The 144,179-nt window shown below is 44.9% G+C and overlaps 3 long non-coding RNA genes across 3 annotated transcripts; 2 read left to right on the forward strand and 1 right to left on the reverse strand.

Moving 5' to 3' along the window:
* Positions 1-26,136: 26,136 nt before the first annotated feature.
* LOC135057935 (uncharacterized) lies at positions 26,137-105,677 on the forward strand. The gene is made up of 3 exons (XR_010244473.1): positions 26,137-26,330; positions 38,629-38,743; positions 105,568-105,677. It is a non-coding gene; the product is annotated as an uncharacterized LOC135057935 (long non-coding RNA).
* Positions 58,106-58,731, reverse strand: LOC135057933 (uncharacterized). The gene is made up of 3 exons (XR_010244471.1): positions 58,702-58,731; positions 58,491-58,612; positions 58,106-58,321 (listed from the first exon to the last, which is right to left on the reverse strand). It is a non-coding gene; the product is annotated as an uncharacterized LOC135057933 (long non-coding RNA).
* LOC135057934 (uncharacterized) lies at positions 65,166-65,810 on the forward strand. The gene is made up of 3 exons (XR_010244472.1): positions 65,166-65,251; positions 65,341-65,462; positions 65,632-65,810. It is a non-coding gene; the product is annotated as an uncharacterized LOC135057934 (long non-coding RNA).
* Positions 105,678-144,179: the final 38,502 nt, after the last annotated feature.

The raw sequence follows: 144,179 nt of genomic DNA on the forward strand, positions 1-144,179 counted from the left end.
ACATATATATTTGATTAAGGTATATGAAGGGATGAGACAGTTCTGTATAATCACAGTGATGAGATGTGCTGTACACTGTTGTGGGGGTGTACATGTAGTTTGAAAGACAAGTAATGATTACTTGTGATGAAAGGGTTAATGAAAACCTTCCCCTTTCTTGTGAAACTGGAAAACTCCTTGAGGATTTGTCCATATATCAGTCTTTAGGGATGCTATGTAGATTTTGCTGGATAGCAGCGATGAAAGGGTTAATGAAGACCTTTTCCCTTGTAAATTGGAGTCTTTTTGGAGTCTTGCACCATTCTGTATACAGGTTGCCAGGATTACTATGAATCAAACAAAAATACATACAATGAATATCACAGATATTTATACAGTGATTTAACATAGCTTGCTATGCATTCTGTCCTATCTGCTGCATGTTATCAGGTACAGAATTTACAAATGTGTCTTTAAAGATTGAAGAACAAACAAACAAACAATTGTTTCTGGCCTGTGCCAATCTTTCCTGTCACATTGTGTGTCAATGACAGCACAATTGTCGCTGCAGATATGATGCTGGTTTAATTTGGAAACTGTGGCTGTTTGAACATCAAAGCAAACAATGGCTACATTGGATCTAACAAGTAAAGGAATGATACTACCGTATTCACTTGTGACCATACTCCCTTGTGATGCAGCCTGGTCCCAGACTGTCTCCAACCATAGCGTTTGCTGCTTGGCATGGCTTCTTGGTCTTGAAGCATCTTGTATTTCCTGAAAAATATTCTTGTGGGGAGAGAAACTTGTTAGACTTTGCCAAATATGTATTGCAGGTCCCAGGTCTTTCTGTCTTTCCACACCTGTAATAAAATGGTTATGGCACCAGGGCATAAAAACACTTTCATCCTGGTGATCCTTTTTGTCATTGTTAATTGGTGTGTGGTTTGCAGAATGACACTCTGCATGTGGTCTCTCTGAGAGCATGCAAACATTTGCACCATCACTAGATTTCTCTGAGTGTTGTGTGGGGGTTACAAAAGTTTGGGAACCTTGTTTGTAAACATGCATTCCTGAATTAATTTCATGGATTTTCCCTTTAAACATGTTTCCAGGTGAATACATTTCCAGGTTTGCAACTCTGGTTGCCATGGGAGTTTTCACCATGGGGAACTTCTTCACCCCTGTGTGCACTGTACTGCAGCTATCAGTGTTTAAATCTGCTGACAATTCACCTTTGCCTAAGGGCATAACAAATTCTTCATTTACATTGGGAACTCTGAGAGTGTATTCAGCAGAATACTCATAATCTGAGTTACAATGATCTTCCCCCTTACTAGAAACAGTATAGGGGACATCTCCTATTGCTGCTACCTCCTTTACATTAATGTGCTGTCTGATGATAGACACATCCGGCACATTGCTACTTTCTTCATTTACCAAAGAGGCTGTTCTGCTGGTGGTCTGTGTGACCATAGCAGACTCTGTGTGCTGCACATGGACAATGCTGTCCTGAGTCTCACCTACATCTACAATGTTCTCCCTTGTACTTTCTTTTATCTCCTCCTGAGAGGTCATGACAGTTTGCTTACAATCTGCCAGGCTTTTTGCTTCTGCCCCAAACTTTTTCTGTTTATTTTTCTGTTTAAGGGACTTAAATAATGAATGCATTTTTGCATTAATGGTCAGGCACGCCTTACGAAGACGTGAACCTGATCCTTCTTTACATTTCTGTTTGGCTTCTAAATCCGCAGTTCTGTGCATTTTTCCTAATGCTGCTGCAACTTTTTGCATATTTAACATTACAATGCTAAATTTATATATTCTTTGTTTTTAGTACTGAAGGTATCCTCTCCTTAAGATTGACCGGTGTCTTAAGGTTAAACTCTAATACCTGGTACATTTATACATTTATTTGGAAATACTAATTTCCACTGTGCACATTTTCTATTCTAGGCCTTTAAATTCTTTATTCTCATTTGTAACCTATTCCACTGTGATCTTGTACTTTGCCAGCAGGCTTATAGCCATTGGTGCTGCTTCCTAATAGATATTATGTTAGTTTAAAATAGATACCAAATTATTCCATGGTCCCATCTGGGGTGCCAATTATTGAAGTGTGGAATCTTATATAATATATATTTATTATATCATATATTGATTTATGCTTTATGTATCTTACATCTGCAAATATATTATAATAGGCTTACAAATTAGGTTGGCTCATAGCTAAAGGGGCAGAGATTAGCACTAGTCCAATCACACAGCAATGTACATTATATGAACATTCCTATACATATGCATGTGATTGGCTCATTTGGGTTTAGGAATTATATATCTACTTGTCCAAGAGATATGTCAAGGTAAAGTGTAATTATACTTTACAGAGATATATAATCCTGGCTCATTGACTATGTGGGTATGAATATAGCTACTGAAAACAATTACTGTCCAAGCAATACATCTGTGCACATGGTAAATATACTTTATGCAGGGATGTATCCTTCTGGCTCATTTGATATATCAATGCTCTATACCTTAGGGGTATAAATATATTGTCCAACTTTGCAGAGCCTTATATAATATATGCAGATTTGTATGATTTAGAGATTCCAAAAAATGAGTTTGAACCATGGAATAATAGCTCTATTTCAATAACACTTTATTCTAGGTATACAAAATACAAGATATGAAAAACACAATGATAATAAATCCTATAATTATTATTAACTGCAGTACATATTAAACAAACACAAACAATATTACAAACTTAAACAATTAACACACATACTGTACACTTGCAAGAATTATTGAGGGTTAAATGCATAGCTACCTTCTTCTGATGTCTTAGGATCCTTTCCTTGTCTCTTTCCCTCTGCACTAACTAAAGACTGCTCCAAACCCTGTCTTATATCCCAACTTTAACAATCCCAATTTACATATTCAAAGGTGTTGTAAAACATATCAGATAATTTGTTCAACAGTGACGAGCAGGGGGTGAATTCTGGAGTCATAGCGTCTGATATTTGTTTGTCTATCAAGGTTTTCCTTTGGTTATTTTGGAGTGTAAATACTGCTAGTGTTCATCAACATTTGAGACTTCGTTAATTCAATTGATCCTAGGAGTCATTGTCTCAAAGCAGAAGGCCGAATAACATACATTGCTCAGGATATGCAGATTCCTGATTGTAGTCTTAGGCACTTCCTTGCGCATGCCATTACCTGTGTGCCTTTGAAGTGACCTAAACCAAGTGGCTTGCTGATTTTATCTATCAGAATCAAATTATTCATTTGCTACAGACATATATCTGTATGCAGACATTGCATTACATTATTCCCTACTATGCCTATACACACAAAAGCATACACATATATACCATCTAACTAGATCGATACTTCCTATGCATGTTCACTATGGTTACATCGCCTATTTATAATGAATTATATTTTGATTCAGACAACATCCATTGCCCTAATATTATATTGAGTGCGGACAATTACCTATATGTCAACACTTACCCATGTGCAGTAGTGACCTGATCGCTACGAAAAATGGCAGCGTACGATCAGGACGGAATGACCCCCATAAGACGCTGCAGTAAAAGGATTTTTTCCCCCTATCTACAGGACAGAGACTTGCTGCAGATGCAGTAGCATACCCTCCAGCTGTACCTTTTTGGCAGGTACGGTGCCTTTTTTTATGGTCTGTACCGATTTTTGGCTCTCCAAACTTTCATGAAAGTATAGGGAAAGGGGCATGGCCACGCAATTTTACCCATGGCCACGCCCCCTTTTCGAGTTTGTATCGATTTTTATGTGTAGATTGTTGGAGGGTATGTTGTTGCAGATGCAGTGGGGCTATTTTGGGGAGTGGACCTGGAGCTGCAGCTCCATCAGCCCCATTGTTAATCCTGCTCTGGGAACACACAGCAGCCAAAAGGCAGAGCCTCCCATTGGATTTAACCAGTGTGGGAGGGCATTTATCGCCAAATCAGCTGTGGACTGGGTGTGATAGACCTGCTGCTAACCCAGTGAGAGCTCCTAGCCACGCCCAGCTTTATACACACAGGCACAGAGTCACAGATCTGGGCTATTATATAGGAGATGGATTAGAAAGTCTGTGTTAGGTAATATGGATTAGGAAGTCTCTGTTAGGTGATATGGATGTGAAAGCCTCTATTTGTTGGGTATTTGTTAGGTGATATGTATTAGGAAGTCGGTATTTGCTAGGTGATATGTATTAGGTAGTCTGTTAGGTGATATGTATTAGGTAGTCTGTTTGTTAGGTGATATGGATTAGGAAGGCTCTATTTGCTTGGTTATATGGATTAGGAGGCTTTATTTGTTAGGTGATATGGATTAGGAAGTCTCTGTTAGTTAGGTGATATCGATTAGGAAGCCTCTATTTGTAGGGTATTTGGTAGGTGATATGTATTAGGAAGTCGGTATTTGCTAGGTGATATGTATTAGGTAGTCTGTTTGTTAGGTGATATGGATTAGGAAGGCTCTATTTGTTTGGTTTTATGGATTAGGAGGCTCTATTTGTTAGGTGATATGGATTAGGAAGCCTCTATTTGTTGGGTATTTGTTAGGTGATATGTATTAGGAAGTCTCCATTTGCTAGGTGATAAGTATTATTATTAAGAAGTCTCTATTTGTTAGGTTACATGGGAGTGCAATATACCGGCTGCCTGGATCCCAGAGTTCAGGAGACCGACACCGGAATCCCAACAGCCAGCATTTTACCGACAGACAGAATCCTGACACCCGCACAGTATTCCCACTCGGTTGGTGGGTCCATGCCACCAACCGAGTGGGAATAGAACATGTGGCAAACAAAGCGAGCCAGTGTGCCAGATGCATGTTGAGCTCTGCGAGCCTGCGAGGGGATCCGCTGCCTCGCTGCTGGTATTCCAGAAGATGAGATGCTGCCGTCGGTATAGTGACAGTCGGTATCATGTATGCTGGGATATCGTATGTATCCTATGATATGGATTAGGAGGCTCTATTTGTTAGGTGATATGGATTAGGAAGTCTCTGTTAGTTAGGTGATATCGATTAGGTAGCCTCTATTTGTAGGGTATTTGTTAGGTGATATGTATTAGGAAGTCAGTATTTGCTAGGTGATATGTATTAGGAAGTCTGTATTTGTTAGGTGATATGTATTAGGTAGTCTGTTTGTTAGGTGATATGGATTATGAAGGCTCTATTTGCTTGGTTATATGGATTAGGAGGCTCTATTTGTTAGGTGATATGGATTAGGAAGTCTCTATTTGTAGGGAATTTGTTAGGTGATATGTATTAGGAAGTCTGTATTTGTTAGGTGATATGTATTAGGTAATCTGTTTGTTAGGTGATATGCATTAGGAAGTCTGTATTTTTTAGGTGATATGTATTAGGCAGTCTATTTGTTAGGTGATATGTATTAGGTAGTCTGTTTGTTAGGTGATATGGATTATGAAGGCTCTATTTGCTTGGTTATATGGATTAGGAGGCTCTATTTGTTAGGTGATATGGATTAGGAAGTCTCTGTTAGTTAGGTGAAATCAATTAGGAAGCCTCTATTTGTTGGGTATTCCTTAGGTGATATGTATTAGGTAGTCTGTTTGTTAGGTAATATGGATTAGGAAGGCTCTATTTGCTTGGTTATATGGATTAGGAGGCTCTATTTGTTAGGTGATATGGATTAGGTAGTCTGTTTGTTAGGTAATATGAATTAGGAAGGCTCTATTTGCTTGGTTATATGGATTAGGAGGCTCTATTTGTTAGGTGATATGGATTAGGAAGCCTCTTTTTGTAGGGTATTTGTTAGGTGATATGTATTAGGAAGTCTGTATTTGTTAGGTGATATGTATTAGGTAGTCTATTTGTTAGGTGATATGTATTAGGTAGTCTGTTTGTTAGGTGATATGGATTATGAAAGCTCTATTTGCTTGGTTATATGGATTAGGAGGCTCTATTTGTTAGCTGATATGGATTAGAAAGTCTCTGTTAGTTAGGTGAAATCACTTAGGAAGCCTCTATTTGTTGGGTATTTGTTAGGTGATATGTATTAGGAAGTCGGTATTTGCTAGGTGATATGTATTAGGTAGTCTGTTTGTTAGGTAATATGGATTAGGAAGGCTCTATTTGCTTGGTTATATGGATTAGGAGGCTCTATTTGTTAGGTGATATGGATTAGGAAGCCTCTATTTGTTGGGTATTTGTTAGGTGATATGTATTAGGAAGTCTCCATTTGCTAGGTGATAAGTATTACTATTAGGAAGTCTCTATTTGTTAGGTTACATGGGAATGCAATATACCGGCTGTCGGGATCCCAGAGTTCAGGAGCCCGACACCGGAATCCCAACAGCCGTCATTTTACCGACAGACAGAATCCTGACACCAGCACAGTATTCCCACTCGGTTGGTGGGTCCATGCCACCAACCGAGTGGGAATAGAACATGTGGCAAACAAAGCGAGCCAGTGTGCCCGATGCATGGTGAGCTCTGCGAGCCTGCGAGGGGACTCGCTGCCTCGCTGCTGGTATTCCAGAAGAAGAGATGCTGCCGTCGGTATAGTGACAGCCGGTATCACGTATGACGGGATATCGTTTGTATCCTATGATATAGATTAGGAGGCTCTATTTGTTAGGTGATATGGATTAGGAAGTCTCAGTTAGGTGATATCAATTAGGAAGCCTCTATTTGTAGGGTATTTGTTAGGTGATATGTATTAGGAAGTCGGTATTTGTTAGGTGATATGTATTAGGTAGTCTGTTTTTTAGCTGATATGGATTAGGAAGCCTCTATTTTTAGGGTATTTGTTAGGTGATATGTATTAGGAAGTCGGTATTTGCTAGGTGATATGTATTAAGAAGTCTATATTGGGGGCGTGGCCTGACTGGGAAAGGGAATAGCTGTGCTTCCAGTGAGCTCCTGAACAGCTACCCTCCTTATAGCCACTTTTCCCCTTTATTCCCCTCTGAAAGCTCCCTCTACCAGCCGTCCTCATCACCTGCTACCACCGTGAATCAGTGCGGGGCGAGCAGCGACGCCGGGAGACGCTATTAAGGATCTCTCCGGATTGCGGCCTTCCCCGCCGGAAAAGCCGGGGACTCAAGTACCCGCTCCGGCCCGCCGGCTGAGCTCCACGACGAGAATCGCGGGAGAACGGAGCCGCGGACGCCAGCTCCGATTAGACCTCCATTCATACTCTGCCTCCCCTCTCTCCAGGCCTGACGACCACCATAGCCAGCAGCTTTGCATCACCTAGCTGGCACAACACAGGAGGTGAGCAACAAAAACGAGCCCTGCTGCACTTAGGCTGAGCACAGCTGCGGCGGCCATTTTCTCCCCAGCACTTGGGAACATTTTTGCTGGACTGTTACATATATTTTATTATTTATTCCTGCTGGAGCCTCTCCCTAACCTCTTGTTTTGCTACCTACATTATTGGGACTTATTTCAACATATTGCTGGAGGTCATAAGTTATCCCTCAGTGTAATACCTGGGTGCACCCTTTGCTATTCCCTAACACTCCCGGTCTGCAGCCACATGTGAAGCTTGTCACCTTTCACATTAACCCCCCCTGGTTCCTGTGATTTGCATTACCATATTTTTTGCATTACCCGCACTTGGCCTCAGAAGCTTTCTGCTCTGGATGAAGACCTTAGCAGCGCTGCTGGTCAGGCTGTTACTGTGTCCTTTTGCATTGTTCATATACCTACATGTACTTCTGAAGGCCCTCTCACAGGAATATCTACTCAAGTACTCTGCAATGTGATTTTATCTACGCAATGAGCTGATAGCCTCTCTCACCGGCCTCATCTTACTAATTTCAGTAGAGACATTTCCATTTGTCACTGTTACTGCCTGTCGGGGTTTTATCTGAATATAATATTACCCTAGCTGCCGCTTATATGGAAAAATACCTTACGCCTCCTGCCTCAGCACAACCTCTTCAACCACGCCAGGAAAAGAGGAGGGCAGACCCCAACATGTCTTCAGATTCTGCTATTGCTGCCTTATCTCCTGCCGCAAAAAAATCGGTGGCCCCGCAGGACTCTTATGTTACATATAATGACGTGGTGGATGCTATTAAGGCGACCATGGGCCCACTACTCTCACAAGCAGTTTCGGATATAACTTCCCAACTCCAACACCTCACCCACCGGGTTGCTGAAACGGAACATAGGGTCGGTACCCTGTTTCAAGATGTCTCCCATCTCACGCAAGTGGTTCCCAAATTGGAAAAAGACACCTATTATCTTTGGAACAAGGTAGATGACCTTGAAAATCGGTCTAGGAGAAATAATATTCGACTAGTGGGGCTCCCGGAAACAGTCAAGGGCCCGGCTCTAGCTCATTTTGTTCGTAACACTCTCCCGACCCTTTTAGGAATCGAATCTGAATGTCGCGATCTCATCATTGAACTAGTTCACAGAGTGGGTCAACATTCTGCTGCTACGTCTACCCGTCCTCGAGTTGTCCTGTTTCGATGTCTTAATTACTTACATAAGCAGTTGATCTGGTCAGCATCCCGCAACAAGAAATTTATTCCATGGGAGTCGTCGAAGTTATACCTTTTTCAAGATTTCTCAGTGGAATTGTCTCGAGCCCGTAAGGCCTTTTCTCCAGTATGCTCCCGCTTAGTGGCAGACCAACGTAAATTTGCCCTGATCTACCCAGCCAAGCTCAGACTGTTTGATGGTTCTTCTTACAAAGACTTCAACACTCCCGCTGATGCTGAGGCTTTCTTGGCAGAAGAGAACCGTTCTGCACCTCAAGGCGATATTGCAGATGCCCCTCCGGTTACTCGCTGATCTACTCTCTGTTCGTATGGACTCTGTTATGTTCTATTACATTGTTTGTTCCATTGAAAAAAAATGCATCCCTTCGTTAAAAGGTCACTACGAATTGTTATGTTAGTATGCCTTAGTCTCTGGTATTACAAATATACTACTGATAACATATTTTCTGTCTGAGTTTGAGGCCTAGTTAATAATTTTTCACATTGATTCTGTTCTTAGAGGCTTATCTCGCCCATTGTGTTTTATTGTTAGACTCATCAAACGTTTGCCATGATTTCAATGGCACTGGTTTTGACGTTGCAGATTTCTATTTGTGCTCATTGCATGTTTTCCCATGTCTGTGTCTGTCTCTTCCCTTTTGTTTCCTCTCCCATCCCCTCTCCCATTTTTTGTTCATTTGACAGGTTCAACGGGGATGTTCGTAACCGGTTCCTGCATTACTCACCTATCACTTAAATGTCTGTACGCTTAGGCACATGGAATGTCGGGGGAATTAACTCCCCGGCTAAAAGACGCAAGATTCTTACCTACATTTCCAAACTGAAGGTAGATATCATATGTATCCAAGAAACACATTTGACTCACACTGAATCCCTGAAATTACAAACACTAGGTTGGAAATTGTTAGCTACTGCACCTTATAACTCTAAATCCCGAGGCATAGCTATTTTGGCCAAAAAATCCTTGTCCGTCTCTATTTCTAATTCAATTATCGATCCAGAAGGGCGATACCTGATAGCTGATATTGTAATTAACGATTCCCCATATACCCTCTGCACGATCTATGCCCCAAATGTTTATAAACGATCCTTTTTCAATACCTTACTGGCCAAATTATTACCACATAGTTCAAAATCTCTGATTCTATTGGGGGATTTTAATCTTATCTCCTCCCCGATTCTTGACAGATCTTCCACCTCAAAGACTCCCGTCTCGCTCCCTAAATTGGGTATACCAGCGCTTTCCAAGCAACTCAGTTTGATTGATGCTTGGCGTGCTATGAACCCAATAGAAAAAGAATTCACCTGCCTCTCTGCTGCTCACCAGACACTCTCCCGCATAGATTTTATTTTATTATCCTCCTCCTTATTCCCCAAAGTGCAGGACGTTGTCATTGAACCTATAGGGTTATCTGACCATGCGTTAGTATGGTTGTCACTTCAAACTACAGTGGATAAGGGCCCTTATAGATTATGGAGATTCCCTAACTATTTGTCCCAGTCCATTTCTTTTCGGCAAAAATTAGAGTCCGCTTGGATGGACTTTAAACATACTAATACTGATTGCGAAGCTTCAGACCCACTTTTGTTTTGGCAGACGGGCAAAGCGGTCCTCCGCGGTGTCATAATCTCCTACTTGGCGGCTGAGAATAAACGCTTATCCGCCATGTATCTTGATTTACAGTGTAAATTGACGGAATCCAACCAGTCCTTTAAGGAGGCCCCTACCCCTTCCAATAAGTCGGTGTACTACACTGCAAAAATTCATTTTGACGAATACTTTAAAATCAAAAGTGATCGCTCCCTTTTCTCCACTAATTATAAATTTCATAGATTTGGAAACAAGACAGGCCGTCTCCTTTCCAATCTCCTAAAAGGCTCACAACCACCTATGGTGGTCCACCCGTTACGTCGAGAAGACGGTTCTGTGGCAAGCTCGAGCGACCAGATCACTGATGCTATGAAAGATTTTTATGAATCCATATACTCTGATCCTCAAGATATTGATCCCCCTTCCACTAGCGAGGTTCCCCTCGCTTCTTGGAAGTTTCCACCCCTTCCCCAATTTCCGGAGGAATACTCTCATCTACTGGGAGCTCCGGTCACCATAGAGGAAGTCACTAAGGTCATTCAGCAATCAAAACCTTTGAAAGCCCCAGGCCCAGATGGTCTATCAGCGGAATTTTACAAAATCCTGTTGCCTAGATGTGGGGAAAGTTTGGTTGCCTTTTATAATGGTATCATTGCTTCCAAATCGGTTCCTCTCTACTTTAATTCAGCGATCATTAAGTTGCTTCCCAAGCAGGGCAAGGATTTATCTCTACCTGGTTCCTATAGACCTATTTCTTTATTAAACTTTGATTATAAGATATTTACAAAAATTCTGGCTGACAGATTGAAATTATATTTACCCCAAATTATTCACCCAGATCAGACTGGTTTCATTTTAGGTAGACATTCTGTAGTTAATGTTCGAAAAATTCTGGCAGCTATTCAACACGTTAACCCTTCCACCCTTCCTAGTCTGATAATTTCTTTTGACGCTGAAAAAGCGTTTGACTTAGTTAATTGGAAATACCTTTTCAATGCTTTACGCCGGTTTGGTTTCCCCTCAGCTTTTATTTCTATATTACAAACACTATACCATTCCTCCTCCTCACAAATTTCCTGTAACGGTTCCATATCGTCTGCTTTCGACATTTCACGTGGGACACGCCAAGGCTGCCCACTATCCCCCCTTCTTTTTGCCATTGCCATAGAACCCCTGGCGATAGCTATACGGCTTTCTGCTACAATCGAAGGTATTGCCAATCGTTCCAAATTACTCAAAGTTTCCCTATATGCTGACGATATGGTACTTTTTCTTTCCAACCCGGCATCCTCGCTTCCAGCTGTTCTAACCCTCATCTCCTCTTTTGGTGCGGTCTCTGGTTACAAAGTCAATTTGGACAAATCAGCGATCCTCCCCATTAGTGGCTCACCCCCGTATTTTCAATCTCTACCCGTTCTTCAAGCTTTCCACATTGCCCAGTTTTCTATTAAATACTTAGGTATCCATATATCGTCTTCATTATCGGACATTTATGCCCTTAACTTTACCCCCGTCATCGCCAGACTAAAATCATACCTAGACAATTGGCTATCCCTGCCTATTTCCCTCTTAGGCAGAATAGCAGCTATAAAGAGTATACTGTTCCCTAAAATCTTCTATGTAATGCAAATGCTCCCATTTAGGCTCCTCGCTAGGGATATCAAAAACCTGAATACCCTCTTTTCACGATTTCTATGGCAAGGGAAACGTCCAAGAATTGCGTTCGCTAATTAAGATTACCCCGTAAGGAGGGAGGTCTCGGCTTTCCTGATCTGGCCCTATATTCAGATGCAATATTTTTTCGATATATCAGTGACTGGTTGCTCGAGACTGACTCTTACACAGATAATCAATTAGACTCTGCTCTATTTGCCCCCTACTCCCCTAATGCACTGTTACATTCCAGATTAGCGGATATTCCTCCATTTATTAAAGACAATCCTTTATTCATAGATACTTATCGGACTTGGATTAATATAAATAGAAAATTTCATGGTAATTCCAGCTATTCCCCGTATGTGGCACTATGGGGAAATCCGGCTTTTCCCCCCTCACTATCTAATGTAGGTTTTCTTCAATGGAAAGATAAAGGTTTAGCCTCGATAGCGAAGGTATTTGACCCTGGTGGCCACCTATATTCATTTGCTGACCTCCAATCTCGATATTCCAATCCTGCACAACACTTCTATATGTTTCTTCAAACACGTCACTATATTCAATCCCTATCTGTCCCACCGTCTACTGACAATAGATCAAACACACTCCTTTCCTTGCTTTAGCTCATTGCCTCTGTGCCTTATAAAATCAGTCTACTATATACTTCACTGGCCTCCTTGTCAGCCTCGGCTCACTGGGAACCCACCCTGAAGAAATGGTCTCTAGATGTGCCCAATATCACACTTTTACCAGACCTGTTATCTTCATATGATAACACGCTTAGATTCCTACAATCTTCCTACCTGCAGGAAGTTCACATCAGAATAGTACACAGAGCATACATAGCTCCTGCACAGCGACGGTATATGACGCCCCTCGAATCTGGTGCATGCAATAAATGCAAAATATTACATGCAACATATATTCACTGTATTTGGGAATGTGGCAAAATTAAACGGTTTTGGAATAAAGTGATTCAGTTTATAAATGTTATGGTTTCTACTCATGTACGCCCTGACCCTTTGGCATGTCTCTGTGGGAACTTCAAAGCTTGGGACTTAGGTCCCGATAGGAAATTTAAACTCCAATTACTGTCTTTAATCACCACGATTGCCAAAAAGATTATTCTCATTCATTGGATTCATTCCTCCTCTCCCTCATTATCAGAGGTCAAACAAAAATTGTTGCAAATACTGTACTATGAGCGAAGGGCTACTATCCCTGACATTGATGTGGGCGTGGAGAAATTTTACCGTAAATGGGAATTTTTTATTAATACTTTGGAAATACAGACGCAAACTCAAATTATTCGAAGATACTACCTGGAACTTGCTCAGAAATCTCTCTGCCGATTCTTAATTGTGTCACAGCTATATAACTATTTTGTAATATTATATATGACTGGGTTATGAACCCCTGTTTGCCGATGATGTTTTTTTTTTTTTTTCACCCCCCCCCCCCCCCCTCCCCGGTCTGCTCCCTTCCCTTCCTCCCTTGATTGTTATTTGTAGTGTTCTGTGTTGTTTCGTCTGTCTTTCCCCCCTCTTATTTGGATTTTCTAGTCCTACTGTACCGTGACTTGGAGATTAGCGTAAAACACCCATATTAATCGATTCTATGTCTGCCAATAGGTCTCTGGAATTTATTGTCTACATGTCTCCCCCTAATCTCCCAGCTAATGTGGTATGATTGTTTTTGTTGAGAACTTCATTGTCTATGCAAACCACTGGCTTAATTGTACTTGTTTATTCCTTCTCGGTACTGTAAATGATTATTTCTATCTCCATTGGAAAACCAATAAAATATATTTACAAAAAAAAAATAAGAAGTCTATATTAAGAAGTCTATTTGTTAGGTGATATGGATTAGGAGGCTCTATTTGTTGGGTATTTGTTAGGTGATATGTATTAGGAAGTCTCCATTTGCTAGGTGATAAGTATTACTATTAGGAAGTCTCTATTTGTTAGGTTACATGGGAATGCAATATACCGAGTTCAGGAGACTGACACCGGAATCCCAACAGCCGGCATTTTACCGACAGACAGAATCCTGACACCCGCACGGTATTCCCACTCGGTTGGTGGGTCCATGCCACCATCCGAGTGGGAATAGAACATGTGGCAAACAAAGCAAGCCAGTGTGCCCGATGCATGGTGAGCTCTGCGAGCCTGTGAGGGGACTCGCTGCCTCACTGCTGGGTATCATGTATGCCGGGATATCATAGTGACAGCCGGTATCATGTATGCCGGGACATCATATGTATCCTATGATATGGATTAGGAAGGCTCTGTTAGTTAGGTGATATGTATTAGGAAGTCTTTATTTGTTAGGTGATATGGATTATGAAGTCCCTTCAGTCAGTTATCATAGAATTGTCATAGATGAATACAGTCCCATGGCTCGACAGGGTAGAGGTTGAACACACAAAGTTAAGAAGAGTATTTGTTGCAGGTAAGAGACTATTTTTTTGTTACTCGCCCTGCATGATTAATTAGTATTGATCCAAACAATCACATATTTGGATTCTGAATCCATAGCATGTAATATTCTATATGGTAATCCTCTTCTCTGTCCTCAAATTCAGTAGGGTAGTAACTGATTATAGTATACTTGTTAAAATGTATAACATTTATAAAATAGTGGACAAAAAGTTACTGGAAGGAAACATTATATTGCTAATGATGATGTTCCATTGTATTGGTCACATGGTAAAATTTGAACAACACAGGATTTATCAATGATACCACTGCCAAGCAATTTGACGCCCATGGTATTAATAGAGGAGAGGTTTCTAAGGTCAAAACTAGTTTCTGAGATTCTGGCTCGAGACATGTCTGATTGGCTTGTCTTCAAGTTATGAAGTGACTGGTTTTCTTTAAAGATATTAGCAGACCACTTTTTTTTTTTCTTAATCTAGTGGTAAGTGCATTATTGTTTTTCTAAAGAGAAGAATCATGTTTCTAAAGTCAAGACACTCCATTCATTAGTAGGTGGTCTTGTTTTGTTTCTTTGCTCTTCATATTTTTGTTATGATACCCCTTGCAAAGTGCATGTATTTTCTTTACATAAATACAATTAATGGTTAGTCGTAAAACTGGTAAAACCGTCATAGGAAATATTTTTGGTTCTGTAGAATACCCCCTCCACAGACTTGTAATATTTAGACATCAAAACAACTTACATATTTGTATAGAATAGGAACCTCTATTATTAGGGCTGGTTCAGAACTATGAAGATTGGAGTGGATTGCAGCCACAACTAAGGGAAACAATTTAGAAACTCCTAGAAAGTTGACCTGTCTGTCTGGCGTCTGCTCCCATGGCGGTCTGCAATTCTTCATGCCTGGTTTATCTACCTTTCTAAGAAAAGTCTTCTAATTTGAACATGGTTGACTATAAATTAAAATTATATCATTTTAAAACGTTTCACCTATATTTCTGTTAGTTTCCTCTTTCCTTTTAGGCCTGTCATAAACTTTGTGTCAGGAATCTGCATTTTCCATCACATCACTGCTGTGGAACTACAGGTTCCAGCAGTTCAGTTCTGTTCCAGTTCTGGTTTTCAGTCCTCTGCAGCCTGGAATGCTTCAGCCAACTCACAGCTGATCTGGACACCTAATCCAGCTAGTATCTCTGCCTGCAGTTTGTGTCCAATCACTGCTGGGCAGGAGGTATAACTTCCAGTTTGTGGCTCTCTCACATTGCCTTGGACAACACGTCACATCCCGTGAACAGGTGGCTCCTGTTTGCAATCCTCTGTCTTCAGAGCTTTCCTTGTGTATTAGACCTGTGGAACAACAGGTCCCAGCCGTTCCAGGTTCCAGCAGTTCCGGTGTTCCTGTGGAACTACAAGTTCCAGCAATCACTCCAGCTCTCCTGCTACATTCGGTGTGTCAAGCCTCCAGTGGTTCCCTGTGTTCCAGTCTCCAGATCCCCTGTGTTCCTGGATATTCTCCTGTACCTGTTACTTCCGTGGAACTACAAGTACCAGCACCAGCAATACCTTTCTGGCTTCACACCTTCTACATCTGCAGTGTGCTCCAGCCTACAGCAGTAGAGACTCCCTCTCCAGGTGCATTCCGTCATCTCACCTGTGATTCAGCCTGCATGCTGATTGTGCACTCCCAACAGCACAGTGAACATTACCATCCAGTCTCCTGCATTTCTACCAGGTTTGCTACCATCATTTCACCTCTGCTGGCTCCACGTTTTAATTACTCTGTTTCCATTTCTGCATTACAAACTCTGCCATAGACTTTCAGTTTCAAACCATACTATTCCATTGCCATTACCATTGCCGTTACCATTGTCATTTCCATTGCATTCGTTTGTTTACTTTCTGCTGCATTATTATCTGGACTTTTCTGTTATTAATAAATCTACATTGTGCACATGCGCAGAAACCCAGTACTGCCTCCTCACTTCATTCCACCTACCTCCACTGACCCACTAGCGCTCCCTCCGGGGACACAAACCAGACCGAACCTGACAGTTTGTCCAAGGCCCATGGACTCGGATGGTGGTCAGAATGTGGGGTCAGGGGCCTTACAAAATCTGGTCTCCCGTTTGGATGGTCAAGAGGCTGCGCAGCAGCAGATGTTCCAGTTCCTACAGGGAATGTCTATCCGTTTGGATACCTTGCAGCAATCCCTTCCAAGTTCTGTCGTTTCTCCAGTTCCTGTTCAAGTCACTCCTGCTCCAGTCATTTCAACTTTCCCTGCACAATCCGTTCCTGTGGATGGATCTTGCTCAAGTCAGTCCTATGGCAGTTCCTTCACAGCTAATTCTCCTGAGAGAGCGACTTCCTCCTTTGAAAGCTTCAAGACTCCTTTGTTGTCTGCTGTGAACTCTGAACCAATAAGCACTCTTTATCATCTATTGGAACAACTTCAAAGTCTCCTAACAAAAATCATTCCAATGATGCCAGAAATCCTGGGTGGTGCTTTAAACGCAGTGAAGAGTACTGCTCAAAGTATTGAGACTAGTGCGTCCTCCGTGTCAACTTTTTTTCAAACTAAAGTCTCTTCTCCTATGCAGAGAGAGGACAGATTCCAGAGCTACCCGCGCTCCAAACTCACGGAAGCTGAACGCCGGCATCGCAAGCAGCTTCATCTCTGCTTTTACTGTGGGAGTTCTAGTCATCTTATTAAGGACTGTTCCTTCCGCAACTCAAAAGTTGGTGACAGGTCTCAACATCACAGAGTTTTCACCTGCAAACCTTCCAACGTATCCTCTGCAGTTTCAAGTTCCTTTACCTCAGACAGGAGAGTCCAAAAAGTATACGATTGGGGTCCTGTGACAAATAGACCCAATCCCAAGTTCAGAAATCAACAGAGACTATCTATGTTACCCATAACTAAAGTAGTTTCTGTGCCTACAGCCCGAGAAGGGGCATCTGTGCCTACAGCCCGAGAAGGGGCATCTGTGCCTACAGCCCGAGAAGGGGCATCTGTGCCTACAGCCCGAGAAGGGGCGTCTGTGCCTACAGCCCGAGAAGGGGCGTCTGTGCCTACAGCCCGAGAAGGGGCGTCTGTGTCTACAGCCCGAGAAGGGGCGTCTGTGCCTACAGCCCGAGAAGGGGCGTCTGTGCCTACAGCCCGAGAAGGGGCGTCCGTGCCAACAGCCCGAGAAGGGGCGTCCGTGCCTACAGCCCGAGAAGGGGCGTCCGTGCCTACAGCCCGAGAAGGGGCATCCATGTCTACAGCCCGAGAAGGGGCATCCGTGTCTACAGCCCCAGGTGGGGCATCTGATGTTGTGACCCCAGTAGGGGTATCTGATGTTCAAGTTCCAGAAGTGGCATCCGGGCATGCAACTCAAAGAAGTGTGTCTGATCTATTAACCCCAGGAGGGGTCTTTAGAGTTTCAGCCTCAAGTGAGGAATCCAGGGCCAAGATCCCAGGAGGAATTCTTAAAGTCACAGATACAGACATGAACTTTTGTTTGCCAACTTCAGAGAGTGCTACCAGCTCAGTACCACTCCAAAAGGGATCATCAGAACATCCGGATTCTGTCTATACAGAGTCAAGTGTCAATGGACCTAGCTCGGTTCCAGCCGATTCCAGAATCCTCGGATCAAATCCGGTCCTATCCGTCAGTCCGAGGACTCCACCGGTTCCTGCCGATTCAAGCTATTCCGGACCCAATCCGGTCCCATCCGTCTGTCCGGATCAGCCTCCTCTGGTTCCAGCCAGCCCGAGTAGCTCTGTTTCCAATGCTGAGCTACCTCCTTCGGTTCCAGCCGATTCCAGAATCCTCGGATCAAATCCGGTCCTATCCGTCAGTCCGAGGACTCCACCGGTTCCTGTCGCTTCAAGCTCTTCCGGACCCAATCCGGTCCCATCCGTCTGTCCGGATCAGCCTCCTCTGGTTCCAGCCAGCCCGAGTAGCTCTGTTTCCAATGCTGAGCTACCTCCTTCGGTTCCAGCCGATTCCAGCATCCTCGGATCAAATCCGGTCCTATCCGTCACTCCGAGGACTCCTTCGGTTCCAGCCGATTCCAGTCTCTTCATATCAAATCCGGTTCCAGCCGGTTCAAGCTTATCTGGACCCAATCCGGTCCCATCCGTCTGTCCAGATCAGTCTCCACTGGTTCCAGCCAGCCTGAGTGGCTCCAATGATGGGCTACCTCCTTCGGTTCCAGCCGATTCCAGAATCCTCGGAGCAAATCCAGTCCTATCTGTCAGTCCGAGGACTCCACCGGTTCCTACCGCTTCAAGCTCTTCCGGACCCAATCCGGTCCCATCCGTCTGTCCGGATCAGCCTCCTCTGGTTCCAGCCAGCCCGAGTAGCTCTGTTTCCAATGCTGAGCTACCTCCTTCGGTTCCAGCCGATTCCAGCATCCTCGGATCAAATCCGGTCCTATCCGTCACTCCGAGGACTCCTCCGGTTCCAGCCGGTTCAAGCTTTTCTGGACCCAATCTGGTCCCATCCGTCTGTCCAGATCAGCCTCCTTCAGTTCAAGTCAAGTCAAGTAGTCCTGTACAAATCCCGGATCCATCCATTTGTCTAAAGATGCCATCGGTCCCTGCCGATTCCAGTTCCTCTGAACCCGGTGTGGTTCTCTCCGGTGTTTCAAGTAAACAACTCCTGTCGCTATGTCCAGAGTCTACAGTTCTTGCAGATATTGCAGTTGCCTCAATCCAGATGGAGGCTCTAAGCATCTCACCCCAAGATGAAGCTTCTAGCGTTCTGTCAACCTCAGCAGAGAATTCCCGTCGGTCAATCCAGGAGATGACGTCCTCTCTCCACCCTCGAGCATTTCAAGTTGATTCTACTCCTGCTTCTGAATGCTTATTCCAGTCTTCAACTCTCAAGTGTCCTACATTGCCTTCCGAGACTTCAACTGACATTCAGCCTTCCAAGTGTCCACTAGATACGAAAGCTCCAGTCTACTTTGATGGTGACTATGCTCAGTTTCGTGCAGTGGCAAGCCAATACCTCGCTTTTACTGAGTCTGAACCTTCAGTGACTATTTCTCCAGCCAATGCAATCAGATACTTCCTCCTGTTCTTCAAAGGTAGAGCACTGGACTGGGCGAATCCTCTCATTGAATCTAAAGATCCGCTACTGAGTGATCTTCCCGCTTTCTGCGAAGCCGTAAAACAGGAGTTTGCTCCAAAGTTTATGCATTCAGAGTCATCTGGGCATTCTGGCCAATTTGTCAACAGTTTGTCTACTGCTAAATCCTCTCCAACATCTCTGTCTGTGCAAGATCAGGATACATTAGACCAAGCTATTAAAGATTTCCAAGCTGTAAAGTCAAGACAAGGTTCTCAGACTTCAGATTTGAAAGTTGCATATACTCCCGTGTCTCCATCCTACAGCAACACTTCTGAAAGTATTGACTCCCCGGATTCAACATCTGATCAGTCTTCCAGTTCTCAGTTTTTCGACTCAACTCCTTCCAAACATGAACAGGTTCTGTTGCATCAATGTATCAGAGATTTCAAGAATTGGAGAGCTCAAAAACCAGCTCAAAGTCTACCATCTGTTGATGTAAGTGTTGGCTATGCTGCCGTTACCCCTAGTCCTGGTGTCTCATATAGCTTCAAATTCACTGGTCCACAGGTTGTCTCAGATAATGTTATTCCTAAACAAAAGGCTCCCATGACCACACTAGACCTGGACTTTGACTCTGAAAGTGAGTTTGTTGATAAAGACTCAAGTTACATTATGGGAGGTTCTATCCTTCCTAGCTATGCCTTTTCCCAGGAAGTAAATTCTGTCTCAAATGACCATGAATGGTCTACTTGTTCTGACGGGGAAAATCTGTCTTCTGAAGATGAAAGTTGGGAAGACTTTTGAGGACCTCTGCTTTTGTGTATTTCTAAGTTCTTTTTCAAGGTTCCTCCAAGTTCCAGCGTGGGTGTTCGGTGCCCACCCATAAAAGGGGGGGTACTGTCAGGAATCTGCATTTTCCATCACATCACTGCTGTGGAACTACAGGTTCCAGCAGTTCAGTTCTGTTCCAGTTCTGGTTTTCAGTCCTCTGCAGCCTGGAATGCTTCAGCCAACTCACAGCTGATCTGGACACCTAATCCAGCTAGTATCTCTGCCTGCAGTTTGTGTCCAATCACTGCTGGGCAGGAGGTATAACTTCCAGTTTGTGGCTCTCTCACATTGCCTTGGACAACACGTCACATCCCGTGAACAGGTGGCTCCTGTTTGCAATCCTCTGTCTTCAGAGCTTTCCTTGTGTATTAGACCTGTGGAACAACAGGTCCCAGCCGTTCCAGGTTCCAGCAGTTCCGGTGTTCCTGTGGAACTACAAGTTCCAGCAATCACTCCAGCTCTCCTGCTACATTCGGTGTGTCAAGCCTCCAGTGGTTCCCTGTGTTCCAGTCTCCAGATCCCCTGTGTTCCTGGATATTCTCCTGTACCTGTTACTTCCGTGGAACTACAAGTACCAGCACCAGCAATACCTTTCTGGCTTCACACCTTCTACATCTGCAGTGTGCTCCAGCCTACAGCAGTAGAGACTCCCTCTCCAGGTGCATTCCGTCATCTCACCTGTGATTCAGCCTGCATGCTGATTGTGCACTCCCAACAGCACAGTGAACATTACCATCCAGTCTCCTGCATTTCTACCAGGTTTGCTACCATCATTTCACCTCTGCTGGCTCCACGTTTTAATTACTCTGTTTCCATTTCTGCATTACAAACTCTGCCATAGACTTTCAGTTTCAAACCATACTATTCCATTGCCATTACCATTGCCGTTACCATTGTCATTTCCATTGCATTCGTTTGTTTACTTTCTGCTGCATTATTATCTGGACTTTTCTGTTATTAATAAATCTACATTGTGCACATGCGCAGAAACCCAGTACTGCCTCCTCACTTCATTCCACCTACCTCCACTGACCCACTAGCGCTCCCTCCGGGGACACAAACCAGACCGAACCTGACACTTTGTCTTTTACTATGAATATTGCTGCACCCAAGTTTGATTTTGCTGTTTTGCCTGGAGAAGCATTACAAATATTATACAATTTAGCCATGTACTGTACATTTATACAAGCTGGAATGGCTCAATCTCAAACCTATTTAAATTTACAAATTGTACTCATATTTTATCTAAAATTTGGAAATGTATTGCAATTTATTGAACTTCACAACCATATTGACTAATGGGTTTCGGAAACACTTTTAAATAATTTGAACCATTCTCTACAACTGGAGCAAGATACTGAACCATATTGGGCATGTTGTGATCTCTACTACTCACACTCATGCTGCTGTTTGTATGTAGGGTTTGTATGCTGTCATGTATCATCCATAAGTAGCAACAAACCTTACTGTATTTTTACGGTTTACATATAATTTCATTGAAATGAGAAGGAATAATAAGACATTGACATTATTATGAGCAACACAAGCTTTAGCTCATTACCAGGCCTATTCATCATCTGAAATGGGCCCATTACACATGCGGAAATGCTAGTTTCTTTATGTGTTATGTAACAGGACCACTCATTATTAGGGGTCCAATAGGGTCGCCGAATTTTCAGCAAACTTTCAGTCCATTGACAAATACTTGTTCTGTGTATCAACCTTATGCTTTTTTTCAACTTGTGTTTTTCTTTGAACATATCATTCAAGACTTGACTAGCTTTTTGGTATTTGGATTCTATAACCTATAGCCTTTGCTTTTATGGCAATAGCAAAGCATGATGGTCTTTACTGATTCTGAATCAAGCTTTCATTTTTTTCCTTTTGGTATATGGACATACTGTAGGCAATTCTTCAAAAAAATTGATATACTTTACACTGGCTTTCCTCTTTGACCATTCTTCAAAAATGGGCAACTGTAGGTGAATGGTTCTTGAGATAGACTGCTGTGGACATGGCTTCCACCTAAAGCTGCTTGTCTAGGTCTGCGTCTTTTAGCATACATATTGCTCTCTCTGCTAATGTATGGTTTCCATGTTCACTGACACAGTTTTGCTCAGGAGTATATGCAATGGTCAACTGCGGCTCTATTTTAGCTCTCCTTTGAGATATTCTCCACCATTATCAGATCTCAGAGTCTTGAGTCTGTAACCTGTTTGATTTTCTACAAGGCTCTTGTAATCTGCAAACTTTTTGATACTTAAAATTTCTCTCTAATGAAGTCCATGTGTCATCCTTGTTAAGTCATCTATGAACATCTTAAAATACCTGTATTCACTTACAGACTTTGCTTCCATTGGACCAAACACTTCTTAATGTACTATTTCAGGTGGTTTGTAGTTGTGTTTGTTGATTTTGGAAATGGCTGCTGACTTTGTTTCCCCACAATACAGGTCTCACATACTGGTTTCTCTGCATTAATAACTGATACCCCTTTTCCACTACAGTAGCACGGGTCACAGCCATGTCGCCTGACACGGCTGCGACCCGTGCTGCAGCCCCCTACAGACAGCGCTCACCAACCCGGCAATTGCCGGGTTGGTGACGCGGCTAGTGACGCAGCAGGGGCGGCGCTGGGAGATCACATGATCTCCCAGCGCCGCCCTCCCATACACAGTGAACGGGAGCTGTGTCGCCTCGACACGGCTCCCGTTCACACTAGACAGGTAGCCGGGTTGAACACGTGTTCGGGAATTTGCCAGGGGACCCTTTTCCACCAGGGAGAAACACAGGTAAATACGTGCCCCTGCGCATTTACCTGTGTTTTAAAAAGCTAGTGGAAAAGGGGTATGACATTCCTGTGACTATACCTTTCTGTATCTTTTGAATTCTATAGAATACAAGGTGGCCAAAACTTCTGTGCCACAGTTCCAATGACTGTTATTCAGTTGTCAACATTGCGTAATGGTGCTGTGTATCAAGGATTTTAGTAAGCAAAAATCAATTTTGGCACCCCTTGATGGGATACATTTTCTAAAGGTGTGCCACAAAAAGGGGTGTTGTCTTACAAGAAAGGGGTGTGGCTGCACAATTGTTCTCCCCATGGTACAGGGTGATAATGGGTGACAGGGAGATAGTAGGTAACTGGTGAGGCAGGTGTGACAGGGAAATAGTGGGCGACTGAGGCAGGGGTGACAGGGAAATAGTGGGCGACTGAGGCAGGGGTGACAGGGAGATAGTGGATGACTGAGGCAGGGGTTACAGAGAGATAGTGGGTGACTGAGGGAGCAGTGACAGGGAGAGAGTGGGTTACTGAGGCAGGAGTGACAGGGAGATAGTGGGTGACTGAGGCAGGGGTGACAGGGAGGTAGTTGGTGACTGAGACAGAGGTGACAGGGAGATAGTTGGTGATCGAGGCAGGAGTGACAGGGAGATAGTTGGTGACTGAGGCAGGGGTGACAAGGAGATAGTGGGTGACTGAGGCAGGGGTGACTGGGAGATAGTGGGTGACTGAGGCAGGGGTGACAGGGAGATAGTGGGTGACTGAGGCAGGGGTGACAGTGACATAGTGGATGACTGAGGCAGGGGTGACAGGGAGATAGTTGGTGACTGAGGCAGGAGTGACAGGGAGATAGTGGGTGACTGAGGCAGGAGTGACAGGGAGAAAGTGACTGAGGCAGGGGTGACAGGGAGATAGTGGGTGACTGAGGCAGGAGTGACAGGGAGATAGTTGGTGACTGAGGCAGGAGTGACAGGGAGATAGTGGGTGACTGAGGTAGGAGTGACAGGGAGATAGTGGGTGACTGAGTCAGGGGTGACAGGAAGATAGTGGGTGACTGAGGCAGGAGTGACAGGGAGATGTTATAGACTCAGTAAGGCTCATTTATAAACTACAAAGACTCCTGTACTTGAACAAATGCACCTGCTGTCTGTCCCTTGGATCTGTCCCTAAAAAATCAGTCTGTGCTTCGGTTTGTGTGAACCTGAAAATGTACATGTTGGAAAGAGTAAAACTTCAGACTTATTTCCACTTTAGAACCTGCCCCTTCAAATATACTGTATATAAATAAAACTTTTTGTTTTTTACATTTTACATAGCTCTGCAGTCTAGATATATATATATATTGTGATCATGGCAATGTGTCATGTAATGGGAGAAGAAAATCCCAATTATACCGGCGCAGAGGTGCAGGTGCACAGTGACAGTGCTGCCACTACTGAGGGTACAGCCTGAGACACGACCTCTACACCACATGTGTGGCTGCAGTGGGGATGGGAGCACCATTCTGACACAGCACCATGTGTTAGCGCAAGTTACTCCATCCCCTGACCAAGCACTGAGCAACACAGACACATCTTACCAGGTGCCGGAGGCGGCTGTTTATGGTCACACTCTCCCCAAGGATGGCATCCAGGCGGCGGAGCTGCAGCCAGGTAAGGACGCTGAAACGCGGTGAGGACAGGGGGGTGATAGCCAGTATCTGGGAGGCCATGTCAGGTGCTCGTGACAGCCGCATCTGCAATCAGGGCAGACGAGTGGGGTGGGTCACAGAGCGTCCTCACACTGCTAGGTACAGGCCAGTTACCTCCCCCCCAGTGAAGCAGAGAAGCAGTGTTCATGGCTGGTGCCACGGCGCAGTATAGAGAGAGAGTCAAGGTGACTTTATCTGCAGGAGCAGTTTCCAATCCCATTGATGGTGATAGGCTCACAGTTGGTTAATGAGTTGCAGTAGTATCAGTATTTGAATCACAGTGTACACATTCTTGGAATTGTAATAATTTCACTATGATTTTGTCTGTAATTAGCTTTGCTTCAAACACCACAAGTAAGAAATCAAATTCAGGCATTGAGTTTTATAACATTGCTGTAGCGATCTCTTCATCATCTATTCATTCAATTTTGTGTTATACAAGATGAGGTGTGGCTATTAAATAACAAGAGTATACTTGTAAAATATAAACCATACTGCATGAGGTAAAAGGGAGTGGGGGAACATCAACATAGAAACTGTTAGGCAAGTTTTGCATCACGATCTTAAGATGACAAAAGTGTGTGCTAAAATAGTTCCAAGGCTTCTCACTGCTGAGCAAAAAGAAATTCAAAAGCAAATTTATACAGACATTTTTGGAAAAATATTCAAGCTTATTCAGTTATTACTTGTGATTAAACATGGCTCTTCCAGTACGACCCTGAGACAAAATGCAAGTGTCATGCACTGGAAACCACCATCATCATCAAGAAGGAAGAAAGCACATCAAAGCAAATCCAAATTCAATGCCATGTTAATTGTTTTCTTTGATATCAAGGGTGTTTTTTTTGGCAGACTCTGGGTACCAGAAGGCCTACACAGCTCTCTCTGTGAATCAGTTTTTGGCCAAGAAACAGATTGCAGTGCTAGAACACCATCCATACTCACCAGACCTAGCACAATGTGACTTCTTTCTTTTCCCTAAAGTCAAATCTGTACTCAGGGGAACCTGTTTTGCAGTAGTTACTGAAGTAAAGAAGAAACTGATGGAGCTGTTGAGACAGATGACACATAATGAGCTACAGCATGGCTTTGTCGAATGGAAAAATAAGAATGCAACAGATGTGGATGCAGAAGGGGAGTATATAGAAGGGGAACTGAGTTAAAATGTACTTAATATGCATACATTATAGCATCAGTCTCATTTAATAGCTACACCCTCATACACATCTAAAATGTATTCTGTTCATGAGATCTTTATCTTAGTTCATTGTCTGTATAGCTGTCCACATGTCTTTTAGTTGAGGTCTTCCCATATACAGAGCCGGATTAAGGGGGGGGGCCCGGGGGATACGTACCCCGGGCCCCCCTTTCCAAAAGGGCCCCCTGCCACACCGCAGATCAGATCTCTCTTCCGATCCGATCTGCGGTGCTGTGCTCCCCGGCTCCCGTCCTCACTGCAGCAGCTGCGCACAGACAGGACAGCTGAGCTGAGCGACGGCTCAGCTCATACATGCACGCAGGGGGGGTTTCAGAGTACCTGGAAACCCCCCCAGCCCACCGATCTATCGCACAACTTACCGATACATTTAGTTTTTTTTTTATGGAGATGGAGGAGCTCCGCAGGGTGTGTGTAGAACGCGGCAGCTGTCTCCACATATTTTCTGAGCGCTGGAGGCTGCCTGAATGACCAGTAGAGGGAGCTCCTCTCAGGAAGTTCCCTTGGGGAGAGCTGGTTAGGCTGTACGGATGTGAGGCTCCACGGAGTGGCACGGACTGCAGAAGCCAAAAGGTTTGTGTCTCTTTCGGGGGAGCCAGGCTGGAAGAGTGATGTGTGGGTGACTTTGATGTTGGCTGGGTCAGTACTCCGTAATCCCATCTGCAGGAGTGTGTCTGACTGTGACTCGCATTCCTGGGTATATGGGGGGGGGGGGGGGGGGGCTTTTATAAATAATGGGTGCTTATTTACTATTTTCTTGCTTTACATGGCTGTTTTATTTTATTGTGAAAAAGGTGTGTGTGTGACAGTGTTAATGTGCTATATACTGTAACTGTGTGTGAGTGTGAGTGAGACATGCATGTGTGCTATATAGTGTGTGTGTGTGTGTGTGTGTGTGTGTGTGTGAGACATGCATGTGTGCTATATACTGTAACTGTGGTGTGTGTGTTTGACATACATGTGTGCTATATACTGTAACTGTGGTGTGTGTGTGTGTCATACATGTGTGCTATATACTGTAACTGCGTGGTGTGTGTGTGTCATACATGTGTGCTATATACTGTAACTGCGTTGTGTGTGTGTGTGTCATACATGTGTGCTATATACTGTAACTGCGTTGTGTGTGTGTGTGTGTGTGTGTGTGTGTGTATGTGTGTGTGTGTGTCATACATGTGTGCTATATACTGTAACTGTGGTGTGTGTGTGTGTGTGTGTGACATACATTTGTGCCATATATTGCTGTGTGTGTGTTTATAACATACATGTGTGCTAAATATACAGCTGTATGCGTGTGTCAGACATACATGTGTGCCATATCTATATAGCTGTATATATATATATATATATATATATATATATATATATATATATATATATATATACTGTATATAAAAAAATCAATGATGGCACTCCTCTGTCTGTGAATCATCCATCGATTAACACCCTTCTTCAGGGTACACACACACATATTATATATATATATATATATATATATATATAATTTTTTATTATTATTATTTTGGAAACCCCGCTGCAAAAATCCTGCGTTTGCCCCTGGCTCATCTATCCAATAATGTATCAATGAAACAGCCTGCGTGCCCAGCCAATGACTGAGCGGCAGGCTGCTTCATTCATACTTTATTGGACAGCTGAGCCGTCACTCAGCTCAGCTGTCCTGTCTGTGCGCCCGCTGCTGCAGAGGGGACAGGAGTGCAGGGCAGGAGGTCCGCCGTGTGCTGCTTGGGGAGGCAAATATATATATATATATATATTCTGCCTTCTCTATTAGGGGCCCCACTCTCTTAAGTGCCCCGGGCCCCCCATGGTCTTAATCCGGCTCTGCCCATATACAGTATAATACAGTGCACATGTTGCTCCACACTCAAGCCAATAGTGTCCATAGCCCTCTCTACACTCTATTGCCTTCACTCTGTGGCCCTCATTCCGAGTTGATCGCTCGCAAGGCGAATGTAGCAGAGTTACACACGCTAAGCCGCCGCCTACTGGGAGTGAATCTTAGCTTCTTAAATGTGCGACCGATGTATGCGCAATATTGCGATTACAAACGAGTTAGCAGTTTTTGAGTAGCTTCAGACTTACTCTGCCTGTGCGATCAGTTCAGTGCTTTTCGGTCCTGGCTGACGTCATAAACACACACAGCGTTCGCCCAGGCACTCCCACCGTTTCCCCGGCCACTCCTGCGTTTTCTCCGGAAACGGTAGCGTTTCCAGCCACACGCCCCTAAAACGCCGTGCATCCGCCCAGTAACACCCATTTCCTGTCAATCACAATGCGAACGTCGGAGCGATGAAAAAGCCGTGAGTAAACTTACTTTCTTCATAGTAAAGTTACTTGGCGCAGTCGCAGTGCGAACATTGCGCATGCGCACTAAGAGAATTCTCACTGCGATGCGATGAAAATCTCCGAGCGAACAACTCGGAATGAGGGCCTGTGTTCTGTGCAATTTCTGTGTACTGACTAGCTTCTGTGCTGACACACTGTGCTGTCTTCATTTTGTGTTCTATGCAGCTTCCTTGTACTGACTAGCTTCTGTGCTCTATGGCAGTCTGCACTATACATGTGCTTAAAGTGTCTGTATGCTGGTCTGGGCATTTGGGCTTGTGCACTTAAACTTTGTGTGCCTGGTCCCATAACCTGTTGAAAATGATCTGTGTGCAGGGGTTGATATTACGGGTGGTCTTCAGTTTGCCGGCTGTCGGGATCCCGGCACACAGTATATAACGGTAACGGAATCCCAACAGTTGGCATACCGACACCTTTTCTCCCTCTTGGGGGTCCACGACCCCCCTGGAGGGAGAATAGATAGCGTGGTGTGCACAGCCCACAAGGGGCTCATTTGCGCTCACCCACCTGTCGGGGTTCAGGAGGACAGTGCTCATGGTTCCAATGAGCAGTATTTATTAGGAAACCCCAAATAATTTGTGTTCATCTCGGATTGTTAGAGATCGATGCTTGAGCATGATCTGTACTGATCATGTGCTGGTCTCCTTTTTCTAGATCGCTCACAATCCCCCCTTAGTTGCAGCAGGTGTTTGTGGGGCAGCAACAGGAATCATTCTATAAAATGGGGGCATATTGCTTCATGTTTTGTAGGTGTGCCGAGCTTGTGGTCTGCACTTTTGGATGCAGACTTTCTGGCCCCGGCTGAGCTGAGGCTTACTGAGATGGCCAAATGGTGCAACCATCGTCTTTGATCTGCAATGTTGGTAGAAGGCATCTTTTATCTTTAGTTGTTTCCTGCAGCATTAAAATATTTTCTATTCTCTACTGCGTCCAAAGATAGCAAAAAGAATAGAGATCATCTCTGAATCAGGCCCTATCTGTCCTTAACATAGACACCTAGAATTTGACAGCAAATAAGAACCACTTGGCCAGTGGCGTCACAAGGGGGGTGCGGCCCGCACCTGGGTGTCATCCTTGGAGAAGGTGAAACCAAAATGTTGACTTCTCCACAGTGACAGAAGCTGGGTGCTGCAATGTGAAAGTCTCCTACAGCACCCGGCTCCTGTCAGAGAAAAGGAGCTGTCATTCCAGGAAGACTGTCTCCTGGGGCAGCCCAGTACAGCCCAGCATCTCTGGAGCTGCTGGGCATGCCCCCGGAGTGACGATCTCAGGATCCTCATTAGGCCACGCCTCTCTACATACACCCATGCCCCCTCTATACATGGCCACACCCCTTTTCACTGTGAGCCCGCCTCTGACGTGCGGGGAGATCATGATTGCACAGCGGTTGTCACTACACCCAGTGACACCTCTGCACTTGGTCCATCTAGTCTGCCCCTTTTTTAACCATATTGGTACCTTACACCCTATTTGACCTTTATTTCTTTGTAAGGATAATCTTATGTCTATCCCATGCATTTTTAAATTGCTCTTAGCCTCTACCACCTCTTCCCCTACCACCTCTGCTAGGAGGCTATTCCACTTGTCCACTACCATTTCAGTGAAATAATTTTGGTAAGATTGTGGTACATGCAAACAGTGGTATACCAGATAAGGAAGTCCAGATACATTTCTAAAGAAAGGAGATGAGGTCCGTAGTTTACAAACTTTAATCAAGAAATTTGATTGACTTTGAATTGGTTAGACCAGCTGTTGAGTAGGTTTTGGAAAGCTGCTTAGTTCTTTGTGTTTTGTGTGGAATGTTTCCTTCTACATGACCGCTCTCCTTGTTAATATAAGACTTTCATCTCACATTCCTGAAGTATGAGAGTAACGCCTGGCTATGACAATAAAGTTTTGCTCAACTTAAATCTACAGTTTAGGTTGATTTCTAGTGAAAGAAACATTTCCAACAAGTGATTAATTTCATGGCTCACAGCGTGGGTTATCAAACCCAATAAGCTCCTTATATAAAGCTATTGCAATAATTTCAAGAAATACATGCATATCTTTCATAGAGATGCAGGTTCAATCATCAATCAGACATTTGGGGGCTCATTCAGAGTTGTACGTTAAGCCATTTTAGGAATGCGAATGAACACTGAGTATACTGTATGCAGATTTGAATCATACGTATTTCAGCCGTGTCTCCAATTGTTTCTGAGTGGGTGTAAGTGGGTGTTTGCACTTAGACTAAGTGTGTTGTTGGAATATAGGGGGTAATTCTGAGTTGATCGCAGCAGCAAGATTGTTAGCAATTGGGCAAAACCATTTGCACTGCAGGGGAGGCAGATATAACGTGCAGAGAGAGATAGATTTGGGTGTGGTGAGTTCAATCTGCAATCTAAATTGCAGTGTAAAGATAAAGCAGTCAGTATTTACTCTGCACAGAAACAAAATAACCCACCCAAATCTAACTCTCTCTGCACATGTTATATCTGCACCCCCCCTGCAGTGCACATGGTTTTGCCCAACTGCTAAAAAAAATTCCTGCTGCGATCAACTTGGAATTACCCCCCTAGTCAGAAATGCAGACTATTCAGAGTTGATCATAGGTAGAGATCCGTGTTGTTGATGTGTAGGCAGAAATGCAAGCTATTCAGAGTTGACTGTAGGTAGAGAACCATGTGATCTCTTTCACCAACGATACGTACGTGCTGTAATGGTACTACAAGTGCCAGCTTGCACATGTGCTGCATTGCATTTTTGCATATGTGAGGCAGTAATCTACCGCTGCTAATTGAATTATGCCATATAAAATTTTACTATAGATTGGATTCGGAATACAAGTATATACAGTACATAGACTGGCACTACTACTTTTGGGCATTGTGTAGGGGGCACTACTACCATGGGCATGTGTAACTGGCACTATTACTATGGGCATGTGTAACTGTCACTACTACTATGGGCATTGTGTAACTGGCACTATTACTATTGGGCATTGTGTAACTGGCACTATTACTATTGGGCATTGTGTAACTGGCACTACTACTTTTGGGCATTGTGTAACTGGCACTATTACTATTGGGCATTGTGTAACTGGCACTACTACTTTTGGACATTGTGTAGGGGGCACTACTACTATGGGCATGTGTAACTGGCATTACAACTATGGGCATTGTGTAACTGGCATTACTACTATTGGGCATTGTGTAACTGGCACTACTACTATTGGGCATTGTGTAAGGGGCACGACTACCATGGCCATTGTGTAAGGGGCACGACTACTATGGGCATTGTGTAACTGGCATTACTACTATTGGGCATTGTGTAACTGGCACTACTACTATAGGCATTGTGTATGACACTACTTCTATGGGCATTGTGTAATGGGCAGAACTACAGGCATTGTGTAAGGGTCACTACTACTATGGGCATTGTGTAATGGGCACTACTACTATGGGCATTGTGTAATGGGCAGAACTATAGGCATTATTTAAGGGTCACTGCTACTATGGGCATTGTGTAACGGTCACTACTACTATGGGGGTCATTCCGACCCATTCACATGCAGCGGTTCTTCGCTGCGGTGCAAACGGGTCAGAAATCCGCATGCGCGGTCGACGCATTGCGCTGGAGCATCATTGCTGCGACCGGGCCGCAACACCGCCAGCGAGAAAATTGATCGCAGTGGCGATTGCAAGTAGACAGACAGGCGGGAGGCGTTCCAGGTACGGATTAGTGATGAGCACCGGAAATTTTTCGGGTTTTGTGTTTTGGTTTTGGGTTCGGTTCCGCGGCCGTGTTTTGGGTTCGAACGCGTTTTGGCAAAACCTCACCGAATTTTTTTTGTCGGATTCGGGTGTGTTTTGGATTCGGGTGTTTTTTTCAAAAAACCCTAAAAAATAGCTTAAATCATAGAATTTGGGGGTCATTTTGATCCCAAAGTATTATTAACCTCAATAACCATAATTTCCACTCATTTTCAGTCTATTCTGAACACCTCACACCTCACAATATTATTTTTAGTCCTAAAATTTGCACCGAGGTCGCTGGATGACTAAGCTCAGCGACCCAAGTGGCCGACACAAACACCTGGCCCATCTAGGAGTGGCACTGCAGTGTCACGCAGGATGGCCCTTCCAAAAAACACCCCCCAAACAGCACATGACGCAAAGAAGAAAAAAAAGAGGCGCAATGAGGTAGCTGTTGTGAGTAAGCTAAGCGACCCTAATGGCCGACACAAACACCTGGCCCATCTAGGAGTGGCACTGCAGTGTCACGCAGGATGGCCCTTCCAAAAAACACCCCCCAAACAGCACATGACGCAAAGAAAAAAAGAGGCGCAATGAGGTAGCTGTGTGACTAAGATAAGCGACCCAAGTGGCCGACACAAACACCTGGCCCATCTAGGAGTGGCACTGCAGTGTCACGCAGGATGGCCCTTCCAAAAACTACTCCCCAAACAGCACATGACGCAAAGAAAAATGAAAGAAAAAAGAGGTGCAAGATGGAATTGTCCTTGGGCCCTCCCACCCACCCTTATGTTGTATAAACAGGACATGCACACTTTAACCAACCCATCATTTCAGTGACAGGGTCTGCCACACGACTGTGACTGAAATGATGGGTTGGTTTGGACCCCCACCAAAAAAGAAGCAATTAATCTCTCCTTGCACAAACTGGCAAGATGTCCACCTCATCATCATCCTCCGATATATCACCGTGTACATCGGCATCCCCCTCCTCACAGATTATCAATTCTTCCCCACTGGAATCCACCATCTCAGCTCCCTGTGTACTTTGTAGAGGCAATTGCTGCTGGTGAATGTCTCCACGGAGGAATTGATTATAATTAATTTTAATGAACATCATCTTCTCCACATTTTCTGGATGTAACCTCGTACGCCGATTGCTGACAAGGTGAGCGGCGGCACTAAACACTCTTTCGGAGTACACACTTGTGGGAGGGCAACTTAGGTAGAATAAAGCCAGTTTGTGCAAGGGCCTCCAAATTGCCTCTTTTTCCTGCCAGTATAAGTACGGACTGTCTGACGTGCCTACTTGGATGCGGTCACTCATATAATCCTCCACCATTCTTTCAATGGGGAGAGAATCATATGCAGTGACAGTAGACGACATGTCCGTAATCGTTGTCAGGTCCTTCAGTCCGGACCAGATGTCAGCATCAGCAGTCGCTCCAGACTGCCCTGCATCACCGCCAGCGGGTGGGCTCGGAATTCTGAGCCTTTTCCTCGCACCCCCAGTTGCGGGAGAATGTGAAGGAGGAGATGTTGACAGGTCGCGTTCCGCTTGACTTGACAATTTTCTCACCAGCAGTTCTTTGAACCCCAGCAGACTTGTGTCTGCCGGAAAGAGAGATCCAAGGTAGGTTTTAAATCTAGGATCGAGCACGGTGGCCAAAATGTAGTGCTCTGATTTCAACAGATTGACCACCCGTGAATCCTTGTTAAGCGAATTAAGGGCTCCATCCACAAGTCCCACATGCCTAGCGGAATCGCTCTGTGTTAGCTCCTCCTTCAATGTCTCCAGCTTCTTCTGCAAAAGCCTGATGAGGGGAATGACCTGACTCAGGCTGGCAGTGTCTGAACTGACTTCACGTGTGGCAAGTTCAAAAGGTTGCAGAACCTTGCACAACGTTGAAATCATTCTCCACTGCGCTTGAGACAGGTGCATTCCACCTCCTATATCGTGCTCAGTTGTATAGGCTTGAATGGCCTTTTGCTTCTCCTCCAACCTCTGAAGCATATAGAGGGTTGAATTCCACCTCGTTACCACTTCTTGCTTCAGATGATCGCAGGGCAGGTTCAGGCATTTTTGGTGGTGCTCCAGTCTTCTGTACGTGGTGCCTGTACGCCGAAAGTGTGCCGCAATTCTTCTGGCCACCGACAGCATCTCTTGCACGCCCCTGTCTTTTTTTAAATAATTCTGCACCACCAAATTCAAGGTATGTGCAAAACATGGGACGTGCTGGAATTTGCCCAGATTTAATGCACACACAATATTGCTGGCGTTGTCCGATGCCACAAATCCACAGGAGAGTCCAATTGGGGTAAGCCATTCTGCGATGATCTTCCTCAGTTGCCGTAAGAGGTTTTCAGCTGTGTGCGTATTCTGGAAAGCGGTGATACAAAGCGTAGCCTGCCTAGGAAAGAGTTGGCGTTTGCGAGATGCTGCTACTGGTGCCGCCGCTGCTGTTCTTGCGGCGGGAGTCAATACATCTACCCAGTGGGCTGTCACAGTCATATAGTCCTGAGTCTGCCCTGCTCCACTTGTCCACATGTCCGTGGTTAAGTGGACATTGGGTACAACTGCATTTTTTAGGACACTGGTGAGTCTTTTTCTGAGGTCTGTGTACATTTTCGGTATCGCCTGCCTAGAGAAATGGAACCTAGATGGTATTTGGTACCGGGGACACAGTACCTCCAACAAGTCTCTAGTTGGCTCTGCAGTAATGATGGATACCGGAACCACGTTTCTCACCGCCCAGGATGCCAAGGCCTCAGTTATCCGCTTTGCAGCAGGATGACTGCTGTGATATTTCATCTTCCTCGCAAAGGACTGTTGGACAGTCAATTGCTTGGTGGAAGTAGTAAAAGTGGTCTTACGACTTCCCCTCTGGGATGACCATCGACTCCCAGCAGCAACAACAGCAGCGCCAGCAGCAGTAGGCGTTACACGCAAGGATGCATCGGAGGAATCCCAGGCAGGAGAGGACTCGTCAGAATTGCCAGTGACATGGCCTGCAGGACTATTGGCATTCCTGGGGAAGGAGGAAATTGACACTGAGGGAGTTGGTGGGGTGGTTTGCGTGAGCTTGGTTACAAGAGGAAGGGATTTACTGGTCAGTGGACTGCTTCCGCTGTTGCCCAAAGTTTTTGAACTTGTCACTGACTTATGATGAATGCGCTGCAGGTGACGTATAAGGGAGGATGTTCCGAGGTGGTTAACGTCCTTACCCCTACTTATTACAGCTTGACAAAGGCAACACACGGCTTGACAAATGTTGTCCGCATTTCTGTTGAAATACTTCCACACTGAAGAGCTGATTTTTTTGGTATTTTCACCAGGCATGTCAATGGCCATATTCCTCCCACGGACAACAGGTGTCTCCCCGGGTGCCTGACTTAAACAAACCACCTCACCATCAGAATCCTCCTTGTCAATTTCCTCCCCAGCGCCAGCAACACCCATATCCTCCTCATCCTGGTGTACTTCAACACTGACATCTTCAATCTGACTATCAGGAACTGGACTGCGGGGGCTCCTTCCAGCACTTGCAGGGGGCGTGCAAATGGTGGAAGGCGCATGCTCTTCACGGCCAGTGTTGGGAAGGTCAGGCATCGCAATCGACACAATTGGACTCTCCTTGTGGATTTGTGATTTCGAAGAATGCACAGTTCTTTGCTGTGCTTTTGCCAGCTTAAGTCTTTTCATTTTTCTAGCGAGAGGCTGAGTGCTTCCATCCTCATGTGAAGCTGAACCACTAGCCATGAACATAGGCCAGGGCCTCAGCCGTTCCTTGCCACTCCGTGTGGTAAATGGCATATTGGCAAGTTTACGCTTCTCCTCCGACGATTTTATTTTAGATTTTCGAGTCCTTTTTTTACTGATATTTGGTGTTTTGGATTTTACATGCTCTGTACTATGACATTGGGCATCGGCCTTGGCAGACGACGTTGATGGCATTTCATCGTCTCGGCCATGACTAATGGCAGCAGCTTCAGCACGAGGTGGAAGTGGATCTTGATCTTTCCCTATTTTTGGAACCTCAACATTTTTGTTCTCCATATTTTAATAGGCACAACTAAAAGGCACCTCAGGTAAACAATGGAGATGGATGGATACTAGTATACTTATGGATGACGAGCGACTGCCGACACAGAGGTAGCTACAGCCGTGGACTACCATACTGCGTCTGCTAGTATAGACTGGATGATAATGATATAAAAAATATATATATATCACTACTGCAGGACAGGTATATATTGTATAATGACGGACCTGCTGGACACTGTCAGCACTGCAGACTCCTAAACTACTAGTATGAAGAAGATAGAAAAAAAAAAAAAACACCACAGGTAGGTATACAATTATGGACGAGCGACTGCCGACACAGAGGTAGCTACAGCCGTGGACTACCGTACTGCGTCTGCTAGTATAGACTGGATGATAATGATATAAAAAATATATATATATCACTACTGCAGGACAGGTATATATTGTATAATGACGGACCTGCTGGACACTGTCAGCACTGCAGACTCCTAAACTACTAGTATGAAGAAGATAGAAAAAAAAAACCACCACAGGTAGGTATACAATTATGGACGAGCGACTGCCGACACAGAGGTAGCTACAGCCGTGGACTACCGTACTGCGTCTGCTAGTATAGACTGGATGATAATGATATAAAAATATATATATATATCACTACTGCAGGACAGGTATATATTGTATAATGATGGACCTGCTGGACACTGTCAGCACTGCAGACTCCTAAACTACTAGTATGAAGAAGATAGAAAAAAAAAAAACCACCACAGGTAGGTATACAATTATGGACGAGTGACTGCCGACACAGAGGTAGCTACTGCCGTGGACTACCGTACTGCGTCTGCTAGTATAGACTGGATGATAATGATATAAAAAATATATATATATCACTACTGCAGGACAGGTATATATTGTATAATGACGGACCTACTGGACACTGTCAGCACTGCAGACTCCTAAACTACTAGTATGAAGAAGATAGAAAAAAAAACAACCACCACAGGTAGGTATACAATTATGGACGAGCGACTGCCGACACAGAGGTAGCTACAGCCGTGGACTACCGTACTGCGTCTGCTAGTATAGACTGGATGATAATGATATAAAAAATATATATATATCACTACTGCAGGACAGGTATATATTGTATAATGACGGACCTGCTGGACACTGTCAGCACTGCAGACTCCTAAACTACTAGTATGAAGAAGATAGAAAAAAAAAACCCACCACAGGTAGGTATACAATTATGGACGAGCGACTGCCGACACAGAGGTAGCTACAGTATGAAGAAGATAGACATATAATGAATGACGGACCTGCTGGACACTGTCTTAAAAAAAAAAAACACCACACGAGTGTTTAACTTTTTCAGGCAGACAATATACTGGTGGTCACTGCTGGTCAGTCACACTGGCACTCTGGCAGCAAAAGTGTGCACTGTTAAATATGTACTCCTGCTATAACTGCTCCCCAGTCTCCCCCACAATTAAGCTGTGTGAGCAGTGAGCACTACTCAGCACAGTCAGATATACATAGATGATATTATCATGCAGCACACTGAGGCTGAGCACAGATATGGTATGTGACTGTGTATCGTTTTTTTTCAGGCAGAGAACGGATTATATTAAATAATAAATAAAACTGGTGGTCACTAGTATAACTATCAGCAAAACTCTGCACTCTCTGAGTACTCCTAATGCTCCAGTAAATCAAGTGTCTCACTCTCTATCTAAACGGAGAGGACGCCAGCCACGTCCTCTCGCTATCAATCTCAATGCACGTGTGAAAATGGCGGCGACGCGCAGCTCCTTATATAGAATCCGAGTCTCGCGATAGAATCCGAGCCTCGCGAGAATCCGACAGCGGGATGATGACGTTCGGGCGCGCTCGGGTTAACCGAGCAAGGCGGGAAGATCCGAGTCTGCCTCGGACCCGTGTAAAAAGCGTGAAGTTCGGGGGGGTTCGGTTTCCGAGAAACAGAACCCGCTCATCACTAGTACGGATACTCACCATTCTCTGGGAGTGGTGAATCCAATGCAGGCATGTCCAGGTGTTGGCAGGGCGTGTGTCTGACGTCAACTCAGTGACCAGTCATGCTGAAGACATCGCAGCCAGTGAGTATGTCAGGACCTACTTAGAAACTGCACAAACTCTTTTTGCAAGGGCACTACTACCATGGGCACTGTGTAAGGGGCACTACTACTGGGGGCATTGTGTAAGGGGCACTACCACTGGGAGCATTGTGTAAGGGGCACAACTACTGTGGGCACTGTCAGTAAGTGGCATTAGACACAGAATGAAGGGAGGTGGAGGCTGAAAAACAGAGTAAAGAGGGCAATCTGAGAGACAGTGAAGGGTGGGAGGCTGAGGGGAACACAGTGAAGGGGGCAGACTCAGAGACACAAAGTGAGGTGGATTGTGATAGATTTGTGGCAGGGAAACGCAGGCAGGAGATAAATGTGGATGAGAGATAACGCATGGAGGAGATGATGGTTGGGGTGAGAGACGATGCAGGGAAGGGAGGGGAGGAGATGGTGTGGCTGAGAGATGCAGGCGGGAGATAAGGGTCTGGCTGAGAGACACAGGGAGGAGATGATGGTGTGGCTGAGAGACACAGGGAGGAGATGATGGTGTAGCTGAGAGATGCAGAGGGCAGTAGGTGACACAAGTCTGGTTGAACCTCTGTGACATGATGATGATATTGGTTATATTCCTACACAAACAGGCCTCTTCCGGACCATGTGATATCCTACTTGAATAGTGATTACCGACTGAAGATGCTGTCTGCCCAGGCAGGACATTTCTTCAGAGGATCCCCATTCTGAGAAACCACCATATAGGTAAGGTGCATATATAATGGAAAGGAACGCTCCCAGAGTGATTAGAAACAGTTGGCGTGTCATGTTGACACGTCATGTTGACACATCCCTGTTTGCAGTGGCCACACCCCTTGTGGTATGTGATTTATATTACATTAAGTGCCAGTAGGTGGTGGTAGACACGCCCAATAGGTGGTGGTAGACACGCCCAATAGGTGGTGCTAGATACGCCCAATAGACGGTGCTAGACACTCCCACTAGGTGGCGCTAAACACCCCTCCAATGGTGCACCCCCTAATAAAATGTTCTGCGCACGCCTATGATTGACATCATTTTAGCCTCCTAATTCTGCACATCATTGGACTAGGCAATATTCTCCATGTACAAACAGGGGAAAACGGCTGAGCTGGATTTCAGAAATAAATGTGATATAATCAGTAGAGAGAGCCTACGTGTCAAATATAAAATCAACAAATTTATTAAAACATAATTAATATACTAAATGAAAAGCAATAAAGATAAATATTCCTCAGTCACTTTGTCTCAAGGTGTCAATCATTCAAGGGGTTATATGAAATTGCAGCTGTAACGTATGATGTTAAAGTCCGTGTGCCGTAGCTGAAAAGTGGTGCTGCTAATGGTGCACAGAAATGGCCGTTACATAGATGATCTGTTTTTCATCTTTGATGGTGATGTTTCCTTATCTTCTCACTTTATTGATTTACTGAATGATAATGAGTTTAATTTAGGATTCACAGGCACGGCGCACCAATCTTCTATCTCTTTTCTTGATATTTCTCTTAATATAGTTGATGGCAGAATTTCTACTAAAACGTTCCGTAAGGAAGTCGACACTCTTAACTTCATACATTACAATAGTGCACACTATAAACCATGGCTTAACAATATCCCATTTGGACAATTGAGACGTATTAAACGTAACTGTAGTGATGGAGTTGATTACCAATTACAAGCGGATGAACTCTCCTCCTGACTCCAGAACCGAGGTTATCCAGCGGGTATCATTAGAACTGCATGTGATAAGGTGGATGCTTTAGATAGAAGAGATATTTTGGTATCTAAACATCACCCTTTGAAGTTTCAATCAGATCAACCTCATTTTTTGTCACAATTCAATTGTTCCTCATCCAAGATTAGGAACATTATCCGCAATAATTATCCCATTCTCCTTACAGACCAGGTACTTAGAACTGAATTGAAAGATACCCCGTCAATTATATTTAAGAAATCCAATAATTTACAGCAACTTCTGGCCCCCAGTTTATTCATAGATAAAAGAGGTTCGGGGGACACCAGAACTCCTGCCAACATCACTCAATGGTTGCCTAAAGTAGTAGGATGTTTCAAATGTGGTGCGAGCCAATGCATCACCTGTTCTTACATCCAGAACAGCTCTAAGAGTTTTTCTTCTTCTGATTTGTCTCAATTTGAGATTCGTTCTCATATTAACTGTAATAATTCCTTTGTAATCTATATATTGATTTGCAAATGCAATCTAATATACGTTGGTAGGACAACACGCAAACTTAGGATCAGATTCCTAGAACATAGACGCAATATTCAGAAAGGTTTTGTATTTCATAGTGTCTCCAGACACTTTCTAAACAAGCATCAGAAAAACCCAGAAGGCATTCAACTTATAGGTATTGAACATATCAAACCCACAGTCAGGGGAGGAGACAGATACAGAAAACTTTGCCTTAGGGAGAACTACTGGATTCATAAATTAAGAACACTAACCCCAGAAGGACTCAATGAATGTATTGAATTTGATCTTCTTTAGTATAGATACAGTCATTGTCCTAATTCAATTTGTTTCTCTTCTTTCTGTCATTCACTGTCACGTCACTCCATAAAATTATAATTCTTCACATGTGTGCCTGTCCCTTATCAATTATGTCATAAAAAATCGACTAATATCTTTTTGTTATATACAATAGATAAGTGGATTCAATAGTATAATTACTAGGTACCAAAAGCTTGCTCCAGTCACAGCAGGATACGAGCTGAAGTACTATCTATATTGGAACCCCTTATAATATGATGCATCTTTGCATATACAGTATAAATATGAATGCTCTGTTCCTCATTATGGTATATTTCATGCGAATACCCTTATGGTGAGACAGTTCATATTATAGACTACATTCAATCTAGTCTCAGCTAGATGTTAGTATAACACTAGGAGTGGGTGGTTTGAAGGATACTCATTCATCCATCAGATCAGCCATCTACATTTATGACTGTGTAGATCACGGAATCACTTTCCTTCCTCATTTCAGTTCATGTGACAGATAGTGAGAATCTGATATCTAGTGGTATATTTTTGCTGCACACCATGGACACCCTGTCGTGTTCAGTGGTGTGCATGGCTAAATTCCGGAGCTCTGTAATCTGACAGATCCGGAGTTCGAATCCGCATGATGACGTCAAGTAGTCAGTAGCCATCGGTATGGAGATATTAATTTTTATTTTATTTTTTTGTTTTTCTTTTATGTTTTATATTATGCTGATTGTATATTGTACTCTTCGACTTTCTCGTAATATGGTTACATTAATTACCTGGGATCAACTAGTGATCATTAGGTAACGATCCTGTTGAAACATTCAGACAGTTCTCTACTGCTCTATCCCTTTATATTGTGCAGTTTAGTATAAGCAAGGATGTTAATGCTTCTATTTTCTTACATTATTCATTTTATTAGTTCCAATGGTATGATATATCATACCCCATTAGTTCTATGTATGTACAGGTGTAATATTTAGAATTTGCACTCATCTGTATTTGTATTGTACTAGGATTCTGTATCCATATGTGTATGCCTTTACTGATCATTCAGCTTCCCAAGTGTTCCATATGTTGATTTGATGCTTGCGATACTATTTAGATTTTAGTAACAGAGTAGTTATAATCTTTCCAATACACCATGGACTCCCTGCGTACTCAGTGGCGCGCGGGGCTGATTGACGGACACCCTCTGTCTTTATGATTGTGAGTTCGATCCCGGATACAGCCCGTCAGGCATTAGTGGTTACTTTGAGTATTGGGCTAGGACATTAATCTGTATATTTTCATCATATAGACATATGTTTTTTAATTTAATTCATCTGTCAGAGGATATCTGTAAATCTATAGTACAGGTCATAAGAATCTGCACACAGGTTCTTACTAATTTTAAGGTCTTGAATGTAAGTAAGAGTATGTCCTGTTAGGTATACCCTGTTGCTTTTTGTATAGGGTTAAAATCCTCTTTTTTATACCTGGGATATACAAGCGATTCATGTTTTCTTCATTTTTGCCTGAGGCCCGGTATCCGGGTTCCTCCTCTTATCAGAATTAGTTCTTACATATACATCTTGCTTTAATTATGTATGTTTATTGCTTTATGTATACCTTAATACAATGTACAGTTTTTCACCTTAGCAAGTTAAGTCTGCCTTTGATCAAATTTATAACTATTAAATTTTTATGAGAGAGCCACGTAGTTTTATTGGTTTATGTTTGTTTTATAATCTGAGTTCAAGTACAGACAGCTGTCGGTTCTGGAGATTCCACAGTTTAAATACTGGAGAACTTGGAGGCAGGAAATCACCTTTGAAAAAGTCACGTGGAGCGTGACAAAACGCATTAGGACCCGCCTCTACATACCTTGCTCAGGTGTCTCACACTCGGTGCAGAGCTCAGCATTCTCAGACGGCAATGCTCCTGCTTTATCTCTGCTCTTAGCAGCTGCTGTCATTCAAGCCGCATCAGCCAGCCGACTACATACGGCATTCTGTCTCCTCTCCGCTGCATAGTATCTGTGGGCAACGCAGGATACCAGACCGGGGACGCCCGGCAAACGGACCAGCCCACTGGAGAGGTAATAATTACTGAATGACCCACTGGCTATATACCCTCACTCCATCACAGGAGCTTCATAATTGCACTCTGTGCTCATTTCTGTGCACCATTAGCAGCACCACTTTTCAGCTACGGAACACGGACTTTAACATCATACGTTACAGCTGCAATTTCATATAACCCCTTGAATGATTGACACCTTGAGACAAAGTGACTGAGGAATATTTATCTTTATTGCTTTTCATTCAGTATATTAATTATGTTTTAATAAATTTGTTGATTTTATATTTGACACGTTGGCTTTCTCTACTGATTATATCACATTTATTTCTGAAATCCAGCGCAGCCGTTTTCCCCTGTTTGTTCATTCCTTGCCACACTATAACACATATAGTTTCTGGCTAGCGCAGGATTTCTGAAATAGGTTTTAGCAATAATTATTTCTCATTTTCATCCTCTGCTGAGGCGCTTTACAACAGTTAATATTCTAATGTTCTCCATGTACCTACTGTATTTTCACATTGAAAGAGCTCACCACTGGCGCCCCATTGATTTCTTCTTTTCATACTGCCTGCAGCTTGATTATAGTTGCACTATATTTTATACATTCTCTTCTCCTACAGTTTGTTGGAAACTAGGTTTCCACGATGGAGAAGCATATTAGCCCTAAAGTAAATTAGATCTTTAAAACTGCTTATTATACTGTTACCCAATTGCTCTTTTGTAGCAAACCCTAACCAGGGGCAGATTGGGAACTGAAAGTGGCCCAGGAATTTTTTTTTAGAAATGGCCTCACATGGGCAGTGTACCGTGTAACCATGGCGGCTACACCACCCCTCACATGTCACCAAATAAAACAGGCCCCACATGCACATTGGCCGACCAGGAAACTTTCCTGTGAGCCCTATGGCCAGTCCATCCCTGCCCCTAACTACCTATAGTAAGATCACTTTGTGTATAACTTTATATATTTATTTTTAAACTCTTTATTTAAAATAGGAGAAACAATCAAATGCGCGAAATACAATTAGGCATATAACAAAATACAAAAGGTTCTCCTAAAAAATTTTCAGGAATAAATTCAACACATAAGAAGGGGGGGTCCCACAAGGGGGGGGGGGGGGACGACGACAGACGAACAGGGAAGAAAAAAGTAGGGGAGCAGCAGAAGAGGGAGAGGAGGAAACGGGGAGGGGAGGAGAAGGAGGAAAAAGCAAATACAATCGGGCTAAACCAGGCCGATCTAAGCCATACTTAAAAAGGTATACCAAACATATCCATATGCAGTGTGTGAATATAACAGTATACAGGTGTACATATAAAAAAGTTACTTCCCGTCCACCGAGAGACTGCTAGGAATGGTAGGTAAGCATCCGGAGGGAGGAGCCAGGCGCAGCGCGGCAGACAGATCCAGAAGGTCCGATCAGGGGGGCCGTCAGAGTATCAAGTAGGGGGGGACATCTTAAGCAACCAAGGGCTCCACACTAGTTCAAATTTGTGTGGACAGTCATGCAGGTAGTAAGTGATCCTTTCCATGTTAGCCACAAACCAAATGTAATTATTTAGCGCAGAAACAGTGGGGGCATCGGGAGACTTCCAGTTCTTGGCTATCAAGGATTTAGCTGCCACCATTATATGGGAAAACAGCTTATTCAGGGGCGGGTCAAGATCCGGGTACGGCCGCGCCAACAAAAATACCCAAGGATCCAACCCGAGGGGAAGGCCAGAGAGGGACTTCAATAATTCAAGCACCGTATTCCAAAATTGAGCTATACGGGGGAAAGTCCACAAAATATGGAGGAGGGTTCCCCGATGCCCACATCCTCGCCAACAAACCGAGGTGGCAAAAGGGAACATCCTAGACAATTTATCCGGGGTATAATACCACCGGTAATACAATTTATAGGATGTTTCCTTAAGTCTAGTTGAGATAGAGCTTTTAGCAATGCCCTCTCGTACCTCCTCCCAATAGGCATCATCCGGTGGGGGGCCCAGGTCCCTCTCCCACTCCCGCTCATGGCGAGTCTGCGGGCCCGAGGAAGCCCCAACTAACATTAAGTATATTAGCGAAATTAGACCTCTACATATAGGTTTCGTGGTGCAGAGCGATTCAAAGGGGGTGAGATCCCGCTGGACTTCGGGTTGAGGTAGGGAGAGTAGGAAGTGTCGGATCTGGAAGTATTCAAAGAAGGGAGGGGAGAAAGTGGAAAACTTACATTTGATATCGGTTATCGTCATCCAGCTATCCCGGAGGCGGAGATCATGTACCACATGGACACCCGCCCTAAACCAAGGGGTGAAACGAAGGGTTGAAACCCTGGCTGGAAAAGCAGGATTATCCCATAGGGGGGTGAGAGGGGAGCAGGGGGAGGAGAATTTATATTTCGTGAGGGAGTTATGCCAGATAGATAGATGGAATTTGAGAGATGGAGAAGAGTCCGCCAGAGTGAGCTGGTACGGTTTGCCCAGGCCCCAAAGCGAAGCCAATGAACAGATCCCCAGGGAGAGAGCCGCCATGTCCACCCAGGCAATAGAGCCACGTGGCACAAAGGTAGCCACTATTTGGCTCAGGTGACTAGCCAGGTAATAAAACCTGACATCCGGGAATCCCCGGCCACCTGCGGAACGAGGGAGTCGGAGAACTGCAAAAGCTATTCTTGGAGGTTTATCGTTCCATACAAACTTCACAAATGAGGCCTGGGCATCCCTAAGAACCCTTTCCGGGACCTTGACAGGTAAAGTTTGAAAGAGGTAGAGAAGTTGCGGCATGACTGTCATTTTTAGGGCAACTATCCTACCCAGCTAGGATATGATATAGAACTTCCATCTCTACAGGTCACCTTTGATCTTAGCGAACATGCGTGGGAAGTTTTCAGAATATAGGGAGCTATAGTGAGATGTGATATAGACTCCTAAGTACTTGATCTTATTGATTTGCCAGCGAAGGTCATAGGAGGCCTGTATATCACGTTTAAGGTCTCCTGAAACATGTAATAACATGGCTTCAGATTTAACAAAATTAATTTTATATCCCGATAGGGAACCATACTCCTCTATAATCTGATATAAGGCGGGTAGCGAAGACCGTGGCTGAGTGAGGGACAGCAGTACATCGTCTGCAAAAAGTGAGATCTTAAACTCCTGAGAGCCCACCTTCACTCCCCGGATTCTACCAGAGTTCCTTATCACAGCAGCCAGGGGTTCTATGACCATAGCGAACACCAGGAGGGAGAGAGGGCAACCCTGCCTTGTACCGTTGGAAAGTAGGAAGGGAGCGGACAGCACTCTGTTGGTGAGGACCTTAGCTATAGGGGAGGAGTAGAGGGCAGAGACCCCCATCAAAAATTCAGCCGATATCCCAAACGCCTGCAGGGTCGGAAACAAGAAGGGCCACGATATGCGGTCAAACGCCTTCTCAGCGTCTAGTGAAAGGAAAATAGACGGGGTGTGTCTGCAGTTCAGTCGTTGTATTAGATCTATCGCTCTTCTAGTGTTATCCCTGGCCTGACGGCCAGGAATAAAACCAACCTGATCATAATGTATCAGGGCAGGGAGCACGCCATTGAGACGGGTAGCTAAAATTTTGGCATAGAGCTTAATGTCCAAATTCAAAAGGGATATCGGCCGATAGCTAGCGCAATCTCAAGGGTCTCTACCCTCTTTGTGGATAACTATTATTCTGGCTTCCAGCATAGTGCTCGGGAATGGGGTGCCATGCAGTACAGCATTGAACAATACTCTGAGACGTGGGATTAAGATGGGAGCAAATTTCTTATAATATGATGCCGAGAAGCCATCGGGCCCTGGAGCCTTGGAAGATTTAAAGGACTTCAGGACGGCAGCAATTTCCTCATCTGTTATATCACTATTCAATTCTGAAGAAGCATCGTCAGACAGTTTGGGGAGTTTAGCCTTACGCAAGAATTCCAAGATTAAGACATCTGGGGGGCCAGAACCTGGATTGACAGGATTTAAATTGTAGAGCTGAGCATAAAACTCCTGAAATGCTTTATTAATGGCATCCGGGGTATACGTGATCTCGCCTGACGTAGTATGCACCGCCAGGATATTATTCCGAGAGCGTTGTGCTCGTAGGCGGAATGCCAGCATCCTATCCGCTTTATCTCCCTTCTCATAGAAGGACTGGTTAAGCTTCTGGAGGGTCTTAGCCGTGCGCTCTGACAAGAAAAGAGACAACTCAGACCGCGCCCTCAGCAAAATCTCTAAATTGGCAAGGGTAGGGGAGAGCTTGTGTTGTCTTTCAAGCACCTGCAGTCTAGTGGATAAGGAGAGGAAATTCAATTCCTGTGACTTTTTATACCTAGCAGATTGACTTATCAAATGACCACGGAGAACAGCTTTATGCGCTTCCCATAATATGATATGTGAGGTCTCAGGGAGGTCGTTGAGTAAAAAATAATCAGTAATGTGACCTTTAATCAAATCATTAATTTCTGGGTTATGTAATAGGGAGTCATTCAACCGCCAAGAGGCGGGAGGGGGGCGGGGAGCAATAGAGTGGAGCTCAGCAGTGATTGGACAATGGTCCGACCATACCATAGGAAGTATACGGGTAGACTTCAGTTTAGCGGAAAGGTCCCGGCTGAGTAGGATCATATCGATCCTAGAGTAGGATTTATGTACAGGGGAGTAGAAAGTGTAATCTCTAGTAAGAGGGTCAGTGAGTCTAAAGGAATCAAATAGTAATTGAAGCTTCAAAAGATCTAACAGTGCGTGAGATCCCGGGGATGGGCGTTTGGGGGTGGAAGGAAGAGAGGAGAGAGGGGTGGATCTGTCTAACAAGGCATCCAGGACCTCATTAAAATCACCGGCCACTATGATCTCCCCTTGGCGGAGCCTAGTTATGCGTGAGTTCAAACCCCTAAAAAAGGCAGCCTGATTTTGGTTCGGAGCATAGACATTGACAAGGGTACACAGGGTATTGTTAAGCTTCCCAACAAGGATTAGCCATCTACCAGATTTATCTGCATGACTGTCCAACAACTCAAACGTAAGGTGAGAAGCGAGCAAAATGGAATCCCCCCTTTTTTTGTGTGTCGCATCACAAGCATGAAATGTATGTGGAAAGAGTTTAGATTTTAAATCAGGGTGGAGGGACTTTTTAAAGTGGGTTTCCTGCAGGAAAACCAAATCTCCTCTGGCCTGTTTAAGAGAAAGAAAGAGCTTGGTGCATTTGGTGGGGCTGCTCAAACCTTTAACGTTGTGGGAAAATATCCTAAGGGCCATGACAATCACCTCTCTGGAACGCCATGTCTCCCCCCTCCGGACACCGCACCACTGCAATAGACCAAACAGAAAACATCATAAACATTAGCAACAAACATGGCAATCGGCAGTCATCAGTGAACGGCTGAGTGAAAGAAAAGAGAAAAGAGAACAGGACAGAAAGAGTTCGGGGAAAGCAGGGAAGAGGGGAACGTTGGGGACCAGAAGAAACGACATCTGGTCTAACATGCCGGTCAGGAAATGACAGAGAAAAGTCACTAAGTGACAACAACCGGACTTGGGTATAAGACCCAGTAGGGGAGACGCAACCTAGCCAGGCCAGGCGCATTGGGTACAGCGGACACTCAAAATGTGTCCCGAGTCCAGGGACCAGTAGCAAAAGGGGAAAAGAACGGGACTTAGTGTCCTAGAACCTACTACCGATTAGGGCAACTAATAACGACGACGAGACTATCCAAGGCTTGAACGAGTCAAGTCTGGGGTAGGTAACAGCGCTAATCTACACCTAGGCAGAGGGCGTCAGGTCCCCCACAGGGGGGGTCCCACCCCCCATAAGGGGGGATGAGACATGATAGATACCTAAGGTGGTCTAATACAAGAAAAAGAGGGGCTTTTGCTCTTGTACGCACACAGAAGGCATGGAGCAGGACACATCCAAAAATCAAGGCTGGAAAAGAAAGAGACTAAAGAAAGAAGAGATTAGCCCTTCACAACATACACATAGACAAAAATACAAAACCACAGAATGAAATGGCATTGGGACATGTACAACATCAGGTGGCAGGGCCAGCGGAAGCAGATTTCCACGCAGAGGGCACTTTCGTCCAGTCCCGGTTCAAGGATCGTCGAGGGGTGGCAGTCGACTCCATGGGCGAGGCCACATGTGCCCGCTGCGGGGAGACAGATGAAGCCGGTGGGGGGGAGAGGCCCAAGGTGCGCAAAAGTCCTTGCGCTTCAGCCAGGTCCCTTGCCGAGTGGACACGGTTGTGATGCCACACCAAGATGCGAAAGGGGAAACCCCATCTGTAGTGAATGCCATTGTCCCGAAGCACCGAGGTGATAGGTTTGAAATCTTTTCTCTTGATCAGAGTAGCAGGAGCAATGTCTTGGAAAATTTGGAGCGAGTGGCCCAGGAATAGTAAGTTGGAAATCTTCCTAGCTTCTCTGAGGATGGCCTCCTTAGTTGTATAGTAGTGGCATCTCAGGATGACATCCCTAGGTAGAGCAGAGTCTTGTGATCGAGGCGTAGAGCCCTATGGGCCCTATCTAACAAGAGCTGGTCCTCTGGAGTCGATGGCGATAAATGGACAAACAGTTTTTTTAGGTAATCTTGCAGGGACGTCATATCGACGTCCTCGGGTACGCCTCTAATGCGCAGATTATTACATCGCGCCCTGTTGCCCTGGTCTTCTTGATGGTCCAGCATATGCTGGATCTCCTTCTTTAGACCATGAATGTCGTCGCTCATGCCCTGTTGGGTAGTGATCACTTCATCCACTCTAGTCTCCAGGTGGTCCGTTCTGTCTCCAAGTTCGACAACGTCTGTTTTAAGGGAGGCTATAGCCGTGTGCACCTCCGCCTGTAACGCTTGGATAGATTTCCTTGTCTCCCGTATCTCACGGAAGATCAGCTGTAGATCCTTCCGGGTCAGCAATAGTGGTCTGAATCCTCCGAGTCAGAGACATCAGGGTGCGAGGGGGTTGCTGGACCCGGAGAGGTAGCATGGGGATAGGCAAACTTTTTAATGCTTTGGGTCAGGTCCGCTCCACGTTGTTTTTTGCTATTTCTAGGCATGGTGAAACCCAGAGACCGAACACCTGAGAAAAGCCACCGCAACACGTAGCTAGGTAAATCTCGGTAGCAGGGAGACAGTCCCGTAGTTATTCAAACATAGATATCGGTAAAAGGAGGTCCCAAGACTCAGGGCACGTTCCAAAGGGTCACATGTTAAGGGAAGCAAGCTTCATCCAGGCAAAGCAATCCCAGTGAGAAAAGCTGCCAGCAGGTGGAGCTCCAGGGTCAGTTACCATAGACGGTGTGACACAGCCGTGGCTCAGAAGGCATATGATAGGAACAGAAATACTCCCAGCACATGGGGCACAGGGGGAGCCCCCTCTGAAATCCCACAGTGTGACGTAGCGCGTACAGGACCCCAACAGTGGGGAAGGGAGCCAGCTAGGTTAGGGATAGGGATATGTGCTATAAGGGGTGGGAATCCCTTTTTTACCCCCAAAGCACTATTTTTCCCCCAAATATCCCAGGTGACAAGGGGCAAAACCCAGCCCGAGGGGGGCCCCAGCCACGGACCAGCCAGTAGCCAGGGAACCCCCCAGTTACCCCCAGCTATCAGGGGAAGCAGGAGCTCCGGATGACCTTAATCAAGATGGCCACCGGCGTTAAGGGAGGGCAAAGAATCCTGGGCCCAGCACTTTTTGTATACCTTCAGGCCGGGCTCCCCGGGCGCCCGGCGCCAACAAGCACTCTGCAAGAAGGGGGGGCTCAGCCCGCTCCACCGCGGGGACCCCCGGTCCGGACCTCGGCCGCCTGGAGCGCGCAGCAGCCGCCGCCGTCCCCTCAGCTCCTGGTGCGGCAGGCGGAAGCAGGCCCCGAGGCGGACGACAGGCACGGAGCCTGCTCGGCCGCTCCACAAAGGACCGATGGGAGGCGGAAACGATCCTGCCCAGGGGTGAAGGGAGCCGCAGGCAACAGGAGTCCAGGCGCCGGGTAAGTCAGGCGCAGCTTCAGTGCTTTGTGGCGGGGATCGCCAGGTACGGGGCACAGCAGAAATCGAGCCCCCGGCTTCTGGAGGGTGCGCAGGCCCCAACCCGCAAGGAGGCAGGAGGCCTCCTCCGGCTCCGGGACTCTGCTCACCAGAATCAGGGGAGATAAGGGCAGGATACAGGGAACAGGGATAGGCTGGAACAGGGCCAAATGAGGTAGTTTTGGGGAGGATTATACAGGAGCTCTCCTCAGGAACGTCTGCCCTGCCTGCCTGCCAAGCCACGCCCCTGTATAACTTTATTTAGCTCTCAACACTGGGCGATCATGTGTTATTAGTGGATCAACCTCATGTTTCCAGATTTGACAAAAAAAAATAATATATTTTATACCTGGCAGCAATGGGCACAAAAGCATTCTACAACAATGGATCCATAATATCCCCTAGCCTTACAAATTGTGACTATTAGGCTCATTCTTTTAAATTGACTATTTGAAGGCTTCCTATGGCAAACTATCACCTATGTTATTTCAATGTTGGAGTAAGTTTAATCATACCGTCCCTCTAACTACCAAAACTGCACTAAAAATGCTTTGAGTACACATCCTGGTACACTGCTCAATTAATTGCATCGCGACCCCCAATATAAATGCATTAGAGGCACACCTCACTATACTCCTTGGTTATTTCACCCTTTTCACACATCCCCTTTGGTTTGATGGATTTCTTCATGGATCATTAATGTACTCTTCTCTTGTCTCGATATGCAGCAGTATCTGATTTTATTTGTTTACTTAGAGTTTATGATGAAATGTTAAAATAGCTTCACTATTGTTAGATAGAGTACCAACCTCTCTTGCGAGATCTGTAGACTGTAAGCTCCCACAAGCAGGGTCTATTTCCCTGTTGTGCTATTGGGTCGATCACTTACAGTATACCATCATCTCTCTGCCAACAACAGCACCAAACCTTTGGGTTTTGCCCTCCTGCTGCTGATTGGAGTCTTATGATTACTGGATGAGCAATGTTTATAAACCTCATCCTGCTATGTATTATACTGTAAGCCAGGTTTTATTCTTGATTGTGTTTGTTCATACTGGTGCTGTTTATGTATGTTGTAACTTAGGCACTTCAGAACTCATGTGGTGCGATCATTGGTGGAAGTAGAAAAAAAATCTTAGTGGTACTGTGTGCGCGCGCATAAGCCAATCAGGAGCCGCGGCTGCTATTCCGCGAGCTCTGATTGGCTAACGAACCGGCGCCTCATTTGAGATTCATGCCGCCGGAGACCGGACTTCACTAAGCATTGAGGGGCAGGAGAGGCACTGCAGCGGCTGCAAGCATGGCGGTCAGGCCACCAGTACTGCGTACCGGATGGCAATTTCCTACTGGTACGCAGTACCGCCCCGTACCGCCATACTTTTTCAATGTGTATTTTAAGCTTAAGATGTCTTTGTTCCCCTACAAGAAAAGTTTATAAAATAGTTGTCTTTCAATTAGCTGTCGCTATAAAGAGTAGCCAGGCATTATTAAACAATTAGTTAAAACTAATATACACCATAGGTTTAAATTTAATATACACAGTCATTACCTCAAACCATGACCCATTCCAGGAGGGACAACATGCTCTCTACCTGGACTTACTTCTTAATTTATGATTGCAATCACCTGTGTTGGTACACCTTTCTTATCAATGAAATAGATCAATACAGGTGACACCAATCATATATTAAGTGGAATGTCCAAGTAGACAGCATTTTGTCCCTCCTGGAATGGGACATATTGGGAGGTATGCACAATTTAATATACATCCCCCACCTTCCATTGGGGCCCCCCTGTCTTAAGTGCTTTGGGCACCCCCATGGCTTAATCCGGCCCTGGGACAGTATGTAATAGCTTGAGAGGTGCTGGTTATTCAGGAATTTCTGTGAGTCTGCCCGTATTTTAGAAGTGCCAATCATTTACAAGGCAAAACTAACCTGGTATTCCCTTCTAAATGATTGCAGCTTTAAAAAACCTAAAAGCAATTAGGCAACACCTTAAAAAAAGCAAGCGTTTATAAGTCAGCTAATTCATCAGTTCCAATGTAGGCCATTAATATTGACCACTAATTTGTACTTGGAGTTTTCAATGGATGCCCAAAAAAGGCTCTTTAAATGTATTGTTTATTTCATTACTGAGATTTAGACTAATATGCAACCCTTATGAAGGGTAACTTGCGGCCCTTGAAGTGCATCTAACAGAACGTTAAGCTATTTCCTGCCCAAAATGTATATAAATATGTCAAATTTCATTCTGTCGATGTGGCCGGGCATTTCACCTGACTACTGGGGATGTTGCACAGTAAGTGGGTGTCTGATGCACCTGCCACCCGTGCCTGATTTTTGAGGGTGAAAGAGAGTTGGGAGAGAACTCTTGAGAGACACTAAGCATAGCTCCTGGGGGTGGGGTCATGTAACCATCCTGACATGGCCACACCCCCACCCTGATCCCAAAAATTGGAATGTTGGTAGGTATGTGACTAGTGTTATAAAAAGAGAGAGCGCACCTGCCATTTTAGTGAGAGAGAACAGCATTCCTTTATCCATTTGAGAGGATGTTATATTATTAATCAAAAGCATTCTCAGTTTTGCCCTTTGAATGAGTGGTGAGCAATACGCAGAGTATTTTGTAAGAGCAGATTACAGAATTATATTATAAAGTTTTCAATTTTGCCCAAATGCTGACATTTTTCCAAGGTGTGGAAGCACCAGTAAAAGACACTTGCTTTCAGTTCAGACACCTTGTTGATATCCATTTAATTTTAACCATGTGGACCTCAGAAAATGGCAGTGACTGCGTCTGTTACAGGGCAACTATAACATCAACATTAAGTGTTGTGTCAAAATCTCCAGTTACACTCTTAAGGCCCACACACACAGTATGCTGACGATCCAACGCGTGTGTGTGTGCATGATATCATTAATTGTGCGCTGCCGTGGGGTTATCCGTCATTTCGCCTGAACTTTCTGCACTATGTGGGCGGGAAGGTGTTGCACCGAATCGCACCATGTGTGGGGACCACCCAATATGTCAGCTGTCGGAACATCGGTCGCATCATCGGTACACATTGTCCCTCATTCAGAGTTGTTTGCTCGCTAGCTGCTTTTAGCAGCCGTGCAAACGCTAAGCCGCCGCCCTCCGGGAGTGTATCTTAGCTTAGCAGAAGTGCGAACGAAAGGGTCGCAGCGTGGCTACAAAAAAAGATTGTGCAGTTTCAGAGCAGCTCGAGACTTACTCCTAGCTAGCGATCACTTCAGTCTGTTTAGTTCCTGTTTTGACATCACAAACACGCCCTGCGTTCGGCCAGCCACGCCCACGTTTCCCCAGGCACGCCTGCGTTTGTATCTGACACCCCTGCGTTTTTACACACACTCCCCGAAAACGGTCAGTTACCTCCCAGAAACACCCACTTCCTGTCAATCACTCTGCGGCTAGCAGGGTGACTGAAAAGCGTCGCTAGACCTTCTGTGAAACTGCATCGGCTTTTGTGAAAGTACGTCGCACGTGCGCATTGAGCCGCATACACATGCGCAGAAGTGACGATTTTTAGCCTGATCACTGCGCTGTGAACAACGGGAGCTAGCGATCAACTCGGAATGACCCCCATTGTACCGTGGGTGGGACCTTATCAGCACAAGATAGTTTTGAATTTATTCAAACACTCGTATCCATTTTCTACTGGTTTCCATAACAGAAAAGTGACATGGCTATAGCGTAGTCTCTTCAGCATAGGAATCAGCGTGAAGAATAGCAGGCATACAGTGTTTGATTGTACTTATAACTAGAGCACACAAACATATGTGCGATATTTACATTATTGTTTAGGCATGGCATTAGAGTGTCACCAGGCAACAGCAGAGTGGCTATTCCATCAGTTGCTTTGGAGTAGTTGCAGACAGCACGTGGCTGATTTAGAACACAGAGAAAGCTGCAGATTGTGTTGTGTCTGTATGAAGTAGGATCAGGGCTGTTAACATTCACTGAACTACTGTATATATTTGTGTAAACACAAACCACATGCGTAACACCCAGCCTGTTAATTCTGCAGTGTTAGTTATTTCTGAGGCAAAGCATAAGGATTAAACAAGGAGAGAAGGATAGATGGAATCAGACAGTTTTTCAAAGTGTGTTTTGGAAGAAAATCTTAAATCAAATGAAAAGATTTTTTTTATGTATATAACAGGATGTTAGTGCTTTGCAGGAACACAAGCTGGCATGCAATTGATTTATGTCTTCAATATTGTGTTTTTGTGTTACTCAGTAAATGTACTTACTTTTAAAACCTGCATACAGTAGTTCCTCCTGCTAATCTAAATACAAATATTATCCTGGATGAAGTATGTTGATTCACACAGTTGGCCACTACTTTTATAGGGTATTAGTGCTAAAATTAAGGGTGAGGGTATTTGTGTTAAGGTATTAGTGTTAGTGGTCAGGGTATTAGGGTGAGGGTTAGGGCATATGGACACTTACTCGTGGCCAGGCCAATATATTCTCAGTAGTTTAAAATTTAGCGAAGATACAGCTTGTGAAGTGTCTTCACCCAGTCATTTTATAGGCACTTTGCGGCCATGGTGCTGAATTGAATCTATTACCCATTGTACTGCTGCTGTGCAGAGCAGCGCTGAGACTCAGAGTGCTCCCCTAAACTTTCAACCCCCCCCCCACACACACACACACACACACACACACACACACACAAACACACACACACACAAACACTGTTCCATGGAGAGTGGACCAGTTGGGAGGTACAGTATGTCAAAATGCTTAAAATTAATTGCTCTCAGTCCAGGCTAGTACTATAACAAAGGTCAAAGCAAACAGACTGTGAAATGTTGAATGACATGCGTAGTATCTTACAAACACAGCATAAGTCAAAAGTCAATATGATCTATGACTAGTGGCATAAGTATAGTGAGTATAGGAGGTGCCATTGTGGCGGGCCCAGGCTTCCATTACTGGGTGGCAACTATTTGATCGCAGCAACTGCTTTTAGCAGAAAGTGCAATCCTTACTGAATAAGGTCTTCTGCCAGGTGTTATTCCCAATGTGACAGGTCTGCAGAAGACCTCACGCAGCACGCAAACCTTTTGTTATCAACACATATTGAAATATCTGTTACTGAACTACAAATTGTATTACTTTTATTTGTGTACTACAGTATTTGTGTAATTATTTTACACATTTTATGCATTACTCTGAATTTGGATCAGCTATCATCCAGTCAGTCTTGTCTGGTACACCAAAATTATTTATGGTGCAGGACATATCTCTCCTCTCCTTCTGGTCTGTACAGGCTCTGTTGCTGCAGTGAGAGCCTTTGGTGGGGTGCACACCCTACTCTCACTGTGCATGTGCTATGGGTCTTACACACTGACCGATTTGCCGCTGAGGTGCCCGATACGGCTGATGGACGAGTCGTATTGGGAGGGGGTGACTGGGGGAGTGCAGTTTCTTCACTCCCTGATGTCACCCGGCCCCGACTCATAGCCCTGCATGCTAATATGGATGATATTGTCCATATTGGCTTGAAGGTATAAATGAGCCGGCACCAACGATGAACGACCGCGGTGCCATGCATCGTTCATCGTTGGTGCATACACACTGAAATATATGAACAATTTCTCGTTCATTACTGAACGAGATTGTTCATATCGGCCGCACACATCAGCCAGTGTATAGGCTCCATTAGACGTGACATTTTGATATTGCAGTCGCTGTTCTCAAGTGTATTTATTACCAGATATATGCGCGGACCCTCATGTTTTGGCTTGGTTTTATCAAAACCACCCTCAACCAGTGGCGGACTTTCCACTAGCCACGTGGGGCTCGTGCCTGGGGGTGACACTTGCTGGCAGGGAAGGGGGGGGGGGGCACACACAGCATTGCAAGCCCTGCAATGGCGCTGGCCAAATGGGGCCATGTGATTCTTTTTGATGTTTTTGTCATTATGAATTAGTTTTTTATTTTGTCACTAGTGAGGGAGGATGGGGCAATGGTTAGTGAATTGTCATGGGGGGGGTTGGTGCTGATTTTGGCACTTGGGAGGCCCCAACATGAAGGGGACAGTGATGTGAAAGGGACAACCAATAATGTTATGCCTGTGGGCAGCCTGACCCCTAAATTTGCCTTGCCCTCAAATGTTTTGGTTCGGTTTTGGTTTTCTTTAACATTGATAAAAACAGCTATAACCATGTGTTGTAGTTCCTACAGTATTATTAACATCAATAACATTGACTTCCAGACATTTCCAGTGTGAATGTCACCTTAAATTATGAGGGAGGAATTTACATGCCATCAAAAACACGCAAGATTTGATTTTTAGATCCGAGATCCATCCCTGAGCTCGGGTGTGGTGGGTTTTCAACAAAACCGAACTGCTCATCTCTATTTATTACACATGTAGATGTCATCATTGTTCAGCTGTTGATAAAGATAGATAGAAAGAAAAGGTAGAAACAGTAGCGGATTTACTGCTAGGCAACACAGGCACGCGATTAGGGCCCCATCAGTCTCGCGGTCACCGGCAGTGATGCTGCAGCGCTGCAGATGACTTCATATTTTCAAAATAGCTCTGAGCCGGCCAGGCCCCAGCAGGCTGTCAGCACATATTCATTGGACAGCTGCTGCTGGGAGCCGGCACCAGCTCACGCCCACAGTCTGCTTTCTCTGTTGTAGTGCCCTCCTACTCTCCTGCACAGCGGCACACTTGACCTTCATGAAGAGTGGGAGGGCGGAGTAGTGGCAGTCAGTTCACCAGCTACTCGCCCGCCTCCGCTGGTGCTCCGATCTGGTTCCCACACTTTATCCCCCCCCCACCACCACCCCACACACACACACAGACAAAACTACAGCCAACGCTGATGTTTCTCCCCCACCTGTGGACAGTAGCAACCCCCCACTGAAACTTGGCACAGTTAAAGCCTTCAGTAGCGCTCGGCTCCCCCTGCGCCTCATTAAGATCGGCACCCCCTCCTCCACAGCTCCACATATAAGCCAAGACGGCTCAGCCTCAGCAAACGGCGGCTTGGCCGTGTGACTAATCCTTAGGCTGAGGTGTCAGTGACGGAGCTAGGGTACTGGCTGCAGCTGATGACGTTGTAGTGAGTTTTTCTGGCTGCTGCTGATCACTGATCCGGGTGCTTTTCCCTGCAGCCTGAGACAGGGCCTCTGTAACAGGTATCGTATGCAGGCACTTACAGAAGATTTTAGTAAATATATTTTCAGAAACTAGTTTCATATATTTGTTATTGTGATTATATATATATATATATATATATACCAAACAAATACTCTCCCTTTGCGCTAATTTGTAAAACCTGTCACCCTGAATAAATACGTACGTAAACTATTTGGTATAGGCAGCCTGATTCAACTAAGTCCCCTGTTAGAAGGGAGTGGAAATAAGGAATATACAACAATAGAAGAATTGGCGCCAGGGGGTTGCATCAACTCCCACTATTCCAACCCCTAATTGGTTAATACTTTTTTTAAAAATAATAACATGTTCCATCATAAAACATTTATTAAAAACATATTCAAATTAATACAGAGGAGATATATTATTCCACACTTTAAGATGTATGACTCTTAGCGCTGAATACAAATGTTGAAGGATCACAACAATCTCCTCCTTCTCCTTATAGTTGGTTCGGAGATAGCTTCACAACACAGACAACCCAACGCGTTTCGTCTTATACAAAAGACTTCATCAGGGGTATCTCTACAATTGTAAAAAATCTTATCAGAACTAAAAATAATTGTTCCTCAATAAAAATGCATAATACAGTCAATCAAAATATATGAGGAACATATCATTATAATAGAACAAGGATATATCAGAGCAGACAGAATGAAAAGGAAGACAATTACAATTGAATCTTGGGTCCTACCTCAAGCAGCTGAGAAGTACAGTAGTTTATACAAACAGTATAATGCGACAAAACTTGTTCATACATGCATGATGGAAACTTCAATATAACACCGAGGCTTTCTGATGAACAATCAGTGTGGCCTAATTGGAAAAATATTGACCTCCTCATATATACTGAGTGTTCATATTATATATGTAATAAAAATATATCATAATGTCCCCTCACATACCTTGTGGTGAGATAACTTGTACAAAAATTTGTAAACCAAGGTACTAAAGGGTCACTTAGAAAGGAAACCTAATAAATTCATATTTAGGGCAAATTAGTGAATGGTCATTATCAGATATTTAATTAGTCAATGATATCAGTTTTGACTTAGGATAATTGATGCATTTTATAATGAAACTGTATTTAAAGAACAACCTCCCTTTTTAGGTATAACATTTATTGGAGTTTTTTAAGACAAAAAACTCTATTGCTGATCACTACTACCATTCTGGCCCATAGCAATTAAATACTCTAATGAGTTCAGCTGTTTCATTGATTGACATCTTGAAAGTGCTGATCTTTAAACCCAGACTCTAAAAGTGCTGGAATGAATTATCAAAGAATAAACTTTTAATTACATACTGTCACAAAATCAAAAGAGATGTGAAAGTGAATATATCCAACCATTGAAAGCATTAAAGTGCAATATTGCAAATATAAATGAATAAAATATACATAGTGACATTTACATATTTAAACAGAGCTTTGTTCAGAATGATGCCATAGTCCCTCACCTTCTATATATCTGCAGTGGACGCTCAGTACCTGTGCAATGAAGCACCAGACTAAATGTTACCCCTTATAAAAGGGAAAGGTGATGATGTCATCACATATCCTATTTTGATTGGTGCACAAATAAAGGCTTATATTATAGCCTGATTATTAATGGTATAAACTAACCAACCTATGAATTTTATCCTCTTATCATTAGGATTGATTCACTATAATAATCCTCACCCTTATATCCACCCAATATAAGTAAAAGTTTAATTGTTATATGACCCACAATGCATTGCAGTGTGAGTCTCATTGAAAGCTGCTTTTGAATTACAGTATTAGTAGCCAATCACTGTGTAATAGGGGCGAGTACTTTAGCCTCTGAATTACAGTATTAGTAGCCAATCACTGTGTAATAGGGGCGGGTACTTTAGCCTCTGATATTAGAATATCTGTGTATATCTATAAATAAACATATTGTGAGCACTTAAGAGACACTGCTGTGGGGAAAGTGCTTCCCGTCAGCACCCTCCACCACCTCTGATCGTTAATACGAACGGTCCAGGATGCTGCACGCGTCCGCTATAGCGGGACGTTATGCATTCCAGCGCCATCTTTGTTTTGCGTTCCACCAGCCCTGTCCGGCGCTTCCCGTCATCTGACCTGATCACATGTTATAGGCTGCCAATAAGGAGACTCTCTACCGATTACAGAAGCTAGAATACCGAACGACCGTTCAATAGATAGCCACTTGTACATACTTTAACCCCCGCTTGAATCAATCATTAGTGTCTCATCTGACAATAAATTCCATACCTATGGGGCATATTTGTTTCTATTCCATACATTAGAGGAGAAATGAGAGGTCAGAACCCATCATATCCCATATAGTGTACCTATATGAACTATACAGATAGCCTCAGGCCCTATTTAAAAACAGGACTAGGACCCTCGTATAGTTCACAACTCCTATGAGCCCGTTTTGTGGGAAATGCATATCCCACATACGTTTCCCTTATAACGTAAAATTTCATTTGAATTGATTTATACTTCGACGGGACCACTAGTATACCCATCTTCTAAATAGTATTTGATTTAAATGGGTCGTGAATTCTTCCACTACCAGTGTAAAACCTTATAAACAGTCATGTTCAATATATTATTAAATTGTGCTACATATGATCAATTGATGCCCATACACATACTTATAAGTGAAATCTCGTAGCTACTACACTATCGTGATATCATCTTTACCTCATAAATTAGTGATATATTATTACAACCCACACCCTTTACAACGCTATATATGAATTGATACTTTACTGTATATGAATCATCTCGTAAAAACTAATGGTTGATTCAGATTAATTTAAAACTGTAAATATAGAACCTAAGGTTCTGTCATACTATACTATCACCTAATGTGCTATACATGTTACTTGAATCCATATTAACTCTATACTATCCTCCCTACAGCTTGAAGTGATGTACAGTATACTGACACCCCTATGAACAAAGCTCCATCTTTACAATAGTATAGTCATATAAACATAAATACACATACTGACAATTTATTAAATTACATCCTACTCTTATGGCCTAAAATACTTTCTTAGTTTGAACCGGAGGAAGGTATAAGCTAATAACTGAACCTGTCACTGAGCAAGCATAGTCAATACATCAAAGGAGGGTTTGTCTCCCTTAAAGGAAGACTGCCATGTCTATGCTCTCGTTCAATCCATTCGGAATGAGGGTATTGAGGGTATAGATCCAGAAAGATTCCTTCTTAGTTAACTGTTTATCTCTATCACCTCCTCTCTTATCTTCCTGTATATGTTCAATCACTGTAAATGTCAAGCCCTGAACATCTGAATCATGTTTTTCCTGAAAGTGGCGGGGGAGGCTATGATTCTGAACTTTATTTCTAATATTCCGCAGGTGTTCCTGTATCCTTATTTTAAGGCTTCTCTTGGTTTTGCCTATATATGATAACTTGCAACTACATTCGATCTTGTATACCACATAGTTAGTATTGCAGGTAACCACTGACTTTAAGCTGTGTGTTTTATTACCCTCATCCTTCCAATGGAAGCCCTTCTTATCTACAAAACGGCAGCAGTTACATTTATTGTCCGTTGGTATTCTCTACATTTTGTTGGATGGTTTGAAGTTGACTGGGCGCCAATAAGTTCTTAAGATTTTTGGATTTTCTAAAGACGATGTTTGGTCTGTTGGGTAGATGTGGTCCCAATACCGGGTCCTTAAGGAGAAGGTGCCAATGTCGGTACATAATGTGCTTGATCTTAACATTTTCTTGATTGTATTGCGTGATGAAGGGTCTCTCCGACTGACGTTTACTATTTGTGCGACCTTGACTATTCAAAAGACTTTTTCTATCGGTCTTTGAAGCTCGGACCTGATCTTTACGTAGTTCTACCTCTTTGTATCCCCTTTCGATAAATTGTTCCACTAGAATGGATGATTGTTCCCAATAACTGTCCATGTTGTTACAGTTTTTCCTCATACGCACAAACTGTGAATACGGAACAGTTGTCTTCCATCTGGTCAGATGACAGCTATCAGATGGTATGAAGCTGTTGGCGTCAGTTTCTTTAAAAAAAAGTTTTTGTGTTGAGAGTGCCCCCATCATCAATGCTTAAAAGGATGTCAAGATAGTCCATAGTCAATGGATCTTGTTTGTGTGTAAATTTGAGATTAAAAGAGTTATCTTGGAGCCCGGAAATGAATCTCTCAAGGGAGTCAATCTCACCTTCCCAAAAAAAGATCAGGTGATCTATATATCTCTTGTAGAATTTGATATTGGGACAACTAAATTCACCATCCAAGTATATAACGTCATTCTCCCAGTTATCCATATAAATGTTGGCGTACAATGGGGCAAATTTTGTCCCCATCGCGGTGCCCATTTTTTTGTCTGTAAAACTTTCCTTCAAACTCGAAAAAATTATGATTTAAGATAAACAAAATACCTTCCAACAGAAAATCTCTCTCTTCTTTACCAACCAAGCTATCCTTAGTTAGGATCTTATTAACTGCCTCACTCCCTTTCTCATGGGGAATGGAAGTATACAATGCTTGTACATCGACCGTCACCCACCTGTAGGTGGGCTGCCATTGGAATTCCTCAAGAAGTTTCAACAGGTCCGTCGAATCTTTTAAGTATGACAACTGTCTCTTGATGTATGGTTGGAGTTTAATGTCGAGAAAGTGTGACAGATTAGACGTCAACGAGTCCACACCTGCCACTATGGGTCTTCCGTGGGGTGGAATCACCCCCTTGTGCAACTTCGGTAGATGATAAAACACCGGCGTCCTCGGGGTCTTATTATACATGTAGTTGAACTCCTCCTTACAAATGATTCCTTTACTCTTAGCCCCCCACAATACATCATGTAACTCCTTACAGAACATCGGAGTAGGATCCCCTAATAGTTATTCATACGTTGATGTATCTTCGATTTGATGAAGTGCCTCTTTAACATACGATGTTCTGTCTTGAATAACGACAGCTCCTCCCTTGTCTGCCGATTTGATCACTATTTTATCATCGTTTTTTAGTTGTTTAATTGCTGATACAGGAACACCTGCGGAATATTAGAAATACATTTCTGAATCATAGCCTCCCCCGCCACTTTCAGGAAAAACATGATTCAGATGTTCAGGGCTTGACATTTACAGTGATTGAACATATACAGGAAGATATATAGAAGGTGATAGAGATAAATAGTTAACTAAGAAGGAATCTTTCTGGATCTATACCCTCAATACCCTCATTCCGAATGGATTGAACAAGAGCATAGACATGGCAGTCTTCCTTTAAGGGAGACAAACCCTCCTTTGATGTATTGACTATGCTTGCTCAGTGACAGGTTCAGTTATTAGCTTATACCTTCCTCCGGTTCAAACTAAGAAGGTATTTTAGGCCATAAGAGTAGGATGTAATTTAATGAATTGTCAGTATGTGTATTTATGTTTATATGACTATACTATTGTAAAGATGGAGCTTTGTTCATAGGGGTGTCAGTATACTGTACATCACTTCAAGCTGTAGGGAGGATAGTATAGAGTTAATATGGATTCAAGTAACACGTATAGCACATTAGGTGATAGTATAGTATAACAGAACCTTAGGTTCTATATTTAAAGTTTTAAATTTATCTGAATCAACAATTAGTTTTTACGAGCTGATTCATATACAGTAAAGTATCAATTCATATATAGCGTTGTAAAGGGTGTGGGTTGTAATAATATATCACTAATTTATGAGGTATAGATGATATCACGATAGTGTAGTAGCTACGAGATTTCACTTATAAGTATGTGTATGGGCATCAATTGATCATATGTAGCACAATTTAATAATATATTGAACATGACTGTTTATAAGGTTTTACACTGGTAGTGGAAGAATTCACGACCCATTTAAATCAAATACTATTTAGAAGATGGGTATACTAGTGGTCCCGTCGAAGTATAAATCAATTCAAATGAAATTTTACGTTATACGGGAAACGTATGTGGGATATGCATTTCCCACAAAACAGGCTCAGAGGAGTTGTGAACTATACGAGGGTCCTAGTCCTGTTTTTAAATAGGGCCTGAGGCTATCTGTATAGTTCATATAGGTACACTATATGGGATATGATGGGTTCTGACCTCTCATTTCTCCTCTAATGTATGGAATAGAAATAAATATGCCCCATAGGTATGGAATTTATTGTCAGATGAGACACTAATGATTGATTCAAGCGGGGGTTAAAGTATGTACAAGTGGCTATCTATTGAACGGTCGTTCGGTATTCTAGCTTCTGTAATCGGTAGAGAGTCTCCTTATTGGCTGCCTATAACATGTGATCAGGTCAGATGACGGGAAGCGCCGGATGGGGCTGGTGGAACGCAAAACAAAGATGGCGCTGGAACGCATAACGTCCCGCTATAGCGGACACGTGCAGCGTCCTGGACCGTTCGTATTAACGATCAGAGGTGGTGGAGGGTGCTGACGGGAAGCACTTTCTCCACAGCAGTGTCTCTTAAGTGCTCACAATATGTTTATTTATAGATATACACAGATATTCTAATATCAGAGGCTAAAGTACCCGCCCCTATTACACAGTGATTGGCTACTAATACTGTAATTCATTCACAAAAGCAGCTTTCAATGAGACTCACACTGCAATGCATTGTGGGTCATATAACAATTAAACTTTTACTTATATTGGGTGGATATAAGGGTGAGGATTATTATAGTGAATCAATCCTAATGATAAGAGGATAAAATTCATAGGTTGGTTAGTTTATACCATTAATAATCAGGCTATAATTAGCCTTTATTTGTGCACCAATCAAAATAGGATATGTGATTTTCCCTTTTATAAGGGGTATCATTTAGTCTGGTGCTTCATTGCACAGGTACTGAGCGTCCACTGCAGATATATAGAAGGTGAGGGAATATGGCATCATTCTGAACAAAGCTCTGTTTAAATATGTAAATGTCACTATGTATATTTTATTCATGTATATTTGCAATATTGCACTTTAATGCTTTCAATGGTTGGATATATTCACTTTCACATCTCTTTTGATTTTGTGACAGTATGTAATTAAAAGTTTATTCTTTGATAATTCATTCCAGCACTTTTAGAGTCTGGGTTTAAAGATCAGCACTTTCATTATGTCAATCAATGAAACAGCTGGACTCATTAGAGTATTTAATTGCTATGGGCCAGAATGGTAGTAGTGATCAGCAATAGAGTTTTTTGTCTTAAAAAACTCCAATAAATGTTATACCTAAAAAGGGAGGTTGTTCTTTAAATACAGTTTCATTATAAAATGCATCAATTATCCTAAGTCAAAACTGATATCATTGACTAATTAAATATCTGATAATGACCATTCACTAATTTGCCCTAAATATGAATTTATTAGGTTTCCTTTCTAAGTGACCCTTCAGTACCTTGGTTTACGAATTTTTGTACAAGTTATCTCACCACAAGGTATGTGAGGGGACATTATGATATATTTTTATTACATATATAATATGAACACTCAGTATATATGAGGAGGTCAATATTTTTCCAATTAGGCCACACTGATTGTTCATCAGAAAGCCTCGGTGTTATATTGAAGTTTCCATCATGCATGTATGAACAAGTTTTGTCGCATTATACTGTTTGTATAAACTACTGTACTTCTCAGCTGCTTGAGGTAGGACCCAAGATTCAATTGTAATTGTCTTCCTTTTCATTCTGTCTGCTCTGATATATCCTTGTTCTATTATAATGATATGTTCCTCATATATTTTGATTGACTGTATTATGCATTTTTATTAAGGAACAATTATTTTTAGTTCTGATAAGATTTTTTACAATTGTAGAGATACCCCTGATGAAGTCTTTTGTATAAGACGAAACGCGTTGGGTTGTCTGTGTTGTGAAGCTATCTCCGAACCAACTATAAGGAGAAGTAGGAGATTGTTGTGATCCTTCAACATTTGTATTCAGCACTAAGAGTCATACATCTTAAAGTGTGGAATAATATATCTCCTCTGTATTAATTTGAATATGTTTTTAATAAATGTTTTATGATGGAACATGTTATTATTTTAAAAAAAAGTATTAACCAATTAGGGGTTGGAATAGTGGGAGTTTATGCGACCCCATGGCGCCAATTCTTCTATTGTTGTATATATATATATATATATATATATACTTATATATGTTTTTATATAAATATATGTATAGTGTGTTTGTGTGTATGTGTATATATATATATATATGTGTGTATATATATATATATATATATATATATATATATATATATACAGTTGTTCTCATAAGTTTACATACCCTAGCAGAATTTGTGATTTTTCTGGCCATTTGTCAGAGAATATGAATGATAACTCACAAACTTTTCTTTCACTCATGGTTAGTGATTGGGTAAAGCCATTTATTGTCAAACAACTGTGTTTACTCTTTTTAAATCATAATGACAACAGAAACTACCCAAATGACCCTGATCAAAAGTTTACATACCCCAGTTCTTAATACCGTGTATTGCCCCCTTTAACATCAATGACAGCTTGAAGTCTTTTGTGGTAGTTGTGGATGAGGCTCTTTATTTCCTGAGATGGTAAAGCTGCCTATTCTTCTTGGCAAAAAGCCTCCAGTTCTTGTAAATTCTTTGGCTGTCTTGCATGAACTGCACTATTGAGATCTCCCCAGAGTGACTCAATGATATTGAGGTCAGGAGACTGAGATGGCCACTCCAGAACTTTCACTTTATTCTGCTGTAGCCAATGACAGATCGACTTGGCCTTGTGTTTTGGATCATTGTCATGTTGGAATGTCCAAGTACGTCCCATGCGCAGCTTCCGGGCTGATGAGTGCAAATTTTTCTCCAGTATTTTCTGATAACATGCTGCATTCATCTTGCCATCAATTTTGACCAAGTTTCCAGTGCCTTTGTAGCTCACACATCCTCAAAACATCAGCGATCCACCTCCGTGTTTCACAGTAGGAATGGTGTACCTTTCATCATAGGCCTTGTTGACTCCTCTCCAAATGTAATGTTTATGGTTGTGGTCAAAAAGTTCAATTTTGGTCTCATCACTCCAAATGACTTTGTTCCAGAAGTTTTGAGGCTTGTCTCTGTGCTGTTTGGAGTATTGTAAGCAGGATACTTTGTGGCATTTGCGTAGTAATGGCTTTCTTCTGGCGACTCGACCATGCAGCCCATTTTTCTTCAAATGCCTCCTTATTGTGCATCTTGAAACAACCACACCACTTTTTTTCAGAGAGTCCTGTATTTCAGCTGAAGTTATTTGTGGATTTTTCTTTGCATCCCGAACAATTTTCCTGGCAGTTGTGGCTGAAATTTTTGTTGGTCTACCTAACCGTGATTTGGTTTCCACAGAATCCCTCATTTTCCACTTCTTAATAAGAGTTTGAACACTGCTGATTGGCATTCTCAATTGCTTGGATATCTTTTTATATCCCTTTCCTGTTTTATATAGTTCAATTACCTTTTCCTACAGATCCTTTGACAATTCTTTTGCTTTCCCCATAACTCAGAATCCAGACACGTCAGTGCTGCACTGGATGAAAGATGCAAGGGTCTTTCAGGAGTCCAGAAACTCACTGACCTTTTATACACACACACACACACACTGATTACAAGCAAACAGATCACAGGTGAGGATGGTTACCTTTAGTAGCCATTCAAACCCGTTTGTGTCAACTTGTGTGCATGTTATCAGGCCAAAATCTCCAGGGCATGTAAACTTTTGATCAGGGTCATTTGGGTAGTTTCTGTTGTCATTATGATTTAAAAAGAGTAAACACAGTTGTTTGACAATAAATGGCTTCACGAAACCACTAACCATGAGTGAAAGTAAAGTTTGTGAGTTATCATTCATATTCTCTGACAAATGGCCAGAAAATCACAAATTCTGCTAGGGTATGTAAACTTATGAGCACAACTGTATATATATATATCTGCTTATGGCCGACACTCTGACTTTAGAGTCCACAATATGCCCAGGTGCCTCTGGAGATGATAGATTAAAACTAGAGATGACCGGGTTCGGTTCTCAGAGAACCGAACCCTACCGAACGTTGCCTTCCGAACGCAGCAAAATGTCATCATCCCGCTGTCGGGGGGCATTTTCACTCCAGTCTCAGAGAGTGTAGTGAGAGGACATGTCTTCGTCCTCCAGTGTCTGTGTGGGGGGCGGGAATGTGGGGTGGCAAGTCTTGTGCTGTGTTGTGCTGCTCAGTCCAGTCCAGTGTAGTCAGTGTATTGTGCTGCATCAGTCCAGCCAGTCACAGTGTTGGTATTCTCTGCTGCCATATATCCAGTGTAGCTGTATAAAGTGTTGTTGTGTTGTGCTGCATCAGACCAGAGGTAGTATCCTGTCTCATCAGTCATTCCAGTGACGATATATGCTGCTGCTATATGTCCACTGCTGCCGTATAATAATAATAACAACAAACACAAGTCCCTTACAGTGTTGCTGTGTTGTGCTGCATCAGACCAGTGGTAGTGTCCTGTCTCATCAGTCATTCCAGTGACGAGGCAGTCACAGTGGTATACGCTGCTGCTATATGTCCACTGCTGCCGTATAATAATAATAATAAGAAGAAGAAGAAGAAGAACAACAACAACCACAAGTCCCTTACAGTGTTGTTGTGTTGTGCTCCATCAGACCAGTGGTTGGTCCTGTCCCATCAGTCATTCCAGTCATTCCTGTGCCGCACATTGGGCCTAATTCCGAGTTGATCGCAGCAGCAAATTTGTTAGCAATTGGACACAACTATGTGCACTGCAGGGGGGACAGATATAACATGTGCAGAGAGAGTTAGATTTGGGTGGGGTGTGTTCAAACTGAAATCTAAATTGCAGTGTAAAAATAAAGCAGCCAGTATTTACCCTGCACAGAAACGAAATAACCCACCCAAATCTAACTCTCTCTGCAAATGTTATATCTGCCCCCCTGCAGTGCACATGGTTTTGCCCAATTGCTAACAAACTTGCTGCTGCGATCAACTCAGAATTACCTCCATTGTCTCATATAACGCCCAAAAAATAATTGAGAACAAACATTTTGAGGATAAAATAGGGAAAGATCAAGAAGAACCACTTCCTCCTAGTGCTGAAGCTGCTGCCACTAGCCATGACATAGACGATGAAATGCCATCAACGTCGTCTGCCAAGGCCGATGCCCAATGTTATAGTAGAGGGCATGTAAAATCCAAAAAGCCAAAGTTCAGTAAAAAGACCCAAAAAAAGAAATGTAAATCTTCTGAGGAGAAACGTAAACTTGCCAATATGCCATTTATGACACGGAGTGGCAAGTAACGGCTGAGGCCCTTGCCTATGTTCATGGCTAGTGGTTTAGCTTCACATGACGATGGAAGCCCTCATAACTGAGGCCTTGACACTTATGTTGGTGGTAGACGTGCGCCCGGTATCAGAGCCGGCCTTAGGCATAGGCAAACTAGCAAATGTCTAGGGCATTTGGTATGCTTTGGAGCACCAGCAGCTTCTGCTGATTAAAATTATATGTGGCATGCCTATATTCTGTGTGTGACTGCGGCTGTATCTGCATACTAAATGCTACGTTTCAGTGTATTCCTGGAAATCACTGTAATGTAGCATTTCATATGCAAATACAGCCGCAGTCGCACACAGTATATAGGTATGCTGCATATCATTTTAATCAGCAGAAGCTGATTGTGCATCTTAGCCACATAGTAATGCAAATAAAATGCATTTTCATAAACAAAAGGCGCTTGACGTTAGCAGAGCTGCCAGCTGACTCATGCCAGGCATCTCCTGCAGAACTACCGGCGGTGCTAGGGGGCACCAGCCAAAATCTTGCCTAGGGCGTCATATTGGTTAGGGCCGGCTCTGCCCGGTATCCGCCATTAGTGCAGAGGTATTTAGACAATTGATAGAGGTCTTGTGTCCCCGGTACCAAATCCCATCTAGATTCCACTTCACTAGGCAGGCGATAGCGAGATTTTGCCATTTAATTCCAGTGATTTGGACATATAATTACAGTGATTTTGCCAATTAATGTCAGTGATTTACAATTATTAATTACAGTGATCTTGCCAATTAATTCCAGTGATTTGGACGTATAATTCCAGTTGGAATTGTTTGTGTCGCTTGGCTTAGTCATACAGCTACCTCATTGCACCTCTTCTACATCCTTGCATGAGGTGCTGTTTGGGGCCTAGTTTTTGAAAAGTGCCATCCTGTGTGACACTGCCGTATGAGTCATGGGGTACTGCTGTATTAGTCCTGGGGTACTGCCGTATAAGTCCACCAATTGCAGATTTTTTGAAAAGTGACTGGAGCGTGCTGGAGATGCTGTCAGTGGACCGAACAATTGCATCTCACTCTCGACATTCAGCCACTGCGTGACACTACTAGATGGGCCAGGTGGTTTTGTTGCTTAGCTTAGTCATACAGCAACCTCGGTGCACCTTTCTTTCTTCTTTGCATCATGTGCTGTTTAGAGATGAGCGGGTTCGGTTTCTCTGAATCCGAACCCGCCAGAACTTCATGGTTTTTTTCACGGGTCCGAGCAGACTCGGATCTTCCCGCCTTGCTCGGTTAACCCGAGCGCGCCCGAACGTCATCATGACGCTGTCGGATTCTCGCGAGGCTCGGATTCTATCGCGAGACTCGGATTCTATATAAGGAGCCGCGCGTCGCCGCCATTTTCACACGTGCATTGAGATTGATAGGGAGAGGACATGGCTGGCGTCCTCTCCATTTAGATTATAAGAGACTGAGAGAGATTTACTGGAGCTGACTAGGAGGAGTACTGTTACTGTAGAAGTGTAGAGACTGAGTGGAGAGAGTTTACTAGTGAGGACAGTGCAGTTTACTTTATAATCCGTTCTCTGCCTGAAAAAAGCGATACACAGCACACAGTGACTCAGTCACATACCATATCTGTGTGCACTGCTCAGGCTCAGGCCAGTGTGCTGCATCATCTATTATCTATATATAATATTATATATATCTGTCTGACTGCTCAGCTCACACAGCTTATAATTGTGGGGGAGACTGGGGAGCACTACTGCAGTGCCAGTTATAGGTTATAGCAGGAGCCAGGAGTACATAATATATTATATAGTGAGTGACCACCAGACACACAGTGCAGTTTATTTAATATATCCGTTCTCTGCCTGAAAAAAGCGATACACACAGTGACTCAGTCAGTCACATACCATATCTGTGTGCACTGCTCAGGCTCAGGCCAGTGTGCTGCATCATCTATTATCTATATATAATATTATATATATCTGTCTGACTGCTCAGCTCACACAGCTTATAATTGTGGGGGAGACTGGGGAGCACTACTGCAGTGCCAGTTATAGGTTATAGCAGGAGCCAGGAGTACATAATATATTATATAGTGAGTGACCACCAGACACACAGTGCAGTTTATTTAATATATCCGTTCTCTGCCTGAAAAAAGCGATACACACAGTGACTCAGTCAGTCACATACCATATCTGTGTGCACTGCTCAGGCTCAGGCCAGTGTGCTGCATCATCTATATATATTATATATCTGTCTGACTGCTCAGCTCACACAGCTTATAATTGTGGGGGAGACTGGGGAGCACTACTGCAGTGCCAGTTATAGGTTATAGCATGAGCAAGGAGTACATATTATATTAAAATTAAACAGTGCACACTTTTGCTGCAGGAGTGCCACTGCCAGTGTGACTGACCAGTGACCTGACCACACTGACCACCAGTATAGTTAGTAGTATACTTATATTGTGATTGCCTGAAAAAGTTAAACACTCGTCGTGTGACTTCACTTGTGTGTTTTTTTTTTTTTTATTCTATAAAAATAAAACTCATTCTGCTGACAGACAGTGTCCAGCAGGTCCGTCATTATATAATATATACCTGTCCGGCTGCAGTAGTGATATATATATATTTTTTATATCATTTATCATCCAGTCGCAGCAGACACAGTACGGTAGTTCACGGCTGTGGCTACCTCTGTGTCTCTGCACTCGGCAGGCAGTCCGTCCATAATTGTAATACCACCTAACCGTGGATTTTTTTCATTCTTCTTTATACATACATAGTTACATAGACATCTTCTCTTTATCAACCAGTCTATATTAGCTGCAGACACAGTACAGTACGGTAGTTCACGGCTGTGGCTACCTCTGTGTCTGCACTCGGCAGGCAGTCCGTCCATAATTGTATACCACCTAACCGTGGTTTTTTTTCATTCTTCTTTATACATACATAGTTACATAGACATCTTCTCTTTATCAACCAGTCTATATTAGCTGCAGACACAGTACAGTACGGTAGTTCACGGCTGTGGCTACCTCTGTGTCTGCACTCGGCAGGCAGTCCGTCCATAATTGTATACCACCTAACCGTGGATTTTTTTCAGTCTTCTTTATACATACATAGTTACATAGACATCTTCTCTTTATCAACCAGTCTATATTAGCTGCAGACACAGTACAGTACGGTAGTTCACGGCTGTGGCTACCTCTGTGTCTGCAGTCGGCAGGCAGTCCATAATTGTATACTAGTATCCATCTCCATTGTTTACCAAAGGTGCCTTTTAGTTGTGCCTATTAAAATATGGAGAACAAAAATGTTGAGGTTCCAAAATTAGGGAAAGATCAAGATCCACTTCCACCTCGTGCTGAAGCTGCTGCCACTAGTCATGGCCGAGACGATGAAATGCCAGCAACGTCGTCTGCCAAGGCCGATGCCCAATGTCATAGTACAGAGCATGTCAAATCCAAAACACCAAATATCAGAAAAAAAAGGACTCCAAAACCTAAAATAAAATTGTCGGAGGAGAAGCGTAAACTTGCCAATATGCCATTTACCACACGGAGTGGCAAGGAACGGCTGAGGCCCTGGCCTATGTTCATGGCTAGTGGTTCAGCTTCACATGAGGATGGAAGCACTCAGCCTCTCGCTAGAAAAATGAAAAGACTCAAGCTGGCAAAAGCAGCACAGCAAAGAACTGTGCATTCTTCGAAATCCCAAATCCACAAGGAGAGTCCAATTGTGTCGGTTGCGATGCCTGACCTTCCCAACACTGGACGTGAAGAGCATGCGCCTTCCACCATTTGCACGCCCCCTGCAAGTGCTGGAAGGAGCACCCGCAGTCCAGTTCCTGATAGTCAGATTGAAGATGTCAGTGTTGAAGTACACCAGGATGAGGAGGATATGGGTGTTGCTGGCGCTGGGGAGGAAATTGACCAGGAGGATTCTGATGGTGAGGTGGTTTGTTTAAGTCAGGCACCCGGGGAGACACCTGTTGTCCGTGGGAGGAATATGGCCGTTGACATGCCAGGTGAAAATACCAAAAAAATCAGCTCTTCGGTGTGGAGGTATTTCACCAGAAATGCGGACAACAGGTGTCAAGCCGTGTGTTCCCTTTGTCAAGCTGTAATAAGTAGGGGTAAGGACGTTAACCACCTCGGAACATCCTCCCTTATACGTCACCTGCAGCGCATTCATAATAAGTCAGTGACAAGTTCAAAAACTTTGGGTGACAGCGGAAGCAGTCCACTGACCAGTAAATCCCTTCCTCTTGTAACCAAGCTCACGCAAACCACCCCACCAACTCCCTCAGTGTCAATTTCCTCCTTCCCCAGGAATGCCAATAGTCCTGCAGGCCATGTCACTGGCAATTCTGACGAGTCCTCTCCTGCCTGGGATTCCTCCGATGCATCCTTGCGTGTAACGCCTACTGCTGCTGGCGCTGCTGTTGTTGCCGCTGGGAGTCGATGGTCATCCCAGAGGGGAAGTCGTAAGCCCACTTGTACTACTTCCAGTAAGCAATTGACTGTTCAACAGTCCTTTGCGAGGAAGATGAAATATCACAGCAGTCATCCTACTGCAAAGCGGATAACTGAGGCCTTAACAACTATGTTGGTGTTAGACGTGCGTCCGGTATCCGCCGATAGTTCACAGGGAACTAGACAATTTATTGAGGCAGTGTGCCCCCGTTACCAAATACCATCTAGGTTCCACTTCTCTAGGCAGGCGATACCGAGAATGTACACGGACGTCAGAAAAAGACTCACCAGTGTCCTAAAAAATGCAGTTGTACCCAATGTCCACTTAACCACGGACATGTGGACAAGTGGAGCAGGGCAGGGTCAGGACTATATGACTGTGACAGCCCACTGGGTAGATGTATGGACTCCCGCCGCAAGAACAGCAGCGGCGGCACCAGTAGCAGCATCTCGCAAACGCCAACTCTTTCCTAGGCAGGCTACGCTTTGTATCACCGCTTTCCAGAATACGCACACAGCTGAAAACCTCTTACGGCAACTGAGGAAGATCATCGCGGAATGGCTTACCCCAATTGGACTCTCCTGTGGATTTGTGGCATCGGACAACGCCAGCAATATTGTGTGTGCATTAAATATGGGCAAATTCCAGCACGTCCCATGTTTTGCACATACCTTGAATTTGGTGGTGCAGAATTTTTTAAAAAACGACAGGGGCGTGCAAGAGATGCTGTCGGTGGCCAGAAGAATTGCGGGACACTTTCGGCGTACAGGCACCACGTACAGAAGACTGGAGCACCACCAAAAACTACTGAACCTGCCCTGCCATCATCTGAAGCAAGAAGTGGTAACGAGGTGGAATTCAACCCTCTATATGCTTCAGAGGTTGGAGGAGCAGCAAAAGGCCATTCAAGCCTATACAATTGAGCACGATATAGTAGGTGGAATGCACCTGTCTCAAGCGCAGTGGAGAATGATTTCAACGTTGTGCAAGGTTCTGATGCCCTTTGAACTTGCCACACGTGAAGTCAGTTCAGACACTGCCAGCCTGAGTCAGGTCATTCCCCTCATCAGGCTTTTGCAGAAGAAGCTGGAGACATTGAAGGAGGAGCTAACACGGAGCGATTCCGCTAGGCATGTGGGACTTGTGGATGGAGCCCTTAATTCGCTTAACAAGGATTCACGGGTGGTCAATCTGTTGAAATCAGAGCACTACATTTTGGCCACCGTGCTCGATCCTAGATTTAAAGCCTACCTTGGATCTCTCTTTCCGGCAGACACAAGTCTGCTGGGGTTGAAAGAGCTGCTGGTGACAAAATTGTCAAGTCAAGCGGAACGCGACCTGTCAACATCTCCTCCTTCACATTCTCCCGCAACTGGGGGTGCGAGGAAAAGGCTCAGAATTCCGAGCCCACCCGCTGGCGGTGATGCAGGGCAGTCTGGAGCGACTGCTGATGCTGACATCTGGTCCGGACTGAAGGACCTGACAACGATTACGGACATGTCGTCTACTGTCACTGCATATGATTCTCTCAACATTGATAGAATGGTGGAGGATTATATGAGTGACCGCATCCAAGTAGGCACGTCACACAGTCCGTACTTATACTGGCAGGAAAAAGAGGCAATTTGGAGGCCCTTGCACAAACTGGCTTTATTCTACCTAAGTTGCCCTCCCACAAGTGTGTACTCCGAAAGAGTGTTTAGTGCCGCCGCTCACCTTGTCAGCAATCGGCGTACGAGGTTACATCCAGAAAATGTGGAGAAGATGATGTTCATTAAAATGAATTATAATCAATTCCTCCGCGGAGACATTGACCAGCAGCAATTGCCTCCACAAAGTACACAGGGAGCTGAGATGGTGGATTCCAGTGGGGACGAATTGATAATCTGTGAGGAGGGGGATGTACACGGTGATATATCGGAGGGTGAAGATGAGGTGGACATCTTGCCTCTGTAGAGCCAGTTTGTGCAAGGAGAGATTAATTGCTTCTTTTTTGGGGGGGGTCCAAACCAACCCGTCATATCGGTCACAGTCGTGTGGCAGACCCCGTCACTGAAATGATGGGTTGGTTAAAGTGTGCATGTCCTGTTTTGTTTATACAACATAAGGGTGGGTGGGAGGGCCCAAGGACAATTCCATCTTGCACCTCTTTTTTCTTTTCTTTTTCTTTGCATCATGTGCTGATTGGGGAGGGTTTTTTGGAAGGGACATCCTGCGTGACACTGCAGTGCCACTCCTAGATGGGCCCGGTGTTTGTGTCGGCCACTAGGGTCGCTAATCTTACTCACACAGTCAGCTACCTCATTGCGCCTCTTTTTTTCTTTGCGTCATGTGCTGTTTGGGGAGGGTTTTTTGGAAGGGACATCCTGCGTGACACTGCAGTGCCACTCCTAGATGGGCCCGGTGTTTGTGTCGGCCACTAGGGTCGCTAATCTTACTCACACAGCTACCTCATTGCGCCTCTTTTTTTCTTTGCGTCATGTGCTGTTTGGGGAGGGTTTTTTGGAAGGGACATCCTGCGTGACACTGCAGTGCCACTCCTAGATGGGCCCGGTGTTTGTGTCGGCCACTAGGGTCGCTAATCTTACTCACACAGCTACCTCATTGCGCCTCTTTTTTTCTTTGCGTCATGTGCTGTTTGGGGAGAGTTTTTTGGAAGGGCCATCCTGCGTGACACTGCAGTGCCACTCCTAGATGGGCCCGGTGTTTGTGTCGGCCACTAGGGTCGCTAATCTTACTCACACAGCTACCTCATTGCGCCTCTTTTTTTCTTTGCGTCATGTGCTGTTTGGGGAGGGTTTTTTGGAAGGGACATCCTGCGTGACACTGCAGTGCCACTCCTAGATGGGCCCGGTGTTTGTGTCGGCCACTAGGGTCGCTTATCTTACTCACACAGCGACCTCGGTGCAAATTTTAGGACTAAAAATAATATTGTGAGGTGTGAGGTATTCAGAATAGACTGAAAATGAGTGTAAATTATGGTTTTTGAGGTTAATAATACTTTGGGATCAAAATGACCCCCAAATTCTATGATTTAAGCTGTTTTTTAGTGTTTTTTGAAAAAAACACCCGAATCCAAAACACACCCGAATCCGACAAAAAAAATTCGGTGAGGTTTTGCCAAAACGCGTTCGAACCCAAAACACGGCCGCGGAACCGAACCCAAAACCAAAACACAAAACCCGAAAAATTTCAGGCGCTCATCTCTAGTGCTGTTAGGGTCCCTTTTTTGATATCTGCCCTCCTGTCTGCCACTGCAGTGCCACGCCTAGATGGGCCAATTGTGTGAGTCGCTTGACTTAGTTATACAACTACCTCATTGCAAATCTTTTCTTCTTTGCATGATGTGCTGTTTGGGGCATTTTTTTTAAATATCTGCCCTCTTGTCTGCCACTTCAGTGCCACGCCTAGATGGGTCAGTTGTTTGTGTCGCTTGGCTTAGTCATTCAGCTACCTCATTGTACCTCTTCTACATCTTTGCATGAGGTGCTGTTTGGGGCCTAGTTTTTGAAAAGTGCCATCCTGTCTGACACTGCAGTGCCACTCCTAGATGGGCCAGGTGTTTGTGCCGCACACTTGTGTCACTTAGCTTAGTCATCCAGCAACCTCGGTGCAACCTTTTGGCCTAAAAACAATATTGTGAGGTGTCCAGAATAGACTGGAAATGAGTGGAAATGATTGTTATTGAGGTTAATAATACCGTAGGAGCAAAATTACCCCCAAATTCTGTGATTTTAGCTTTTTTTGTTTTTTTTAATCCAATAATCATCCAGATCCAAAACCAAAACCAAAACCCGAAAGGGTGGTTTTGGCAAAACCTAGCCAAAACCAAAACACGAAAGTGGAATTCGAACCAAAACCAAAACACAAAAAGTGCCCACCGCACATCTCTAATTGGTGGACAGTGTGATTACATTGGTGGACAGTGTGATATACATTGGTGGACAGTGATTGGTGGTCAGTGTGGAAATACATACTTGGGGCAATGTGAAATCCAATCAAATCGGATATATCTGATGAGTTCTCCTCCTGCTGCGTCACTGCTTCTGATGCTGCTGCTTCTGCTGATGGGAGTGTCCTGGGAATGCCAGTCAAACTTCCTACGATATATTGCATGCAATATATCGCAGGCACAAAAACACACCTTTTTCCATACGATTCCATGCGATTACGATATATCATGAGTGCAGCACTTGCGACCCAGGCGTCTCCCCGCATGTCTGAGTAACTGATAGTAGCCGTGCAAAATTTTGATCAGGTCTGAATTAGACCCATTGTGAGGAAGAGAAAACTAATTATCTAACTTTTCTGTTAACTAGCACCTTTTACAGAAACAAGATAACGCTGTAACGAGAATATTTTTATACAGTTATTCCTTTAATATAAAGAACCAAGGTGGTCATTCCGAGTTGTTCGCTCGTTGCCGATTTTCGCTATGCTGCGATTTGTTGCAAAATGCGCATGCGCAAGGCACGCAGGGCGCATGTGCTTAGTTATTTAACTAAAAACTTAGTAGATTTGCTGTGGATTCTGCAGCGCTTTTCAGTCGCACTGCTGATCAGTGAATGATTGACAGGAAAGGGGCGTTTCTGGGTGGTAACTGAGCGTTTTCCGGGAGTGTGCTAAAAAACGCAGGCATGTCAGGGAAAAACGCGGGAGTGTCTGGAGAAACGGGGGAGTGACTGGCCGAACGCAGGGCGTGATTGTGACGTCAAACCAGGAACTAAACGGACTGAGCTGATCGCAATCTGTGAGTAGGTCTGGAGCTACTCAGAAACTGCAAATAATTATTTAGTAGCAGTTCTGCTAATCTTTCGTTCTCTATTCTGCTAAGATAAGATACACTCCCAGAGGGCGGCGGCCTAGCGTGTGCAATGCTGCTAAAAGCAGCTAGCGAGCGAACAACTTGGAATGAGGGCCCAAATAAGGGTAGTATCTAATTAGCCGCATTAATTTACTGTAGCTAATGGATTCGCCGGAGCTATTCAATTAGCCCCAATAGCCGGCACTTATCGGTGATTATGAAACATAGGACCTGATTCAGAGATGGACACACACCGCTGCATTATGCAATTTTTTTATCTGAGCGTGTGACGTCATGCATCCTCCCCGAAAATGGTCACAGCACACCCCTGTGTGGCCAGCCCTGCCCCCCAATGCCACTTTGCCTCCCCAAAAATGTCCGCCGCTGTTACACTGTGATGTGTAAGGTCACACAAACGTGCTGCAGCCTGGATGGACGCGGCCGCTGTGTCCATCTCCTAATCAGCCCCATAATTCCAGATAACCAGCCCACAGAGCCGCGATAACACATGGGTCTGTGAACTTATCCCAGATCTCATGTGTAATCGGGCAAAAATAAGAATTTTTTTCTTGTTAAAATAATGGATAGCCTTTTTTTCCACAAGAAAAATTATCATGGCTAATAGGATATCCCCCTAATATGATAAAAAAGTTGGGATTAGTCCCTTTAACCAAGTACTACTGTGCATTAGAACACAGGGGGTTATTCAGAGTCCATGGCAGTTTTTGCTTAAACTGCTGCAAATAAAATCACATGCTCGGGGCCACCCAGCACAAGGCAAGGCAAGGCTGGCCAGCGTGTGTAGCACCGCCCAGAGATGGGATCGCAATAGCGAATACATTGCAGAAACCTCGAAACAGAGGTAGGTACTTGTATACGCAGCTAGGCTGTGTATGCAGGCATACCACCGTGTTTGCAGGCTGTGTATGCAGGCATATTTCCACTACCGCCATATTTCCTATCGCAGGAAACACAGGTGACGTCATACGGCCGCCCCGATAACAGATATGACATGCCTGCGTTTCCTGCACCACTCCCCCCCAACGCCGCTCCGACTGCCTGCCGTCGGTCAATCACTATGTAATAACATCCTTCTGGAATGCGATCACATAGTGAAAGTTTTTGCATGCACTATGCGAGTGATACGCGTGCGCAGACGGCCAAAACACGGCCTTTGGCGATTTTGCAAAAACAGCGTCCACCTCGGAATACTCCTCTTAGTGTAGTGGGGAAGTGTAATAGAAATAAAGTTGGGAGTTTGTAGGACTGGTAGTCAAAACATGTCAGGCTGACTTCCAGAGAGGTGTCAGCATCAATTTCACATCAACTCTGACAGAGGTGGATTTCATATAAAATATTTATACACCAGATTTTGATGATGATAACATTAAAGGTACAAAATTAAAGATCTGAAAGGCAAACTCTAAGCACAGAGGTATGGCATCAGCCAAAGCATTTGATCACCATGACTAATGTTGATTTTGTTATTTTTATAAGCATGGAAACTGAATAATTTTATGCTACAGAGAACAGAAACCTATATGAGCTGTGGACCAAAATGAGATAGACCTTTACAAATTAATTAAAAATTATATGGCACGAAGATAGACAGGTACGAAGGTGATGTTGTAGTCATTTTTAACAGGATTGATTAAATCAGTTTCCCAAACTTCTCCATTACAGTCAAGGTTTAAAGGATATCCATGCTTGAGACCAGATGGTTAAATCAAATAGTTTAGGAAACTCTAGATTAAATGATTGCTACAACCAGCAATGAAAATGCAATTTGGATGGAATCCAATAAGACATAAATAATGCAAAATAATACTTACAGTACCTATGCCTCCCAATCTCTCAGATTCTACAGTATTTGATATTTACCATTGCTCCTTTCCAGGGCTGGTTCTAGACTTTACGGAATTCAGGGAGAAAGTTTTCTTTGGCACTCTCCCCCCAAGGTAGCGGTGGGGTGGAAGGTAGGTGGCGGGCAATCAGTGCCTAATTCTTACCTTGTGAAGGCGGACTGGTCCCTTCTCCTTGCTGCTGCTTGTTCTGACCAGAGTGTATGAGGGTCAGGAACTGTCACAGGGTCTTCTCCTCAGGCAGGCAGCGCATGGGTGTGAGCGGAGATATGCTGCTGCTTCTCCTAGTCCATCCTCTCTGTCACCGTGGCTTCTTCCAGAATGCCATGCATGACCTGGCACCAGCATTCTGGGAGACTGGGAGCATCATCAGCAGGCACAGTTTGTAAATATAGCGGTGGCAGTGGGCGAGAGTGAATGGGTGCTGGTGGGGTGACTGCGGCCGTGCCCTCTGGCAGCAGTGCCCCGGGCAATAACCATTCTTTCCTGTCCCTAGGACCGCCACTGCTCCTTCCAGAAAGCAATAGTTAATGCACGTATTATATTATTCATATTCTTTATTAACATAGTGCCCACAATTTACAGAGGTTTTTACAAATAATCTTTAATCACTCATATGAGTGCCTCCATCATTTCTGTGCTACCTCACCTCCATGTCCCACAGTGTGGCAGTGGTTTTGCCATTGGAGCTAGATTACAAGGGTGACACCCATGACTGGATTGATAGTGTGTGATCAGTGTATATAAAGTGCTCTCTCTGATGTCAGTATGAGGCTTTAGATGGCAAAGATAAGATCTAATGAGTCTGAGTTATCTCACCTTGACCCCAAGGGGAATCCATTTGAGTATGTCTAGAGTCCAGGTGGATTTTAGATCAAGCTCTTTGATATATAGTAGTATTGACCATGCCTTGAGAAACCTAATCCAAGTACTGACAGTGGGGACAGTGGAAAAATTACTGTAAATAAACACACTAGTAGATTTCTGGATAGGAAACTAAAATGTACCATGCAGAGCTACAGAGACTTTAAGTACATTGTGGTGTAAACGTTGATTTACATACAGGACTAAAAGCAACACTTTAAAAAAGACATTCAATACACTTTAAATGGAGCCGCTGCGGCCGCTGTAATCAATCCTTAGCCTATGTACTTTTTACACCATTAGCCCTGTAGCGCGTACGTACTTTGCGTACAAACGCCGCGCTGGCCGTACAAAGTACACGCAGTGCGTACACACCCAAAGATACTCTGTGAGCACTTAGCAGCTACACGTGTGACTGAAATACACTTATAACCTTAGCAAAGAAAGGAGACACGACACCAGATTGTATTTAAAATGCCGGATTCCGACACACCAACATATAATTACTGAATAGTAAAATGGCTACAGTCAATGGTACAAACATTTTTGGTTTCGCTGCGCTTCCCGGCCGGTCCTCAGTCATCAAGGGAGATGACCTTCAGAGTCTGTGATAGTGACCTGGCTGCAGCTGGCTTTTTATACAGTAGATCAAAACATAATACAATAGACACTGTGTGCTCTTCTTCCATTGGTTCGGGGGTGGGACATATCCTGTGCACCGGGGATCATTGGTCAGCTCAAGAGGTGGGCGATGGCTAAGACTTGAGATGTGATTTCTGTTGTTTGCATCTGAGTTTCTGCCCCATGACCAGTTAAACCCATCACATTAATAATACATAAATCTGGTATTATTAATAACTTAAAGTTGCAATATATGATAATATTCTTATACCCACCAGATTAATGTTTACATGACTCTGAACAATATGATCCCACACATGATATGATTATCTATTTCCTTCCTCAAGATATCCATATATCCATATATATCTATATACACACACACACACACACACACACACACACACACACACACACACACACACACACATATATATATATATATATATATATACACACACACACACACACATATACACACACTCCTGATATTACAATTTGTTAGGACATTTATATCTTCAAGAGTTTAGACTATGAATGTTATTACCTCAGATTTCTAAATGTCTGGTTTGTAATTTGTTAGCTATTGCTAATTGAGTTTCTCTTCAGTCAACCTAGGTTCCTGGATGTTGTCTTTCTTGTTTGTCCTGTCTTCAGATAAGACAATGACAATCCATTATTTATTGTCTTCGACAGATACTGGACTACTCTAGAACAATAGGGGTAACCAAAGGTATTTCCTTTCTTCATAGGATTTCAAAGCTTTGTGTAAATAAGGCCATCTGGTACATTGTATTTGAGTCTCTGGGAGGATAATTTATGTGCGACCCATCTTAATGCTATTAGAAGAGTGAGCAGACAGTGGGTGATTTATGCAATATATGGATTAAATATATGACATGTCTTTGTGGCTTTTCCATGCAAGTACAAATGCCTCCATAATTACTCATACCATGCATTAATATGCAGGACCGCGGGAGCAACCATACTCTAATTGTGAATATGTGCACGCACGGCCGAATAAGTACACGCATGGAGGCATCTATGTGGTGTTTGTACGTGATCGGTGTACTGTAATATTTTACGACTTTGACAGTGGGCATGCTGGGACCAAAGTGTCAACACAGCTGACCTAGGGGGAGATGTATCAAACCTTGGAGAGAGAGAAAGTAGAGAGAAATAAATCACAACCCAATCAGCTCCGAACAGTAGTTTTTCAAGCAAAGTCTGCAAAATACCTGTCAGAAGCTAACTGACTGGTCCTTTATCGCCATGGCTGTAACTAGGGGTTGGCCAGGATAGCAACGACCAGGAGCGCTGGTTGAGGAGGAGGGCACCATCTGGCTCAGCCTTCCTGATGACCCTTTATAAACATTATTTTTCATTACATTGACCTTCATTTGCTCTGTTCAGCAATGTCTGTACTCGTGTTTAGTGCCAGGCTTCAGCTTCTGTATCTTAGCTGGCAAGTCCAGCAGCTTTACTCAGACAGCACATCATAGGGGGGTCGAGATCTGTCAATGATGAAGGAAGTGCCATTGGCACACAGGATTTAAATGTGAGGAGTATGCAGCTAGCTATCTGGGACTTGTAACTGCTAGAACAGGACAGTATACACCAGGATCTGCACCCTGTCCCCACAGTGGGGATGTGATTCCTTACTGAGCTTTTTGCACTGGTATTCTTAGCATAGAGAATTCTCTTAAGATTCTGTCTCAGTACATCATTCAGGGGCATATAAAATTGCATATCATCAGTTCTCCTAGGTGGAGCTGGCATGACCAGGTCATGGAGTGATATGACTACTGTTGTAGAAGATTAATTCCTTCTTTGCCTTTCCCTTTCCTTCCTTCCCTTCCTTCCTCCCCTCCTTCCTTCCTTCCTTTCTCACCTTCCTTCCTTTCTCACCTTCGTTCCTTCCTTCCTTTCTCACCTTCGTTCCTTCCTTTCTCACCTTCCTTACTTCCTCTCACCTTCCTTTCTCACCTTCCTTCCTTCCTTTCTCACATTCCTTCCTTCCTTTCTCACATTCCTTCCTTCCATTCTCACCTTCCTTTCTCTCCTTCCTTTCACTCCTTCCTTCCTTTCTCACCTTCCTTTCTCTCCTTCCTTCCTTTCTCACCTTCCTGACTCACCTTCCTTACTTCCTCTCTCACTTTCCTTTCTCACCTTCCTTCCTTCCTTCCTTCCTTCCTTCCTTCCTTCCTTCCTTCCTTCCTTCCTTCCTTCCTTCCTTCCTTCCTTCCTTCCTTCCTTCCTTCCTTCCTTCCTCTCTTACCTTCCTTTCTCACCTTCCTTTCTCTCCTTCCTTTTATTCCTTCCTTTCTTTCCTTCCTTTCTCACTTTCATTCCTTTCTCACCTTCCTTTCTCTCCTTGCTTCCTTTCTCACCTTCCTTTCTTTCTCTCCTTCCTTCCTTCCTTCCTTCCTTCCTTCCTTCCTTCCTTCCTTCCTTCCTTCCTTCCTTCCTTTCTCACCTTCCTTCCTTTCTCATCTTCCTGTCTCACCTTCCTTTCTCTCCTTGCTTACTTTCTCACCTTCCTTTCACTCCTTCCTTTCTTTCCTTCCTTCCTTTCTCACTTTCATTCCTTTCTCACCTTCCTTTCTCTTCTTGCTTCCTTTCTCACCTTCCTTTCTTTCTCACCTTCCTTCCTTCCTTCCTTCCTTCCTTCCTTCCTTCCTTCCTTCCTTCCTTCCTTCCTTCCTTCCTTCCTTCCTTCCTTCTTTCCTTCCTTCCTTTCTCACCTTCCTTCCTTTCTCATCTTCCTGTCTCACCTTCCTTTCTCTCCTTGCTTACTTTCTCACCTTCCTTTCACTCCTTCCTTTCTTTCCTTCCTTCCTTTCTCACTTTCATTCCTTTCTCACCTTCCTTTCTCTCCTTGCTTCCTTTATCACCTTCCTTTCTTTCTCACCTTCCTTCCTTTCTCATCTTCCTGTGTTACCTTCCTTCCTTTCTCACCTTCCTTTCTCTCCTTGCTTCCTTTCTCACCTTCCTTTCTTTCTCACCTTCCTTCTTTCCTTTCTCACCTTCCTTCCTGTCTCACCTTCCTTCCTTCCTTCCTTCCTTCCTTCCTTCCTTCCTTCCTTCCTTCCTTCCTTCCTTCCTTCCTTCCTTCCTTCCTTCCTTCCTTCCTTCCTCCCTTCCTTCCTCCCTTCCTTCCTTTCTCACCTTCCCTTAATAGTAGTATACTTTATGGGGAGTTATTGATGAAGACAGTGTAGATATCATGATTTAGTGTATTTCCTCAATACAAAGGATATGTGCACTTCAGGACTTCAACAAAGGAGAAAACTGTATTGAGAGATATCCAGTCACTATTTATTACAACAACCTTAAAGTGAACCTGTGTCACTAACAACTAATTTGCATTTGTAAGGGCCCCTTTAACCCACAGAGCCCAGGGATACAAATGAGTGTGGAGAAGCCCTAAACAAGAGATACAGTAGTCTGGGACGGATTTAGGGGTGAGTGCCCCCACCCCTTGACTAATTTTATTATTTTCATTGTTTGATTGGTTATAAGCCTTCATTGGTGATAGCAAATTTAACAGAATAATTAAAAGAAACACTAACTATGCCTTTAAAAAAAAAATTATGCATACATATTTACTAGGTAGGACAGCTTATGGGGGCAGTATGTGCATGTTCTACCCATTTACACTTTATTCAACATGGTATATGGTACAGTACAGTGGAAATATTTAGCAGTACATTTCGGGCTGAAAGGACTGACATCAGCATCCAAGTGCCACCCCTAGGCACATGACTCATGTCTCTAATGGGAATTTCACAGACAGCACACTAAATGGTGGGAGAGAGATTTTAAAGAAAATGTGAAAAGCTTATATTAATGAGGGAGTGAGCTGTGATATGAATTATTATTTTCGTTTGTGCACCATATTTTTCCAAAGAGTAACAATTATGTAACAATTAGGAACATTTAAAAAGTGTAGATGGACAATTAAATCGCTCTGGTCTAAAGCTTAATGTATGATTTGCGCAGAAGGTGGTATAATGAGAGCACACAAAATACACATAGAAGTGGTACACATTTGTCTTCAAGTTCACCGCTGAATTCCTGTAAGAAACATTGGCAGTTCATTAGCTAAGTGATGACTGGGGCTGATTAATTATCCTACAAGTTATAAATGAAAGAAGAAAATGTCACAGAGGATTAGGAAGTGAGTATATATGTTATTTCAATGTGCAGTTAGGTTAATGTGATAAGCAATGGAAAAAGACTTGTGTGTCCTATCTTTAGATACTACAGCACTGTTCTCTCGCAAGTCATTCACAGTTCTAAAAATATCGTTTATATCATGGAATTCCTGGAATTCTCCTGCTTCTTCTTACATCCTGATTTAAGTGGCATTAGAACAAGCCTGATTGAGCTGTGAAGTTCAAGGCTATACAGCGCATGGTTCATTGGAGATTAAGTGTCAGCTGGCTCCAGAATGATGTTTATAATACAACATGGGTTTATAGAAGAGATAGGCAACCTGTGGTACTCCAGCTGTGGTGGGACTACAAGCCTCAGAGTGCCTTCTAGCCTCATGCTAAAATATTTCTGTGAGATAAAAAACATATGTGCCTAATCCAAACACTGAACTTGTGCATCCATTTTAAGCATTTAACCTGCCTTCTTAAAGAATATGAAAACCTGATTGCATAAAATGTAATGTACACAATGTAACATGTGGTGGCTTCACTTGTCGGCCTAATTCAGAGATGTACACAAATCTGATGGTTTTTGTACATCTCCACTGTAAGACAATTTGCATATATGCAGCATGTGTACAATGCATGTGCAGATCTGGGTCTGTGAATACGGTCGCAGTGCCCTCTAAGTCGCAATATGGTGATGACCAGAGTTTCAGAAAATGGCGTGTGTTGGTCTGTTGTTTTGGTGTGCTGCTGCATCCTTGGATGCAGCTTTACTGGCCCGGGCAGCCAGGGTTGGACTGGCCCACAGGGGTACAGGGTAAACCCCCCTGTCTAGGGCCCCCACCTCCTCCCCTAGTGATCAAGTTCCAAACTGTGCTCTTGAATGATACATTATAGGGGTTCACTATGATATGCCGGCGGTCGGGCTCCCGGCGGCCAGCATACTGGCGCCGGGAGCCCGACCGCCGGCTTACCGACAGTGTGGCGATCGCAAATGAGCCCCTTGCGGGCTCGCTGTGCTCGCCACGCTACGGGCACAGTGGCGCGCTACGCGTGCCACACTATTTTATTCTCCCTCCAGGGGGGTCGTGGACCCCCACGAGGGAGAATAAGTGTCGGTATGCCGGCTGTCTGGCTCCCGGTGCCGGTATGCTGGTCGCCGGGAGTCCGACCGCCGGCATACTGAAGACCACCCCATTATAGATATGTTACCTTATACTGCACAGGATTATGGTTCATTTTGATGCATGTACTAGCAGTATTTACTATATATAGTTATCAAGGGGCCCAGCCCATGCCCTCTCTAATGGTTAGCCAAGCCTCTGTTGCAGCTGGCAACACCCTCATTGGAGGCTGGCAAAACTCTTGAACATGGGCCCCTACAATTGTGTTTTCCCCAGTGGGCCCTTCATGCCCTAGTCTGACACTGCAGACAGCGTGAAAACACCAGCCATCCTGAGTAACCTGAGAATTAGTCATATGGTCGATCACGCAGATGATCCAATGCAGGAGATCAGAGAAGCTGGCAGGAGGCACCTATTTAGACAACTCCACCTGTGACATTGGCATATAAGTAAACAGCCGCTGCAAACAAAGTTGCAGAAGCTGTGCAATAACATCCATATCTGTATAAGGTCCTGTGTCAGTTACAAAATTGATTGCAGCATTAATAAGTTTTATCACTCAGTAAAATATAATGGAGTTCTGTGGGAGTGCTAATAGGGCTATTTTAGAAATGGTTGTAAATTTGTTTTTAGGCATTTCCATACTGTGCATGCATGCGAAAAATGGATTAGTATTTACTATTAACAATGTAAAGCCATTCTGTGCTATATCTATTGAAAAACCATCTAACTAAAAGGTGTATTCAGACTTCAAACAGGGACAAAGACCAAAACCATATGTCATCTACTTTGATGTAAAATTTATGTTTCTAAAATAGCTAGAAATCTTAGAATATAAATAAAGTCTGTTTGTAGGTTGGGTGTGATTTAAGAGTACTTAAAACACATGATTTGGGAGAAATTAGATATCTAACCAATCACATATCACAGTGCAGTCATGTTTACACTCATATTATGGCTTATGTCAGAGATTAGTATGAACATACCACCAATGGTGCTTATAAAATGTTGAGTGGAGCACACAGGCTCCTGGCACAGGAGGCCCCACACTGTACACCCTGCACCCATTTTTTTTATATTTACAGTACCTCACCGGAGTCCCATGTTAGCAGCAGCAGCGCATCACCAGGAAAATGGTGCAGTGGCCATTTTCCCAGCATTTTGCATCTGCACAGTAGGAAAATCACTGGGAAAATAGCCACTGTGCCATTCTCCTGGAGACCTGCATGTGCAAAGTAGAGTCTGGCACAAAGACAGAGTCTATTATTGCTCACTTTTGCACTGCCAGCTAGAGAGGAGGGGAGTCTGCACAAAGATTGCAAGTAGGCACTCTCCTCTCTTAATATGCCCATGCATACCATATTTCATGTAGCTATTACACAGGGAAGATCATGTACAGTTATTTGTACTTAGGCCAAAAGTTATTTAGGCAGTCGTTTTAGGGATCCTGAGTTAATTAAAAAGCCAGTCATCAGAGACTTGGTCATGACATCATCTATGGGGTGGGGAAATAGGTGATAAAAAGAATGGGAACCTCTTGTGCTGGGTCAGACTTGTGGGATAAATTATAGATGCCTGGACCTGCATTTTCCTGCCATGTGCCCCAGCATCTGAATAAGCCATGTAATTCTGAGTAAGTTTCTCCCTTCATGTTGCAATACATGTTTGTCTATGTAATCTGTAATCCTTTTTATTTATGCCATTTCTGTAACTAAGTAGTGTACTTTTTTTGAAAATAAAGTGCTCCTTTATTAGTCTATTTTTTCATATATGCTCCAGAACCCAAAATTATTAGAATGCTATGGTTACAGTATGACCAGTGGCAGCTCCAGGGGTGGTGCTGTAGTGCAGTCCAAAATTCAAATAGGGGAGCCACACCAACTGCCAAATATCAACAGCTGGGATTTACTGCCAGTTGGTGTGGCTCCCCTATTTGAATTTTGGACTGCACTAATGACCCTACTCTGGAGACACCACTGGCTATAAACATTATTTACTGCTAGTCTGAACAATTGTGATAGAGTGTTATGGGACCTATGGTACCTTTATGTATTTACCATGGGTGGTGGCAGAAAACAGGTGTATGGTATAAAGGGCAGGTGATAGAATATTCATTGTGAGTATTATAGTCAGCTCTGCCCTCACTGTATCAGGACTTGGGGATCTGCACTATCACAGTCCTGATGCAAATAAGTAACCAGTCAAAGTGAATCAATTACTGGCTCTGACCATAGAGTACAAACTCAGGGATACCTACTGGGGTCTCCGTCATGACCCATATGAATTAGAATGTGGCCTATAAATCCCTAGAAGACAGTGATACTGTATGACTCTCGACTTGATAACATTTCTTGTTTATTGTCAATATCATCCTGTTAATGCCGACATAATCCTGTTTCTAACACATTTGTACAAGCAGAATAATATACACCAAATAGATTTGCATCTGCTGATCAAAACAGAAAAAAAAGAAAAGTGAAATAAAAAGAAATGTATCCATCTGGTATGTGTTATATATAATTTGAACAATGGTTGCGCTGGTTAGGAGACCTGCTTTCTATGTAATAGATCATACAACAGCTTTTGATACAAATTCAGGATTTATTGGCAGCTTTGTAGGGTTGCCAGTGTGGATAAGAAAAATAAAGAACACAGCGTCCTTTAGGGGTTTTAGTAGAAAACATTAAACACTCAAATATCTTAAACTTTCTAATGAAATTCTGAGGAGCCAGAGACACAGAGGGGACCTGGAATAAACAGTTATTGGTTAAAGTCCACGAATGAATAACAATTACTTACAAACTACTAGAGATGTGTGCCGACCCCCTTGTTTAGGTTTCAATTGTATTAACTTCGTGGTTTTGGTTTTTGTCATAACCACCTCACAGGTTTTGGATTTGGATTTTGTTCCTACAGCATTATTAACCTGAATGACATTAATTTCCAGTCATTTTCACTCAATTTTGTACAACTCACAGCTCACAATACTGTTTTCATTTTAGGCCAAAAGGTTGCACTGAGCTAGCTGCCTGACTAAGCTAATCGATAGCAGTGGGTTGCACAAATACGTTGCAGTGCTACTTCAAACATGGCACATATAGGAAACAGAGTGGCACTGCAGTGGCAGACAGGATTCCAGTTTAATAAACTGTACTACCCCATAGAAAGTAACCAAGAATGTTTTAATTAATTAACAATTAGATCAGAAGGAAGGAAGGATTGAGTTGTAGGTTAATTTAATTTAATTCGGTAATCAAGGAAGACATTGGGAAATGTAATGATCAAACATTCTTCATTCAGGAATTTGATGGCAGATAAGAAACACTCGGCCCATCTAATGCACAAAATTCTCGATTCCATTTAACCAGAAAATAAATTTCTTGCCTGTACCTGGGCATTAAAAAAACTCCTAATTCTTGGCCAGGGGCGTATCTAGCTATTGGCTAGGATGGTACTTGCCAGGGGCGCCGGCCAAGTGGGGGTGCCGCCTGGCGGTGCCACTCGTGGCCAGGGACGGATTAATGCTCAGCACTGCTCACCATCCACCACCCGCATTGCCCGCCTATGTATGCGTCATCGCAGCATTGCCCACTGTAAGGTACAAATGTAGCGCTGTGCCTGGCTCCTTCTCTGCCGGACACACACTAACATACTTTGATTACAATGGGCATCGCTGCAGCTGTCACTCCTCTGTATGCTCCGCCCCCCTCTCCGTCTCCTGCCGTGTCTTCAGGGACTTCCGCCATGCGCAGGAGGGACTTCCCATAGGAGCACAGGAGCCGTTTGCAGCTAAGATCAGAGTCTCCATTTGAGCCACGGAGAATGTGACTGGGTCCCCTTTCTCTCTCGGGACTCTGCAGTCCAGACCAGTTTTACTTTCTCCTCTTTCTCCCTGTCACCCACCTGATCTCTTCCTCTGTTCTTCCAATGGTCAGATAATTTAGAAAGTAATAGAGGCAATAAGAAGTTCTCCATTTGTGCCACTTTCTCTCTCCACATCTGTATCTCTTCTACACACCATTATCTGTTCTCTTGCCCCCTTCCATTATCAGTGCATCTTCCCCTACTTCTTTATCTGTGCCTCGTCCACCTCCACCCCTCCATTATTTATACTTGTTCCCAGGCCCAGCGGTAGCCACTCAGCAAAGGGATGCAGTGCAGGTAGGCGCCAGGTGGGAGAGGCGCTCTTCCTGCTCTGTGCTGAGCTGCTGCTGATGTCCCTGCTACTGCTGCTGGCTGCTGCTGTCACACTCTATGACATGCAGTGGTGCCGGCAGAACACAGAAGCCACCTCCTCTCCCCCTTGGCGCTGGCAGCACAAGAAGCCTCCTCTCCCCCTCCCCTACCCTGTGTGATAATGCAGTGGCCGAACGGGGTCCAAAGGGGGTGGAGCTAGATGAGACTAAGGAGTGTAGCTAGACGGGACCAGGCTGCAGCAGGAGGATGAGTGGCTACAGCTCCGGCCAGCCAGCTGCCAGCCTTCCTTAGGTAAGTGTCTGGAAAGAGAGTGAGTGTGTATGTGTATACACAGGGCCGGCCCAAGCTTATTTTTTTTAGTAAGCAAAAATCTATTTTGGCGCCCCTTGATGGGATAAAAGGGGTGTGGTCTTACGAGAAAGGGGTGTGGCTACACAATTGTACTCCCTGTGGTACATGGTGATAGTGGGTGACAGGGAGATAATAGGTTACTGGTGAGGCAGGGGTGACAGGGAGATAATGGGTGACTGAGGCAGGGTGACATTGAGATAGTGGATGACTGCATGTCCTCGTGTCTTATTGCTTCTCTTCATATGGAGAATGTTTCCCTCCTGGACTTTGTTAAAACCCTTGATATATTTGAAAGTTTCTATCATGTCCCCCATTTCCCTTCTCTGCTCCAAAGTATACATATTGAGATTTTGTAGTCTTTCTGGGTATGTTTTGTGATGTAGGCCATGCACCATTTTAGTTGTCCTTTTTTGTACAGTCTCTAATGTATTAATATCCTTTTGAAGATATGGCCTCCAGAATTGAACACAGTATTCTAGATGACCTATACAGTGGCATTATTACTTCTTTCTGCTGTTGATTACTCTCCAATGCAGCCAAGTATCTGACTAGCCTTCCTCATTGCTTTGTTACATTGCTTACCTGTCTTTAAGTCACCTGAAATTGGGACTCCTAGATCCCTTTCCTCCTCAGTAGTTTCCAGTATAAGGCCATTAATACTATATTTAGCCTTTGGATTATTGAGACCCAAGTGCATGATTTTGCATTTTTGTGCATTACACTGTAATTACCACATTCTTGACCATTCCTCTAGTCTACCTAGATCCACAGTCATTTGTTTTACACCACCTGGTGTGTCTACCCTGTTGCATACCTCTGTGTCATCGGCAAAAAGGCATACTTTCCCTTTAATGCCATTTGCAATGCCATTTGCAAAGTGCAAAGGTCTGTTGCCTTTAATATTGCATTTTTTAATGTTTCCCACCTCTCCTGCACTGCTTCCAAGTTCCTCCACTCTTACACATTTTTCCATCCCAACAAAATCAGCCTTCCTAAAATCCAATACCTTTGTTTTTGTATAGGATTAGTCAGTCTCTATCTTTATGCTGAACCATACTGCTTGATGATCACTGGATCCCAGGTTTTCACCCACTTTTACGTCCAATATTCTGTCTCCATTTGTAAGTATTAAGTCTAATATTGCGTCTTTCCGAGTGGGCTCCCCCACCAATTGGTGGAGGGATGCTTCCTGAAGGGAATTTAAAATGTCTATACTTTTGGTGGAACTAGCAACAGACACCTTCCAGTTCACATCAGGAAGATTAAAGTCTCCCATGATTATTACCTCTCCTTTTAATGCCATTTTAGTTATGTCCTGCAATAGATTCTTGTCCAGTTCTTCTTCCTGGTGGCCTGTATATCACGCCAATATGAATAATCGACTTCTCCCCTGTTTCTATGGTCACCCAAAGGGCCTTAGTTTTTCTTCAATACTTTGTATTAAGGTAGTATTTATGCTTTTTTTTACATACATTGCTACCCCTCCTCCAATTTTTCCCATTCTCTCCTTCCTAAGTAAAGTATAGCCCGGTATAGCTATGTCCTAGTCATGATTTTCATTGCACCATCACTCTGTGATTGCCACAATATCTATATCATCCCTTATCATTATTACAGTTAGTTCTGGGATTTTATTTCCTAAGCTCCTAGCATTTGCACACATAGCTTTTAGAGTTTTGTTTTTGCTTTTCCTTCCTAGCTATGTTCTTCTCTCTACTTATGTTTATTTAGTTTTGATCCAAATTATCTTCTGTTGCTGTGGATATGCTTCCTATTCCCTTTGCCTGCATAAACAATACCTCTGTGTTGGGGGAGCAGATTGCTTTATTCCTAGTTGGTTCAATGCCTCCCTCTGTTAGTTTAAATAGTTCTTGATGAAACATCCAAACTGTTCAGTTAGTATTCTTGTTCCCCTTGAAGATGGGTGCAAGCCGTCACTTTTGTATAAGCTCCTATCTTGCCAGATGGTGTGACTATGGCCTGTAAATCCAAATATCTCCTCATTGCACCATGTCTTTAGCCAAACATTGAAGTTTCTGATGCAATGAGTTCTGTCTTCCCCTCTGTGTACTGGCAATACATCTGAAAAAGTTACAGTGGTTGCCACCTGCATCACAGCAGTCCCTAACTTCCTAAATTCATCTTTTATGTCCATGAGTTCAGCATTTACAAGGTCATTTGTCCCTAGGTGGACAATGACAATGACATCCACTTCCCCATCTTTTCTTCACAATTCAAGGCATGCGCTCTTTATCCCTTGGAGCTGTGGCTCCAGGTAAGCACCTTTCTTGTTTCTCTACTTCATTTGCATTTCCCAGATGTATTCCACTAATAATGGAATCTCCCAAGAGAAGTGCAGTCCTTTTTGGCTGTTCCTTCTCCTGTTCCTACAGTTAGTAGATGTCCCCATATCTTCCTGTTCTGTAGTGCCTCTATTAGTTGTATCTTCCAGCCCTGCAAGAGTAGCATATGAGTTTTGCAGTGTCACAGCTTGCGGGAGGTGTCTGTGTCCCTCTGGAAATCTCTGCCCTTGGGAGCCCACAGTAGTCCAGGCAGAATGTCTTCTGGTGGCTCTCTGAGGCAGTGGAGGCCTCAAAGACACAGACATCCTACAAATCTCAGCATGCAGTTTAGCTATCTCATCCTTCAGCAGAGAAAATTGCTTACAGATTGGACAGCAGCTGAGTCTCCACAATTCCTCTTTCAAAACAAATGCATTACTGTACATCCATTGCACTGCACTAGCCCAAACACTTCTGTTTTTTTAAAGTATTTCTTCCTCACGTGCCTAAAACTTTTGCACAGTACGGTGTAAGTGTGTAAAAATATGCAGATATATATATGTTTTCTCTATCGTCCTAAGTGGATGCTGGGGTTCCTGAAAGGACCATGGGGAATAGCGGCTCCGCAGGAGACAGGGCACAAAAAAGTAAAGCTTTACTAGGTCAGGTGGTGTGCACTGGCTCCTCCCCCTATGACCCTCCTCCAGACTCCAGTTAGATTTTGTGCCCGAACGAGAAGGGTGCAATCTAGGTGGCTCTCCTAAAGAGCTGCTTAGAGAAAGTTTAGTTTAGGTTTTTTTCTTTACAGTGAGTCCTGCTGGCAACAGGATCACTGCAACGTGGGACTTAGGGGGAAAGTAGTAAACTCACCTGCATGCAGAGTGGATTTGCTGCTTGGCTACTGGACACCATTAGCTCCAGAGGGATCGAACACAGGCCCAGCCGTGGAGTCCGGTCCCGGAGCCGCGCCGCCGACCCCCTTGCAGATGCTGAAGCGTGAAGAGGTCCGGAAACCGGCGGCTGAAGACTCCTCAGTCTTCATAAGGTAGCGCACAGCACTGCAGCTGTGCGCCATTTTCCTCTCAGCACACTTCACTGGGCAGTCACTGAGGGTGCAGAGCGCTGGGGGGGGGCGCTCTGAGAGGCAAATATAAACCTTATACAAGGCTAAAAATACCTCACATATAGCCCATAGGGGCTATATGGAGATATTTAACCCCTGCCTGACTGGAAAAATAGCGGGAGAAGAACCCGCCGAAAAAGGGGCGGGGCCTATCTCCTCAGCACACGGCGCCATTTTCTGTCACAGCTCCGCTGGTCAGAACGGCTCCCAGGTCTCTCCCCTGCACTGCACTACAGAAACAGGGTAAAACAGAGAGGGGGGGCACATTAATGGCTATATATATATATATATATTAAAGCAGCTATAAGGGAGCACTTAATATAAGGATATCCCTTGTATATATAGCGCTTTGTGGTGTGTGCTGGCAGACTCTCCCTCTGTCTCCCCAAAAGGGCTAGTGGGTCCTGTCTTCATTAGAGCATTCCCTGTGAGTTTGCGGTGTGTGTCGGTACGTGGTGTCGACATGTATGAGGACGATATTGGTGTGGAGGCGGAGCAATTGCCAAATATGCAGATGTCACCCCCCAGGGGGTCGACACCAGAATGGATGCCTTTATTTGTGGAATTACGTGATGGTTTATCTTCCCTTAAACAGTCAGTTGAGGACATGAGGCGGCCGGACAATCAATTAATGCCTGTCCAGGCGCCTCAAACACCGTCAGGGGCTGTAAAACGCCCTTTGCCTCAGTCGGTCGACACAGACCCAGACACGGGCACTGATTCCAGTGACGACGGTAGAAATTCAAACGTATTTTCCAGTAGGGCCACACGTTATATGATTTTGGCAATGAAGGAGACGTTACATTTAGCTGATACTACAGATACCGTAAAACAGGGTATTATGTATGGTGTGAAAAAACTACAAACAGTTTTTCCTGAATCAGAAGAATTAAATGACGTGTGTGATGAAGCGTGGGTTGCTCCTGATAAAAAGTTGATAATTTCAAAAAAGTTATTGGCATTATACCCTTTCCCGCCAGAGGTTAGGGCGCGCTGGGAAACACCCCCTAAGGTGGACAAGGCGCTCACACGCTTATCCAAACAAGTGGCGTTACCCTCTCCTGAGACGGCCGCACTTAAGGATCCATCAGATAGAAAGATGGAAGTTATTCAAAAGAATATATACACACATGCAGGTGTTATACTACGACCAGCTATAGCAACTGCCTGGATGTGCAGTGCTGGAGTAGTTTGGTCAGAATCCCTGATTGAAAATATTGATACCCTAGATAGGGACAATGTTTTACTGTCGTTAGAACAAATAAAGGATGCATTTATCTATATGCGTGATGCACAGAGGGATATTTGCACACTGGCATCTCGGGTGAGTGCTATGTCCATTTCAGCCAGAAGAGCCTTATGGACACGACAGTGGACAGGCGATGCGGATTCAAAACGTCACATGGAGGTTTTGCCGTATAAAGGGGAGGAGTTATTTGGAGTTGGTCTATCAGACTTGGTGGCCACGGCTACTGCCGGGAAATCCACTTTTTTACCTCAAGTCACTCCCCAACAGAGAAAGGCACCGACCTTTCAACCGCAGCCTTTTCGCTCCTACAAAAATAAGAGAGCAAAGGGCTTGTCGTACCTGCCACGAGGCAGAGGAAGAGGGAAGAGACACCAACAGGCAGCTCCTTCCCAGGAACAGAAGCCCTCCCCGGCTCCTGCAAAAACCTCAGCATGACGCTGGGGCCTCTCAAGCGGACTCGGGGACAGTGGGGGGCCGTCTCAAAAATTACAGCGCGCAGTGGGCTCACTCGCAGGTAGACCCCTGGATCCTGCAGATAATATCTCAGGGGTACAGGTTGGAATTAGAGACGGATCCTCCTCATCGTTTCCTGAAGTCTGCCTTACCAACCGTCTCTTCCGAAAGGGAGAGGGTGTTGGAAGCCATTCACAAGCTGTACGCTCAGCAGGTGATAGTCAAAGTACCCCTATTACAACAAGGAAAGGGGTATTATTCCACTCTATTTGTGGTACCGAAGCCGGATGGCTCGGTAAGGCCTATTCTAAATCTGAAGTCCTTGAACCTCTACATAAAAAAGTTCAAGTTCAAGATGGAGTCACTCAGAGCAGTGATAGCGAACCTGGAAGAAGGGGACTTTATGGTATCCTTGGACATCAAGGATGCGTATCTACACGTTCCGATTTACCCCGCACACCAGGGGTACCTCAGGTTCATTGTTCAAAACTGTCACTATCAGTTTCAGACGCTGCCGTTCGGATTGTCCACGGCGCCTCGGGTCTTTACCAAGGTAATGGCCGAGATGATGATTCTTCTTCGAAGAAAAGGCGTATTAGTTATCCCATACTTGGACGATCTCCTAATAAGGGCAAGGTCCAGAGAACAGCTGGAGACAGCTTTAGCACTATCTCAAGAGGTGCTAAGACAACACGGGTGGATTCTGAATATTCCAAAATCCCATTTAATCCCGACAACTCGTCTGCTGTTCCTAGGAATGATTCTGGACACGGTTCAGAAAAAGGTTTTCCTTCCAGAGGAAAAAGCCAAGGAGTTATCCGATCTGGTCAGGAACCTCCTAAAACCAGGAAAAGTGTCAGTACATCAATGCACAAGAGTCCTGGGAAAAATGGTGGCTTCTTACGAAGCAATTCCATTCGGCAGATTCCATGCAAGAATATTCCAAAGGGATCTGTTGGACAAATGGTCAGGGTCGCATCTGCAGATGCACCTGCGAATAACCCTGTCACCAAAGACAAGGGTGTCACTTCTGTGGTGGTTGCAGAAGGCTCACCTATTAGAAGGCCGCAGATTCGGCATTCAGGATTGGATCCTGGTGACCACGGACGCCAGCCTGAGAGGCTGGGGAGCAGTCACACAAGGAAGAAACTTCCAGGGAGTATGGACGAGTCTGGAAAAGTCTCTTCACATAAACATTCTGGAACTAAGAGCAATCTACAATGCTCTAAGCCAGGCGGAACTTCTCCTGCAAGGAAAGCCGGTGTTGATTCAGTCGGACAACATCACGGCGGTCGCCCATGTAAACAGGAAGGGCGGCACAAGAAGCAGGAGTGCAATGGCAGAAGCTGCCAAGATTCTTCGCTGGGCGGAGAATCACGTGATAGCACTGTCAGCAGTGTTCATCCCGGGCGTGGACAACTGGGAAGCAGACTTCCTCAGCAGACACGATCTTCATCCGGGAGAGTGGGGTCTACATCCAGAAGTCTTCAACATGTTAATAGACCGTTGGGAAAGACCAATTGTAGACATGAGGGCGTCTCGCCTCAACAAGAAACTGGACAAATATTGCGCCAGGTCAAGAGATCCACAGGCAATAGCTGTGGACGCACTGGTAACTCCTTGGGTGTACCAGTCAGTGTATGTGTTTCCTCCTCTGCCGCTCATACCAAAGGTATTGAAGATCATACGGCAAAGAAGAGTAAGAACAATACTAGTGGTTCCGGATTGGCCGAGAAGGACTTGGTATCCGGAACTTCAAGAGATGCTCACGGACGAACCGTGGCCTCTACCTCTGAGAAGGGACCTGCTACAGCAGGGTCCCTGTCTTTTTCAAGACTTACCGCGGCTGCGTTTGACGGCATGGCGGTTGAACGCCAGATCCTAAAAGGGAAAGGCATTCCAGAAGAAGTCATTCCTACCTTGATTAAGGCACGGAAGGAAGTCACCGTGAAACATTATCACCGCATTTGGCGAAAATATGTAGCGTGGTGCGAGGATCGGAGGGTTCCGACGGAGGAATTCCAACTGGGTCGTTTCCTACATTTCCTGCAATCAGGATTATCTATGGGTCTCAAATTGGGATCCATTAAGGTTCAAATTTCGGCCCTGTCAATATTCTTCCAAAAAGAATTGGCCTCTGTCCCTGAGGTCCAGACTTTTGTCAAGGGAGTACTGCATATACAGCCTCCTGTGGTGCCTCCGGTGGCACCGTGGGATCTAAATGTAGTTTTAGATTTCCTCAAATCCCATTGGTTTGAACCATTGAAAAAGGTGGATTTGAAATATCTCACATTGAAAGTGACTATGTTACTAGCCCTGGCCTCTGCCAGGAGAGTATCTGAATTGGCGGCTTTATCTTATAAAAGTCCTTATCTAATCTTCCATTCGGATAGGGCAGAACTGCGGACTCGTCCGCATTTTCTCCCTAAAGTGGTATCAGCATTTCATCTGAACCAACCTATTGTGGTGCCTGCGGCCACTAGCGACTTGGAGGACTCCAAGTTGTTGGACGTTGTCAGAGCCTTAAAAATATACATTGCAAGGACGGCTGGAGTCAGAAAATCTGACTCGCTGTTTATATTGTATGCACCCAACAAGTTGGGCGCACCTGCTTCTAAGCAGTCGATTGCTCGTTGGATTTGTAACACAATTCAACTTGCACATTCTGTGGCAGGCCTGCCACAGCCTAAAACTGTAAAAGCCCACTCCACAAGGAAGGTGGGCTCATCTTGGGCGGCTGCCCGAGGGGTCTCGGCATTACAACTCTGCCGAGCAGCTACGTGGTCGGGGGAGAACACGTTTGTAAAATTTTACAAATTTGATACCCTGGCAAAGGAGGACCTGGAGTTCTCTCATTCGGTGCTGCAGAGTCATCCGCACTCTCCCGCCCGTTTGGGAGCTTTGGTATAATCCCCATGGTCCTTTCAGGAACCCCAGCATCCACTTAGGACGATAGAGAAAATAAGAATTTACTTACCGATAATTCTATTTCTCGGAGTCCGTAGTGGATGCTGGGCGCCCATCCCAAGTGCGGATTATCTGCAATACTTGTACATAGTTATTGTTAACTAATTCGGGTTATTGTTAAGGAGCCATCTTTAAGAGGCCCTTTCTGTTGTCATACTGTTAACTGGGTTTAGATCACAAGTTGTACGGTGTGATTGGTGTGGCTGGTATGAGTCTTACCCGGGATTCAAAATGCCTCCCTTATTGTGTATGCTCGTCCGGGCACAGTACCTAACTGGAGTCTGGAGGAGGGTCATAGGGGGAGGAGCCAGTGCACACCACCTGACCTAGTAAAGCTTTACTTTTTTGTGCCCTGTCTCCTGCGGAGCCGCTATTCCCCATGGTCCTTTCAGGAACCCCAGCATCCACTACGGACTCCGAGAAATAGAATTATCGGTAAGTAAATTCTTATTATCTATAGTATAGTTTATTTACATATAAACATTGTACAATTCATTTATTTGTACTTAAGAGTCCTCTCATAAAAAGGGGGAAGCCTGCTTGTAATTAGGTAGAGGACTTAGGGGCCCATTTATTAACAAGTGATAAAACTAATTGTGAAAGATAAAACTCAGGGCCTGATTCAGACCTGGTCGCACGCAGGCTATTTTTTGCACTGCTGCAACCAGGTAATCGCCGCCTACAGGGGAGGGGGTTAGGGTTTTGCAGGGCTGCGTTCGGCTGTGCAGTGAGCTGCACATACAAAAGTTTGTGCAGTCTCTGCACAGCCCAGGACTTACTCAGCTGCTGCGATGATCCTTGAAGAAGCTGATGTCAGGAACCCTCCCCGGAAACAGCCGGAAACAGCCGGACACGCCTGCGTTTCTTCCGACACTCCCAGAAAATGGTGAGTTGCCGCCCAGGAACGCCTTCTGCCTGTCAATCTTCTTGCGATCGCCCCCTGCGATTGCTTCTGTTGTAGTAGCTGTCACTCTCCGGCATCCCCCGTCGCCAGACAGGGACGCGCATTGCAGGTCACACGCATGCGCGGTACAGACCCGATCGCATGGCTGCGAAAAAATGCAGCGTGCGATTGGGTCTGAATGAGGCCCTCATTGCGTATGTTAAATGGCGCTTCAGCAAATCAGCTCCCAATTGTCATTTTTCAATCACATGAAAGGAGCTGAACACATGACAGTTAGGAGCTAATTGGCTGGAACACCATTTATCATACTCAAATTTTATGATTCACAAGTTTTACCACTTATTGATAAATGAACCCCATAGCCTGATGCACTATGAACATGTCTGTGTGTGTGTCTATCTATCTATCTATCTATCTATCTATCTATCTATCTATCTATGTATGTATTAAACCTATGTTGATATAGTGGGGGTTCATTTGAATGGGTATGTGTGTCACCCCAACAGGAATACATTCCACCATAACGTAGTTATCTGTACCTGCCACAAGTCCATAGTACAAAGGCTCCGATACAGGATTGTGGGCTTGTGGTATGGACTCTCCTATCTCTGATAGAACAGGGGGAGTTCTGTCTGCACTGTGGGGGTCATTCCGGGTTGTTCGCTAGCTGTTTTCGTTCGCAGCGATTAGGTAAAAAAGCGGCACTTCTGCGTATGCGGCGCAATGCGCACGAGCGACATACTTTCACAACAGCCGAAGTAGTTTCACACAAGGTCTAGCGATGCTTTTCAGTCGCACTGCTGGCCGCAGAGTGATTGACAGGAAGTGGGTGTTTCTGGGAGGTAACTGACCGTTTTCAGGGAGTGTGCTGAAAAACGCAGGCGTGTCAGATACAAATGCAGGCGTGCCAGGGAAAATGCAGGCGTGGCTGGCCGAACGCAGGGCGTGTTTGTGACGTTAAAACAGGAACTAAATAGTCTGAAGTGATAGCAAGCTAGGAGTAGATCTGCAGCTACTCAGAAACAGCTCAAAAATATTTTGGTGCTGCTGTGCGATTCTTTCGTTTGCACTTCTGTTAAGCTAAGATACATTCCCAGAGGGCGGCGGCTTAGCGTTTGCACGGCTGCTAAAAGCAGATAGCGAGCGAACAACTCGGAATGAGTGCCTGTGTGCGGATTGGGGCAGCTGACAGTTACAGCAGTGCAAGTGGTTGGCAGGAAACTGAAGGTCATGTGACTGCCGTGTATAAATAAATAGGAGCCCCATGCTGACCGTTGGGAGATTCCTGAGGAAACTGTCTGAGAGGGCAGAGCTGCACTAGTGGTGACTTAATTAGGGTACACACTAGCCAGATGGATCGGCTGTCTGGCCAGTCCACCAACCTGCATACACACTTACCAATCATCGGCCCGATGTGTTGCGCCTGACATTAAAACTGGGTGAATATATACAGGTACACGCCAAGTTGTGCTGTCAGTCACCATCGGCCCTATGCAGGAAGTGTACAGTCAGTCTGAAAACCGCACATCCACACAGCACGATGCATCAATATATCTGCAGATGTATCATCCATCGGCTGTGCTGCAGGGCCATGGTGAGATGTCTGTGATTGACATAGTTTATAGACATATTGGGGGTACACATATGCCAATGTGCCCATGATATACAGTATATCGGCTGTTCAATTGAATGCAATGAAGCCATCATCCTGCTGCAGGAGACTGACTTCCATTACTGTGCCTGCAAGATAGCTCTGGAGTCCGCCCCTGAAGTTGCTCCTTTCCTGAAGAGTGACAGCTGAGGAGTGTACTGAGTGTGCACTGTGTTAAATTCTGGTGGTGCTGGCCACAGAGTTCAGCTGATGAGGAACAGGTCTGTCAGTATACAGTTTATAGCAGCACACCATTCAGCTATTTTCTCAGGCACATGCTGTAGAAGCCAAGAAGTAACTGGTTTACCACTCCTCTCTGGGGGAGAGCTGTAACACACTGATAATTATACTAAAGTATAACCTAACAAGGATTATACCGCTTTCACATCTCAAAACCGGGTTACACCCGAGACTTGTACACAGGTCCATCCCGGGTGTGACCCGGCTGAGACCCCTTTCAGACTGGCGGCACCAACCCGGCAAATTGCCAGGTTGGTGACGTCAGCTGTGACATGTGACATATAAGATCATCTCCAAGCGCTGCTTGTCCCTATACTGCGAACGGGTCCCAGGTCACACCGACCCAGCAACCCGTTCATACTGCACCTGACCTGGTACTAACCCGGGAATAACCATCATTTATTCCTGGGTTGAAATACCGGGTCAGGTGACCCGGGAATTCAGGATTTATCCCTTTCACACCACACATTGACCTGCATTGACCCAACAATATACCGGGTTATTTTTGCGGTGTGAAAGGGTATTAGTTTAAGAATGCTGACAATATTTATATTATATACAGCTCCCTTGTGAGATATAGTGACTTTTTTGACTCACAGCTAAATGTTCCCTGAGGTAATTGAACTGCCAAACTGTTAAAACACATCAATGAAGTGCTCAGTCATCGTTTTAACCGAAAAGCACTAAGCATATGTAAATTGTCAGGAGCAATAGCTAGTCAGTGCATGGAGCATTAACTATCCTGAGCTATAGTTCTGTATTTCTGTTTCAGCTGCATTAGAGGAGAGACTAACTTTATGTAGTAATATGACTTAAAAGTGGAAGTACTGTATCTCTCATATGTTGTTTAACCCACTGGGATATTGAAGTTGTTATTAGTTCTAGAGTTTAGCTAAACATATATATAGACTGAGATTCTGCGTGCAGTGACTGCCTTCACATGGAATTAGGAAAGGATTCAGTGATCACCATCTCTGTCTACATAAACATCACAAAAATATTTTGCTATCAGGACTAGGCTTGCACCATTCAAGTGTCTATTACAGCAAGGCATTAAGCTGTAGGATCCTTACGTTATAACTGTCTTTTTCCCTTATATATACACCAGAGAAGCATAAACTTGAGATATGTGCACCAATGTAAGGTTACCTAGACAAAGAATGTACACTCTCCTAAAAAGGGGACTTTAGTGATGTACTTACATTTCAAAACAAGGATTGTTAGGATAATGTAATAAAAGGTAATAGAATATAAGGTAATAGGAATATTGAAGACTGATAAATGCTCCAGAAAGAGTTACTTTGTTGATGTTGTGGCATCTTGAATAAGTGTATAATTTAGTTACAGCATATTGTTGCAAATGTAAAGTTCAGATGAATGTACAGTATAATCTATTGAAAGTGAAATGTAACCCTGAATGACTAAATGTTTGTATTACCATAAACTGTGAATATTAACACAAATTGCTTTTGCAGGTCCAGTTCCAGAATTCCTTCTAAATAAATATATCTGTTGTACATTGTGTAATATATGTTATTGTGAGAGTTTATTTCTAAGACATTTGTAATGTGAGAAGTAATTTAGAAGTATCTAATGATTCTGTTCATTTGAGAGATAATCCTGTTTTGAAAAGAAACTTTATTTAAGACAAAACGTTCAATTTCACATAGAAGTTATAATCCACATTACCTCTCCGGTTTAACCAAAACCAAAATCCTACCTTAGGGGATATCCAGGATCGGTTCTAGACCATGTGACGGCCAGGGCAAAAGTTTCCTTTGGTGGACCCCTTCCCCCCAGCCAAAACAGGGTTAATGCGCACCGAAAAATAGGGGAGTGGCTTCATGGGGAATGGGCGTAGCCACAGAATAGTACTAATTCACATTACATTGCACAGCAATGTCCGTCAGTCACATTACACCACACAGTAGTACCCATTATACACATTACACCAGGTAGATCCCCTTATAGAACACAGAAAAAATAAAAACACAGGGAAAAAAATGATTTATGCCCTACACATTATTTGTCATTTTTCCTCCTTATGGTAATGCCCTTTACTTATTATGCCACACACCGTAATGCCCAGTACACATTATTCCACACACCGTAATGCCCATTATGCATTATATCACACACCATAATGTTCCTTACACATTATGCCACACACCGTAATGCCATTACGCATTACGCCACACACTGCAATGCCCCTTACACATTATGCCACACACCGTTATGCTTCTTACACATTATGCCACACACTGTAATGCTCATTACACATTATGCCACACATCGTAACCCCCTTACACATTATGCCACACACCATAACGCCCCTTACACATTATGCCACACACCGTAATGCCCATTACACGTTATGCCACACACCATAATGCCCATTACACATTATGCCAGACACTGTAATGCCCATTGCAACTTATGCCACACACAGTAATGCACATGATATATTACATCACACACTGTAATACCCATTACACTTTCTGCCACACACCATAATGCTCATTACATGTTATGCCACACACCGTAATGCCCATTTTATATTATACCACACACTGTAATGCCTATTAAATTACCTGCTCATTGCCAGGGGTCTAATGCTTGTTGCCAGGGGTCTCATGCTCATTGCCAAAGGTTTCCTGCTCTCGGTACCATGCTCATTGCCAGGGGTTTGCTGCTCATTGCTAGGGGTTCCATGCTCATTGCCATGGGGTTCATGCTCATTGCCATGGGGTTCATGCTCATTGCCACAGGGTTTGCATGGGAAAAGATGCATTCTGCATCTTCTCCTGCCACCAGCTGCACACCGCCTGCACCCCGGCTGCAGCAGGTGCCATGAGCTGCATGGGCGCCCGCTGCCACCGACACCATTAAGGGAGACAGTCAGGCACTAGAGTTCCCACTTGACCTCTAGCGTCTACTTGCCCGCACCTAAAACTGCTCCTGGGGATATCACACCTACATATTTGCAAAAAGATGTTTTGGGCTGTTAATATAGTTCCCTGAGCAGGAGTTTTAGTGCCAATTTGCTGAGTTTTATTATTGCATTCATAACATGAACATGTTGGTTCGTTTTCTCTTTTTCTGTTCAAATAATAGCCAACTTTTTCTTTTTGTATTTTTACAGATACATTATTTGATATCACAGTAATTTGCCTTATGGATTTCTACACCTAGATCGATGATGCTGAGTACTGCTGTGGTCAGTGCACTGTAGTGGAAGTGTAAAATATATAAGAAAATAAAGGGAAAAATAAAGCAATGCTGCAATACTGATTAAACAGCTAATTAGCAACTAATGTGCTCACAGAGGTGTACAGTATGCTGTGCTTCTAATAGTCACAGTCACAGAGATCCAGGGCCAGATAAATAAAGGGGTAGATAGAACTACAGCACCAGGCCTTCACATAAAAATAAGCCCATAATCATGACACCCAGCCACCCAGATGGCCACATGGTTGACCATAATTCATGGGAATTAAAAAGTCCATGAAAATGACATAGGGTTCTCCCATATTTTTAGAACCAGCACCACGCTCTACTAGCAGAGATGTAATTCCACAGCCAGGGAACACACTTGACAGTGTTCCGTGGCTGAACCCCCCCTAACTATTCAGCCCAGGCCAGGCATTCCTGGGGAAGTAGGGACCCCCCAAATAAAGAGCCCCCCCCCCCTTTGGGCAACCCAAGGCTTGGGCTGAATTCCAGGGCTAGCCCCGGCACCCCAAGCCCCTCCATGCCGGTACTTGTAGAACCACAGGTACTTGCCGGTGCCTATAGTCCCCTGTAAAAGAAATATTAAAATAAGGACAGGACACGCACACCGTGATAATAACTTTAATACACAAACTCACACATAATCACCATGTCCCTAGAGCCTAATTCAGATTTGATCGCAGCAGATTTGTTAGCTAATGGGTCAAACCATGTGCCCTGTAGGCGGCAACTACCTGATCGCAGCAGTGCAAAAAACACCTGCTTGCAACCAGGTCTGAATTAGGCACCATGTGCACTGCAGGGGGGTGCAGATATAACATGTGCAGAGAGAGTTAGATTTGGGTGGGTTATATTGTTTCTGTTCAGGGTAAATACTGGCTGCTTTATTTTTACACTGCAATTTAGATTTCAGTTTGAGCACACCCCACCCAAATCTAACTCTTTCTGTACATGTTATATCTGCAACCCCTGCAGTGCACATGGGGCCTAATTCAGACCTGGTCGCAAGCAGGCGTTTTTTGCACTGCTGCAATCAGGTAGTCGCCGCCTACAGGGGGAGGGGGTAATCGCTGTGCAGGGGTGCAAATGCATGTGCAAAGAGCTGCACAAACTTTTCTCTTCACAGCTCAGGACTAACTCAGCCGCTGCGATGAACCAGCCTGGAGCTGACGTCAGGAACCCTCCCTTCAAATGGCTGGACACGCCTGCGTTTCTTCGGGCCCTCGCTGGAAACAGTCAGTTGACACCCACAAACGGCCTCTTCCTGTCAATCTTCTTGCGATCGCCGGTGCGATCGCTTTCTTTGGTAAGTCTGTTGCTCTCCGGCGTTCCCCATCGCTGGGGGGGACCTCGCGCATGCGCAGTTCAGACCCCCATGGTTTTGTCCATTAGCGATCAGATCTGAATTAGGCCCCTTGTGCTGATGCGTGCACTTTGCCAGTAATTCCTGATCGCTGTAATAAAAAAGTCCATAGTTACCTACTCCTTGTGTCATGTCCTCTTCGGTCCCTGTAGAATCACCCATTCCATGCCAGACTAGAGGAGATCTAACTGTTTACACATAGAGCTCCTTTATGCGAATGCCGAGATACATGCGACTGCTATCATTAGGAGAGCTGCCAGACAAAAAGAGGCGAATTCCACAGTGACAGCTCGCTAATTGGATCTGAGCGCCTAGACTATCAATTAACGCTTCCCCTATAAACTTCAATGGTGGAAACTGCTAGGTTATTAAGGAGGACATGTACTAAACAGTGATAAATGTGGAGAAGTGAACCAGTGGAGAAGCTGCCCATGGCAACCAATCAGCTGCTCTGTATACATTTATGGTATGCAAATTATAAATGTTACATCAATGCTGATTGGTTGCCATGGGCAACTTCTCCACTTGCTCACTTCTCCACTTTTATCACTGCTTAGTACATGTCCCCCTAACTGTCATCCTAGCAGTTCCCACTATTATGTGTGTATTAACTAGAGATGAGCGGGTTCGGTTTCCTCAGAATCCGAACCTCCCCGAACTTCACCCATTTTACACGGGTCCGAGGCAGACTCGAATCCTCACCGCCTTGCTCGGTTAACCCGAGCGCGCCCGAACGTCATCACCCCGCTGTCGGATTCTCGCGAGATTCGTATTCTATATAAGGAGTCGCGCGTCGTCGCCATTTTCACTCGTGCATTGGAGATGATAGGGAGAGGACGTGTGCAGCGTTCTCTCAGTTGTGTTCAGAGTGCAGCAAATATCTGTGCTCAGTGTGCTGCAAATATCTGTGCTCAGTGTGCTTGCAAATATCTGTGCTCAGTGTGCTGAAAATATCTACGTTATCTGCCTGAAAAACGCTCCATATCTGTGCTCAGTGTGCTGCAAATATCTGTGCTCAGTGTGCTTTATTGTGGGGACTGGGGACCACCAGTATTATATAGTAGGAGGACAGTGCAGAGTTTTGCTGACCAGTGACCACCAGTATTATACGTTCTCTGCCTGAAAAACGCTCCATATCTGTGCTGCATTGCAGTATATAGTAGGAGGACAGTGCAGAATTTTGCTGACCAGTGACCACCAGTATTATAGCAGTACGATACAGTAGTCCACTGCTCCACCTACCTCTGTGTCATCAAGTATACTATCCATCCATACCTGTGGTGCATTTTAGTTGCTGTGCGCAGTAGTAGGAGGACAGTGCATAATTTTGCTGACCACCAGTATATAATATATAGCAGTACGGTACAGTAGTCCACTGCTCTACCTATCTGTGTCGTCAAGTATACTATCCATCCATACCTGTGGTGCATTTTAGTTGTTGTGCGCAGTAGTAGGAGGACAGTGCATAATTTTGCTGACCACGAGTATATAATATATAGCAGTACGGTACAGTAGTTCACTGCTCTACCTACCTCTGTGTCGTCAAGTATACTATCCATCCATACCTGTGGTGCATTTTAGTTGTTGTGCGCAGTAGTAGGAGGACAGTGCATAATTTTGCTGACCACCAGTATATAATATATAGCAGTACGGTACAGTAGTCCACTGCTCTACCTACCTCTGTGTCGTCAAGTATACTATCCATCCATACCTGTGGTGCATTTTAGATGTTGTGCGCAGTAGTAGGAGGACAGTGCATAATTTTGCTGACCACCAGTATATAATATATAGCAGTACGGTACAGTAGTCCACTGCTCTACCTACCTCTGTGTCGTCAAGTACACTATCCATCCATACCTGTGGTGCATTTTAGTTGTTGTGCGCAGTAGTAGGAGGACAGTGCATAATTTTGCTGACCACCAGTATATAATATATAGCAGTCCGGTACAGTAATCCACTGCTCTACCTACCTCTGTGTCGTCAAGTATACTATCCATCCATACCTGTGGTGCATTTTAGTTGTGCGCAGTAGTAGGAGGACAGTGTATAATTTTGCTGATCACCAGTATATAATATATAGCAGTACGGTACAGTAGTCCACTGCTCTACCTACCTCTGTGTCGTCAAGTATACTATCCATCCATACCTGTGGTGCATTTTAGTTGTTGTGCGCAGTAGTAGGAGGCCAGTGCATAATTTTGCTGACCACCAGTATATAATATATAGCAGTACGGTACAGTAGGCCATTGCTTTTGATATATTACTGGCATATAATTCCACACATTAAAAAATGGAGAACAAAAATGTGGAGGGTAAAATAGGGAAAGATCAAGATCCACTTCCACCTCGTGCTGAAGCTGCTGCCACTAGTCATGGCCGAGAAGATGAAATGCCATCAACGTCGTCTGCCAAGGCCGATGCCCAATGTCATAGCAGAGAGCATGTAAAATCCAAAAAACAAAAGTTCAGTAAAATGACCCAAAAATCTAAATTAAAAGCGTCTGAGGAGAAGCGTAAACTTGCCAATATGCCATTTACGACATGGAGTGGCAAGGAACGGCTGAGGCCCTCTCCTATGTTCCTCATGACTAGTGGGTCAGCTTCACATGAGGATGGAAGCACTCATCCTCCTACTAGAAAAATTAAAAGACTTAAGCTGGCAAAAGCACAGCAAAGAACTGTGCGTTCTTCTAAATCACAAATCCCCAAGGAGAGTCCAATTGTGTCGGTTGAGATGCCTGACCTTCCCAACACTGGACGGGAAGAGGTGGCGCCTTCCACCATTTGCACGCCTCCTGCAAGTGCTGGAAGGAGCACCCGCAGTCCAGTTCCTGATAGTCAAATTGAAGATGTCACTGTTGAAGTACAACAGGATGAGGTTATGGGTGTTGCTAGCGCTGAGGAGGAAATTGACAAGGAGGATTCTGATGGTGAGGTGGTTTGTTTGTCAGGCACCCGGGGAGACACCTGTTGTCCGTGGGACGACTATGGCCATTGACATGCCTGGTCAAATTACAAAAAAAATCACCTCGTCGGTGTGGAATTATTTTAACAGAAATGCGGACAACATTTGTCAAGCCGTGTGTTGACTTTGACCAGCTGTAATAAGTAGGGGTAAGGACGTTAACCACCTAGGAACATCCTCCCTTATCCGTCACCTGGAGCGCATTTATCAGAAGTCATTGACAAGTTCAAAAACTTTGGGCGACAGCGGAAGCAGTCCACTGACCACTAAATCCCTTCCTCTTGTAACCAAGCTTCTGCAAACCACACCACCAACTCCCTCAGTGTCAATTTCCTCCTTAGACAGGAACGCCAATAGTCCTGTAGGCCATGTCACTGTCAAGTCTGATGAGTCCTTTCATGCCTGGGATTCCTCCGATGCATCCTTGAGTGTAACGCCTACTGCTGCTGGCGCTGCTGTTGTTGCTGCTGGGAGTCGATCGTCATCCCAGAGGGGAAATCGGAAGACCACTAGTACTACTTCCAGTAAGCAATTGACTGTCCAACAGTCCTTTGCGAGGAAGATGAAATATCACAGCAGTCATCCTGCTGCAAAGCGGATAACTCAGGCCTTGGCAGCCTGGGCGGTGTTAAACGTGTTTCCGGTATCCACCGTTAATTCACAGGAAACTAGAGATTTGCTTGAGTTACTGTGTCCCCGGTACCAAATACCATCTAGGTTCCATTTCCCTAGGCAGGCGATACCGAGAATGTACACAGACCTCAGAAAAAGAGTCACCAGTGTCCTAAAAAATGCAGTTGTACCCAATGTCCACTTAACCACAGACATGTGGACAAGTGGAGCAGGGCAGACTAAGGACTATATGACTGTGACAGCCCACTGGGTAGATGTATTGCCTACCGCAGCAAGAACAGCAGCGGCGGCACCAGTAGCAGCATCTCGCAAACGCCAACTCATTCCTAGGCAGGCTATGCTTTGTATCACCGCTTTCCAGAAGAGGCACACAGCTGACTACCTCTTACGGAAACTGAGGAACATCATCGCAGAATGGCTTACCCCAATTGGGCTCTCCTGGGGATTTGTGACATCGGACAACGCCACCAATATTGTGCATGCATTACATGTGGGCAAATTCCAGCACGTCCCATGTTTTGCACATACATTGAATTTGGTGGTGCAGAATTATTTAAAAAACGACAGGGGCATGCAAGAGATTCTGTCGGTGGCCCGAAGAATTGCCGGCCACTTTCGGCATTCAGCCACCGCGTACCGAAGACTGGAGCACCAGCAAACACTCCTGAACCTGCCCCGCCATCATCTGAAGCAAGAGGTGGTAACGAGGTGGATCTCAACCCTCTATATGCTTCAGAGGATGGCGGAGCAGCAAAGGGCCATTCAAGCCTATACAGCTACCTACGATATAGGCAAAGGAGGGGGAATGCACCTGACTCAAGCGCAGTGGAGAATGATTTCAACGTTGTGCAAGGTTCTGCAACCCTTTGAACTTGCCACACGTGAAGTCAGTTCAGACACTGCCAGCCTGAGTCAGGTCATTCCACTCATCAGGCTTTTGCAGAAGAAGCTAGAGAGATTGAAGGAGGAGCTAAAACAGAGCGATTCCGCTAGGCATGTGGGACTTGTGGATGGAGCCCTTAATTCGCTTAACCAGGATTCACGGGTGGTCAATCTGTTGAAATCAGAGCACTACATTTTGGCCACCGTGCTCGATCCTAGATTTAAAACCTACACTGGATCTCTCTTTCCGGCAGACACAAGTCTGCAGAGGTTCAAAGACCTGCTGGTGAGAAAATTGTCAAGTCAAGCAGAACGTGACCCGTCAACAGCTCCTCCTTCACATTCTCCCGCAACTGGGGCTGCGAGGAAAAGGCTAAGAATTCCGAGCCCACCCGCTGGCGGTGATGCAGGTCAGTCTGGAGCGAGTGCTGACATCTGGTCCAGACTAAAGGACCTGCCAACGATTACAGACATGTCGTCTACTGTCACTGCATATGATTCTGTCACCATTGAAAGAAAGGTGGAGGATTATATGAGTGACCGCATCCAAGTAGGCACGTCAGACAGTCCGTACGTATACTGGCAGGAAAAAGAGGCAATTTGGAGGCCCTTGCACAAACTGGCTTTATTTTACCTAAGTTGCCCCCCCTCCAGTGTGTACTCCGAAAGAGTGTTTAGTGCAGCCGCTCACCTTTTTCAGCAATCGGCGTTCGAGGTTACTTCCAGAAAATGTGGAGAAGATGATGTTCATCAAAATGAATTATAATCAATTCCTCCGTGGAGACATTCACCAGCAATTGCCTCCAGAAAGTACACAGGGACCTGAGATGGTGGATTCCAGTGGGGACGAATTAATAATCTGTGAGGAGGGGGATGTACACAGTGAAAGAGGTGAGGAATCAGACGATGAGGAGGAGGTGGACATCTTGCCTCTGTAGAGCCAGTTTGTGCAAGGAGAGATTGATTGCTTCTTTTTTGGTGGGGGCCCAAACCAACCAGTCATTTCAGTCACAGTCGTGTGGCAGACCCTGTCGCTGAAATTATGGGTTTGTTAAAGTGTGCATGTTCTGTTTATACAACATAAGGGTGGGTGGGAGGGCCCAAGGACAATTCCATCTTGCACCTCTTTTTTTTCTTTAATTTATCTTTGCATCATGTGCTGTTTGGGGACTATTTTTGAATCTGCCATCCTGTCTGACACTGCAGTGCCACTCCTAGATGGGCCAGGTGTTTGTGTCAGCCACTTGGGTCGCTTAGCTTAGCCACACAGCTATCTCATTGCACCTCTTTTTTTCTTTGCATCATGTGCTGTTTGGGGACTATTTTTTAAATCTGCCATCCTGTCTGACACTGCAGTGACACTCCTAGATGGGCCAGGTGTTTGTGTCGGCCACTTGGGTCGCTTAGCTTAGTCACACAGCGACCTTGGTGCACCTCTTTTTTTTCTTTGCATCATGTGCTGTTTGGGGACTATTTTTTTAAGTGCCATCCTGTCTGACACTGCAGTGCCACTCCTAGATGGGCCAGGTGTTTGTATCGGCCACTTGGGTCGCTTAGCTTAGTCATTCAGCGACCTCGGTGCAAATTTTAGGACTAAAAATAATATTGTGAGGTGTTCAGAATAGACTGGAAATGAGTGGATATTATGGTTATTGAGGTTAATAATACTATGGGATCAAAATTACCCCCAAATTCTATGATTTAAGCTGTTTTTGAGGGGTTTTTGTAAAAAAACACCCGAATCCGACAAAAAATGTTCAGGGAGGTTTTGCCAAATCGCATCCAAAACACGGCCGTGGAACCGAATCCAAAACCATAACACAAAACCCAAAAAATGTCCGGTGTACATCACTAGTATTAACGTTTTACTATCATGGGGTATGTGTCATGTCTATATTTTAATATTTCTTTTATAGGGGGACTATAGTTACCAGCTGGCCCTTCAATGTACCCATGCTGGTACTTGTAGTTCTCCAAGTACTGACATGGGGTCCTTGTTGGGACCAGTAGTCCTATTGTAAAATACAATATTTTTCAAACCTAAACTAAGGTACTGTGGATTACAACCTATCTTTGGCTACATCCAGCCCCTCACTTAGACATCATCCACCTCTGTTCTCTGAGCAACAAATAACTGACTTATTGCATTAATCTACTAATATCAGTATATTCAGGCTCTGAATTGCTGAAGGCTCACTGTTTAAAATCAGGATCCATTTCCAGGACACGTTATCACTACTACCCCCACAAAAAAAAAAAAAAAAAAATCTACTTCAAAGGCCTCTCACACTGAGACTTTTCACACCTACACAGTAGGAATTGGCTTCTAACACCTTCCAAAAGACTGCCTATCCTAGGATAATTGACTAAATCAGCAGTTATTTTATTTATTACTTGCTTCAGACACACCCAATAGGTTATAGCAATAACTTTGTTCATATGCCATTATAATTTTGGATCACATACCAAATTGGGGGAAAACAAAACACAAAAAGGAAAAAAAACAAAAAACACTGCTTTCTCTCCCTCTCTCATCATCATATGCAGCTCAAACTTATAGTAATCTGTCATTGATGACCAAATGTATACGTATTGCTCCAGCTTCATTCTTTCACTCCGCCCACCACGTTCTGCAGTTCCTATCACACCATCACAGGCTTCTATTCTCCAATCCCTTGGCATTTTAAAAAGAAAACACTGGCGCATTCGTGGGAAGCGAGCAGGCCGGAAATGTATTTCCCCCGGTAACCATCTAAGTCCTTTGCCCACCTGCTCACCCTCATACTCAAAGAACAATCAAATAGAAGTGATACCCAAAAGACGGCCCTGTGTTTGGAAGGACAGAACTGTCAACTCTCACTTTGTGACCCCCATACCCAGAGCTCCTGCACTTAACATAAAGAAAACTGAAGGCCCTCTGGTATGCCCAATCAGGTCAGTCCTTTGTAATGCCAGATCTATAAGAAACAAGACTGCAACAATTGCTGACCTTATTGAATCTGAAGATCTAGCCTGTATTACAGAGACCTGGCTAGATGAAAATGCAGCACCTATATTGGAGGCTGCAGTACCAACAAACTACTCTGTCATCCACAACCCAAGACTGGACCGCAGGGGTGGCGGGGTGGCTATCTGCTTCAAAAAAGAACTTAAACTTAGGGTACACCCTATTGAAACTACTCGCTCATTCGAGTGCATTGCTGCCCGGAGTTCGACAGGATTAGGTTTCAGAGTACTTCTCATTTACCGGCCACCTGGAGATGGAAAGATATTTCTACAAGAAATTGCAGACACTGTTGCTGGCCTGGTTCTGGAACATCAAAGATGGCTCATCCTCGGGGATTTCAATGCATGGGTGGATGATGAGCTCTCACGCCTTGGCCAAGACCTCCTGTGCACAATGAATGGTCTGGGCTTCACACAGGTCGTTCCCTCTGCCACACATAAAAGTGGTCACACTCTCGACCTTGTCTTTCAGATTGGATTAGAAGTCACTGACCTAAAAATAAACCCAGTCATCTGGTCAGACCACTACTCCCTCTGGTTCTCAGTTGCAACCCCTCAAATAAGATCTCTGCCCGTGGAGTTGACCAGGTATCGTCCAAGGAGGGGTATGACTCCCCAGGCTCTTGCAGCAAATCTGGATCTCTCTGCTATACTGGGTGCCTGTGAAGATCCCTGTTCCCTAGTCCGTTATTATAATAGGGATGTTATGGCTGCAATTGATGTTATCGCCCCTGTGCGTTTAAGACCTCGTAAACCACAACGTCAAGCTCCATGGTTCGACAACAGTGTTAGTGAGCTCAAGAAAAGGGGGCGTAGACTGGAAAGACGATGGAGGAAGACTAACCTAGTGGATGACAAAATAAAACTAATAAAGCATAACGAAGAATATCAATCGACAATCACTCGTAAGAAGGCACAGTTCCTGTCAAATGAGATCACAGCAGCAAACAATAGGCCAGCTCAGCTTTTCCGCACAGTGGAGATGCTTTGCAAGCCAGCATGCCTGCAGACTGATGAGACCCTCTCCCAGGCAAGATGCAACGAGTTTGCAAACTTCTTTGCAGATAAAATATCCACCATCCGGGCTGGAATCTCCACAGTGCCATCAAAGGAGTGCCAAACTACAAAGCCTGCCAATTTAAGCTACCTGCCTTCATGGACCAGCTTTGACCCAGTGGATGTAAAGGACACTGCTGAAATTGCTCGAATTTTGCGTCCCACCACCTGTGATCTGGACCCAGCCTCAACCAAGCTTCTAATAGGTTGTATGGATATAATTGGTCCTGTCTTTACAAAAATTGTTCAATGCTCTTTGCAGACAGGCATTTTTCCTGGACCCCTAAAGGAAGCAATTGTTAGACCGCTTCTTAAAAAACCTAATTTAGATCCCGACTGCATGACCAACTACAGACCGGTATCAAACCTTCCTTTCCTAGGAAAGGTTATTGAGAAAGTCGTTGCAAATCAACTGGAAACCCGCCTGACAACCCATGATATTTATGATCCATTTCAATCAGGATTCAGGAGAAGACATAGCACTGAAACAGCCCTGGTGTGTGTGTTAAATGATCTTCTGATGGCAAAAGACAGAGGTGACTGTTCAATATTAATCCTTCTGGATCTATCGGCAGCATTTGATACCGTGGACCATGGGCTTCTGATTGAGCGACTTAAACATTTCTGTGGTCTGGATGGCACAGTCCTAAGCTGGTTCAAATCATTTCTCACAGGCAGGTCACAGAGAGTATCATCTGGATTATTCTCATCACCACCAGTGCCATTGCCATGTGGTGTCCCACAAGGTTCTGTACTATCCCCCATGCTTTTTGCAGTATACATGCTCCCATTGGGCGAAATAATCAGGCGCCATGGCCTGGTCTATCACTGCTATGCAGATGATACACAACTGTACTTGTCCTTTGCTCCGGGCACTGATAACCCAATAGCAACCGTAAATGGCTGTCTAGCTAAACTACAGGAGTGGATGAGCGCCAGTTGGCTGCGACTGAACCCGGATAAAACAGAGGTCCTTTTGATACGACCGCAACATCAAAGGACAAGACTGCAGCATAGCCAACCAACTGGACTTACACTGGGGGATTCAGAATTACAGACCAGTGATCGTGTGCGGAATCTTGGCGTAGTCCTGGATGGTGGCTTGACACTTAAACATCAGATATCAGCCACAATCAAATCCTCATTCTTTCACCTGAGGAACATAGCCAGAATCAAGCACTTAATTCCCTCAGATGACATGCCAAAAGTCATACATGCATTTGTATCATCTCGTTTAGACTACTGTAATGCCCTCTACCTTGGTCTACCAGCAAAAGAATTGCAACGCTTACAGCTGGTGCAAAACACAGCTGCCAGGCTATTAACCAACCAGCCCCATTCTAGCCACATAACACCCATCCTCTACTCCCTTCACTGGCTGCCTGTAAGATGGCGAATCATCTTCAAGATTGGCTTACTGAGTTTCAAAGCATTACATGACCAAGGCCCAAGGTACCTGAAACAGCTTCTGACCCCATACTGCCCCACTCGATTACTGCGATCTGTAGATGAAGGACTTTTAGCAGTACCTAGAATCTACCGTAATTCATCTGGGGGTCGAGCTTTTAGTCATGCGGCTCCGACTCTATGGAACTCACTTCCCCGCACAGTGCGAGAGGCCCCAACTATAGAATCCTTCAAAAGTAGACTCAAGACTTTTCTGTTTACTAAAGCATTTCCATAGTGTCCCTTTTAGTATCTTCATGCTTCTGTATTTTATGAAAATGTACTTCATTATTTTCTGTACTATATTATGCTATGTATCTGTTAAGCGCCTTGAGTCCTATTGGAGAAAGAGCGCTATATAAATAAAATTATTATTATTATTATTATTATTATAAACTGACTGAATGCTATCAACTCGTCACCCACAGTCCAGGGGTGCCATGGTTAGTCCCGGGCTTCAGCCCATGCCTTGGGTGCCTTGGAGGGGAGGGAGTTTTATTGGGGAGGTCCCCACTTCCCAGGAATCCCTGGCCTGGGCTGACTAGTTCGGAGGATGAATGCTTCGTTCACGGACCCCTGTCAAGTGTGACCTCTTCCTGTGGAATTACCCCCTGCTAGTGAAGCCTGGTACTGGTTCTAATAATACGGGGGACCTCTATGTAATTTCCCCCCCATATTTTTAGAACTAGGGCTGGCTCCAAGAGCCTGAGGCTAATTTTTTTTTTGGATTGTTTTTTTTTTTTTGGGGGGGGGGGGGGGGAGGGGGCATTTTTTTTTAACCTTTTTAGACACACTTTACACACACACACAGAAGCCTGATCTGTGCAGGCTTTATGATCAGGAGTGTTTAGTTGCCAGCATACACAGTAAACATGGCTGCAACACACGACTGCATACACCATTGGACAACACGATCACAGAAAACACAGTTTAATAGTAAATACCTGTTTGGTTTTGAAATATGTTCCTGTGTCCGAACCATCACTACTGTTTTTAATCTCGGGCAATCTCAGCAAAAGTACGATTCTTAGTAAATTTATGCCTGAGGGCTGTTAGGCTATCATCTCCTTTATAGATCCTTGCTAAATAGCTTCTTAATGTTTCATATACTGTAAGTGGGCTGATGTTCCAGTGAGCATTACTTATACATCCAGTTTTTAGGTAAAACAAGAATGAATTTATGAATTAAATGGCAATTTCAAAAGTGGACAAATCGATTTATCCATTTTCTACTCAGTAGAAACCACCTGGTAAGGCTCAGAAGAACCAATAAACCTAGGAGCTAATTTATACTTTATAAAAATCATTCATTACATAAGATGTTGAACTTTAAGACACAGCTGTATATTTAACCTTGTCTGCAAGAGGGAACCAGTAAAACCTTTATTTATATTGCCCTCCAGACCATTGTATAAATAGTGTTTGAGAAAGGGTATTTTCTTTCTCCTCAAGAATAACGAACTCTCAGTCCATCAGACACTGCTCTTGGTAATTGAACGCACCCCACAAATCTATTCCCATTATCCTTCTTGTCTTAATTAGCTCTCTGAAGAGGATGGTTTAAGATTAGATTAAATGAAAACCCAATAATAAACTATTATTTTATGCTCATGCTGACATAATAGCTATTTTTGGAGGACTGACACCAGGCCCAAAGCAACCCGCTCAGCAAAGGAATGCAATGCAGAGAGGTGCCAGGCTGGAGAGGCGCTCTGCATCCCTGTGCTGTAGTCCTCTGTTGCTGCCAGCTTCCGCAGCACCTGTCACACCGTTTGAGAGGCAGCGGCGGCTGTCAGAACTCCCTGAAGAGCTGCTCATCTTGTCTCCAGGTCTGCTAATTCCTCCCGAGAGTGAGGTCCCTCCTCTCCATCACGTTGCGCTTGCAGGACCCCTCGACTGTTCCAGAGACGCCTGTGACCTGCATCCTTTACTGGAACATTTAATTTGGCTGCTGTGCCTGCACCCGGATCCTGTGACTTCTTTAAGGCTAGCTGCTGCTCCCTTCCCATTTCCAACACTCTGGACTTTCCCAGCATCAGCATGGGCGCAGCCTCCTACTGTATCTTCCCCACCGCCCGCGGTTGTCTGGACTCTGGTGCGGGAGTAGCAGTGCTGCCCCTTTTGGGTCCTAGCCTACCCTACACTGTCTGTCCCCTGCTCCTGCATATTCAGGTGTCTCCCTGCCAGTACCTGCGTGGCTGTTTTCCATAGGCCAGCAGCTGGGTCCCTGTGCTGCTGAATGCTGCTGCTCTCCTGTCCTGACACTTCTGCAGCAGGTCTCCCACTTGCAGTGACTTCACCCTTCAGCTTTGTTACTGAGATACCAGCTCCTGCTATATCTGGGTCACTTCTTCATCTTCCTGCTTGTGACGTTGATTGTATTATATTAAAGAGGGGACCCTCAACTTAGTTTATACCACTCTAAAAAGTACTGCCTGCTCTGTTCATTCCTGTAGTATTTACTGTTTGGGACATTGCTGATTGCTACATAGCCATTTCCCTGGCTCTGAGCAGGTCCTCCATACCAGGTTTTCTCCAGCACAGTGCTCCCATTGCATTTGGATCATTGTTTCTAGCCTCAATGACAGGCAGCAGTTCCGGCAGCATGAAACGCTGGTCTTAGGTCTCCAGTCCACCCACTGATCTCCCGTCCCGTGTCAGGTATAGTGTCCCTTTCTCCCTGCCAGCTGCACCTGTGTGACAGACAGGCAACATATGTAGACACTTCTGTCTTCAGCAACTCCCCCCACCCCCTACTCTCCTCTCCTCTGGGCATCATGTGTATAAGGGGCACAGCTACTGTGTTACATAACATGAATAAGGAGCACTACTGTGTAACATAACGTGAATTAGGGGCACTACTGTGTGACATAATGTGAATAAGGGACATTACTATATGTAATATGAATCCTGGGCGCTACATGTATTTTTTGCGGTGTGCGCTGTTCCTTCAGTATGGGTGGGAGGGCGCAAACTTATAGTTGCAGGGCGACGCTGAACACCCTAGCACCGGCCCTGACTGCTACATTCTTAAGCATCTGTGGTATTAACAAAGGTATTGGAAATATTTTAGCTTTCGGAGCTTGTCCCTGTTAACTAATGCCATGGCATTAGGACTGTACATTGCAGCCAATGTGCTTCATTTTTAACATTTTCTCTAGGAGAGGGATCCGCATAAATAGATGCTCAACTGCATTTAAAATCAGATCTTAAGTAATTACATGAGCAGTAACTTATTTTTTTTACTCCCTTGCCAGAAAATATTGATAGATTGCCCAGATGCATAATTGAATAATTTAATAACATGGTTGTGCATGCAAATGGTGTGATTATCTATATCATATTTATCATATTGACAAGAGAAAGTATATTAAAGGTCAGTTACAGAAAACAGAAAAACAACACTTTTATACCGAGCATATCTTGTTTGTGTGTTCACCACTATTTGCACACACTCAACTTTTGATGACCATCTGCATCAAAGCTTTGGCATTTTACAAATATTTGGTCTGAAACTGAAATGTGCATGTCTACAGAAGTAAAACTGTTACGTCAAAGTACTGCCAACTATCACATTCAGTCTACTAAATAATGTTACGTAATCCTTCTTGTTAGGACTTTATGTTTTATTGTAAAAAGGGAACTTTATATTGTTACAGGGGATGATTTTGTATTATTTTTAGTTATGGGAGTCCACGAGGAGTCCACAGTGTCTCTATCTATCTATCTGTCTGTCTGTCTGTCTGTCTATCAATCAATCAAACAAACACATACACATACACAGACACACAGACACACACACACAAAACTCGCCAGATTCCCATGACCTACAACCTCCCCATAAACATAGTATTATACCACAAGAGGAAGGGGCTCTATTCCTGGGGGGGAGTGGGCTGGGCAGGAGGAGTGCTCTTCCTGGCCCCCTCTGCTGCTTTCCACTGTTGCTGTTCCTGTCAAATTGTGTGACAGACAGGTTGGGACAGTGCAGAAGCCAGAGGTGGAACTAGCAGCAGTGCAGCTGGTGATTTGCACAATGAAGTTGTACACAGCTGGCAGCATTTTTGGGAGTTGGACTGACTCATTATATGCATTGCTGCCACCACTAATGACTGATGCTGTCTGGCTGGATGGGCCATTTCCCTCTCCCCTCCACTCTCTCCTCCCCTTTCCTCCTTTCCTCTCTGAGGCAGTCCTTACTGCCAACATTAAGGAGAAGAGGAGGAGCCACTCTCTCCATGCCCCAGTTCTCAGACCCAGGTAAGCAAATTGTAGTATATTTTTCACCCACTGCCTGTCATCCACTTCCTCTCCCTAGCATCACCCACTGCCTCTCCAAGCATCACCCCCTACCTGTCACCCACTACAACTCACCAGCATCACCCACTGCCTCTCCCCGGCATCACCAAGTGCCTCTCCCCAGCGCCACCCACTGCCTCTCCCCAGCGCCACCCACTGCCTCTCCCCAGTATCACCCACTGCATGTCACCCACTGCCTCTCCCCAGCATCACCCACTGCCTCTCCCCAGCATCACCCACTGCCTGTCACCCACTGCCTCTCCCTAGCATCACCCACTGCCTCTCCAAGTATCACCCCCTACCTGTCACCCACTACATCTCACCAGCATCACCCACTGCCTCTTCCCAGCGCCACCTACTGCTTGTCGCCCACTGCCTCTCCCCAGTATCACCCACTGCCTCTCATCCACTGCCTCTCTCTCCTACACCACCTACTGCTTGTCAACCATTGCCTCTCCCCAGTGTCACTCATTGACTCTCCGCAGTGTCACCCACTGTCTCTCCCCAGTATGTCCTACTGCCTGTCACCCACTGTCTGTCAACAACTGCCTCTGCCTTACATCACCCACTGTCTGTCATCTACATACGGTCACACACTGCCTCTCCCCAGAGTCACCCACTGCCTCTCCCCAGCGTCACCCACTGTCTTTCACCCACTGCCTCTCCTTAGCATCACCCACTGTCTGTCACCTATAGACTGTAACCCACTGCCTCTCCCCAGAGTCACCCACTGCGTCTCTCCAGTGTCACCTACTGTCTGTCACCCACTGCCTCTTTCCAGTGTTACCTACAGCCTCTCTCCATCATCACCCACTGCCTCTTTCCAGTGTCACCCACTGCCTCTCCCCAACATCACCCACTACCTCTCCTCAGCGTCACCCACTGCCTGTCACCCATTGCCTCTCCTATTTGTAGGAAAGTGCACATTTTTAGTTTGCCGCACACCCTTGCATTGGCCTGGCGCAGAAATCTCCCCTGTATGCACCAATAAGTACGGTGATAAAAAAAATAACCATAAAAATTATGATAAAACACAGAAAGTGCAGATATGGGAAAGTATATGGTAGGACAGAGAGACTTATGGCTTGTAGAAGCAAGCAATGATGAGTAAAACAGGAGGGTTGGAGGGAGGGAGGGAGGGAGGAAGGGTGCAGTCAACACAGAATGGGCGGTATTCAGTTCTTTTCACCCACTTCCACACCCATTCTGTTTCTGCCCTCGGGGTCGTGGTATCATCATTTCAGCTCGCTACCCCTGGGGTAGCAAGGCACCCAACCCTTTACACAGACATCACGCTGTGCTGAGTGGGGGGGGATGACATGTGTGCTGAGTGGTCTGTGATAGATCACTCAGCACACATCTCTTTAGTGTGTACCCCCCTTTACAGGTGGGAAACATGGAAACGGTAACAAATGTCCACTTTCTGACAAGAATAGTGCTAGGAGGAGAGAACAAAGAAAGAGCTCTTGTCTGTGAGTGCTTACAATCTAAGAGGGAGGAGCATAACAAAGAGGGTGAGGATAGGCAGGTGTTCAGAGGTGCTGCACAGAGAGTTATGAGGGCTGATATGAAGATACTAGTTTTGTGGCTTCTGGTAGAAAGTCTGACAGAACAAGAGAGTTTCATAGTAATGGGACAGCACAGGTGAGATCTTGGATGTGGGAGTGAGAGAAGGTGAGACAGTGGAGGAGTGGAGAGGTGGGAGGGAGTACGGAGAGTAATTAGGTCAGAGTTGTTGGAGGGAGGGCATTATGAGTGAGGAGATAAAACTGTATTTTGTGGTGGAGGTTATTGTTATTATTACTATTATCATCATCATCATCATCGATTGGAAGTTTCTACAGTGCTCCGCAGCACAAGACAGTGGAGAAAACAGAACATTCTTAAACTTGAATTATAAAATCTCTCTCACGAAAACACCCAACTCTACCCATTGTTTTCATTATGTATTTATGTTGGCAACCTTGTATGTTCTTGTAAACTAGATATGTTTTCTTCTACCTGACTTTGAATTTGACAACAGAAAAGGATAGGTCTCTACCAGTTATTGGCAACCTGAAAATGTCAAAGGCTGTATGTCACCTTCCCCTCCCCCCATCATTGGTAGTTTAGGGAGCGGGATCCTGTGTGCATCGAAGGCAAAGAGGGGCGGGGCTTCAGGTAATGTGGCGGGGCTTCACAGCACCATCAGTACCCCATGGAAAAAAAACACATGGGGAAATAAAACAAACATATATTGGTCTCCAAGGGGAAACACACACACACATTGGGGTAAATTTACTAAGATGGGAGTTCTATTTAAGATGGGAAGTTGCCCATAGCAACCAATCAGATTCCAGGTATTATCTTCTAGCAGGGTCTAGATAAATGAGAAGTAGAATCTGATTGGTTGCTATGGGCAACATCCCATCTTAAATAGAACTCCCATCTTAGTAAATTGACCCCATTGTACCCAACAGCATACCCTCCAACATTTTAAACATGAGTACAAATTGGGAAAGGGTTCGTGGCCATGGGTAAAGGGGCGTGGCAACACACCTTTTCCTATACTTTCAATGGAAGTTAGGAGAGCCAAGAATCGGTACATAGAGAGCGTGGAACAGAGGGTTAGGATGAGAGACGGCTGGGTTTGGTGAAGAAGTGGGTCTTAAGAGCCCTTTTGAAGTTTGTAGAGAGGTTGAGAGTCTGAGGGGGAGAGGGAAAGAATTCCAGAGAAAGGGAGCAGCACGTGAAAAATCTTGGAGATAGGAGTGCGAGGAAGTAATCAGAAGACAGGAGAGTCGGCGTGCATTAGCAGAGCGAAGAGGACGGGTGGGAGAGTAAAGGTAGATAAGGTCAGAGATGTAAATGGGAGAGGAGTGGGTGAGTGCTTTGTAAGCGAGTGTGAGAAGTTTGAATTGGATTCTGAAAGGGAAGCCAGTGAAAGGCTTGTAGGAGAGGGGAGCTGGATGTAGTGCGTTTGGTGAGGAAGATGAGCCGGGCTGCAGCATTGAGGAAAGATTGGAGTGGAGAGAGGTAATTGTCAGGGAGGCCAGTTAGGAGGAGATTACAGTAGTCCAGTCTGGAAATAATCAGGGAGTGAATAATGATCTTAGTGGCATCCTGGGTGAGAAAAGGTCTGATCCTGGAAATATTTTTGAGATGAAAATGACAGGTTTGTGAGAGGTGCTGAATGGGTGGTTTGAAGGAGAGGGAAGAGTCAAGGATTATGCCAAGACAGCGTACGTACTTGGGGGCTAGAAGAGATAGTCGTGCCATCAATGGATAATGAGAGTGTGGGAGGTGAGGTTGTGCGGGATGGTGGGAAGATGATCAGCTCAGCCTTAGACATGTTGAGTTTAAGAAAGTGCTGGGATATCCAGGAAGAGATGGTAGAAAGACAGTTGGAGGTACGAGTGAGGAGAGCCAGGGGAGGAAAGGTAAATTTGAGTGTCATCAGCATAGAGATAGTATTGGAAGTTAAAAGAACTAATGAATTCACCTAAAGAGGATGTATAGAGAGAGAAAAAGAGAGGACCAAGAACAGAGCCTTGGGGGACACCAACAGTTAGTTGAAGTGGGGGGGGGGGGGAGGTAGCCTCATGAGAGTAGACAGAGAAGGAACGATAAGAGAGGTAGGAGGACAGCCAGGAGAGGGCAGTATCACGCAGACCAAGAGAGTTAAGGATTTGCAGAAGGAGAGGGTGGTCCACAGTGTCAAAAGCAGCAGAGAGGTCAAGATGAATAAGCAGAGGGTAGTGGCCCTTAGATTTGGCTGCATGGAGGTCATTGCAGACTTTTGTGAGGGTAGTTTAAGTGGAGTGGAGAGAACGGAAACCAGACTGGAATGGATCAAGCAGTGAGAGAGGAAAGAAAGGCAGTGAGGCGATTATAGACAATACGCTCAAGACGTTTGAAGGCAAAAGGGAGGAGAGAGATGGGTCGATAGTTGGAGAGAGTGTTTGGATCAAGGGTAGGTTTATTAAGAATAGGGGAGACAAAAGCATGCTTGAAGGCAGAGGGGACAGTGCCTGATGAGAAGAAGAGATTGAGAAAGTGGGCAAGATGGGAGCAGGCAGAAGGAGAGAGGTAGTGGAGGAGGTGGGAGGGGATAGGGTCAAGTGGGGAGGGGGGCGGATGAGGGTCAGAGTCAAGGGCAGAAGTAAGAGATGAATTGTATAGGGATGTGGCTTGTTCAGGGCATGTGAGAGAGAGAAGAGGAGAGATAAGTGGGCAGGGATGGATTGGGAACAAAAAGCGGCCCTGGAAAAATTTGTGCTAGTGGCCCCACATGGGCAGCACCAGAGGTGTAAAGTCTAGCCATGGGCCATGGCAGCAGTACCCTCACCCCCAAGACTTTCCAGATAGTGGGCATGTCCAGCATCAAGGGGGAAGTTAAAAAGAAATAAAATTAAATATTATGAGCACATTATATGATATACCTTCAGAATATAGGAAACCACATAATTCTTTAGAAATATATATTTTCTTGCTTATTACATCAACCGTATCCCAATCACTATTCACTCAATCTTATATGTCAGCCAAGCAGGCAGACAGAGCATACACTAGATCATCTGCAATCACAGGCTAAGTGGCAAAGTAATTTTCATACATTATTATGTCTATAAAAAGGACCACATGTCCTCAAACAAAACAGGCCCTGCGGGTGTGTCGGCCCACCGGGAATCTTCCCTGAAGACCTTATGTCCAATCCGCCTCCGAAAGTGAGTCAAACAGGGAGGACAGGGATGAGGTGTCAATAGCCTCAATGTTACGCTTAGTGATGGTAGCCTTAGGAGGGAGAGATGGGGAAGCAGAGATAGATAAGTTGAAAGAGAGCAGGTGGTGGTCAGAGAGGGGAAAAGGAGAATTGGAGAAATCAGAAATATCACAGCGGTGAGTGAAAACCAGATCCAGTGAGCTCCCGTGAATAGATGGTACTAATACTGAATTGTGACAGAAAGGGAAATAGGGATGGAACTTGTCAGTATGATGTTGTACAGAATGGAACAGGGACAGGTGGCTTAGTATAATGTCAGGATGTCAATGAATGAGTGAAAGGCAAATAAAGAGGTTACAAGAGTCAGTGGAGAACATAACAAGGGAGTGGGTTACATTCTTCACAGCATCTTAATTCAGAAAAGAATGTAGCATTGCTATGCAGTCAACGCTGTAGTAGTTGCAACGTGAGTGTTATGCTGGCATGTAAATCCAGGCACACTTGATAATGATCTCTAGCTGACAACCTTGACATGTTAATAAGGTTATATACATTGAGATGTTCAAGCTCTTATTTTTTTTATCCTGATGAAACCATTGAATAGTTGCTTATTGTGCAAAGTCAGCCCATGTCTCGCTTTAGGTGCCATACAATGGTTCCATAGTTGCTAATTCTGTTAACTAGTTAGTTTGGCATTAAAAGGGTGTTTGTGTACTGACAAGACCACTTATATGTCTGACTAGTGTTGTCAGTGACAGGATAGGGGGGAGGAAACATAGCATTCCCTCATCATTACACATTGTGTAAAACGTGAATGCCATGTGCTTGTGGGTGATATACTATGTAATAATTCCCATGACATCATCATGTGACATTACATGGCTTTCCATGCAGGGTACAGTTTCTGTACACACCATCGGATGCCTTGCAACTTCACACAGCTGAGTTACTGTACTAAACCAGTGCCGTAGTTTTATTGCAGATAAAGTAGGTAAAGCCATGCTCACTGTTATACAGTACATACTGGTAGCTGGCGTGGAGCTAGCCGTGCAAGAATACTGGAACAGCGACTAGGGTAGGGTTGCCAGTTGCCACCTCATCCCTTTAATTCTGGACACATATTAATTACACAGGTTCTTTGGCTATTTAAAACCAGGTGAAATTGAGTCTTGAAGTCAGCCAGCCACAGAATCTGTGTAATTAATATGTGTCCAGATTTAAAGGGATGAGGTGGCAACCCTAGATGGGAATTGGTCATTAGGTCGACAGTCATTAGGTCGACCACTATTGGTCGGCATGCAGTAGGTCGACATAGTCAATAGGTCAACATGGTCAATAGGTCAACATGGAAAAAGGTCAACATGAGTTTGTTGACTGTTTTTGGTGTAGTTTTCTTCGTAAAGTGCTGGGGAAACCCGATTAGTGCAACGTGTCCCCTCGCATGGTTCACTTCACATTCTATGCTTCAGGCAAGGTGCCTTGCTGCGCTCGGCACAGGTTACCATTCCCTGTTGTAGTCCACGTGGATCGTAAAGTATGAAAAAGTTAAAATCAGCAGGTAATTCAGGTCTCAGTGGAGCTAAGTGAAAGACTGCTACTGTCCTCTACTGTGGCACTTCTTACATATCCTCCAACATTTTACACATAAAAATCGGTACAAATTAGGAAAAGGGGTGTGGCCACATGTAAAGGGGGAAGTGCCCACGCTCCCTTTCCTATACTTCCAATGAAAGTTTGGAGAGTCAAAAATTGGTAAAGACCATAAAAAAAATGTACTGTACCTGCCAAAAAGGTAACAGTTGGAGGGTATGTTCTTACACAGTACCACAATGACTCTGCACATACTCAGTAGTAACCTTGGCAACTATCTTGGTACAGGGAATAAAACTTCCTTGGAGGAGTAACAACATGGAGTCTGCACAGTAGTTCCTCTACTTTCAACACATAACACTTTAGAACCCGTGCAAAACTGCATCACATCTATAAATACTGAAAATAGAGAAAACTTTCTAAGCCATTTATCTTCTGTAAAACAAAAAAGTATTGTGTCAGCATCAAAGCCCAAATACCACCTTTATGGGGGAGTGGGCTGGTGAGTACCTGCTCCACACTATGGAGGTGATTCCGAGTTGTTCGCTCGCAAGCGGATTTTAGCAGATTTGCTCATGCTAAGCCGCCGCCTACTGGGAGTGAATCTTAGCATCTTAAAATTGCGACCGATGTATTCGCAATATTGCGATTACACACCTCGTAGCAGTTTCTGAGTAGCTCCAGACTTACTCGGCATCTGCGATCAGTTCAGTGCTTGTCGTTCTGGTTTGACGCCACAAACACACCCAGCGTTCGCCCAGACACTCCTCCGTTCCTCCGGCCACTCCTGCGTTTTTTCCGGAAACGGTAGCGTTTTTTCCCACACGCCCATAAAACGGCCTGTTTCCGCCCAGTAACACCCATTTCCTGTCAATCACATTACGATCGCCAGAACGATGAAAATGCCGTGAGTAAAATTCCTAAGTGCATAGCAAATTTACTTGGCGCAGTCGCAGTGCGGACATTGCGTATGCGCATTAAGCGGAAAATCGCTGCGATGCGAAGATTTTTACCGAGCGAACAACTCGGAATGAGGGCCTTTACTCTGAGCACCAAGCACGAGTAGAATCAGCTTCACCCTTGTGGATTTGTGAAACCCACGCCCAGATTTATCAAGCCTTGGAGAGTGATAAATTGCAAGGTGATAGAGTACCAATCAATCAGCTCCTAACTGTCATTTTTCATTTTCAAACAAAGCCTGTAACATGGCAGTTAGGAGCTGGTTGGTTGGTACTTTCAGGTAAATGTATGAAGCAGTGATGAGAGAAGTGAGCCAGTGCAGAAGTTGCCCATGGCAACCAATCAACATTGAAGTAACATTTATCATTTGCATACTATAAAATTATACAGAGCAGCTGATTGGTTGTCATGGGCAGCTTCTCCACTGGCTCACTTCTCCTCTTATCACTGCTTCATACATTTACCCCTTTATCACAGTGCAATTCATCGCTCTCCAAGGCTTGATAAATCTGGGCCCCAATCTTTAGCATGTCACCTTATTTTGCTCAGTGGTACAAAGACATTTCTAGTGTTCAACTTTTCTACTTTCTTTAGGAATGAGAATGATTTCACTACAGTATGATTTTAGATCATTTTTTTAGATGAAAATAAATATTTGAAGTCAGTAAACTCCTAATTCATTAGGAATATAACATTTTGAGATGTTAAAACACAGTTGCCTGGAATCCAAAAGGCTATACGTGGAAATCATCAGAGGGAACCAGGTCTCATGAAGTACAGTTTATGTGGCATATACTTGGCAGATATATGTGAGCCTGGCAATCAAATGTTTCCCTGGAGTGTGGGAGACAAGCAGCTCTAAACAAACAGTCACTGATAGAGACCGAAGCTGGACAGACAAGACTTGTTACTGAAACATGATTTTCAATAAGTAGCATAGCAACAATTTAACTAAAAAGTAAAAGAAATGGCAAGTTATTTATGTCATGTACTGACGTCCCGAGGACTAATGAACTGTGATGCTAGAATAATATGGATACTGCATCCCAGTGGCCTTGGAAAATAAACAAGTCATCTATTGCCTTATTAATTAGATAGTTCAGTTCTCACTTGTCTGTAATCATGGCTGTAATTACTAGGACCAGACAGAGACTAATAATCAGCACTGTCATAGTCTGACATACTCTGCCATATAGAGCACACTATGCCAAATTCTTGTACATCTAAAACTATAATATAATTTCTACTCAGACTTGCTATTGTGTCTTTTAATTGGCACCACAATCAACTCAGTATAATAGCGGGGACAGAGCTGGCCCTAGGCATAAGTAATCTAGTAAATTACCTAGGGCAGGGCTGGCCAAACCGTTACTCAAGAGCTACCAACAGTTCATGGTTTCCAGGCCTCCTGGAGATCTGTAGAATTGTCAGTTAGGAATGAATGCAGCACATCTTAATTAGTAATGACTACACCTGTGCACCAGCTAGGTGGTCTGGAAAATGTGAACTGTTGGTAGATCTCGAGGACTGACCTAGGGCCTTTACCTATGCCGAGGGCATGGCTCAGCTAACACTGCTGATCAGTGGGGCACCCGATGGTCGACACCGCCACTGGCGGCTCTGTTCTTGCACATCTTAGCTGAGCCGCCAGCGGTAGTACTGGGAGGGCTGCCAAGAGATATCCTGGGCCCCGGTACAACAACTTCCTGCCCCCCACCCCCCGAGTTGGTGTGGCCACATATATAGGGACGTGCGGTGAGGAAAATGGCTCAGGAGGCACTAGCTAATACCAGAGCCAGATCTACACATAATATATGTGCCAAGGGTGCATGTGGGCTTTATACACAGATGCAGCAGTATATACTGCTGGAAATTTGGTGAGTGCCTCACCTGCCATATACTTTTTACTCCAGAGTTTTGACTATAAAAATTATTAGAATAATACAAAGAAGATATTTCTAATATATTCTTTGTATTTTTCATATGCTTTATGTACTCAAACCTCTGGCTTACACATTATTATTACAGGAAAGGATCTGCCTCACCCCATGCATGTATTATAAAATATTTATATAGAATTTAGAAGTTGTTAGCAGCTGCAGCACCACAGTGCAGTGTCTGTCACTCTCAGTCACAGTTCTCCTCAACTCACAGTATCGCAGCCTAATAGGCTAGCTCCCGATGAGGTGATCAGCCCTGCTGCTGATTCTTCTTCAAACTGAGCTGTGCCACTTCTTAAACCCATGGGCCATGCCCAGCCAGTTGCATGCCTGCCCCTCCCAGTCCCTGTCCACCTCCCAGAGCCTGCTAATCCTGAAGAGGCCACCCAGAGCCGACTGCAGAAATTGATGATGTCATCATCTCGCAAGATCCTGGCAGCTGTGTGGTGGGTGGAAGTGGCTGTGAGGGACGTCCACGACAAGGGACAAACAGCCAGGTGAGACACACATACATACTCCATCCTGGTGGCCCTACCCGCCGCTCACTTGCCCACTCACACATCCACTGATTTATAATAAAGAAAAAAAAAAATACCCCACCAAAATAAAATGGCTACTGGTATGCTCTAGCCTGGGCCCCCTGGCATGCACCCCCCCCCCCCTTTCCCCTCTATCGGTACCACTGAGCACTGGAGTGGGTGTGGCTAGTGGCTCTTTCGGTGATGCAGTGTGGCGGGTATGCCAGAGTCAGGGAAAGAGAGGCTGCCCCTAACAAATATGTCAACTGGTAATGGAGGAGGGCTGCTGACTCCATGCAGTGAACCATCACCCTCCTGCCCCCACAGCAACAGTGCAGGGGCGAACCGCGATGCACCAGAAGTAGTTTGTTAGTACTGTAATTAGGGGCAAACACATGATTTACCTGTATTTAAAAGTGTACATGTGTATGCCTGTGTGTTGATATTACATATATACACATAAGGGTTGACAATTTTTCCCAGGATGAAAGTGTTGGAGCCAGACCACTGTTGTGCATCCCCCCCCCCCCCCCAGTAAAAATTCAAATTTTATAAATAAATAAAAAAAAAAACAGACCCCCCCCCCCCCACCCACAGCCACATTACTGAGCAGCTCCCCTCACCCCCCAGGCAATCCAACACAACTAAGGGGGCCCACCAGGCAAACCAGCCCTCCACAGCAATCCCCCGGGCAATCGGACACATCACTACCCCCTCTGAAGCCACAATCCCCGGCCACGCATAGACTCTTATCGGAGAGCTCTATGAAGACAGAGTTTCAAGACAGCAGACAGCGCAGGATGGGATGAACAGGCACAGCAGTCAGCACAGGCCAGGACGGACACCCAGCACATGCAGTCCTGTGCATGAAATGCTCACCGCAATACAGTACAGGCACTCCCACAAATTTCCGCTGGGCCTGCAGTGGATCTGCCTCCTCCCTCCATAATCTGGTAGCCAGGCAGCAAAATCTAGGGGCCATGGCTACCTGGCACCCAGGGACGTGCAGTCACGGGAGGCAGTGCCTCCCCTGTCATTCATGATTAAAATAATACAAAGAAGATACTTATGACACATTCTGTCATAAGTATTTTATTTATATTATGTTAATCATTTTACAGTTTGAATGGTTGTCAAAATGTATTTTGCGGCACCGAGAACGGTGCCTCCTGCTCTCCACTGTGATCGGCCGGAAGCAGGGGGCGGGCAGGGGGCAGGGACAAGCAGAGGGCTGTAAAAGCCCATAGAAAAAATCAATGAAAGCCGCACCTGTCCAAGTGCCGCTGAACAGCAGGGGCGTGCTTTCAGCGTATCTGAAAGCACGCCCCTGTCACTGTGACTGCATCCGGCCATGGGCGTCATCAAGTGGGGTCTGCGGGGACTGACAGAACGGGGCCCGGGTCTGCAGCTGCGAATGAGGAATAGTCTGCAGTGGCGCACACAGAGACGGAGACAGCTTTGTCTCCGTCTCAGCAAAAGCCGCGATCGCGACCGCGGATCTGCAGCAGCAAGAGAGAGCTAAGGAGCTCTCTGCTTACAGAATCTCCACCACTGCCGCCCTTCTGCTCCCAGCCCCTGATGGACTCTGTAAGTTTAAAGCCAGTGTTTGTGTGTATTTGTATGTTTGCATGTACAGTATGTCTGTGAGTTTGTGCACTGGTGTATGTACAGTATGTATGCATGTGTGTGTGTTTGTGTATGAATATGTGCATGTACTGTATGTGTAATATATATATATATATATATATATATATATATATATAAACAAACTGGATCATCCGGCACTAGTATTTAAAAAGCTGTACTTGCTCCGGTGCCCTCCATGGGAATTCACTCCCAATACATGTGTGGACAGGATGGCGGCACTCAGAGTCTCCACTCGTGTAGATAGCAAATAGCTTTTATTAGAGCATCAACGTTTCGGGTAGGCACCCGTCGTCAGGATAGCATAATGCTATCCTGACGACGGGTGCCTACCCGAAACGTTGATGCTCTAATAAAAACTATTTGCTATCTACACGAGTGGAGACTCTGAGTGCCGCCATCCTGTCCACACATATATATATATATATATTTATATATTACACATGCATGCACATATACATACACACCCACGGAAACCCCCCTCGCTAAATCCTGCGTTTGCCACTGGTCTGGGTTACAGCGGTAATTTTGGTCCGGTCAGAGCCTGATCCTCCTCACCTGCCGATGCGGGCTGCCGTCATCACCTCTCAGCTCCTCCGTTCTCCTCACATCCCATCCCCACTCCACTCCTCACCTGCTCCCGGCTCCTGCTGCTGCCACCCCTGGCACTGTTGTTTTTTCTCCCCCTGTGGGGAAACCTCTCATCTCGGTGCAGCGTGACAGTGTGATAGCACCACTGCTCGCACCGCAAAATTACGTCCAGGGCTCCTTCTTGGCCTGTGTCAGAGGTTTAGGGCTGTTGTGATCGGAGCAGCAACCTCCACCCGGACTCAGTCAGTGTATGCAGTTGCACCAAGGTGACCCATTCTCATGCTACCTTGCACAACAGTAGCAGTGTGGTGGCTGATGCCTGCAGAGCTTGCACTTTAATACCAGCTTAGACCGTTGACCTCCTGAGTTTGTTTGACTCTCTTCTCCATCACTGATCTTTCTCTGTAGCAAGCTTTTCAGTGTGACCCCCATGACCTGAAGAGTGTTAATGATTTATTTTTATTCCTGAGCTTACCTCTCCCTCCTCCATTTATAAAAAAAACCCTGTCACCCGTCACCTTTTCCCTGGCATCACCCACTGCTGTCACCCTCTCCCTGGCATCAGCCTCCCTGTCACCTTCTCCCTAGCGTCACCCTCTCCCTGGCATCACCCACTGCTGTCACCCTCTCCCTGGCGACCCTCTCCCTGGCGTCACGCTCTTCCTGTCACTTTCTCCCTGACGTCACCCACTCCCTGTCACCCACTGCTGTCACCCTCTCTCTGGCGTCACCCTCTGCTGGCTATTTTGTTGTCCAGGACTTCCATTAACTTAATAGCGCCACATCCACGGTGCTATTACATTAATGGAAGCCCTGGACAACAAAATTGCATTCATGTCCTCCTCCCACTCCCTTCCCAGTCCCAAACACTAATTTTTTTATTTTTTCTATAAAAATGTACAATATATCACAAGTATGATGAGCAGGCATGCAGCGGGAATTGGCGGCATCGGACTGAGATGCAAATTAGTGGCGGAGGGATGGGTCAGTTGATGGTGGGCGAGTTTGTAAGCCACTGGCGGTGGCAGCGGGCATCGGCTCAGGGGCAGCAGCGGGCATAGGCTCGGCGGCGGTAGGGGTCATTGGCAGGATTCGGCGGACATTATGGCTGCAGTGCCTCACCAGCCACTGACCTCACCGCACACCACTGCTGGCCCCTGGGATTTGTCGAGCCCTGAGATATATATATGGGTGTGGTATAATAGATAGACGGTGTCAAGTTAGACAGTCAACAGATAGACATAGACACCACATGTTAGACAGTCAAAAGATCGACAGGGTCAAAAGGTCAATATGAAAAAAGTAGACAGTACAAAAGGTCGACAGGGTCAAAAGGTAGACCGGGTCAAAAGGTCAAAATGCGTTCGCCTCTGCCTGTCAATCAGGCAGAGGCGGTCGTGGGGCAGGGGGGTGGCGGGCAACACTCCATTTCCAGGGAGGAGACGGAGCGTTGCGGGTTCGGAGGTGGCCGAACTGGGGGCGGTGCTGTGTGAACAGGGCGTGTCGGGGGCGCGATCACGGCGACTACATGACGTCACATGCAGCCGCCGCATTGGGTAAGATGGGGCCGGGTCTCCTGCGGCCGCAGCTAAGATGCGTCGGCAGGAGGCATCAATAATTTTTACGATGAAGCAGAAATTGCGAGTCGATCGCAATGTCTGCTTCATCAAGGGGGGAGGCGCCGGTCAGCATTCTGGGAGGCCTTGCCCTGCGATGGGCGGCCTCCAGCATGCGATCCAAAGGATAGCAAATTCTGCTGATTAGCAGAATTTGCTATCCTTACTGAATTAGGCCCTAAATACACTCCTCTGCATTTAATGCACAGGGAAACCATCTAGATTCCGCATTTTGGGGGTTATTCAATCTGCAAACCTTTCTATTGCATGCTGGGCGGTGCACATCGAAGGGCAAGTCTACTCAGCATGCTGAATGGTTTGCCCAGCGGCTGCAATTAAATTGTGTTCGCAGCAACTGTGGACGACCTCCTGCAGCCGAAGCTTGGCTGTGTATGCAGGCGATCCGCCTCCATTTTTTCCATCGGAGCAACTGCACATGATGCCCCCACAATGGTCCGTTACCATTCCCCACCCGACCCATGATCACCTCTGCGTGTCAATCAGGCAGAGGCATTCGCAGCCAATGCGATCCAATCGCATTCGGCAGGATGGGACCTCCGAGTGCACACTGGCGCTGAGAACGAGAATAACCTCCTATGTGCAGAATAAGTGGGTTACCATGCAGGGAAAAGGCTAAATAATTGAATAGCTCCAGGCGTTAAACCCCGAATGGTAACACTAAAGCTTTACCTAGGGCCGGATTAACAATGGGGCGGATGGAGCTGCAGCTCCAGGCCCCCCATTGAAAATAGGCCCACAGCCTGCCACAGTTGAGAGGGCCATAATCGCCAGCATTACAATGAGTCACTCTGACTCATTGTATGTTGCTGTCAGACAGTGCCTCGGCCCCCATTCTCTAAATCCGGGCCGAAGCAGGAGGAGTGGCCGCTCTCCTCTCAAGTGTCTCCAGCCCTCAGATTATTGATCTGCCTGGCAAGTGGGGAGGAGGAGCTGCTTTCCCCTCTACTCCAGCTCCTCCCCCTAGACTTTGGTGCCGCTGATGAGGATGGTCCGGCCGGAGGGGGAGGAGGGGCACCGCAATGTAACGGCTGCACCACCTCTGCATTCACACCAGTTGCCCACACCGCACAATACAGTGGTCGGACTCCCCGCCGCCACCTGCACTGCACACCGCACTGGCTGCCACCCCTCCCCACCACAGCCGCCTCCCGCACCGCACACACCCTGGTCGCCACCCCTCTCCCCCAGCCACCTCCTTCACCGCACACCGTGCTGGCCGCCACCCCTCCCCGCCGGCCGCCTTCCGCACCACACACCGTGCTGGATTTTTTTTGTGGGTTTTTTTTTTAAAGGAGAAGATTGACATGATTTCCTGGTGGGCTGGCCAGAGATGGGACTGCGGAAAGGATTTTTTTCTGGGCCTGCCCTATATTGATATACTGCTTGGAGAGGACTGGTTACAAGAGCAGCACCAGTGCTCCGCCGCTTACTGGAGCTCCTCGCTTTTACACCCTGCCTAATTAGGTAATAACAATATTATATGTCTGTTACATATTACACAACTGTTATTCTCTGGTACTCATGTTATACTTATTTTGTATATCTATTTTATCCTGTTTTCATTCTCTTTCCTCCAATCTCCCCCTGTTAATCCTCCTTTGCTGCTCTCGTCTACCCGTTATTCCTCCTGTATTCCTCTTGTCTTTCCCTGTTATTCCCACTGTGTTTCTCTTGTCTCCGTCGTTATTCCCCCTCATCTACCCGTTATTCCCCCTGTGTTCCTCTTGTCTCCCCCCGTTATTCCCCCTGTGTTCCTCTTGTCTCCGTTGTTATTCCCCGTGTTCCTCTTGTCTCCCAGTTATTTCCCCTGTGTTCCTCTTGTCCCCCCCCCTCCGTTATTCCCCCTCTGTTCCTCTTGTCTCCCCCCATTATTCACCCTGTGTTCCTCTTGTCTCCCCCTGTTATTTCCCCTGTGTTCCTCTTGTCTCCCCCCGTTATTCCCCCTGTGTTCCTCTTGTCTTCCCCGGTTATTCCCCGTGTTCCTCTTGTCTCCCCCCATTATTCCCCCTCTGTTTCTCTTGTCTCCCTCCGTTATTCCCCCTATGTTTCTCTTGTCTCCCCCCATTATTCCCCCTGTGCTCCTCTTGTCTCCCCCCATTTTTCCCCCTGTGTTCCTCTTGTCTCCCACCGTTATTCCCCCTGTGTTCCTCTTGTCTCCCCAGTTATTCCCCGTTTCTCTTGTCTTGTCCCATTATTCCCCCTGTCTTTCTCGTGTATTCCCGTCATCCCCCCTTTGTTACTCTTGTCTCCCCCCGTTATTCCCTGTTTCTCTTGTCTCCCCCGTTATTCCCCGTGTACTTCTTGTCTCCCCCCTTATTCCCCATGTGTTCCTCTTGTCTCCCCCCGTTATTCCCCCTGTGTTCCTCTTGTCTCCCCCCGTTGTTCCCCCTGTGTTCCTCTTTTCTCCCCCCGTTATTCCCCCTGTGTTCCTCTTCCACTGACGCATATACAGACTAGGAGGGGGGCACACTGACACCTATACAGACTAGGAGGGGGGCACACTGACTCCTATACAGACTAGGAGGGGGCACACTGACGCATATACAGTCTAGGAGGGGGGCACACTGACGCATATACAGACTAGGAGGGGGGCACACTGACGCATATACAGACTAGGAGGGGGGCACACTGATGCCTATACAGACTAGGAGGGGAGGGGGGCACATTGGCGCCTATACAGACTAGGAGTGGAGGGTGGGGACACTAATACACATACAGACAAGGATGGGAGGGGGGCACACTGATTTCTACACAGACTAGGAGGGGGCACACTGATGCCTATACAGACAAGGGGGGGGAGGGGGCACACTGACGCATATACAGCCTAGGAGGGAACACACTGATGCATATACAGCCTAGGAGGGAACACACTGATGCATATACAGCCTAGGAGGGAACACACTGATGCATATACAGACTAGGAGGGGGCACACTGATGCATATACAAACAAGGAAGGATGGGGGCACATTAATGAATGTAATTTGAAGGACACACCCATTTTCAGTGGCCATGCCCCCTTTTTAGGCGCGCGCAACAGTAATCCCATTTCATTTGCCATACCCCTACTTCAAAATTCCGACTTCCACGACCTCTGTATGTATGTGTGTATGTATGGGTCTGTTGTTCTGCTGCTCTATTAAATGGTTGAAGGTAGGCTCTAGCTATGACCTCCATGGAGATAGTCACACCCATGGCAAAAGCAACACCCCCTATTTATACTACCCTCATCGCAGCGCTTGTCATATCTCCTGCCAAGGCACACAATAGGCCCTTCATACATTTCAGCTCCAGTCCCATGTAGACCTTAATCTGGCACTGGCTTTACTGAATATGCTCCTAATGGGCCCTACATACTGGCCGACATGACTGCACGATATGAATGATCTCGTTCATTAATGAAGATAACGTTCATATCGTGCAGTGTGGAGGCACCAGCAATGAACGATGCGCGGCCCCGCGCTCGTTCATCGCTGGTCCCCCGTCGGCTGTACATGCAGACCAATATGGACGATCTTGTCCATTAAACATCCTAGTGATATTTGGTGGACCCCCTTCTTTTAAAGTAAAGCATTCATTACCTTCAAAACCAGAAATAAAGACACGGAGACTTGAATTTTGGCAGAAAAATTGCTAGCTATTTATTTGACCCTAACCAGTAGCAAACCTGTAATAGAAAATTTTATTAAGATGCCGATCCAGCCGGCATATGGTGGCAGCAAAAAGAACGGCTCTATTAACCTAAATTAACCTTAAAATACTAAAAATTCGAGACCATCCTAATTTTACTACAACTATCACAAACCGGTAATAGGTGACAACTCAACCCCCACAGTGACTACCCACCGCTCCTGGGTGCCCTGCCGCTGCCTTCCCGGACGGGTGGTCAAGCGGCCAATAAGTCGATGGAGGTGAGTGCACCTAAACCACACCAAACTGTAAAACACTACAGCTTACCATACAAATACAAACTGCCGTTCTTTTCCGCCAATAAATAGCCAACGATAAAACCAGCCAACAACTTAACGCCAAGGCACCACGTGCCAGAATTTCTGACCACAGGGGCGGGAGGGTGGGAAGGCAAATCACCACAAGAGAGAGCTAAAATGGCCTCACCTTCCCTATATATATCAAACCCTCCCCTTCAAAAAAGGCTGTACTTTCCTCACAGCTAGGTCCACCCCTCACCAGATGTTTAACTCTTTCCTCTCCTATGCAGTCAATTCTCTCTCCATTTGCCTGCACTTCATTGCAGCCGGGTGACGGGGGGAATGAAGAAACTTCACTCCCCCCGTCACTGCCCCCCCCCCCCCGCCGCCGCCGGGTCGCCCATCGGCCGTATCCGCCGTTGGGCAGCTCGGCGGCAGATCGGCGGCAGATCGGCCAGTGTGTAGGGCCTGTTAGAAGCAGAAGCTGCAGCTGATACAAATATATTAATTTGGGAATAAATGAATCTCAGGGAGACACATTCAATTAGGCATCGGTATAGTCTGGCTAAATCTCAGCAGTTACATTTTGAAATTATCTGGATTTTAAAAATTCATCTTCACTTAAATATTAAAAAATTAGATTTTCCAATAATTTTCTAATTTTCATACCTCCAGTCTCCTGGAATAAATTTTGGTTGGTTAAACAGATGTTTGCCACCAACAAAAGCCACACTCGCCATTTCGTCCAGGGCAGATTTTAGTATCTGGTTTCAAGCACCTGCATCCACATTCAGCATTCACTCCTCCAGAGTAAATTTCTTTGACCAAACTTAACTCTGTGTCCTGGTGTAAGGTGTGATTATACAGCAATACAGCGATGAGATAAAATGGGGGGGTTTTAAACCTTGGGGGTAATTCTGAGTTGATCGCAGCAGGAACTTTGTTAGCAGTTGGGCAAAACCATGTGCACTGCAGGGGAGGCAAATATAACATGTGCAGAGACAGTTAGATTTGGGTGTGGTGTGTTCAATCTGCAATCTAAAATGCAGGGTAAAAATGAAGCAGCCAGTATTTACCCTGCACAGAAACAAAATAACACACCCAAATCTCTCTCTGCAAATGTTATATCTGCCCCCCCTGCAGTGCACATGGTTTTGCCCAACTGCTAACAAATTTCCTGCTGCGATCAACTTGGAATTACCCCCCAAGTTCCAAGTATTCAGTGTGTGTGATATGAAAGAAGATCCACAGAATGCATTCTGACGTGTTTCTGTGGGGATCTTGGGGCCTAATTCAGATCTATAGATTGTAAGCTTGCGAGCAGGGCCCTCCTACCTCTATGTCTGTCTGCTTTTACCCAGTTTTGTTCTATTACTGTTGTTCTAATTGTAAAGCGCAACAGAATATGCTGAGCTATATAAGAAACTGTTAATAAAGAAATAATCTGATCGCAGCAGCAAATTTGTTAGCTAATGGTCAAAACGGGTATGGGTCGTTAGGGCGACACAAATTAGGTCGACACTCATTAGGTCGACCACTGAAGGTCGACAATGCCATTAGGTCGCCATTCATTGGGTCGACATGGCCGTTAGGTCGACATGTACTAGGTCAACAGGTCAAAAGGTCGACATGAGTTTTTCACATTTTTTTTCATTCTTTGGATTTTTTCATACTTAACGATCCACGTGTACTAAGATTGGGACGGTAATCTTTGCCGAGCGAAGCGGTAGAGGAGCGAGGCACCTTGCCTGAAGCATGGCAAGCGAAGCGAGCCATGCGAGGGGACACGTTGCACTAATTTGGGTTCCCCGTCACTTTACAGAGAAAACGACACCAAAAAGAGTCAAAAACCTCATGTCGACCTTTTGACCTGTCGACCTACCGCCCATGTCGACCTAATGCATGTTGACCTAATGGCAATGTTGATCTTCAGTGGTCGACCTAATGAGTGTCGACCTAAGTTGGGTTGACCCAATGACCCATACCCGGTCAAAACCATGGCCCTCATTCCGAGTTGTTTGCTCGCTAGCTGCTTTTAGCAGCATTGCACACGCTAGGCCGCCGCCCTCTGGGAGTGTATCTTAGCATAGCAGAATAGCGAACGAAAGATTAGCAGAATTGCTACTAAATAATTCTTTGCAGTTTCTGAGTAGCTCCAGACCTACTCACAGATTGTGATCAGCTCAGTCCGTTTAGTTCCTGGTTTGACGTCACAAACACGCCCTGCGTTCGGCCAGCCACTCCCCCGTTTTTCCAGACACTCCCGTGTTTTTCCCTGACATGCCTGCGTTTTTTTGCAAACACCGGGAAAACGCTGAGTTGCCACCCAGAAACGCCCATTTCCTGTCAATCATTTACCGAACACCAGTGCGACTGAAAAGCGCCGCAGAAGCCACAGCAAAGCTGCTAAGTTTTGTGTTAAATAACTAAGCGCATGCACCCTGCGTGCCTTGCGCATGCGCAATTTGCAACTAATCGCAGCATAGTGAAAATCGGCATCTAGCGAACAACTCGGAATGACCCCCCATGTGCACTGCAGGGGAGGGTTGGGCAGATATAACATGTGCAGAGAGAGTTAGATTTGGGTGGGTTTTTTTGTTTCTGTGCAGGGTAAATATTGGCTGTTTTAGTTTTACACTGCAAATTTGATGGCCTACATGCATGTGCATTGCGATGCATATGCAATGCATGCACAATTATGACCTGATCGCCCGCTGTGCGAAAACACACAGCAGCAATCAGGTCTGAATCACCCCCTAAGTGTACTGTTGACCTGCAATTAACAGTTAATGAAGCCAGGTGAATGTGTGATGCATGTGAAAATTAAATGTATACATTCTTCTTGTATCTGCTAGATTGCATATTCTTCAGGAATCATAAAGAGCAACAAACCCACACCTGTTTCCATGACATGACAGTATAACTAGAGAGGAGCGGGTTCGGTTCGTCGAGATCCGAACCTCCCCAAACGTCACGTGTTTTTCACGGGTCCGAGGCAGCCTCGGATCTTCCCGCCTTGCTCGGTTAACCCGAACGAGGCCGAACGTCATCATCCCGCTGTCGGATTCTCGCGAGATTCGTATTCCATATAAAGAGCCGCGGTCGCCGCCATTTTCACTCGTGCATTGGAGATTGAGCGGAGAGGACGTGCCTGAAAAGCTCAATATCTGTGCTCTGTGTGCTGCAAATATCTGTGCTCAGTGTGCTGCATTGTGGTGACCACCAGTATATATATAGTAGTACAGTACAGTAGGCCATTGCTGTATCTTGCAGCTCCGTGTCACTTCAAGTATCTATATCTGTGCTGCATTGTTTGTGAGCAGTATAGTAGTACAGTGCAGCATTTTGGTGACCACCAGATATATATATAGTAGTACAGTACATTAGGCCATTGCTATATCTTGCAGCTCCGTGTCACTTCAAGTATCCATATCTGTGCTGCATTGTTTGTGAGCAGTATAGTAGTACAGTGCAGCATTTTGGGGACCACCAGTATATATATAGTAGTACAGTACAGTAGGCCATTGCTCTATCTTTCTGCTCCGTGTCACTTCAAGTATCCATATCTGTGCTGCATTGTTTGTGAGGAGTATAGTAGTACAGTGCAGCATTTTGGTGACCACCAGCTATATATAGTAGTACAGTACTGTAGGCCATTGCTGTATTTTGCAGCTCCGTGTCACTTCAAGTATCCATATATGTGCTGCATTGTTTGTGAGCAGTATAATAGTACAGTGCAGCATTTTGGGGACCACCAGTATATATATAGTAGTACAGTAGGCCATTACTGTATCTTGCAGCTCCGTGTCACTTCAAGTATCGATATCTGTGCTGCATTGTTTGTGAGCAGTATAGTAGTACAGTGCAGCATTTTGGGGACCACCAGTATATATATAGTAGTACAGTACAGTAGGCCATTGCTGTATCTTGCAGCTCCGTGTCACTGCAAGTATCCATATCTGTGCTGCATTGTTTGTGAGCAGTATAGTAGTACAGTGCATCATTTTGTGGGCCACCAGTATATATATAGTAGTACAGTACAGTAGGCCATTGCTGTATCTTGCAGCTCCGTGTCACTTCAAGTATCCATATCTGTGCTGCATTGTTTGTGAGCAGTATAGTAGTACAGTGCAGCATTTTGGGGACCACCAGTATATATATATAGTAGTACAGTACAGTAGGCCATTGCTGTATCTTGCTGCTCTGTGTCACTTCTGATATCCTGATCAGTGCTTAATATCATGTGCTCAGTGTCAGTGCTGCATTGTGGTGACCAGTATACTACAGTATAAGAAGAGAGTATTGACTGCATAGGAGAGGAAAGGGTTAAACATCTGGGGAGGGGTGGACCTAGCTGTAAGGAAAGAACAGCCTTCTTTAAGGGGAGGGCTTGATATATATAGGGAAGGTGAAGCCATTTTAAGTCTCTTGGTGATTCGGTTAGGTGAGTGCTGCAGTGCAAGCAAAACTTTGTTTTATTAGGGGATTCTTGCTGTGCAAGTTACAGTTCAGTGAAGTGTCTGGAGTCAGTGTCTCGGCACATGAGTCATGACTCATCTGTAGTGGAATGTGTTGCAGAGACTGCACATGAATCAGTGAGTTGCCAGGGCTGGAGGATCAGTGCTGGACTCATGGAGTTATTCAGCTGCAGTGATTGTACAGTGTATCTGGGGGAGGCAGCTGCTTATGCCCTGATAATAATATATTAACATAGATTTACTGTTATGTTGATATATTATTAATAACCACTTATTGCATACTAGTTATAGAATATGACATTACTTCTGGCTGAGGAGAGAAAGCTTAACAGCCATGAAACACATCATTCATTCTGTAACTAAACCAAATAAAAACGTTTTTTTTAATCTTGCATACTTTGCTGATTGGATGATTTTAGGTGGGCTTGGATTTATTATATTATCCACTATCTAGCCTCCAGGGAGTTTTCCACCCACAATCACACTGAGCAGGATCAGTGAGCTGAGAACACTGAGCCGAGAGCCCTGTACCACAGGGGCTCCACCTCCTGCTGCATGAATCAGCTCCATCCACTGAGTCACTGAGTCTACACAGTGTACAACTGTCTCCCTCACTGGCAGACTCAGGATGAATCATGATTCATGACATGGATCAGGCACAGCAGCAGAGCACTCACTGACTGGTGAGTCGTGACTGCTCCCTCCCCCCTCCCACTGGGTGTCACCTGGTATAGCCTCTGGCCAATCACAGCTAAAGACAGCAGAACACACTGACTGAAGGACACAGGACACAGAGTTTCCTCCCTCTGTCTGAGAGAAGCTGCTGCTGCTGCTGTCTCCACTCATGAAACAGTGAGTGACTCGAGTCATTCACACTTCCTGATGA

Source organism: Pseudophryne corroboree, chromosome 3 (genome assembly GCF_028390025.1).
Source record: "Pseudophryne corroboree isolate aPseCor3 chromosome 3, aPseCor3.hap2, whole genome shotgun sequence".
Taxonomy (NCBI): domain Eukaryota; kingdom Metazoa; phylum Chordata; class Amphibia; order Anura; family Myobatrachidae; genus Pseudophryne; species Pseudophryne corroboree.